The sequence below is a fragment of the Neltuma alba genome, unplaced genomic scaffold (assembly GCF_004799145.2).
Source record: "Neltuma alba isolate B1F8T4 unplaced genomic scaffold, ASM479914v2 tig00010672_pilon, whole genome shotgun sequence".
NCBI classification, from domain to species: Eukaryota; Viridiplantae; Streptophyta; class Magnoliopsida; order Fabales; family Fabaceae; genus Neltuma; species Neltuma alba.
In genome coordinates, this window is record NW_021635514.1 from 299,823 (window position 1) to 423,571 (window position 123,749).

Below are 123,749 nucleotides of genomic sequence, written 5' to 3' on the forward strand. Positions count from 1 at the left end.
CGAAGAAAAGAAGAAATAAGGGGTTAAACCATATGGCTGTGTATAAAAGGAATAATAATGTTGCTCATCAAATATATATATATTCATCTGATTTTCATATATATAGTGATGAGAGTACGTACGTCACATGTTCGCTAAAATGCAAGCCAGAAGTCAATTTGTCGAATTTGATTGCACCTCAGAAACAGACAAGGGCTGCTGTCTTTTGCTTGCCATCCATAATAAGAATATCTACATACGAACATCCCGCATTATCATAGTTATGTGAAACTAGAGTCCTTTATTATATGCGAGACTTTCAACTAAGTCGAATCCATGATTTGAATGATGGAGACTGAGGCTAGAGGAATAAACTATAATATTTCCTAATTCAGCTGCCAGACTCTACGTGATCATGGACTAATGAAGATATTAGTGGTTATACTTGATTGATTTAATTAATTATGCCCAGAATCCAACGTCATCACTTCTGCTATTTACCATACAGCATGCACCATAATTACGATATTGACTAAAGTAGGTCCACATTTGCAGAAGAGATTAGCTTCCTGTCTTTCAAAATTATTGAAAGCTTTGATATAAAGTACAATAATATGGTTAATGCGATTCATTGAATTGCAGGACTATAGTCAGCAGGTGGCCTAAATTTGTAGAGAACACGATAGAGTTGTGTGAGACCAGTCTTTGTCTGAAAGGGCAAAAAACACACTGATGGGTAGTCCTAGTGCTCAGCTACAATTTACGCACTCTCACTTAAAGATATGCACATCCGGTTTTGTGTGGTTGGAAATTAATGGGCCAAATATTTATTGACCCTATGTGCTGCCAAATGCTCATTGCCCATTTGGTCTCAGCAAAAGCAATTAAAAATTGTGCCTTGCTTCCACTTTCCTCTTTGCTTAAGGTCCTTCATGCCAGGGAAATCATCGGGGTGGTATAATTAAGTAAGGTTGTTTAATTTGTCGTTTCTGATCAAAGTAAATAAGCCAGATTATTGCTTACTACTCATATCATAACTTAAGAAGTGAATGCTGACGATAAAGCAAGGCCTGTTCGTCCCCAAGTCCCATGATTTAAGCATTTCGGCTTGTCTTTGATGTGCATGCCAGAGATCTCATACTAAAAATGACAATACATGCTTTTAGTTCAAATTGATGCTATTGGCAACTCAATCTGGAGCTACAATAATGCGGGGATTCTTATCTTTACGAAGGTACACAGACCTAATCTGTTATATATAATATTTAAGAAGTGGGTCCCATTAAAAAAAAACAAAAGTAATACGCTTTGGATTAAATTTTATACCTTTTCTATTCTTAATATTACTCCTATTTCCTTCATATAGTGTTAAATTTGTCTCTAAATATAAGCCTTGATGTATTTTATCTCTCATTCTCCTCTAAATATCTCAATTTTTTTAAGAAGATCCTGCCCAAGAATATTATAATACACGTGACTAAAGAGGATGGTTTAGAAAAGTCAACATATATTTTTAACAAATAACAAATTTAAATTTTTTTTTAATATTCTCAAATTAGTTATTTAACTCTTATATTAAGAACCAGATATAATATAAAAACTACTAACTAATTTGATAAGTAGAAATTAGATTAACCTGTTAATGACAACAAATGTGATTGATCTCCCCAAACTATGTGTGTAACTTTCAACTAACTTCTACATTAAGAAACAGAATAAAGTATTACTTCCAGTCTTTAATATAAGACCTCATTTAACTTTTATTTTGGTCCTAAATATAAGATTCCAATCCACTTTATCTCTCATGTGTATGAATTTTTTTCCAAAATAAACCTTCTAATATTGGTAGTTCTACCAAATACACTTGATTAACAAGGATATTTTAAGAAAGACAAGACATATTTATTATAAATAACTAGCTTAACTTATTTTCTTAATCTTCTCAAATTAATCAACCAGCTCTTATAATTAGGACCGGAGGTAGTATTATATTTAGGCTAAACAATATTGATATTGATTTTATTTATATTGGTAATATATTATAAAAAATTTCATGCAAATGGCATTCAATCAGCTGACCTTTTCAAAATGCTGCTTTCATTTCTTGTTTTAAGTAAATGAGGATGAGAATTTAAATTTTTAATTACAATATGCAGCAAAAGAAATAAACTGCAACAATCTTTTATTCAACTGGATAAAAATCCAATAAGAGCCTACATCATTGATCATCAGTATCCCATATCTGTCACGGAGTTCCAACTCGACGCGAGCAATATGTGCAGTTATTACGAGTCTACGGAACGGCACACTGAAAGTTACTCGATATCCATTGTACAAATGAAGAGATCAGTATTTCCTTGGCGTTGAAGAAAAATTAATTAAAAGGAAAAAAAAAAAATTAAAGAGAGAAGCGTGATCAAACAGGTCGTCATGATTGTCTTATTCAGATCGCAATATTTTGCTTTTGCGTCTACGTAACTAAAGTAGAATAATCTCGCTTCACAAAAACAACTAGTGTTTGTTTATTCTAGAAAATAAATAATTAAAAGTCAATTGCTCCATTCTCAACTCACGTGGCTTTAAGGATCCGTTTGAGATTATTAATAAGTAACTTTCCAATCGTGATTTATGAAATACAAATATCAGTCTGTAAAAGAATTTTTGTCTTAGTTTACACAAGATGTACTCATAAATGATCATAAACATGATTTTAAATGGGACCAAAAAAAATTAAAAGAGGGCATGCTCTTTCTATCCTTAAACGCCACGCCACCGACATTTTTAATGGGACCATGGGGCACGGGGAGCTTGGGGAAATTTTGAATAGGCCTTGGGCCTGGGCCACCACAAGACTGATCACGATTGTTTGAATTCAAGGCCCGCATGTGTGAACTAGAAGCCCAGAGTGGCCCAAAAAAGTCCATGAAGCCCGGCAATGGCCCAAAGCATTAAAGCATCAAGAACCAAACTAACGCAGTAATTCACTAACAGCAAGTATCTCTTCCTATCCGCTTTGCTGGAAGAAGTGTTACTTCAAGTTATATCAGTTAATTCGATCAAGGAAAAATCACAAGAAAAAAAGAAAAAATTGCAAAATTATAAATCAGGACCGATTACAGACCAATAGGTTTTGACAACAATCCAATGGCAAATGATGACAAAATATCTTATTTGTAATTTCGTAATTTTCATGGCCTTCTTTGTTCGATTCTTCCTTTGATCAGTATAAATAATAATTATATAAAATAAACTATGTGATAAGCTACATTATTCATAACTTATAAATAACGCGATATATTCTTCAATTGTTGTGATGTGATGGAAAGAAAAACATGTATAGTCTATTTTAAAAACAACAAATGATATTGTTGGTGTAAAAATACCACTTTAATATAAGGGCTACTTAATTAATCCAAGTATATTAAATAAATTAAATAGCTTACATAATTTTAACAAATGGCATATGATCTCCACAAGCTAAATAAATTAATTTAAAAAAATAATTAATACAGAAAATAAAATGAATTCAAATCTTGTACTAAAAAAATAAAAACTTTTGCATTTAGGATTGAGTGCTATCAATAATTGTTGAAAAGGACCGTTTTCAATTTGCAAAGTTGAGATGCGAGTATGCGTTGAAGGAAGGGGCCTGGCATACAAAAGCCAGGACCGAAAGAACGAATGAATGAAAGAGAAAGGAGAAGGGAGGTAGAAGCTCACCGACACAGATAACCGGGAAGCGAAGCAAGGCCACGTTTGGTTAGGAAAATATGGAATATGAATAGTGGAGGCTAATCATTTGCAATTATAATATGGGAAGTGGGAATTGATATATGGCCGACGTTAAAAGGCATCCTAAGCACACTTGTAGCAATCACAACAGCAGCTCTAAACGGTAAGTATCAACCCGCTTCATTCCCTTTCGTCCTTTTAAACTTGCCGCTCACATTCATCTTCATCAATGTCACTAATAATTACGATGCTAGATCGCTAGCAGCTTTTCCATTACGCCCCTCAATCTGTATCTTTTTGTTTTCAATATTATTCTTCTCACATGACCAAGATCCAAGCCTTTTGTTTATTTTTTTAAAATTTTGCGATGAAATTCTAACTTCTCCCTGTACACGTCTCTGAAAAACACACGGGGAAATCTGCCAAGTTTCTTTGAAAAAAAACAAAAAAAAAAAGAGACAAAAGAAACAAAAACACCGACGCAACATCGTAGCCCTTAAGCTATCTCCTATTTTGGACTGAAGCGAAAGTCAAGATTTGATGCCACGGCCACACGCAACTTTCGTTAATAAAGTCGTCATAATTCTAATTTTTTTACAGTTTTTCTTTTGAATTCTTCCAGGCTTTTAGAGTCGATAGGCCCAAGAAAATTGCATGTAGAGAGCAAAACTAAAACATTTCTATGTCCTAAAAACGTTCGTCCATCGTCAATTTGTGCCTTTTTTTTAAGCACATCTTACAAAACACAAGCGAGTAGTCTTTTAAGCCTAAATATACTAACTGGCTAAGTGCATGTTTGGGAGGATTTAAAAAATCTCTTATCCACGTTTTACATAAACTAAGATAAAATTTCTTTCACATATTTGTTTTATATTTTATAAATTATTATTGAAAAGTTACTCATAAGTTTTTCTAAATGGACCCTAAATCTTCAAAGAGATGTGATGGGGAAAGATGTGTTTAAACTAAAGTGCACGAGACAGAACAGGGAACAAATTAAAAATAAAATGGAGTGACTTGCAAGCTAGGGTCGCTGTAAATTGCCCTTGCCCACTCAGCATATTCATTGATAAGGAAAATGATTACTTATTATTCTTCTGCTATTTAATATAAAATCTATTTAATTATTTGATCAGATTAAAAAATAAGATATTTAATTAATTATAAAAAATATGATATATTTTATTAAAATACAATAATTATATTTTTTTAATATCATTCCTCTCCCACTTATTTAGTTGTGATTGAGGAAGTATTAATAGAAATAATTTTTAAAAAAAATGATAAATATGAAAAATATATTTTATATTTATTATCAATATTAACTTAATAATTAAGTTTTATACTGAGGAAGAGGAGTATTTAATATCCATGTATTCAGACAGATATTTAGTTCCCGGAAAAAAATGATTTTTTTAAAAAAAATTACAGAGAAACGTAAAGTCGAGGGGAGCGTGAAAAATATGGCAGAATTAATTAAAGCATTTGTTCACATTTAAAAAAAAAAAGAGTAAATTGCGAGGATAAATGTGAGATCACATGGAAGGCAGAGGAAAGTAGATAAACCCCACAGAAATGGCAGATACGACAGACACAGAGACAACAACAAACTTTGTCATCTGGCTGGTATTGTTGTCATCCACCTCCGAGGCTACCGCACATGCCCCCAAGGAAAAGCGTGCGCTGGGGCATGCCCCTTCGACCCCTACCTTAGCTGTTGCTCAATGCTAATTTCGTTTCTTTTTCATCTTTTCCATGCCTGCCCCTTCAATTTTTATTTATTTTTCAAAAATGAATCTATCAGACAAAAGTGCATTTATTTCGGTATACTCATATTGCTCCTAACTCTAAATATAAAAGATATTTTTATTTAATTTACAGAAATTAAGTTAATTTTTTATGATTATTATGTTAATTATTTATGATAATTTTCTTAAAATGACCCTCTTTCTTTGATTGTTAAATTTTAATAAGCTAATTCAAATTTTTTTGAGAACAGTGCAAAAAAGATATCGTGTGTTTAATTCTGGAGGGAGTTTCAAACTTGCAGGCAAATGGACAAGACATTTGAAATTCATGTCATGTCACCATATGACGGTGTAGTCTTCCGCGGTTTCCCCGCCCCGTTATCTTGAAGATGTAAAATAGAAGTTGAAACAATAAAGTTGTTTTTTTCCCCTTAGAAAATAATCTCCTTTTGCCACAAGGGGAAAAAACAAAAACACCGATCTCCTTTTATTGTAGGAACTGAACAATGCGCCAACAAAAAAAAAAAAGACAGCTTTGACAATTAAGACTGCGCTTTCCAGAAACAGACTCAGGATAATTAATAGAGTAGCTCTCTAACGAAAGTTGGAGGTGCGGGAAACCCAGTGACAGCACAGCAGAAGCTATTTCTGGTGGTGGTTGAATCGGTGTCTCCCACAATGCTGTTATACTTCAGACTCACAGATCAGAAGAACTAAGAACGCATTGCACATCTCTTAGCTTTCGTTTTTCAAAATCTCTTTGAAAGACATGGAAACTACACCAGTCTCCAAGCTGCTACTATTTTGCTTGACGCTCCTTCTTGTGGGTTCTGAGCTCGTGCGCTGCTCAGTCACTTACGATAGAAAGGCTATTATCATCAATGGCCATAGAAGAATCCTCATTTCTGGATCCATTCACTATCCCAGAAGCACCCCTGAAGTATGTCTCTGCTTTTTCTTATTCCCTCTAAATTCCCTATACAATATGTTGATTTTTTTTTTTTGGCTGCCCGTTTGAAATGTGTGGCACTCTAGATGTGGGAAGATCTTATTCGGAAGGCCAAACATGGAGGCCTTGATGTTATTGACACTTATGTTTTCTGGGATGTCCATGAACCCTCTCCTGGCAAGGTACTTTTTTGGATCTTGATTTACACTTCATTTTATGTTTTTTCTTGTTCCCATGTATTAATTCTTATCCTTGTGTCGCTGTGTTCAGTACAATTTTGAAGGGAGGTACGATCTGGTACGGTTCATTAAGACAGTGCAGAAGGTGGGGCTCTATGTTCATCTTCGCATTGGGCCTTATGTATGCGCCGAGTGGAACTTTGGGTGAGTTTAAATCCGAATGGAATATTCTGCTTAGTTTTCTTGGCATTAATGCTTACTGTGAGCATCATTGATTTATTTGTTACAGAGGATTTCCTGTTTGGCTGAAGTATGTTCCTGGCATGAACTTCCGGACGAACAATGGACCTTTCAAGGTTTCACCTTCCACTTCTACCTGCTTGCAGAAGTATTGAATTGTGTAAGCAGACAAAGAGTAACGATGAAATTGACACTGCCTTTTTTTCCTCCGCAGGCTGCAATGCAAGGATTCACCCAGAAGATTGTGCAAATGATGAAGGATGAAAAGCTATTTCAGTCTCAGGGTGGTCCAATCATTCTATCTCAGGTATGCAATTCCGACCAAAGTATGCCATAATGCAAGCATGTTGCTGACAGAAGCCTTGATGTGGCTAAATTAACTTGTACTTCACCTTGTGTTTGTGTGCTAGATTGAGAACGAGTATGGACCAGAGAGTAGGGCCATGGGAGCTGCTGGTCACGCATATGTAAATTGGGCTGCACATATGGCTGTTGGACTGGGTACAGGAGTACCGTGGGTGATGTGCAAGGAAGACGACGCCCCAGATCCTGTGGTCAGCATCTCATTCTCATTCTCTTGCTTCGGTTGTGTTGCTACACTGTTACTGTCACTGGGGATTCATATTTACTAAGCTTCAACGCAGATTTTGTTTAAATCTTGAGCTTCTTTCTCGTTAAGAGCTGAGTATGATTCATCCTATTCTTCCCTACAGATAAATACATGTAATGGCTTTTACTGTGATGAATTCTCTCCGAATAAACCGTTCAAGCCTAGCCTCTGGACCGAGGCTTGGAGTGGCTGGTAATTTATAGATTATACCATCTTTGAACTCGTTGCAGAATTAGGCGGTCTAATTCTCGCTATTTTCACTTCATTATAAAGGTTTACAGAATTTGGGGGTCCAATTCACCAGAGACCAGTTCAAGATCTAGCATTTGCAGTGGCGCGTTTCATACAAAAGGGTGGTTCATTCGTGAATTACTACATGGTTGGTCTCCTATGTAGGATTTAGTTAATTTAGACACAAGTACCTTTACCTTGTTTTTGAAATTCTGACTTACCCTGTGAATTATGATTACTAACAAATGGCAGTACCATGGAGGAACTAACTTTGGACGCTCAGCTGGAGGTCCATTCATCACTACCAGCTACGACTATGATGCTCCCATTGACGAATACGGTGAGATAACTTTCATCTTTTCAATATTATTTCTAATTCTAATTTTCATTCCCCCAAGAGTTCACTGATAGGTATGTTACTGGATTATTATAACTATAATTTTCAAATCTAGCTAATACTTCTTGAGATGGCAATAAACTAAAAGCCTATCTAAAGCTACATTCCGTATTGTTCGTATCCTTTATTGATTTCTGGGCTATGATTAGGTCTTATAAGGCAACCTAAGTACACTCATTTGAAGGATCTTCATCAAGCTATTAAGCGATGTGAAGATGCTTTGGTTTCTTCCGATCCTACTGTTACATCTTTAGGAAGGTTTCAGCAGGTCAGTTGTCTTTTTGATATGAAGTAGAAGCCTCCTTTGGTCGCAAAAATCTTGATGGTAGATGGTAAACCAACCTTCACGGTGAATCATATTTTGCAGGCGCATGTGTTCTCTTCAGGAAGAACATGTGCAGCTTTTCTAGCAAATTATAATGCAAACTCTGCTGCTAGGGTAACGTTCAATAACAGACACTATGATTTGCCTCCTTGGTCCATAAGCATCCTCCCTGACTGTAGAGCTGATGTATTTAACACGGCAAGAGTAAGTATATCTCATATCGTCTTGCTGGATTTCTTGTTAGTTACATCAAGTTATTGAATTGATTGTTCTGTGTCTTCGTGCAGGTGAGAGTTCAAACGTCACAGATAAAAATGTTGCCTACCAATTCTAAGTTCTCCTGGGAAACCTACGATGAGGATCTATCATCTCTGGCGGATGGTTCAAGGATGACATCCGCGGGACTTCTGGATCAGATAGACGTTACTAGAGATAGAAGCGACTATCTATGGTACACAACCAGGTGAGTCACAGTATATAGAGGTTGACTTGTTGATTTTCAAACATTAAGCTTGCCTAGGCTCTTTTAGTATTTGTCCACTTGCTTAGTTCATTTTACTTAGCTTTTTCTGATTTGGATGCCACAGCGTTGACATAAGTTCATCAGAATCATTTCTTAAAGGAGGACACAAACCGAGCATTAACGTACAGTCTGCAGGGCACGCTGTTCATGTGTTTGTTAATGGGCAGTTTATAGGTATGCATATAAACTGAGAAGTAGTTCTTGCATTTGCATAATGATCAAATTGAAGTTCAACAAAATATGAAGTTCGAGAGTTCTTATTTTGCAGGGTCGGCTTTTGGAACAAGAGAACAGAGAAGTTGCACATTCAATGGACCCATCAACCTGCATGCTGGAACTAACAAAATTGCTCTTCTCAGCGTAGCTGTGGGATTACCGGTTAGTGCATTTCTTGATTAACCCAACTTGAACTTAACCATTTCTTCGTAGACTTTTCATTTGGAGTTAATGATCTTATTTTTGGTTTATCTTTTTCCCTCTCTGCTCGAAGAATGTTGGCCTGCATTTTGAAACATGGAAGACAGGGATCACAGGTCCAGTTGTGCTAGATGGTTTTGACAAGGGAAAGATAGATTTAACGCAGCAAAAATGGTCTTATCAGGTCCTAGGCACACTAATTACCCCACACATTCTATATATATGGCACCAATGAATGATAATTCTTAAACGAAGCTCTTTTTCTTGAACAGATTGGTCTAAAGGGAGAGGCTATGAATTTGGTGTCTCCCGACACAAACTCATCTGTTGAGTGGGTCCAAGACTCACTGGCCACCCAAGCACGTCGGCATCTGAAATGGCACAAGGTAAGAACTATAACTGGCTGGGCTGCCTTATAAGATTCAAAGATGGCTAATGTAGTCTGTAGACAGTAATTAGAAAGCTGTAATCTTTTAGGCATATTTCAATGCCCCAGTGGGGAGCGAACCACTGGCTCTGGACTTGTCAAGTATGGGAAAAGGTCAAGTGTGGATCAACGGGCAAAGCATAGGAAGATATTGGATGGCTTATGCGAAGGGCAACTGTAATACCTGTGGCTACCAAAACACATACCGACCCATTAAATGCCAGCTTGGTTGTGGACAACCCACACAACGATGGTACTAAGTTTATAGTTATGCACATACTTAATTTGAGCTGTGGAAAGAGTCGTGCTTTAAGTTGCCGATTTGTGTTTGGAAACTCGCAGGTACCACGTTCCAAGGTCGTGGTTAAAGCCAACGAAGAATTTGATGGTAGTTTTTGAAGAGTTAGGCGGGAATCCTTGGAAAATATCTCTAGTGAAGAGAACAGCTCATACTCCTCACCATACTAAATCCGATTCAGAGAACAGAGAAGAGAGCCCCCATTGAAAGATGGTTCAGCTGGTTTGTCGGTGGTTGAATTGAAAAAATAATAAATAAAATTATAATTGGTCTCACTTTCATTGTCATTTGATTCAAACACGGATGTGGTCGGCGAGCCTTTTGTGTTGTGTCATCGCAATCCTTATCTTTCTTTTTTTTGTTACAACAATCCTTGTCTTCCGACCTGGTGTTAAATCTGAAATCGGCCAACGTGATGGATATAAGAGATATGGCCAATATATTACTATATTATATTATTTGTAATTTATTATTGTGCCAATGGACTTACTATACAACAATCCGACGGATGCAATTAATTGATCATTCAATCGTAATTAAGTCCGCGAGGGAGTGTGTTGGCCAGTGGGCAGTGGCTCCCTGTATAATCACGTTCAAAAGTCTCGTTACTTACCATCAAATCAAACAAAGCATGTTAGCGAGAGAAAAGCGGCCATTTGGATGCTCACGGGTCATTCCACGGCCGCCACAGTGAGTAAATAAATCCAAATGTCTTTTCATATTAATCCCACGCACGTATACTTTGTACGTTGAGTGAAAATTTAAAATAGTATGGTTGGCAAAAAAAATAAAAAAAAGCAAGACATTCTTACAAAATATTACTTTCCAGTTGTTAATATAAGAACTAATTAATTAATTTGAATATATTTAAAAAATTTATTGAATTGATTATTTATAATAAATAGATATTTTTTTAAAAATATTTTTACTAATCAAATATATTAGTTTAATATTTTATAAAGTTTCTAACATGTAATTACTATAACGGTCGTTTTGAAAAAAAACATAAAAAACAAAATACATTAAAATCTTATATTTAAGATCAAATTATATTTTCTAAAAACTGACACTGGAGATATCTAAATTTTAGATCTTGCTTTTGTTGAAAAAAAATATAAATATAAAAAAAAAAATAGCGTAATGCTGTCGGCTTTCAGGCTTCCGGTTCTGCACATCAACAGCAAAAGAAATAAAAATACCAGTATCTTAAAAAAAATATCGTAACCATATTTATTCCAAATTTAGTTCCAATTTTAATAAAGATTATTTTTTAAGGTTGATGATTAAAAATAATTTTTAATGCGTTTTCCATAATTTACGAGAATGTAAAAATATTAAAATTTAAAATCATATAATAAAAAGTAAAATGCTTTGGTTGAGTAACACAGCACGAGATTAGAGAGCAAAGACGGTATGCATGTCCATCCTCTTTCTTCAGTCTTTTTGGACAAGGAAGACTGAATTAATTAGCACAACACATGCCACTATTTTCTTGTTCCCGGCAAAATAACAAGTTGGATATCAAATTCCCCCCTCCCATCCCATCCATATCCATACTGTTAAATACTAATCAATCATTTAATAGTTAAGGGGCAGTATGTCGGCACTTTAAATCACCCAATTCTGATAGTCTCTTGTCCCCAACCACATCAAACAAATTGTTATAACGAGATAAAAGCGGCCACTCGGATGCCCATGGATCATTCTCCGCCCGTCACAAAAAAAAAAAAAAAATTTATTTTTTTTCCCCCTTCGGGACAAAACAGGAAGGCGGGCGTGAAAATTACGCATCCCATCCCAATCCATGTCCCCGCTTGAAAAATGCTATCTATCTGCCTGCGGAGGCCAGTGATTATAGATCACCAAACATATCATTGCAAATCAAATCAGCCAAAGCGTTAAGCGAGTATGACAATGCAAACTGCTTAAAGTACATAGTTCATAACCATATGCTCATTATCATAAACATCAAATTCATATCACGCAAACTGACGCCATAGCTGGAGCACATTTATTCCTACTTAAAACTTCACATCATCCCTTCAGGCAGCAGCGGCATGCTTGGTTATGGTCTTTTGCAACTCCTCCTTCTTAGCACCCACAACCTTATCTACTAATTTGCCTTCTTTCAGGAACAAGAAGGTTGGCATAGCCTCGATGCCCCATTCCTCCGAAACATCCTGTGCACAAAAAGGTCGACACTTTAGCAAGTTACGGAAAAATAGAACTTAGGCAGTAGAAATAAGGAAGGTTATGTACGTACCCTCAATTCATCCACATCAACCTTCAGGAAGATCACATTGGTCATCTTCTTAGCAATATCTGCCAAGACCGGTGCAATGAAACGGCATGGACCGCACCAAGAAGCAGTAAAATCCACCACAATCTATGCAATTTGATCCGTTCACAAGTCAGAACAACATACTTGTAAAGGGGTCATGGAACAATCGGATTTATCAAGCCAATCAAAGGCATACTCTTCAATAAACGACTTAAAATCAAAACAAGCAGCTACGTCACATGAGTTAGATTTTCTTATTTGATCAATAAGTCAAAGTGGAAGCACAGCTTGAACTTTTCGATTTATGTGGTACAAATGCCCAGATGAATCCTATCCTCGTGATTATGAATAGGTAATGATCATAGGCAAATGTGAATAGGACGGTCAACAGAAGTAACCAATCCAATTCTTAGCTACAGAAGCAATAAACTTTCAGCTAAATAATATGGCACTCTAATTTCCAAGGTCAGACTCCCAAGCTTCAACAGGTTACAACGAACCCCCCCCCCCTTTTGATAAGGACACAATTTATTAGCTAAACCTGAAGTTTACACATGGGAGGCCATTCATAAGAATTGAAACATTCATGGCCAAGGTTTGAAATAGCAACCGTATTGTTCACAGAGGGCAATAATCATCAAGACAGGAAAAATATTGGGAGAATGACAATCAAATCCAAAAAAAAAAAAACTAAAAAATACTAACAACAACAACGACAAGTTCCTTGTGGAATTTGTTTTGTGATTATTTTTCCGAAACATTACATTAACATTTCGAGCGAATAATACGAGGTAAATATACTTGCAAACGGGGAGCAGAAGTCCAACCATCAGAGATTCACTTAAATTTTAAACTTGGTCAGCAATTTAAAAGACGACCTTCTATCAAACTCTTCTAGACCGCGTTTTCAGTCCATCGACCATTATTAATATCAAAGACACCTTAAACACACCCACCAACACAATTTATTTAGCAGGTATAACCTCAAGGAAAGCATAAAGAGGGTTATTCTGACAACCCAGGCACCCCTTTATGAAAAATAAAACTGGGAGAGGAAGAATCTTGACAAATATAATCCGCCGTGAGGGAAGTAGGAGAATGAGAAACTAGTGATTTATCAGCATACACGCAAAAATCTAAATTTGATTCCCTAATGATGCATGCTCTTCCAATCGAAAATATCGTTGTGGCCGGAAACAACAAATAAATTTGATCAGAATCTCGTAATCTCAGAAACCCTAATTAGGCAGCCCATTAAGTTTCCCGAAGTAGACACAACCAGACTCGAATGCATAATCCACATATACATCAACATCATCGGTGAAAAAAGAAATTTAGAAGAACTTATTATGGAAAAACAAAGATGACAAGAAGGTAGAAGGAGAAAAAAGGGGTGAAAAAATGAAAAGAGAAGAGTAAATACCAGTTTCTTGGATTGTTTACCATTCTCAAGCTGCTGCTTCCAGAAATCTACGTTGTGGCAGCTAATGACTTGTCCTTCTTCGGCCATTTTCTCTCCTCTCGTTTAATCGACGAACAAGTACTACAATGAAAACGGGAATTGATAGAAAGACAGACGGGCTTGATGCGCCTTATATAGGACCCTAGTGGTCCCCACAACACTAAATACAGGAAAATTACCATAAGATTCCAAAAATCCTCATAAGCCCGAATAAGAAGGGAAAATTGGGAATAAATCCCCTGTTAAAAATTTAATTGATAAATGAAACCTAAAGATTTTGTATAACTTAACTTCTATCATGTGTAACTTAATTTCTTTTGTGTGCAATGTATTTTCTCTTGTGTGAAATAATCTTCCTTTGTGCGATATGTAACTCAATTTCCCTTTGTGCACATGAAATTCTCTTATGTACAAGTCATCTTCTCTATGTGCAAACTAACTCTTTATATCTAAATAATATTCTGTGTAAACTATCTTCCTTTTGTGTAATTTATCTTTCTTTGTGTGCAACTAATCTTTTTATGTGTAATCAATTATTCTAAGTCCCATTTACCAATTAAATTTTTAATGATGGGTTTATCCCTAATTTTTCTGAATAACAATCTAAATAAAATAAATTTTAAAATATGAAATGAACATTTTTAAAATTTGTTTTGTAATTATTTTTTTGGTTATAATTCTCGCAGTTGATACTCATATTCGAAGCCAACGCTCTGCGTACGTCCAATATATTATTAAAGTTTTGGCCAAGAAAATATAAATTATTAAAGAAAAGAAAAGGAAAGGAAAATGGAGAAATATTCGGTGTTCACATCGTCCGCGTCCCGTGACGCAGTCGATGACGCTACCGCGTTCCTACGACCTCAGTTATTTTTCGTTGAGTGAGACAAAATTCCCCACAAAATGCATCATAAAAGTAAAAAAGATTAAAAAATCCATTTAAAAAATAAAAATGAATAATATTTTTACTAAATTTAAACCCTATACATTATTTGTAACGCCTACATAGTTTATTAATATCATTTAAATAGTATAATATAATATGAAAAACTGAATAATTATAAGAAAAAAATGGATGGGAATAAAACCACCATATAATTGGTGGGAAATCATATCAAAATGTATTTTCAAAAGTTATATTTTATATTTTTTTCATAGAGTACATATTTTATCTTTCTTTTCTGATCTTGTTGAAGCATGAATCCTTTGTTTAGTAAAACCATACAACAGCTAATTTGTCCCTGTTCAGCTTCATAAAATTCAAAAATTCAAAAATAACGTTGGTCAAAAAAAGAAAAAGCTGAATTTAAATTTTTGTTAAATAATAGTAATAATATACAAGGGGGAGAACCGGAGAAGACGGGGCCGTGGGTCCAAGAAGAATGTTGACTGTTGAGGCGGAATGTTCAAAAGGAAAATGATGACCAAGAGAGGTAAGAGGAACATGAAAAGGGTGAAGCGTGACCGGTGAGAGATTCGACGTGTCGTGTCGCTCGTATCAGATTCAGATAACGATAAGCAGGCCCAATTGAGTCACATTCCAATTGGGTTTCCCACCATTGGCTATTGCGTATTGACCACTATGTCCCCGTTACTTTGTATTATTACTCTATTCGTCATCAGAAACCCTCAGAACCCAAAGTCCACCGCATCTTTATTTCAAAAAAGCCTTTCCCGTGGGAGGATTATTCCTTAACCATTCCAGATCCGAAAAAATTAGCCTCAAGTCCAATATAATTTGAAATTCCAATATAATTTGAGGATACCCTTGTTTCATCTAAAAAAACCTTTCCTGAATAAAACTGACTCTCTTTGAGAAATGACCAATAAGCCACACAATTCTTGTCCTGATCCTGATCCGACCTAACATTCCAAGTTTCCAACCCCCGATTCACGGGGAGAGGCTAGCGGCGCTAATGACTTTTTCCGGAAAACGGAACATGAAATCATATTTTAATTCCCAACATTGAATATCATAATCATTGTTGTGATATTTTTACCAAATATGCAGCACCAATTAAAAGTCCAGATATTTTGTCCCAAACAACAGAGAAATTAGAAATCCAAAGGAATGTGTACCAGATTTTGGACTAGATACATTCACTTTTCTTCTCATCCAGCATACAAAGGAAGATGCCCTATATGATTTTCGTTATTGAATTGAATAAAATGATATGAAGTCAATCTGAAAAATGACTCATACCATCAATGTTCCTTCATTGCAGACGCGTAAACAACCCCATCAGACAAGTGTTTTGGTAATACAAATATTCCGGCAGTCAAACTCCAGGCTAAGCTGCAATATAAATAGCTGTTCTGAAACACAACGCGTGAAGTATAGAACATGAACCCCTCACTGAGAATTCCAACCCTTTGGCTTAAGGAAAGGGCCCTCAATCTCACGTGCCCTTGTTCTCGTCATATTAACATTTCTCTGTAAGTAAATTGACAGTAAGTTAGCACATAAACTTGAAAGCGGCAGGATAGTGCTGCTTAGCATTGATAAGCTAAAAGCTCAAGAATAATCTAATCGATGTCTAACAAATATTCAAACATATCTGTCAACAATTGTATCAGCAGGGTTGTGCAGCGCTTTATATGAAATATCCTTACTGAGGATATAATAGATGAGGAAGCATATAATACAGACCTTAAGACATTGAACCCTTCTGATGTCACATACAGGATAGTCATGGGGACAGCAATGGCGATTGTCCTTGCAGCAGACGGCAGATGATAAGCCGCAACATTTCCATGAAATGCATATACCAAAAAAGCGTCTTGCACAGCAACAGGTTTCTCCTTGTGCGCAATAAGTGAAGATATTACATTTAACAGGACTTGGTGGAGATGGAGTAGGAGGATTAGGGCTGGTCTTGGTTGGATATGATGCTAACGTGTTGATTCCACATAACCCTTGGGAGTTGCCAGTATTTCGTCGAATGTGTATGTAACCATTCATTCCCCAACTAGTTCCCCATGAATTCTTCACAATCCAGTAATCCACTCCATTTTCTGAATCATATCCTACAATCAACACCGCATGATCCAAAGAAGTTGAACATGGGCCGGTGAAAATACCCTGTTACACAGATATATCAAAATCTTATTAAATTGTAGACTTGTAGTTAATAGGTGGACTTGAACTCATGTTTCTGATGTTTGACCACTGGGAGACCAACCTTTGAGTATAACTGGAAAGCTCTGTCACTCCCACATATGCCAACACTAACAGGCTGGGTTGCAACAGCCTTTTGTAGTTGCTTCTCGTCATTTGGAGGCACATCGGTATAACCATCAATGGTAACAACATGTCTATTTAACTGCAATTTAGAAAGAGGCAAAATTAAGGTGTCTACACATCCATGTCAGCAACATGATTATGGGAAAACGGGGGAGAGGAATCAAATACCTTATCCTTGATACAAGACCTTTCACGACCTTGGTATGGGTAATCCTTCTCTGTGTCAATGCCATGGTTATCAATGACAAACTGATAAGCATAATCCATGAGTCCACCCTCGCAGCCAGTGTTATAGGTTCTATCACAATCTACCAATTCTTGTTCAGAGAGGCTAACGAGAGAGCCTGTAACAACCTTATTTATACCTTCAATAGCTCCTGTTGCTGAGAATGACCAACAAGCGCCTGACAGAATACATGCCTATTGTTAAATTCTTCTCATTAAACAGAATTCTACAAGCTTAGATAATAATGCTCAGTGAACATGACTAATGTAAGGAAAGCTAGAACTCTAGATGCTACCTTCGTCCCAATAGGACTAATCAGCAGCTTTGACTCACCATAGTCATTTCAGAAATGAATAAATTGTCTGTGTTATCCATTGCGAAATATAAAGTTTATAGGCCAACAATTTTTTGGTTTTGGTCAAATGGGAGAGGACGTTTTGAGAACCTAATCATGAGCGCAATTTCTAAGAGCAAAGTGCTTGCCTTACATATGCAACCTTTTTGGTGGGTGGCCGTGTATATACATATTACACACAACACGTACATGCTCATCACCATTAAAAATTAATGGTGCAACAATATTTAATATTAAATTAGCCACAAGCTAATAGCCTTTTTTCACTTGTTAAACTCAAATAGCAATAGCACATAACAATATCAAGATGTCCGATCCAAACTATGGTTGGGCAATATCGTAACGAGCATAGCAGTCTGGAAAAGACATAGCTACCTTAAAATGCTTTTGTAGAACTAGCATTCAAGTGAAAACCCGGCCTTCTGATTGGAAGAAAGTATAAAAGCAAACACTTTTGTGCTTGAAGTCGCGTTATTTAAACCAAGACAGAATATGATCGAATCAAAGAAGTTAAGAGATCAAGCTCTGACGTAAACCGACTAAAGAAAAGGCACGGCGATAACAAGAAGGGAATAGTAAATAGGACATACCACAACTTCCTTGGTCCTTGACCTGAGTTACCGCCCCTTTCTCTCTCCAATCAACCTCAGAAGGAAGACTCTCGAGGCGAATGTCGTCGGGCTGCTGAAGCGTTCGATGGTCGAATCGAAGCAAAGCGGGGGATAAACCTAAACGAGAGGCCTTAAACTCATGGTGGGTGAGATCAGCGAAGGCATTGAGGGACAGCATATAACTGGAATTGCCCATTTGATTGTGCTGGGAAACATAGGCATAGTTGTCCTCGAATACTTTGAACCTGTATAGTTTCTCCTCTGCGGAAGAGTAGGTTTTGCCATGCTGCTTGCACCAGCTTTCAAACAGTTCAGAGGCGTTCGCGGAATAAGAGAAAGAGAAAAGAGTGAAAAGCAGAACCAGACTGAGCAAAATGGAAGTGACACTCATGGTTCCTTCCCTTTCCTGGATTTGTATTGCTCGAGTTAATGAAACCCACCAATGGAATCTACCCGGCAAAATCTTTTTGTTCTCTTTCCCGGGAGATGATGATTCTACTATTTTTCGTCGTTCGCTGATGAACTTGATCCTCCCTTCCGGCGTGTTCTGATCAAATACGCCTCCTCCAAATGACTAAATCTGATTGGCAATCAAGAAATTATATTTTAATGTTTTAGCAATAAATATCAGCGGCTTATGGCTTATCCCCCGTACCCAGTCCCCAGTCCCGACGTGTGCTCTTTCTTCCATAACCTTCTTTGGCTGCTTTTGGAAAGCAACGAGAGAACGTTAATTTCTTCCAGACAATCCCCCATCCTCACACATAAAAACCAAAAAGATTGAAGGTCAGGTGCCTGAACACAATCACACCATATTTGGAGGCGAGATTTGTTATGGCTGATATTTTAAATTAAAATTAAAATAATATTGTAAATTTTATGGTTTCTTACTTTCTTAGTCTTAAAAATTCACGCAGTTAAAAAATTAAACTGTCATTTACTTTAGAAACGAAAAACCATTCGTGGGTTTTTTTACCGAAATACGATAAACAGTAAAAGTTTTTATCAAAATACTATACTTTTAAAACTATTTACCAATATACTACATTTAAAATCGTTCTTGGCAAGAACGATTTTCAAATTACATACAAGTCGTTTTTTCGTGAACGATTTCACTTTTTATTTTTTTTTAATTTTAAATGAAAAAGTGAAATTGAATCGTTCACGTCAAGAACGATTTCACTTTTTCCTGCTCACCCCCTGCATCTGAATTGCTGCCAATTAATTCTCATTCAACATGCCCTAGTTGTGTTGATTATCGAGATAGGGTTGCTCGCGACCAGCGTAACATTTTACTTGCACTTAAAGAACAACGTTTTAATGTAAACCCTCAGCCTGCTCCACCAACAATTGAGTTGTGTCGGCCACAAATTCCTCGTGATAGACCAAGCAAGCGACGAGGTGATTACTTGTCTACCCAACCTATAATTGAAAACGAAAATGCAAGGGAACAGGAACCTCCAATTTTTACTCAGGCTTCTGACATATCACCGTCACCATCATCCCCCTTCATCTCTATCGATCCTACACAACTTGAGTCTCATTACATGGCACCTTCATCATCATCCCCTTCCAACTCAGCCAATCCTTCTCAATTTCAATCATTCATGACTTTATTAGATAATCCTGCATTATTTTCAGCTGAATACAATGCTTCTACTTTTGAACATGGTGGACCATCAAATGAAGCATTTGTCACTCCTCGACAATCTATACATTTAAATGAATCACCCTGGTTTGATTTGAACACGCCAACTACACAAACAAATGAGACATTTGAAGCTCAAGAAATTGACATACAACAACAACGCCCACAACGTATGAGAAGAAGGCCAAGATGTGGTACTGGAAGTCACTATCAGTAAGGTGGATAATTTTTTCTTTATAAACTTAAACTTTATTTATCACTTTTTATTTTTAATCTTATACTTATTTCACAATTAGTTTTAACATCATTATAACATTTTTCTCTCATTATATAGTCATGATTTTGTCATTCAAATGATTGATAAATCATTATACTAATCATTTTAATCAGGAGAGAAGGGGAGAAGTTATTCAACAGCAGATGAAGTTTTGAAGTTGTTCACGAGAAGAACAATTTTCATTTACCTCATGCACATCAAGGACAGATTATGAAGAAGTCGTTCACCAGATAAATGACTTTAAAAATTATTCACCTGAAGACCAATTTTAAGTGTAATATATTAGTAAATACTTTTAAAAGTGCAGCATATTGATGTATAATTTTACAGTTTGTAGTATTTTGGTAAAAAAGCCTGTCGTGTGGTATTTGTTCGGTTTGACAAGAAATCAAGTATTGGGCATGGGCTTTTTATGCCTGTAATAATAATTTAGTCTTACAACTTAATTGCTACAATTAAAAATTTACAATCAAAACATAACTTTTTTTGTTACGTACTGTTTGGTATGAGATAGATAAAAAGAAGAGGAAATGATAGAAAATTTCATCAAGCTCTATTTGAAAAAAAATTAAAAAAAACTGGGGTTTTCAAATTTTAATCCAATATAAGTCAGATGAAGTAAAATTTACTATATATGTTATAGCCTTACCGAGCATCGTCAGAGATTCTTATTTTTGCATGCAAGAATGAAATCGTTCTTGGCGTGAACGATTTCAGAAATCGTTCACGCCAAAAACGATTTCACTTTTTGATTTAAGAAAAAATTTAAAAGTGAAATCGTTCACGCCAAGAACGATTTCTGAAATCGTTCACGCAAAGAACGACTTGTGTGTAATTTTAAAATCGTTCTTACCAAGAACGATTTAAAATGTAGCATATTGGTAAATAGTTTTAAAAGTGTAGCATTTTGGTAAAAATTTTTACTGTTTATCGTATTTTGGTAAAAAAGCCCCATTCGTGGGAGTTATGTTGGTATATATAAAACTTAAAGTCGATCGCAAAGCCAATTTTTAATATTAGACTAAGGCACCGTTTGGATGACACTGGAAACCATGGTTTGGAAGCCCAAACCATGGTTTGCACAAAATGTCATCCAAACACCAAGCCCAAATTGCCAAACCGTGGTCCAAGCTGAAACCATGGTTTCAACCGGTGAAACCATGGTTCTACTGGAAGCAAATAATTTTCGCTTCTCTGATAAAAATTGGGAACCATTCGGGGGGGGCAACGATCATACCCATAATACCCTCTTATCCTTCTCTTCGCTGGCCGCCTTCAAATCTTCGCCGAATCCTCACCCAGCTCAACTCTTCGGCCGGCTCATCCATCGGGTCGCCTGTTCGCCGGCTCCCCTCTTCGCCTTCTCGTCACCATCAGCTCACCTCTTCGCCGGCTCGCCTCTTCGCCGTCGGTGCTCTGAATTTCGACACCGGTAAGATCGTTTTGGGCTCGTGAAAACAGGGGCTGGTTGTTTGTTTCTCAGCGCTCCAAAACTAATGTCTGAATCTCTGAATCTGTGGTTCGAACTAAGCTTGGTCTGATAACAATTCAGTAGCAAAATTGAAGCGGGCAAAGTAAAACTGACTATTGGCAGTAACTCTGAATTTGCGAACTTGAACTCGAAAGGGAAGAAACCAGAGAGTTTAGCAATTGGGTCTGCGTTGAATGGGTTCAAAGCGATCAAAGCAACAGTTCCATTAATGGGTTGGTCAAGAATTGTAAATAATTCATCTTCTCTAAAAATATTTTCACTCTTATATTTTATGAATATATATGTGTGGTGACAATTAATTAATTAATTGTATTAAACATCAGAAGTTATTATACATGTAGTATGTTATTACAAAAAGTAGTTGTGAAAAAATGTTATGAGATTTCACATTTAAAATCTTTAAAGAAAATTAATATTTTTCTGTTAGCAAAAAAAAATTCATTTTTCTATAAACATATTTACTATTATGTTTTATAAATATATATACACATATTAATTATGTATTAATTATATTATCTTATATATTATTAATTATGTTAGTAAAAAAAATTTCATTAACAATTTTATTTCTTCAAATCAAAATATATCATAAAATCTATCCCTTATATAATTATTATATTAATTTATACCCTTTTGGTAATTTCCACATGTAAAAAGTGCTTCTGGTAATAACTATCCAAACACTCTCACTTCTCAGAATTACTTTTTCTCAGAATCTATTCTCCACATAATCTATTCTCCACAGAATCTATTTTCCAGAATCACTTTTTCAAACCACGGTTTGGTTTCATCCAAACACACCCTAAAGGCTCTGTTTGGATAGCACCCCAAACCATGGTTTGGGGATCCAAACCATGGTTTGGGGAAAATGCTACCCAAACAGCCTCTCAAAAAACAAAACCATGGTTTTGACTCCAAAACCATGGTTTTGGAAAAAGCAAAAATTTTTTGCTTTTGGGGAAAAAAGGGAGAGTGTGAGGGCCTATATGATATGTATCTTGTTATTTTTTTTATAAACATATTTTTTTATAAATATATTTAATCTTATATTTTCTAAATATATATAGACATTAATTAATTATTAATTATATTATCTTATGTATTATTAATTATGTTGGTAAAAAACATATTATTAACAATTTTATTTCTTCAAATTAAAATATATCATAAAATCTATTTTTTTCTGTAATTATCATATTAACTTATGTCTTTTTTTTAGTAATTTGTATATATAAAAAGTGCTTCTGATAACAACTATCCAAACACTCTCACTTCTCAGAATCACTTTTTTACAAAATCTATTCTTCACAGAATCTATTTTTTCCAGAATCTATTCTCCAGAATCACTTTTCCAAACCACGGTTTGGTTTCATCCAAACACACCCTAAACCTCAATTTGGTTCATATGTAAGCGTTATCAAGAGTCGGCTTTGAAGCTCCATAAGTTGTCACGGTTGAAGAATGGCATGGTCGAAAGGGAGGGGGAAAAATACACACGAGGGCTTCTAATTTACATATTGACTACTATTGATGGGATAATCACAGTCGCAGTAGTCGTGTCTGTATTATGCAGCCTCTCATGAGGAAAGATTTGAACAAAACGACCATAAACAGCAAAAATTTTCCATGGATTCGAGCGTAAGTTGGAGATTAAGTACGTGCATACATTACGGAACCAAGAATCGTAATATTTGTGGCTGCTGCAATAATTTCTGGGTTTGGATCATGCTTCTGCTACCTGTTGAATTTTGTTGTGGCGTAATTCAGAAGGAGAGGCCTCATCAGAATGAGTCCAATATCTATTGTGCAGCCAGATGGAGTCAGCCTCCACTGCATACCCATCTTGATTCCGATTCCAACAAAAATAAGCATGGCTTCTGTTCTTTATATCCAAAATCCCATGTCCAAAACTGGCTTCACGGAACGCTGAGTAATTTGGTTGTGGCTCTGTCATGCTGCCAACATTCAAGTTTCAACTATTTCCATTAGTCCACCAACATATGATGACATTGTTTGGAATCAAATGTCTAAAACTATATGGCATACGTACGCAATAGCCAATCCTTCTAGATTTCCTCCATCTCCAATTGTTATGTAAACCGGGGCAGACTGGTCATTGATGGGTTTGCACAGTCCATTTACAATGTTATAGGCTATATTGGAGACACGTTCCTGCAACCATTAACAATATTCCCTGTTTATTCAGAGGAGGAATTACTTAAGCATTAAAGTTGACCGGAGATGGAACACTTACAGATCGTTCATAAGCATGAACATGGCCAGCAAATACAACATCCACTTTATACTTCACAAACCACCTCTCGTACATTACTCTGACTGTCTCCCCTTCCATATAGTGATCCACATAACTACTGTATGTTGGACAGTGCATAAGAACTATCAACCATGGCGTTTCTTTTCTGTTCACCTTTGGAAACTCATTCTCAAGCCATTTGTACTGAGGAGTGTATTTACCTAACACAAAAAATCAACACAAATATTGTATGTTTATGTGCTAGTTTATAATCTACTGGTCATCATATCAGATTTTCCAACACCTCAAATATCTATGGACTCTGATGGGCCTGTAAAATCATGGTGCCGAGTCTTACAGGCCCATCAGACTCATGATAGAAGGCAAAATGCAAACCCTTTGCTTTTTTCATGGGTTGTTCTGTCTCATGCAACCCTAAGAAAATTTTTGAACTGTTAATGTGATGAAAAATCTTACCATAAGCTGAATAAGAAGACATGACAATGATATATGCTGAAGCTCTTTTGATGGAGTACCACAGTGGAGATGTACTATGAGAGGCGTGGAATGGCACATGATAACGAGCAGTATAAGGCTTGAATGGTCTGGTTTCACCCTGCATCAGCAAATAATAAGATTATTGCATCCAGCCTTTGCATAAATATCTACCATAATGCAGAGGGAATGTGATCAGATCACACAAAAGTAGGCCAAGCTAGTAGGAAAGTCCAGCTTAATCAGAATTGAAGTCATCATGGGAATGAGCATTTACAAGTTCAGGAGCAAAATCCAGCTCATGATTTCCTGCAGTCCAAATCCAAGGCTGATAGGCAGCAACTCGCTCTGTGAATCTTCCCCAAGTGTCCCACCGTATGTTGTCATGAAATGGATAATCATCCGCGTAAGACAGATCCCCCACATACAGAACTGTCTCTCCTTTAGCTGGGCTTTTTTCATAATGGGTTAATGTGGTGTTGGAATCATAAGTTTGACCTAGATCACCTGTTCACGATGGTTCCAAGAATCAGATTTCATTATCGTAAAAAAGAAAGCACCTTTCCATGTAAGTTTCTGCAATTTCGTGCTTTTCCGAAATAAAGCTACAGCAAGCTCACTGCAAATTTTCAAAATTTAGCAACAAACTTTCTCACATAAATTACTAGGTGCAAACATCCAATGGAAGCAACACCCAAACCGTACATCAAACTTTTGAGTCAATGAGCCATTCAAGAGGCTAAAGCTGGCTGTATTCATTGCAGCAAGTAGAATAATTAATTACCGATAAGGCCAAAGGTATAAGGAACATCAGGACCAACTGGAGGAGGTGTTTTAAACCAGAACTGTCGAGTAGTAAATCCGATTCCGACCTCATAGAAATAGTTGGTGTCAAACTGTATTTGCAATGAGAATACGTTGGGAAGCCATTAAAATTCTTCATGCTATTATTTTAAGAGGCGAGTAAAGACCAGCACGCACCTCCAAATTTTCAATTGTGCAGTGGTGGATGTAACCAGAGGTGTAATTGAAGTATTTGTAAGTAATATAAAAACCATGAGCTTGCATTTTTAACGGAGACCCTGCTGCCCAGTATATGACAGTACTTGAACCCGGTTCATCTTGAGTAATCCAAGATACTATCACACCCTTCCCCAAGTGATCTCCTTGTGTTATATGGACCTTCCCAACATATCCCCAAGAAAAAAGTTAGTTCCGAAGGGGGAAAAAAGGGAAGGAGAAGAAATTAGCTCTTCACCTGCTGAGGAGCATTGTAACCAAGGGGTACTCGGAAAACATCGCTGTCCAAGGGCATATCCAAGGAATAATTGTAACTTCTCAAGAAGCTGCTGGTGATTCCACCTTCGCTAATATCGGCGATCATGCTAAAAAGAAATCCCGCCATTACAAGCCATGCCAACTTTCTCTTCCACGTTATTTCCATCCCGTCTTGTTGCCTTCTCTCTTCCGATATACCTGCTCGTCTAAGCCCCGAATATCTAATGGTTCATTTTTGGAGCTTCTCGTGAACTGAGAAGCCAACACCAAGTTTCTACCGGTCGGTCTTCTCATTTTCAACGCGTGATAGGCCAAACGGAAAGCCACGCATTCGTTTATGCATAATTGGATCCTTCATTCCCCATGCCAATTATTGAACTCGCAGATCGGGTGGGTGATTAAATGTTTCTTTTATTAAACTCCAAACCCCAGAGATGTAATGGGCTATATTCATTTGGAGCCTTGGTCCATGATGCTGTGAGCCCATATCCCGAGTTTCAAAACAATCTCTTCTCTGGGTTTAAAACCCACACTTCTTGACATTTTAGGCCTCGTAATCTTCTTCACATCAATGGCTCGGTGACTGTATTTGGATTACTTATCACTTTCATGTACGCTGGTAATTTATATATATAATTTTAAAGACTGGAGACATTCTTAAGAGTCATGACTCATGACCCAACACGGCTCATAGAGATGGAACTATCGGCAAAACAGATGCTAGTAATTATTAGATATTTTGAAAAGGTGAAAAGGGTATTATCAAAAGCGTTATCCCAATAAAGTATGCCTTTTTTTAAGGGGAAAAATAAATTAGCTTCGTGATAATAGATCCTAATGATTTACAGACTTTTAATGATGTGTTGTTGGGATCTGTTGGTTGACTCATACTGGTTTAATTATACCCAGAACTTTGTCAATTTGTCCGTGTCTTTATAAAATTAACTAATTGACAACGATATGTATATGGATATACATACTGGCACCCACCCTGACGGCTTCATCTAGCTCAACAGCTTCCTTGCCTTTTAGCTGATTGTTTTTTATGTATGTCTATCCATATCAATGGCTCGTTTGTTACATATACACCAACAAAACTTTTCATAGTTGATAGATGGCTGAGATTCTTAAATATGATGTCTTGCATTCGAATTAGGCCGTATGTATGAAAAAAGTTTTATTGGGAGAAGCAAAACCCGCTTCAATAATCTCTATATCTTGAGAAGATTAATTTCTAGCCATCGGATGGGGGATACCACTTGTTGCATTTAGATGAGTTTTCGAATTGGAGCCTACCATTTATATGTTTATTTGCACGGGTACCTTTAAATTGCACTACATCCGCTCGTTAATATAATATCTTGTTTGTCTTTTATTTTAATCCTAAATATAATATCTCAATCTATTTTGTCTCTCGTATTTATGTATTTTTTTTTAAGGTAGTCCTTCTAACAATAGTACTTGATTAGTAAGGATATTTTAGAAAAGACAATACATATTTATTATAAATAACTAACTTAACTTCTTTTCTTAATATCTTCAAATTAGTCAACTAGTTCTTATAATTAGAACAGGAGGTAGTACTCCTCCGGTCCTTAATATAGGACCCAATTGTTGAGTTAGTTTTGGTTCTAAATATAAGATCCATTCATCATATTTATCAATTTTTTCTAAATTACTGTTATGGATACTCCCTCAACTATAACCAAGTAAAAGAAGGAGATGGGGTATTAAGAAATATTATTATGGTATTTTAGGAAAAATGTATTACATTTCTTGTAATTAACTAGCTTATCTAACTTTTTTAATCTAATCAAATTAGTTAAATTGGTCTTATATTAAGAATCGGAAGAGTATTAAATTAAAAAAAAAAACTGCAACTCAATAAATATGATCTCTATAACGCGACAGTACGTCAAGGATACATGCCTGACAGTAATGTAGTCACATATGGTCGGCCAATATGGGCAGACAATTGATGCACAAGTCACGCTTCGAATGATCTAGTTTCGCTGAACGGTTATTCTGCCACCCACTACCCCATCTTACTGTCAGCTTTTTAGTTACATTTGTTTCGAATTTTGCGTGCACTTTGTTTGTAAACCACAGTGATTAATAATTAACTAGGTGCAGAGAAACTTGAGACCAGAATTATTCCTTTTGATCCTGAAAATTATGGCTTAAATCAATTAAAATCCTGCTCATGCCTTCAAGTTGTGTTCACGTCTGGGAAATCATTTGGGTCTCTCTGTTTACTTTCATTTCTCGTCATGATGATGATCCAGAGAATTCGCATCACACACAGTGACAGTTTCTTGAAAAAGCTAAGTAATAACTTTTCATTCGTAAATCAAACCATAAATTAACATATATATGAAAAAGCATATGGGATTTCATCAGGCTCTATTGGCCCCGCTTGATGACTAGTGACATCAATCATTATAACCACAGTCCCATATATAATCTCATCTCCTTCTCTAAATGTCCTAGCAAGGAAGCATTTCATTTCACCAAAAAAGGACTCAACTCAAAACAAAACCATGGATATGAAAATGGCTCATACACACACAAAGCTTCGTGATGCGGAAGTAGTATAACTAGGTATACGAACTCCTGTTTCTCCCATCAGAGAAAATGCTTTGCTCTGAGGTAATTCACTAGGGCTCTCTGGATCAGACATTTTCGTTGGACGAAGGGATGAGTGGCTGAGTAAGTGAGGTCTTGGAGTGGCTTGTAATTGGCCTGGGAACGTGCTCTGGAGCAGACACAATCGCGAGTTGTTCCTTTGCAAGCTTCTTCTCTTCACTTTTGCCCCACAGCACTAAATACAATCCCACCACAATCAACACTGCTCCAATAATCCTGTAGACATAACACACCCACATAAATACGGTAATTAAACTAGTTTTCTTTTGTCTTTTTTTTTTTTTTAAGGAATCTAAAAGCAAACAAGACAACTCGCATCAATGTCACAGCTGCCTTCAATACCCAGTAATATGTTCCTTGTAAAAATTAAATGAAGATTTTACTGTATATGCCATTCAAGTTTTTAAAACTGCTCGTAGGAAACTTTTGGTAATTCGTAAGTCAAAATATATGACGGTCAAACTCATAAAGCATTCAGAGATTACAGGCAGGGCCCGGTACGGAGGGCAGTATATATGCTCAGATTCACATTAAAAGGGGGACTAATATTTGAATTTATGTAGAATAAATCAAAAGCTAAATATTGAAAGATTTGAGAGGAAAAAGTCAAAGTACGAACCCGCCCAAATAGAACTCTTCGCCTAAGGCAATGGAAGACATGATGGCGACAACAAGGGTCTGAACTGGTTGGTACACGGCCACGAACACTGGGCCACCTCTGTCAATACACCATATCTGAACGGCGAAGGCAATTCCTGATGCCACCACTCCCTGCAATAATCCACAGACTTGATTAGTCATTTCTTTCTCATCTATCATTAATATTCCACAATGAAATGAGGTACAAGAGGTTTGATTAATGCTGATCACGTACAGCGTAAAGAATAGTGAAAGCTTCTCCACCAGAGTGGAAAACCCAAGCCTGAGCGTCTCTTTCAAAGATCAAAGCGATGACCAGAAACTGAATGAGGCCAAAGAAACACGTGTAAGAAGTGACAGAGAGGCGAGCTGGGTACTTCTTGAGCACTGGTGCCTGCATCACCAGCCAGCCTGACCAGGACAAGCAATGGCCTATGAGGTAGATACACCCGAGGGCCCAGCTCTTTCCGTTTGCATCTCCAAGCCCCAGTGACCCGAATAGAGATGTTGAACTTGAAGTGTTCTGGAGATGTGGGGCTGGCCTGTATATGGTTGGACCCTGATATAGTGTTATCACGGTTGCTCCGGCCACACAGAATAAAGTTCCGGCCACTTTGGCCAACCCGTCTCTTCGGTTCCACCTTACTTTCTCAATCCTGAAATATCGTCAAGGTCGCGCGCGCCGTTAATTACACAAACTAAATTAGTTGATCAAGCTATGTCTGAAAATTAAAGAGAAGCTTGCCCGAATATGGCTGCCATGAGAAAAGTGATGGCAGGTACGGAGTTCTGAATTGCTGATGCGAAGGTCGGAGATGTGTTGTCCAAGCCAAGCAAGTAGAACCCTTGGTTTGCTGTGATCCTGTTATGCATAACCACGCAAAACAACTAGTTAAATAAACACTTACATATAAATACCATCCAGTAGTCTCTGGGGTTTCTTTCCTCTGCGTAGTCTTATTGAGACATGTATCTACCCGATGAGTGCAAGAAGAAAGAAGTGGAAGACGAAGTTCCAGTTAAGCGCAGGCCTATCCTTCCTGGAGAGAAACAAAGAGGTGTAATGTACATATTACTATGAAGTAAGCAAAGAGAAGGAGGAGAGAAAGAAGTGAGAACAAGTACTTCTCGATGAAGTAAGCGAAGGGAAGAAGGAGAAGCAAAGCGATGATGTTACGGTAGACTGGGAAAACAAGTTTGCTAATGCCCATGTTGAGGGCAGCTCTTGAAACGACGTGGAATCCTGCGTATCCGAACTGCAGGGCCAACATGGCCACATGCAGCTGAAGCCGCTCTGGAACAGAACACCACATTCTCTTGGACCCTGACTCAGCCATGGCTATGCTCAAACCTACTGGTAACTCTTAATCTGCAAGTGCTGAGTTGGGGTGAAGAGAAGATGAAGGGCCAGGGGTTATAAATATAGGCGAAGGGAAGCAGAGAATGATCCAAGAATATGCAGAAAGCATTAGGCATTTGGCCCACCCTCGTCCTAAAAAGACGTTATGGTAACTGTTCGTAGCCTTCCAATGTTTTTCCTTGTCTCCCACATCCTCACAGCACAATCCATTCCATTGTAATCCAATGGCTGAGCTTCACCCTTCACCCCAACAAGACTTATAATTAATTAACAACATTCGGCTAACTCAACATTATTTTGACCACTGAAACTATCTGTCAAACGAATATCAAGTCTGCTTGAATACTTCATGTATAAATCAAGGTTTTTTGTAGCTTGTAGTAATTAATACTGAGATGGAAAATCAAATCAGCAGAGAAACACCGTGGGAATTACTAATTGGTAGAATCACTTTCACCACATTATGTGATTAATGCTGATGATTGAGCAGTAGCGAAGCCGCCATTGATAGATATAGCACGCACGAGGGGGGATGGTGGGTTCCTCTCATGCCTTCCCACCCTAATCAAATACCCTTTTCCCCACCCTATATACCACACTACGCCCTATACCCAATTCTTTTCTTATATCTTTATATCTTGTGCTGCTCTATATATAATTCTGTACTCTTATTTTTTTCCCCTCGATTGTGGATATTTATAACTTATAAACTACTTTTTTGTTCTTTTGAGGAATTTTCTATTGCTCCCATTAAATCATTACAAAGCCGTACGCGACCTCGCTTTCTTCTCCCTCTCCTCTCGGTCTTGGCCATTCAATCGATAATCATTACAGTACTCTACCAGTGCCACAATTTTTTCTTAAAGAAATTCGCTTAAAGATGGGATGGGGGCCTAGACAGTCGCATACAGCAGTACTATTATAATTATATAGTATCAGAAATAAGGTCGCCAGTGAATGTGCTGATTTGGTTTAGCATGACAGGAGAAAGATAAAATGACATGTATATTTCATATTTGGCACACTTACGAATCACAAAACCTCTCTTTTAGAAATGAGAATTGTATGTGATGTCATGATACATTTGGAAGCCAAACCTAAAAAGAATTGAATCCTACGATGTTATAATAACTGTAATAATTATGAGAGATGGAGATTTTAATTTATTGGGATCACATTCCCATAAAAATGATTTTCCATACGGAAGAGGAAGGGAAAGGCATGATTTAAAGCAATGTTCTCGAGTCTCGGATAACCTAATCCTGAAAAGGCTACCGAACATGCATGATGATTAAGATCATGGAGTGGATCCTGCATAGTGAAGAGGACGGTCCTCCTTTCGATTGGAAAAAGCACTACTAGGAATGCCAAAAGTAGCAGCAGCCAACGGGAAGAACCCATCGTATTTTTGAAAGTTTAGCCTTTCTCTACCTAATTTAACAATATTTAAGTATAATGATAACAATAACTAATGAAATGGGTTTATAGTAAAAGGCTGAAATTTTGCAGATCACTTTCCTGCATATATAATCAAATGGATTACACGCTGTCAAAGAAGGCTAATCAATGAAGTGTTTCCACTAAGGCTCCCCACACCTCCCACTACCAAAGCACCCTCTTCTCTTTAGCAGACATATGCTGCCCGCCCTCTCTCTCATTTTTAGTATGTCTAATAATGATTCTGCATTTTTTTCACTCTTAATTTCGATGCGTAGTTTAATTCCTTCTATTTTAAGTTACCGAGAATTGCATTATCGATGCCCTTGAATACATTCTTAGGGTTTATAAGTGAAATAAAGGTAGCTAGCTGGTAATATAATGGAGTAGTTAATAAAAGTTTTGTAATTGCAATAAAGGAAGCTAAGATTATATATAATGTGGAATATGAGTAAATTAAGGTGGGAAAGGAAGGGGGAGGTTGTGGTCCAAAAGCAGAACAAGCAGTGGTGATATTGGCTGCAAAAATAGGCCAACAAGCATGCTTTGAAGCACAGTGAATTGCACCCTCCATCACAACGTGGGTCGCTTTCATTTGACTCTGTTCCATTTCTCAAACAAACAAGCTTTGGAAATGTCTTGGCACCCTGTCCCATATTAATTAGCAAGCTTCTGGGATAATGTGTTGACTGCTGATCACTGCAGAAGCAAAGCTGCTCTTTATGTATCTAAAATAATCTCCAAATCTTCGCACAGTATTAATTAACCAAAGTATAGTAGAATTCTCCTTAACACACCAGTATGGTAGCACTAAGCAAGGAATATAATTAATCATAATTGCTAGCTAATGTGAGGCAATTAGGAAATAAAGGGAAAGATGGAGGAGAAGGAGGAAGCATGCAGTGAGGCAATAATAATGTTAAAGGAGGGAGAGTGGGAATTGCAGGTGGGTGTGTGCGTTGGAGGTGACACGATGGTAAACAGCGATGATTAAGATGTTGAAAAAGAGGAGAGAATTGGAAAATGAGGAATCAAATCATTTATGATATCCTGACGCTAATGTTCATTCTCACGCCCCCAGCAGCATGATTATTGATTACACACATGCATGTAACCTTATTCCAAAACAATGCTACATAAAAATTTGAGAATGCTAATTAATATTTAATACAAAACATTAAGAAGTCTGTTAATATACCGTATAATAAAGTATAATGATATTTGACTAAAACACACTTCTTGCTTCCTCCTATCATAGAGTATAATAATATTTGATTAAAATATACTTATTGCTTTTAAATGAAAATATTCTTTATTAGACTCAGAAAACGAGATTAAAATTTTAGAAAATTATGGGTCTTAGTCTTTTTAAGAAGCTAACTTATCATTTTTATGATTTTAGAAAAATATTTTTTAATTTCATATTTATTACCTTCGATCCTTAATATAAGAGTTAGTTTGATATTCAATTTGGTCCTCATTAAATATAAGACTCTAATCAACTTTATCTCTCATATTTTTTTAAGGTATTCATTATAGTAGTTACACATGTTAAAAGTTTTATTAAATGATAGTTTTAGTTAATATAGATGATTAGCAAGAGTATTTCAAGAAAGATAACATCTATTTATTGTAAATAACTAACTTAATAAATTTTTTTAATTTATTGAAATTAATTAACTAGATCCTGTATTAAAAACATGAGGTAGTATTAATCCTATTAGCTAGATACAACTCAGGCTCATTTTCCTGTGATGAGGAAGCCAGCTTAGTGACGGAGCGTCGTTAAGAGAGGGAGGCGCGCGGGCCCGCGGGGGCCAAATTAACCGAGCTAGTCGCATATTCCTGCACATATGGTTGCTTTCTCTTGGGTCTTGGCACGTCTCTACCCTGTTATTATGAAGTTAACTATAACTAGATAAAGTCACACCCACTACTTTTGGCAATGCGCACTAGGAATATCCTCCTTTAGTCAGTCAAGAACCAATAATTAAGTGGACACTCATATCTTTCAATAAGGTCATTTTTATGGGCATGCATAGTTATTAGAGATCAAACCTTTAAAAATATGTTGAAGAGATCGACTCATCAGGCCTTTCTTTTGATTTCATGCAAGCCCTCGCCGGTTGAGTTGCGTGTGCGTCAAGTAAAGAACAAAACATTTTTAATCAATGTGTTGGTTTTGATCCCAAATGTTTCCGCCACTTCTTCTTTTTGACCATTACCCCAATCAATAATAATCTTCCTTTATCATTACGGCTATAGCAAGTCACCGTCCAGATATCAATCTTCCCCTGAGATCTATTTTTCTATGTCTTCAGATATCAATCTTCCCATAAAATCTATCTTTCTTTGTTTTTCTCCCTTTCACCTTTAACAACAATGTGTGATTTCATTGTACCGTTGCTATATGTATTGTAACACTATATCTGATTTTTAATATAAGAACTAGTTTGATATTCAATTTAGTAACTTTCTCATGCTCACGTTCTCACACATGCATCCTCATTAGTGTATATTCCACGAGGTACATCACCCTATGTTGATTTATATTTTCCATCAGTTTCTCACTTCTGCACGTATAATTCTTTAGTGCCTATCGTCGAGTTTAGAAAATATAAGCATATTCTGATTCATTTGTCCATTATCACCACCTAATATATGTAATTTTGTGTGTGTGAAGGGCATCGGTTAATTAACGAAAGATTTTGTAGCAATCATGTCTAGAAACAACTCCATCTCGGACACCCAATTGAAGACGGATAGGGGCAGCCAGCAAGGCTAGCTAGCTTCTAATTAATCAAAAGTGCCAATAATCCTCAAGCCATTATGAACAGAATAATGGTATTTATTACCATATAAAACAGCTACCACCACATGCATGCGGTTTGATTGCATTCAGTATATGAAACAAATATTATTTTGTGTGCACTTTAATAATTACGTGAAATAATGAGAAGAGATATAAAACTTCTCATGCACTTGTACAGTAGTAATAAAACATCATCGCGGTTTGGGCTGTAGAAGGCACACCGTCTGTTCACTGTGCAAGCGAATTATTATATGGGTAAACAAATTCAAGCACAAACACACAAATAACAGGCCAAAGTCTCCCTTCATACATAACTTGTCATCTTCAAGTCCATTGTGGGTTCAATTTAAATCCTTAATTTCAGTGTATAAACATTATATGATGAATCAAACATATATAAAACGTTAGCAAAAGCAAACATAAAAACTTTATTAAATACGACAAGAGAGCGGGCATTGGGATAGTGGATGGAGATCCCAAAGCTAGTGGCATAGAAAAGAATCATATTGCAATTCACAAAGCTGCAGATATTGGCATCGATCAGTTGGTCACTATCTCTGCGTCGGCAAAAGTTTGCCCACTTGCGCTTTGACAATGACCTCCGATCCCCTCCCTTTTTCCGATTATAAGATCAACATATATACCAAATTAAAGTATAAAGTGATAAATATGAGGGGTTTTTTTTTTCCCTTTGCTCTTATTTACCTTTTTTTTTTGGGCCTAAAAAGAGTGCTTTGAATTTTAAAAGATGGGAGTATTTGCAAAAATTCTGCAGAAAGGCGCACACTTTTTGCTTGTCGCGAAGGTGTTTGGTAGAAGAAAAGTAGGAGAGGGTTTATTTTATCGAAGAAGAGACAAGATAGTGTGTGTTTTTTCATAGATAATATTTAATAATAAATTTACATAAATTAATTAAAGCTATTTATTTATTTTAATAAAACTAAAAAGTTACCCTCCACTAGTTTTAGATTATGCATAGTGCAGGATCATTCGTGCGAAACAACAACATTAATCAATGAAAAGGAAAAAAGAAGAAGCTGAAGATCTATTTATCTGAAGCAAAAAAGAAGAAGATCAAGATGGAGTGGTGGATAAAGAGGGCTAGATTAAATAAGACCAGTGGCTGCCATCTGGGTGAGGGGAATGAGCGATGTGAAGAAAATAAAAAAGGAAAATTAGAAGTAACCATAAGTTCGCGGGAAAATGTCCAGCTCGATCACGTATTGGGTTTCGGCATAGTAAAGATATTCCTAATTTCCTATCCCAGCAAGCACTGTAATATTGGGGGGGGGGGGGAAGAAGAAGGAAAAACTCTTAACATAATATATTTCATTACTGTCCATTCTTACTTGGTTTGTCCAATCCCTCTCATGGTTTTATCCCACCGAGTGTTCTAATGTGAATAAGTATTTCTATTTTATCTAAAACATAGCAAATAAAATGTTAGGTAATACAGTATTATTCAATCATTTTTTTTATTTCTTCATAATCTATTCTAATATACCAAAATACGATTTGCATCAAAATGCCATATCTGGTCCTAAATATAATATTTAATTTACAGTTCAAACTATAAACTAAATCTTACATTTAGAATCTAGCAGTATTTTTCTTTTGACCATGAGGAATTCAAAGGTCATAAAACTGTGATCTAAAGTCAGCCTACTATATAAGTGTATGTTCTTTTCCCCCTTCGCGGAACTGCTGTAATATTTATAAGATTACTTTTAGATTTTTTTTAAAATTAAATTTATGGTTACAAAAGGAAAGATTAAAAAAAAAAACAAAAGGGGAGAGAAGCTCCCCTGTGATCATCAAAAGGTAATGCGCACAGGCCAGACGGGGATTGCTCCAAGATATACAGGCCCAATGGAAGGCCCAAACTTCAAAATCCTCGCATTAAACCCCTTGACGTCTTGCAACAAAAGGTATCAATACTTGTGCTTATTTTGATGTGTGCCCAGATGATCTGGGAGGCTTTGCGTACAGAGGGGGCCTGGGATTTTATCCCTCTTTTGTACCAAAAAAGAAAGGGAAGACTGATTGCTGATTGCTTTTAGGGCTTTTCAGTTTTTTGGGGCCAACAATAAAGGTTATAAAAAGCTTGTACCCAAAAGGAAAAAAAAAAAGTTATAAAAGGCTTAGTAGCTAACTCCTAAGAACAATATGTTCATTACACAAGTTTTTTTTTTTTCCCCCAATTAAAACTCGTTACCCAAGTTGGCCACCAAAAGATTCGGACTGTGCTTTTAGATTTCAACAATGATGATGTTATCGTTATTTAAAAAACACCGAAGATTTTACCCCTAAAATCACCAGTGAAAACACGGGCCACGTCAATGCAGGAGGAGATGTGAAGTAGAATTTTAGGGAAAAAAACTCCCAGACAGAGTAAAATTTTTTACTGCTTTAGGAAGTTTTTCTTTTCCTATTTTCCTCCCTTTTTTTTCCCATCCAAACATAATTCTAAACCATATCAAAATTGTTTGTTTCTATTAATAAATTGTTATTTGAGATGTTAAGTAGTTTCACTAATATAAATTCAAATTTTAACCCAAAAAGACTTGTAGATACTTTGAGTTATACAAAAAAGAAAATTATTTGTTCCCATGGTGTGATATGGAACATTAAAAGTCGAGACAAAAATTATTAAAGTTGAATAAACTAACCTCTTCCTTGTTAATCTGCGTCCCGGGGAGACTCTGTGTTGCTTTTTGCATGTTGTTGAGTCTTGCACTCGATATATAATTCAATGAATATCCCGTCAAAGCAACAACTCAGCATAATTCCAATGTAGAAAACTAAGCAACCCTTCGAAATTAATTGAATTTTCTTCTTTTCTCTATGTCGAGCAGGTCAAGTGAGAGGAAAGTGTTCAAGCACGACATGAGATTTAAAAACACAATTAAAATCTACCCGTGCCTTTTTATTTTACCTCACATATAAATATAATTTATCGGACAAACTTTCTCTCTGCTTTTTCTTTTAAAATTTTTTTGGAAAAATTCTTCATTTTAGCCCTCTTTATTGTGATTGAGGGGGTGTTTGGATAAAAACCAAACCATAATTTCAGAAATGCTTTTACGGTTTACGAAATAAATATGTGAAGAAATTTGTCTCGTTTTATGAAAAATATTTCTGAAACCATGGTTTGGAGGTTGCCAAACACCCCCGACTCTCACAAGGGCCTCATTTAGTCATTTTGCTTTGGAGTTCCTGACACGGCAAGTAGCTCTAATAAAGTCAACAAAATTATCTGTGCACGCGCGCGCGTAAGACAGAGATCGGCAAGTGACCCAACTTTTCAACAGTATATGACGATAACCATCCTAATTCAATTCATATGAATTGGGAGGAAAGATCCGAGGAGCACAAGACTGGGTAGATCCATGTATCACACACATCGAAGGGCCCAAATGCTCGCATATTTTTGTCCACTTCGTTGCGTCAAATATCATTTGTCATGAACGGAAAAGGAAGGAATCTTGTGGCCTGTTGTTGCCCCTTGTCAACACTTAAAAATTGACATTAATCTTTAACAATTCTCCAGACAAGTCGATATTGAAGCTGCGAATTGAAGGAAGATCACTTCCGATTTCTTTGAAAGCGAAGCTTTTAATAGAATTGAGCCTCCCCTTGTACTCTGTTGTTGGACCCAACCCAAGAATATCAAATAGTTCAGAAACGAATGTTTGGGCTTTAGCCCCGTTTCTTGGTGTAGAAAAAGGGGGAAATGTAGATAAGAAAAATATCATGATAGAAGGACGGTCAGGAAGGATGTACACCTGTGACTAAATTTGTTTCCTCATCACCTACTACGTTTTTTAGTGTGTAAAGCTTGTTAGCAAGAATCTGGATATACAGATTTTTTTTATTTTTTTAAATATTTGCCTAATAAGCTTTTATTTTCTTGCTCTCTTTTATTTCACCTGGAAAGACTTATTAAATGAAATAATTATACAAAATAAAAATTGCTTGTAATAATAAGCTTTAATAAAAATTGCTTGTAATATGTTTTTTTTTTTTAAAAAAGACAAATCACTTGTACTGTTATTCTTTAAATTTTTGAAATCCTACAGAAAAAAGGAAATCATGTTTTTATTTTCAATTTAAAATGTTGGAAAGAAAAACTAAAACCAATGCTGATAATATTTTTGTCCCAGCATGATGCGGATAATATTTATAATTTATAAATCTATAAATTATAGAAGCCAATTTTTTTAAGCTTGATATTGATTCTGATGATAACGATACATTACCCGTTCTCCTCCTGACAACTTTTTTTTTTTTTTTTTAATTTCTTTCTTTTGGGGAAAAATCAAGAGAAACAGGATAAACCACATTGCGTTGTGCGCATTCTGGCGAGTGGTGGTAGCTCGCCCACCTGTTCTTTCTTCCTAACATATTGCATTGGCCACGAGGAACCAATAATACATGACCACGTGTCGCTACTGTATTGGACAATGTAGGTTTACCTTCTTCGCGGAATTTCTTATTAAACCTTGCAAAACATCTCACTGGCTCATCTCTCCCACAGTACCTCCTCCACCTGCGTCATTCCAGGTTTTCGATGGGCCGCCATTCACTATTGGCTCTCTTGCTCCTTTCCGTCCTATCGGCGGCGGTCGCAACGGCGGAGGGCATCGACGATGAAGATGACCTACTGATCCGGCAAGTGGTGACGGACAACGACGATCACCTGCTCAACGCCGAACACCATTTCTCCACCTTCAAGACCAAGTTCGGCAAGACCTACGCTACTAGAGAGGAGCATGACCATCGTTTCGGTGTCTTCAAAGCTAACTTGCGCCGGGCTAGGATACACCAGAAACTTGATCCCTCCGCTGTCCACGGCGTCACTAAATTCTCCGATCTCACTCCCTCGGAATTTCGCCGGCAGTACCTCGGCCTTAAGCCGCTTCGTCTTCCCGCCGATGCTCAAAAGGCTCCAGTCCTCCCAACAAACGATCTTCCTACGGACTTCGATTGGCGAGATCATGGAGCAGTCACTGGCGTCAAGGACCAGGCATGTATATGCATTGACGCTTTGATTTTCTCTGAAGTTTTACTGTTTTTTTGTTTTTCCTTTTAAAACTTCAAAAGTCTAGCGTGATTAATCTCTGGAGTGAATTGTTCAGGGAGCATGTGGATCATGCTGGTCGTTTAGCACCACAGGGGCGTTGGAGGGAGCTCATTTTCTGGCGACTGGCGAGCTTGTGAGCCTTAGCGAGCAACAGCTAGTGGATTGCGACCATGAGGTTTGTTTAGCCTCTCTTTGATGCACAAAGCGTCCGCGTTCTCCTCTGCATAAGCTATGTTTTCTGAAGAGTAATTTGTGAAAAAAAAAGAAAAAAGTATAGAATAATTCTTTTTTTGATTTCTTGACTTAGGTAATGTGGATGCAGTAACTTCAATTATTAAATTTTAGTGCGAATCTCTCGCTCGCTTTGTTTTTGATCTAATTCAGATAGATAGATGTTGAAGACTGCAGATACAGTAATAAACGAATATTCTCTGAAGATATTTTCTATACCCGTACCTCTGATGAATTATTTCAGTTCAGTTACTCTCTGGATTGCTAACTTGGTGATTTTGACTATTATGCGAAGAAATATGTTCCATTTTTTTTGTCAATTTAATTGATTAATTGATTCAATTTTATAGAAGATTTTAGTCTCATGTACAATTTTTGCGGTCGCCGTCTTGTTATGCAAAGTATACGCAGGAGGCAGTTGATGGTTAATTTAGAGGGCAGGTGTTTAATGAGAAAGAGGACACATGATTCGGTCTTGTTTTCATATATGATGCTACAGGCCATATCATTAGGAGAAAAAACTTGTTGCCATGAGTATTAAGTTCTTGAAAATTGATTTATTCAACATAATGAAGTAACGTGTATAATGTTCTCAGTGTGATCCAGAAGAAGCTGGAGCATGTGACGCAGGCTGCGGCGGCGGGTTGATGACCTCTGCATTTGAATACACCCTGAAGGCCGGTGGACTAGAGCGAGAAAAGGACTATCCTTACACTGGAAACGATCGTGGTCCCTGCAAATTTGACAAAAGCAAAATTGTTGCTTCCGTGTCTAATTTCTCTGTGATTTCCACGGACGAAGATCAAATTGCTGCAAATCTGGTTAAGCATGGCCCTCTTGCGGGTAGATACCTTTTTAATATAACAATACAACGGCCTTACTTCCTCGTAGGAGAACGTTTAGAGTTTTTTTTAAGACCACGAACTTGATTAGGGGTTGCTGACGTGAATGATGCATAATTTGATTCTTCTTTTGCTTCGAAAGGATTAGATGCTTAATTAGAATAACACTGACTTTGACTTGTTTTGTGCAGTTGGTATAAATGCAGTTTTTATGCAGACATACATCGGTGGCGTTTCGTGCCCATATATATGTGGAAAGCATTTGGATCACGGGGTTCTTCTGGTGGGCTATGGATCTGCTGCTTATGCCCCCATCCGCTTCAAGGAGAAACCCTACTGGATCATTAAGAATTCATGGGGAGCAAGCTGGGGAGAGAATGGGTATTACAAGATCTGCAGGGGTCGTAACGTGTGTGGAGTGGATTCCATGGTCTCAGGCGTGGCTGCTGTCGGCACTTCTACCCAATCATCTTAAGCTTGTCTACTTAGTTCCTAGCCCAACTACTAGTTTCGAGTTTGTGTAAATAACAAGTCCGTCAAAATATAGTCTGATATCCCTATAAATGTCCTCCATATGGGAACTGGAGACTGCGCTACGTTCATGTTATGTTATGATTTCTGTGTTTACTATGTAACTCTACTCATTAGTTGTACTAAAGATAAAGATTGTTACCCCTTATAATATGAATAGGAACGGAAAGAATTTCTCTAGGAAATCATATTGCCTTTTTATAATTTATACAATCATTTGACAAACTTGCTACAAATATATAGACAGGGGAGCTTGCGTGGACAGCCTCATAATCAAAATTTGCCAGGCTCCTCTATTGGCAAACTGACATGGTCAATGCGGCATCTGGCAACTATGATCCATCCTCTTCGTTTAGTGAAGTAAATGAAAACGGGCAGAACTTGTAGCCATCTCCTTCGTAAAACTTGTTCTGGAACTCTACCCAGTGAAGCCTCAGAGCGTGCAAGAACGCACTTAAAGTTTCCATTATCAGAAGCACGCCAACAGTTGCGAATGTGAAAACAGTAATGCCAATAATGATAACGACTATATTGTTAAACCTGCACAAGTCACCCAAACACGACGGGAATTTGGTGAACGATTATTTTGCTGGAATTGCACCGCTCACACAAACACATGAAAGGAATTTATGGTGGTAAAATATTTTCTGTTTGCCGACACAATCACGAAGAACTTACCCCCACGCAAGAAGCAGTACTTTGTCATAAAATACACTTGATAGCTCTGAATGGGCAAGACTGAAAGGAACAACCAGAAAAAACAAAAAATTAAAATGAAGGGGTTGAGGCATATCTAATGTGCATTTGCTGCAGGGGAGATATTGACCCTTAGCCCCACCCAAAAGAGTCGAAGATTAAACATCTCGCAGAAGGTGTAGAGCTGCAGCTAATGCGTAGAGCAGTTTCAGCAAGAAAATTTCAATTATTCACGTCAATGAACTATCCTGGGTATGATTACCAAATAATCAAACCGTCCATTCCTATGGGGAAAAAAAATAATAGGCCAGAATCCAGAAGCTTGCTCAGACAGTGAGCAAGAAATAGTGAGGTGTTTAATCTTCGATGCGGCTTAGTATTGCCATCTTTTGTTAATGCTGTTCCGAGCTTAAATCTTCTACAGTACATAACTTACTGCAAGTAGTTTTATAAGAAAGCAATGGAAAGAGAAGAAGAGAGCGATGTATGTAAATAACTAAAATGAACCTCATTTACTCTTTTTTATGTATTCTTCTCCTTAGAGCATTGCAGCACCTCTGCACATTGAGATTTATCTTAACATCATTCATGGAGACGCTTGTAGATACGCTGCTATGTCTTTCATTTCAAGGTTGCTTTGAACTTAAATGGTGCTCAACTACTGGCCATTTATATGTGGCCTGCTTTGACAGGGTTCATCAAGCAGCAAACTATTACGCTGCATAAACTACCCCCCCCCCCCCCAAAGCGCTCCTTTTTATGAGAAGTCTTCTATTGTAAAGGGCTTTACAAGGTTGCAAGGCCCACAGGTGTTGTCATATATAAACTTCAAGTTTATCAAAACTCAATTTACTTTGCATGCTTGAAGGTAGTCATTTTATGCATTCGTTGAAATATACATGTGCAGATAATGTGTTTTCAACTCCATACCTGAGAGCCCATAAACGTAAATATGAAGCTGTATTAGATACTGCACCAAGAACAAATTCTATTGTGTGTATAAGTTGGTGCACAAAAACATCGCTGAAATCAAACTCCTCGTGGTGAGCAGTATCGCTGTGCGGCTCTCTTTCAAGAGGTTCATCGATGGCGTGAAGCAAAGAGTAAGATTGGCCTTGATGTCTCTGAGAGAACATGGCATTAGCAATATGTTTGGAGTTTAGAAAGAAGTGGAATAAAACCCAAAAAAGAAATTAAAGAAAAGATAAACGCAGTTTAGCTCATACTTCTTGATGTTGCTTCTTGAGGAGAAAGGGTTTAGGGAATAGCATCCAAGGTACAGCAATGACTGCCAACAATAATAACACAATCTAGCAAATAAAAAGAGGATAGTTAAGATGTGACATCTGTTCATCACAGCTGAAAAGGGAGGAAAAAAGAATAGCATCCAAAGATCAAATCAACATTTGAACGTTCTTACTTGAAGGAACTTTTGGCCCACAAAGAGCTGGTTTTCACCCAAATCATCAGTTGGACTTAAGAACATGTATATCATCACATGATACAGGTCAGCTTGAGATCCGGTACACCATTTAACGATAATGAGGAGTGAAAGATAGCCGAACAAACTATTTAAAAATATCATTTGGGGAATGAACTGGTGCCTGAATTAAGTAAATTAAGTAGTCAACTTTGCGCAGATAAAATGAAGGCATCAAAATTTGATGCAGTTTTATTCTATTACCAGATATTTATGTCATTTCCAAAGTATTTTGCATTATAGTAACTCAGCATAATTCCAAGATTCATTTGGGCCACACCCAGTAGGATTGATATCTTCATCTTCAGAGAGTTGAGAAATGGCAATTCACTCCTAGTACCGTGCCATTTAGGATCCAAACCGAATGGATAAATTCGTCGGACTCTAATCAGACCTGTTGTACGAGCATCCCTGCAAAATTAATAATAAGTAACACTAATGTGATTCGATTTGTTTCCCTTTTTTTTTTTTGGGGGGGGGGGGGATTTGGCAATGGTCACCTGCATGAAGGATCACGGCATCCATAGGCAGATGGCCCAAATAGTTCAAATGGAACAGAGAAGAATTCATTATATATCAATCCTGTGTAGATTGAGAACAGTGCCATCATCATAATAACATAGCGGCCACCAAAAGTCATTTCCACGATGTCCCCAAGTTTCTGTTATTAATAGCAAGAAGTAAAACTGATACGCATAAAAATTGGGGGGGGGGGATTTTGGAATGAACACAAAAATTGACGAACGAGTCCAGTACCTGACCAGAAAATTTTTTCTCTCTGATAATGAAATATGAAGTAGCCAGCAATAAACATATACCATGCCCCCAATCACCAAACATAACAGCAAAAAGGAATGGAAATGTAATGATTGTGAAAACACCAGGATTTGCCTCGCGGTACTTGGCAACTCTGTCAATATTAGCAATAGATTATTTGAGCTCTAGGCAGACAATCAATGCATCCAGTAACTAAGAAATGAGTTAGCAACAGAACATAAAAACTCAAAATTAAAATCATAGCTATAAGATGTAGGGAATGCACAAAGGCTACAATAAAACTTTTGTTTTTTCCTGCTGTAAAGTCGCGAACAACTTCAGGCGCCATCTTTATGCTTCTATCTCAAACTAAATACATCCAATCCACACACACACACACATATATCCAACATGAGGTAAGATTACATTGAACTTTATGGAGAAATTCATTCTATTACATAAATTATGAGTGAGAACAGTCTTGTCAGAAATTGAAGGGAACTGACATCCTATTTTTCTGACAAGACTGGCAAGTTTAGCAGTTCCAAACTAATTCCACCAGCCAAAATGCTACCAATGTTTGCTGCTCAAAGGACTATGCTACCAAGTCGTAATTACACTCAAGCATCACTTAACGAGACTACTCAGATATGTAATGACGTTCTCTCCTTTAGTGATCTAAGCATGCGAGGCCTAAAATGAATATGCATCATTTGTAAAAGGGGAAAGATGAAGAAGTTACACATCATCAAGTTGAGTAAAGTGGTCAAGAATATAAAAATCTTAAATGCTATTTCAATATACATAAAGACGAACGATACATTTCAGTTCACTACTAATTGTCGTTTAATGTTATGATGTTTACACTTGATCAAAATTTCTAAATTATTTGGAACTATGGTCTAAATCTCTTTCACTGTTAATATAAGCGCATGGTTATTGTTGGGTTTAACCTAATCTATCTTCACAAGCAAATTGAAAGGTATAGAAAATACAAAGACAGATATTACATTGAATTGGATCATATGAATGCTACAGTTTAGAATGTGAATGAACATACTAATCTCAAAGTGACTTACCCATAAGCATCTACAATTTCTTGAAAAGCAGAAGTAAATTTGTTTGTCTGAAAATAGGTAGGTGGTGATTCCTTTGTGTGTAAAACCTGGAATATAGCCCCAACTTGTGATTTGCTGTCCATGCTTGCTCGCTGCAATGCACCTTGAATCTGCCAGGTATAAAATTCAAAACTAATCAGATAAATCAACCAACAACACATTTTCGTATTGCAACACGCAGAAAATATATATATATTTATATATAGATAGATAGATAGGTTTTATATGTGCTATTGGATATCAAATTCTTCTTTGAAGAACAAACCTGATTTGTTGCAAAAACAGGGCACCAACCTTCTGCAACAAGACATTTCTTTGTCACGTCGATGCTAAACATATTCAAAGTGTGATAAATGGATTTTACCTTCTTCACCTATCGATCAAAATTTAAGATGCATTTTAAGTGAGGTTTAATTAAAGAAGATCATGGACAGAATGAAAACTGAGATAAATAGGCACATAAATTATGCATGCGTGTAAGCAGCAAGTCACTAGAAACAAGATATTAAGCTAAACAAACCAGAAGGCTCCACGTCTCGTAGTGATATCCAATTGTCTGCAATATAGTACTCCTGTGTAGCAATCCAACATCAATGGTAGTCTTCAATTCGGAAAGTCTTCCAGATACCTATCGAGTTCAACTTAAAAGATTGTTCATATAATAAGCAAAAACATGGAATCGGTTCCATAATCTTATAAACATTCCTATCAAGCTAAGCAATGTTACCCTATAAGTATCTTTTGAACTGTACACTAATCTTCTCCATAACCACAAAAAATAGCAACCATTTCCCCACTAGTCACAGAACTTCATTGCGAAACAAAAAAGGAAATGCGTGTGCCATATAGAATCAGTTTTCCCATCCATCTCACTTTCTCTGGCGTTAACACAAGGCTCAAATTTACTCAACTCAATCAGAAGCTCTATTATCCCAACTAAAAAAGACACAAAACTTAGGGAGAGAGATAACCACAGGATGTAAATTAGTCCCATAAAATGTCCAAGCTAGAACACTTGTCATGCTAAACCTTTCCTAATATTATATAACATTATATGAATGAAGAATTACTCAAGATACGGTCTGGAAAGAAAATACATAATTAAGAGGATCAGCAGAACCTTAAAGTTATGGGTTACTGAGACATGACTCCCTGTTTTCAGGTATTCAAGGCTTAAGCCTCTTAGGATGCAACAATCTGAAGCAATTACCATCCAACTATAGGAAGCTAGGGTGAAATCCAAAAGAAAACTGTGTACCTCTGTAATCATCTGAAACTGTTTGCCCAAGTCGTCTGTGAAAGGATAACGATTTGCTCCAAAGGCGTCGCATATTTTTAGAATTTTACTATTAGCTCTTTCTCCAGAGTAAAAGATAAGAAACGCATTTTTATCAACCTGCACGAAGACAGGTCTTGTGAATTATATATATGAACCTCCACTTCCACAAGAGGTCAGAGATTTAAAACTATAAATTCTGGTACCTTCTCTCCTGACAAAGGATCAAGTACAGGATGTTCAATCATGGCTTGTTTTAGAAACAAGTTACCCCTGGTGGCACGAAATAAAATTCTTTCGAAAGACATTGATTTTTCTCCTGGAACAAGGCCAGCGGTAAAACCCAGTTTAATTGGCTTTGATGTTTCCGTCGTCATCTCCTACAGGATATGAATTTTCTAAGCATCATGAAGAGGAAAGGGGAAAAAAGAATGGAAGGTAATAAATGGAAAGCACAATGCTTTACTTGTTCTTGTAGTAATGGGCTGTCAATAGACCCTTCGGAACTGCTCTGAACTCCAAGTTCTCTCTGTTGAGATACTGCGCTTTTTTGTGCTGGAGAGAAAAACTCACCAACCTGAAATCGAGCATTAAACTAAGGGAAGAGCAGAAAACACCGGAATAATTAATCACACAAAAATGCTTGCATATGCATGTAGCTGGACTAACTACTTGTACACAGGAAGATAGAGAAATACGATCACGAATGAAAAACTGAAACGTGTATACATTATGATTATATAAACAAGATCACAAACAAAATAACCTTTAGAAAGGATTTCCAGTTTTCAAAAATCAAGCGTCAATTAGAAGTTGACAACGGTGGCAATAGTGGACTTGTTACAGCCATACCTTCTGCAGAACGAGTTTATACTCCAATAGCTCACTGTAACTATGTTGCAACTTATCATTGTTCACATTATTCTCAATTAGCTCAGCTTCGAGCTCTGCAAGTTTAACCTGTTCATGAAAAAAAATGTTTCATTACATGACACTGAAATCTCTAGAGCGAGGGAAACATAGAACAACCTCTAAATGGTCCAGATCAACTTCTCCCTCTCTCATTGACCTTGTCGAGGGTGATAAACCAGCCTTTGCCATTTGTTCCTTGAAGAACCGAAGCTTGCGTGTCATTTCTCCACATCTTTTAATCTGCATGGTAAAAATGGTAAGCTTTGACAGAAGGGGGAAATTTCCAGTTTAGCAATTATTTCTCACTATGTATCATAATATCAGAGCACGTGCACTGATTTAAAAGGTAAGGTCTACTATAACCATTCAGATCACCGATATATATATATATATATATTATACAATACATATATATTGCCTGAAGGATCATCGTAGATTTTAAACCATATGTTTATTGTGTACTTTATTAATCCACAGTTTCCAACTTTCTGGTAAAACCATCTATTTGAGAGTAAAATATGATACTTGACCCAAAAAAAAAAGAGGGATAGAGAGTAAAATGTAATACATATCCAGAGAATACTGAATAAAGAGACAACTATGCAGGTAAACAACACCAGACAAGAGAGGCTCTTCTTTCTTACTTTCTTCTTCTTCCTTCTTTTTTTTGACAAGACAAGTAGTCAACATATACAACCGAAACCAAGGAAACAGAGATCGTATAGGCACCTGAGCAGCATATGTCCGTTGGAACGGGCTCTTTTCTGCATTAAGCTAGAAAATCCACGAATAAAAGTTCATCAAAGTAACAAATTAATTATTGATTAAAAAAAAAAGTGAATAACAATATAGACAGCAGATGGAAACAGAGCTAAACGAAAACATCAAGACATATTCACAGCATAACAAAAGTCCGTGAATGACCTAAATTGACTTCATCAAGATTCACGAACATGATGGAAAACTGAATGAGAAACCTCGATAGGAAGAGTAACGCAGATTGCAAACTCTGAGGATTTAAGTTTTAATAATATCCGTAATGACAGCAATGAAAAAGGAAACAAGAAGGAGTTGGTAAAGGAGGCAGAGAGAAGACGAGAAGGAAATGAGGAATACATCTTTGAATTGACAGAGGCCGAGATCGCCAAGGTAAGAGATAGCTCGGTAAGCCGATTCGGTGGGAATGATGAGCTGAACGAGTTGCATTGGCTCCGACCGTAGCAGATCCATCGTCGGACAACATCCTTCATCAGTCATTTCCACCAACTGCGCCCAAAATGTTTTGAAGAAGAAATGCAGAACCACGAAATGTTAAGTGTGCATGAAAATTGCGTGACCGCTCAGAAACTGTTGGAAAACCAATTCTCCGCCTCTCGGAACTCGGAGTCGCTTCAAAATGTCTTTCAAGAAGGCCTTTCTTCGCCTATTTATACATTTTTAATTGCGGTGGCTTCACGCGCATGTGTAATCACACGACATTTTTTTTTTCCGGACCAGGCCACCACGTTGCATGGCAATATCTTGCTAATAAGTTACTGCCATTATTATTATTACTGTTATTGAAGATATATTAGGCATGCACAAGACCTGCAGAAATAACGGTTTGGCGTTACACTAATTATAAATACTAGTAATTTAAACTGGTCGTCTTGTATAAATTCATGCACGCACACCCGTTTTTGTTTTGTTTTGTTAAAACATAAGTAGAGTATCTTCCTAATAGAGATAATCCTATTTGATGCAATGTCATGTAGACACTTCTATTAGTAAGAATTCAAATCTTGGTTACCACGTTGTTAAAGACTAGTCTATTTTATTAGACCCAATTCTTATTGGTATTTTAAAAAGAAAAAAGAAAAAAAGGCCCGTCATCCTGTAGTCTGACGTTGTTTCTGACCCTTGTGGGCTTCGTTCAGTGAACTAGGCCTTTTTTTTGGACCAAACAATACATGGACCTAATCACTGATTGGAATTGTTAGGGAAGAAAACAGCTTAAACCTATTTTCAATTATATAATGCTGGTTTGGTTGGTCCCCTGGAAGCTGGCTTTGTTTATGTCAATGGGTTGGTACAATAACAAAAAAGGCAATTATGGTTAATGTCAACTTCTGATCATTACAATTCATATTAAATAGATGCGAAATGAGAGAAATGACTTAGAAAGTGGAGAATTGTGTTTCCATCAAACAAAAATACGGGCCTAAGCATCAGTACGTAGGATTGTAGGACCCCGACTGGAAGAAAGATTGAGATTGAACTGTCCATGTAGTTGATGACAACTTTCAACACATCCCATATTTTTCCAAAGCATAAGTTAACCTAATGAAGCAATTCTCTTACATTATAAAGGTAAAATAAGGATATTATCAAAAGATTCCTAGGTGTGTATATATGTACGATTATTGCACGTAAAAATCATCCTTGCGTGGCTGAAAGAAAGTAAAAAACTGATAGTTGTTGAGCTGGATGGTAAATAAATTACTCTGACTCAGTATTATTTGAATAACATTTCTGTTTAAAATAATAATGATAATAAAAATACCCCTTTTATTCTAAACATAAGATTTATTCTACAAAATGCATCTCATATTTATTTAGGATGGGAGAGTAATTCTCACTAATCAGGGGGGGAAAAAAAAAGAAAAAAGAAGAGGTTGCTGATAATGTTGGCAATATGGCGGGGCCATGACCTACGAGGCTGCAAGTGATATGCCATATTCATAGCATAAACCCTATAGTGCGTCGTCGTCCTATGGAACCCTATATCTCTCCCACTCTCTTTTTGAACAGAAACCCTATATCTCTATTGCTGTAAAAGAGTAACAAATTTTTAACTGGACACAAAAACAAAGACATTATTCAGAAGGATGAACCAAATTTCCCCTCAACGTTGTCTGGTGGCCAGGTCGACAAGGAATGGTCCCTGAGACTCCCCTCTTCTGAACGATCAATTCAGTCCGACAATAGTTAGCCTGGAAAACCAACTACTCCTTTGAACCCAACTTTGTTGTGGCTTGAATTTACAGTCCAGCCTCTCAAGCATGTGGGGTTAATCATATTGGCTTCTCATAATCATTATCGCTACTATTATTATATTGCTACTATATATTAGTGCTGTTAGTGCGATATTTGAATCAACGAATTAATAAAATAACCGTTGCTGTCGTTCATGAATTAACCGTCCGACAGATCCATAGTGTGGAGGTAAGGGAAGTCAATTTCATGTTGACAAGGCAGGACATGGGGATCAAATAATTGACATGTTGAACCCAACCCGTACACAGCAAAGTGGCATGCACGTGCGTGCGTAGCTTGTTTTGCCCAGAATCGGATTAAATTGTTCAATAATTTACTCATATCTTACTCGCTGGTATGATGTAAAAAAGACGTACGGTTCAAACCAACTGTGTTACAGGGATCTCTCTTAACCGAGAGCCTTAATTATATATTCGATTCTCGAGGGGTTATTAGTATTAAGACACTAATTAAATAATATTCATATTAAGATGCCAACGCCCCAAAAATGGCTTCTCAGTTGATATTGATATGCATGCGCACGGCACAGATGAAACAGCTTCGTGGCTGGCAATTAATGGCATGAAACCTCATTTCAGGACACAGAATAACCGGCATAATGTTTGACCATTTGACAAGCTCCATTATATGCGTGTGTGCTTAAGAACCTGAACCCTACAGCCCTATGCATAGCTATTATCTCAAGCGTCAACTACCAATTGAAATCCACAATTGATCAATCATATATCTACAATTTGATGTGCCTTGCTTTGACAATCAAATATTATTTGTGCTTTTAGGAGAGTCAAGAGTCTAATGGACGATGTAACGAAGGAAAAAAGAGCTCAACAAGATTATTATTATTATTATTATTAAGTTGACAATCATATATCTACAGCTCGGACCGGATTTATTATCTGATACTGACAATGTTTAATTAATAATTTGTACTCCAAAACCTATGTAAATTCCAAGATATCAAGGGTACGTAGCAATTAGTGTCGGCGAGTACACCAAGTGCGGACTTAAGAAGGACTATTTATCAATTACTGCATAAAAGTCATTACTAACTAACGATAGCTATCGATTTAATCCATGACGAAAGGGAAAAAACATACATATGACAATATTGTAGAAAAAGGCTAAACCTGACACTACTATACTTGCCCGTTAAAGAATTAATCCAACAACGTTCGTCGATTTAGGACCTAAATATTAGCATATTTAGGACCTATTTTTCATATCATCTGGCTATATATAAGACATGCGGAAAAGTCAAATGCGTGATATTTGACAAACTGTACCGTTCAAACTTGTACTAGGGAGAAAAATAATAATTCATAATGCAAGTTAGCCATAACGTATATGAGAGATAATTAATCAAGGTCAACAACTTCCAAGCACTAAGAGTAATTGAGCAAATTAACCGAAAGGGCAATGTAAATGATATTAAATCCATTCAACATACAGCGTGCTACAGGGCCAAAGGAAACTACAGTTTTAAGAGAAAATGGTGGGAATCAACTCCGAGTTAGTTAATGACCTGAATCAAATTTCTACTCGGTCATAATTCAGATTAGACATGCAGCTTCTTTCCTGAGCTGAAACGATGCATATATACTAAACTCATTTTTATAGTGTCAGCTTCAAATATAAACGTAAATCTGTCGTTTCAGAATTTACTAAAGCTGGAGGATGAAGTGGGACGATCATGTGACTTATAGAAACATGAAATCACAAACATTTCTGCGATGGATCCGAAGAAGGAGGATTATATATTATGAAGTGGGGCAAAACGCTCATAAAAGAACTTATAAATATACAGGATGAAAGAGAGAGTGACTCTGTGCGTTGTCTCCATCAATGGAGGGTAGCGCAGCACATGTTATGGGCCAGTTATTGCTAAAATGAAGAAATTTTGTGAAAAGTTTCTGATTTTTTGTCTGCAGTGAACTAAAAGCAGTAGTCCGAGTAGCTTCCCATATATAAGTAGGAAGTAGCGGCAGTAAACATTTATATGCATAGAGCACATATATCACATGCACGTAATTTCTGAAGCATTAAATTAACGTTATTTTGTCAGCGAAAGAAGCAGCTTTTTTCCAACAATAGTACATGGAAGTGGCATCCTGGGATAGTTAATTAATGTCAATTTCCAGAGGCCAAAATTTACGTTTTCAGACAAGTAGTTGGTTTAAACGTTACCTGTAAATCTCCATTTATAGGTTAGGTCGCAAGTATCCAATTATGCAGACATGGAGGAAGAAAAGGTATAGAGAGAAAAAGTCTCAGACTTTGTTTAACTTTTGGGACTGAACTGGGACGCCGACCCAGTATTGCCATTTGTCAAATGTCAATGTATGGGAGACAAGAAAACAATTAAAAAGGAAAAAGAAAATAGATGGACCGTCCGTTTCATGCCCTTTCTCTCCAGAAATCGTGCGAAGAATAATAAAAACAATTTTGCTTAACCAAACACGAAACCTATTTCATTCTACTTTGATCCGGCAAGCAAACGGAGAAACGGGCAAAAGCGGCTTTGAATTCAGGACCCGACCAGAAGGCATGCTCAATATTAATCCAGAAAAGAGGAAAAAGGTACAATAATAAAGAAATGAGCCACCCAGCAAGTATAATGCACACATCTGAAAACTGCCATAGAAAATACAACCAAACCAACAAACACTCTTTCACAACAGATATAAAAATGCTCTAGAATTGAAAAGTGAGTCATCGGAAGATCAGAATAATCCATGAAAATCCGAATTGAATTTCGGACAAAACAAAACAAACAACCCCTATTTCGCGCGCCCTGGATCATCGTCATAATGACTTTCTTAAATTCTTCTAGCTATAGCCACTTAGAGCTCATCAAGTGAAGGATATACTCAATGTTCTAGAGTCAATGACAAGAGAAGACTCTTCTCAACTAAGCAACACAAGGAAACTATTCCCTAGAGGATGAGACTCACGTAGATCTTTAAGATCTTGGTGGTGGGAAGAATTGCGTACCAGCCATGAAAGTATTAAATGGGATATTAGGGTAGATTGAAGGATCAAACGGGATGGCGCTGGCCGGAGTTGCTGTGGTTGAGGCCGTTATGAGATTAAGGTTTTGATCAGCATCAGCTGCGGCGGAGGAGCTCCGATCACCACCCGCGTTATATGGACCATCAGGGCCTTGGTCGTAGAGGATTCCTTTGAAAACATGCCCTCCGATGTTAACAGCAGTTTGATAGGCGTACTGCTCTTCTGGTGTGTCCATTGAGTTAACTTTCACACATTGAAACATTGCTGGTGAGTTCAGTTCGTGAGGAAATTGGCTCAGTTCCAACCCTAATTAATACACAAAGAAAGGAGTATTAGTAAATCTGCGAGTTAGAGTTTTTTTTTTTTTTTAAGGAAAAAAACTGAGACGTAGGTTTTTGTACGAACTGTAGAGTAGGAGGGGTTATTAGAATTAGATCAGCCTTAATTTCGTCGGTTTTACTCACGAACAGTGAGGGGATAGCGAGGAAGAGTTGAAAAAGAAAAGCTAGAGATGAGGGGTGCCTAGAGAGTGGGATTTCGTTTTCATCAAAGCTGAAATTCCTCAACTCGATAATTGGTGTTGGTTAGTTAGGCAGTCATATGCAAGACGGAAAAATTCCTTAAGATCTTACTCCCTTATCTTCCTGTAGCAGCTAGAGATAGCTAGATTCAACACTCATAGGGTTGTAGATCGACCGCTCAGGCATTTGCAAACAAATTTCCAGTAGCTTCCTCTTTCACGACACGAGCCTTTTATTTCAAGCGAAAACAACAGTTGTGTTATTAGTGCTATTTATCCCTACAAACTTTAATTTACCTGTGGTGGTGATAGGCGAAGGAATGCGAGCAAGAGCTGCTGCACCTTGAGTTTCTCTGTCGCGTTTGGAGGTATCGCCGGGAAGTTGCCGGTGTTGTAGCTGCTGTTGCTGTCGCTCACGGCGTCTGGAGGCGGGAACCCAGGTGCTCTTAACGTGGGTTTGGCACTGAAACCCTCGACTTCTGCAGCAAGTTCTGCATCTAAGATGAGGACAGTCTTTCTTGGCTTGGTTCCCACAATCCTGACAATTCATGCCGCTTCCTAGAGCCCCAGACCTCATCACCGTCAATCCAAACCTCCTCGACTCATCAAACAAGTTTGCGCAACTAGGACCCACCCCAAGAGAGAAGCAGTCGCTCAAGGATTGGTTTGAATGGTGATAAGACTGTGTCCATATCTCGAATCCCTTGTTGCTGTTATTGTTGCAGATCTCCTTCTCGCTCAACAAGAATAGACAATTGCTGTTGCTGTTATCTTCTTTTCCTTTTCCTACCTTCGTTTGTGGGCCTTGCTTTCCACCTAGAGAGAACCACTCAGCCATTTCTTGCACCCAAAAGCTGTAACAATCCCCGATTCAGACACAAAATCCATATCAGAAAAGAGAGCCTTCCTTTAAAATCGCCTCCTCGTTTCGATTGGTTTGCCTAGCTTATACAGTAAGCGCGGTATATATAGAGCCTTTGGTTGTTCGACCCAATTCCCTTTTCTTGAGGGTTTATGTGCATATCGCGTCTAAGTACACGATCCTGCGGCCTGGGTTTTTGCAGCTTTTCAGCGTGGAGTGTGAAGTGCTAATCTATCTAGATACTTAAAAAGAAAAATCGAGGACTGTAGAAGAGGAGCCGATAAAGTCGTCTTGGAGTTCTCCAAATTCTCTAAGCACTACTCTACGCATGGCACGAAAATTAGAGCAAGCGTCTGCTACGCCGTCATGGAAACTGAACTCGGCAACTCTACGATACGATACAGTATATATAAGTAATTACCAACTCTTCACTTTTCAATTGCTTAAATACAGAGAGAGACACGCTGGTATGGTTGCTCCGTAATGCTAGTGTTTCTCAGACTCAGTCAGAGAGTATAAGTGCTTACGTTTTGCGTGTGAGTGAGACAGAGAGCATATGTGAGTGGGTGAACGTGAAAATGCATATTACTCACTCACTAGTCGCTGCCCTTTATTTTTCTTCGGAAAAATCTCAGCCGGTGAAGACGAGTAAATCTCGTGCAGTTTCGACCATCCAATGGATGTCATGTCTCCACGTGTCAGAACACAAGCTTTTGCTTATTTGTCTTTTCCCCGGAAAACCCGCTGGTACTTTCTCTGATCCTTCCAATAATTAATTAATAAGCTAACGGATGGCATCGCCAGCTCTCATGCTTAAAATCTTTTGATAAAACCCAGATCGAACGGCAACATATAGCTTGCAAGTAGGACAGAAGTAAATGGGGTTAGTAGTACTGGATCGATGCCTCTCTATTATTTGCTTAGCTATATCCCTCTTAAATTCTCGGGATAATCATTGAATGATTGACTCTGGCAATTTCGAATAAATAAAAAAAAAAGAAACAATTTCGAGAAGGAAAAAAAAAAAAGAAGGTCTGCGTCAGCACCTGGGATGTAAAATTGAGCTAGACATAAGGCGCCAGGGAATGCCTCTGTGTTGTCTACACAGCACAAGTGGGGCACCCGAAGCGTGTTGCTTTGCCAAAACCAGCCAGTAAATTTATTTTTATTTTACATTCAATGCACACACAAAGAGCTTTTCTCTGTTTTATTGCTGGGTTAATTATCAGTAAGTTGTTAGTGGAAAATTGAAAAGCTCACAGGATTTTATGTCCCTTGATGAGGATTACTGACGCATTAGCCAATGATATTACAGGGGTGATTGGAAGTATCCAAAAATACTTTTTAGAAGTACTTTTCTGTAAAATAAGGTAAACTTTTTCACATATTTATTTCAGGGGTGTTTGGGAAGCCTAATAAGTGTTTTTCAGAAACACTTTTCTGCAAATCAAGACAAATTTTTTATATATTCACCTCGTATATTGTAAAAGCACTTTTAAAATCATAGTTTTGATCTTACCCAAACACCTCATTTATATATCATAAAAGTATTTTTAAAACCATAATTTTAGTTCCATCCTAACGTCCCCTTACATCTCATTTCATGCTTGATTAGTACTCTAGTTTAATTGTGTGATTATTAATGTTGCTTCCACGAGTAGTCCACTTCATTTTCTTCTCATTCACATTAGCCACGGAAAATTGCTACCACTGGAAGTCATTATTAGGATGACGCGGTTCGTGCCTTAGTTACGTGTAACTCCGAGCATGATTTTAGGACACACACACGCACACAAAATAACAGTTTAAATAATTCGTTAGCAAAAAAAACAGTTTAAATAATTGTCAATAGGAGAGATTCCGCCATTTTGTGATATGACATAACCGGAATCAAAGTAAATAATGACGATAGAAACCAATATATATGGAATATTTCTATAAAAACGCACACATACAGCTAGTATGCAGTATTTGTACTTTTTTAATGAGTGGTTGATTTTAGCATATATGCCAGCGTAGTCATATTGTTTGAATCCGGTGGCCGAAGTTTTAGAAGTAAATGCTGAACTCTGTGTGTATATATATTTATATATATAGTAGTAACACACTAAATACGGACACCACACAACACAGGTTTGGAAATGGTCAATTTTAGAAGGATCAAACACGCCCTCGTCTAGTTATCTCGCTGTCAATCAAGAAAACGAGAGACACACAACCTGTGATTTGACCAGATAACGCATCACGTGAACCTTCCCTGCCTTAATCACTTCTATTAATTTAACTACCGCTATCAATTATTTCAATACTAATATCGCCTTCACCAGAATTTCCAGAAACAAGTGATGGGCAGCATGGTGCTTTATTGTCACGGTCATATCTGCATAATTTAAATATAATTTCAGTAATTCATATTTGTTGGCCACAAAAAAATAATATATATTTGAATTTTTAACTAACAATTTCTAATTAAATAAGTTATGAAAACTGAAGTTAACGGATTAATTTTATTTTAAATTATATCTATTAAAATAATAATATTTTTAATTGAAAGGAAAAAAAATCTGAACCAATTGAAATTAGATCTAGACAGTTATTACTTGCCACTCTTAGCACTAAAACTCATTTCTCATCTCCATTGTGTAGGCCTCGCCGTGTGCGGCATATTGCATGTCTCTCTCGCTCCTCCTCTCTCTGATGAATATCTATATATACATGATCGTCTCTTCACACATACCTTTTTCATACACTAAGAAATAGAAATTTAGTAATTAAATTTGTCCTAAAATAATAGATTTTTTTTTATTTTACCCCTAAAAATAATAAAATTGCATTTAATGTCATACTTTTATTATTTTTTATTTTTCTCCTATATTTAATGGTGACGAAAGTTAAAAAAATTACATTAATCATCTTAACAACGTCTTATATTTTGAACCACAATTTTATTTTAATCAACATCCTACATTATGGATTGGAGAGTACCTTTTAATTAATTAGAATGCTAAAATTTCCGATATTGTAAGGGTTTCTTGATAATTTGGCTCAAACGTGTCATATTACTCTAATAATATAATCCCTTCCTTTAGTGACCATTAGTTTCATCATATGCGTCCTAGTTAGGGGCCCGAGGAGGCAAATCATGTTTGTCTTCCTTTGTCTTTTTGACTCCCACTATTTAAGGTTTGGGACTTCAAGCCGCATCGTCCGAGACCTGAAATATGATTGGGCCAATTAGTTGTCGAGATTAACCTAAATGAGAATCTTAAATCTTACTTAATTTGTATCCGCAGCTGGTCAACATGTCCTTTTTGAAAGGTCACTTGTATATTATTCCTTTATTAAAAAAAAACCATTTATATGTGACATGCATTATGGAGTTAGTGCAGCCTGAATACAAATTTTCTAGCTGGTTGAGTTGCGCACATGTGATTACTGATTAGACTTGCCTAAGTTGAACCGAAGGTGACCCAGCACGTAGGGTTATAGCTAATAGATTAGTGATAATGCACATCTTATAGCAATAATTAATGGAGAATAATTATTCTTTTTACCTATCTCTTATTATCTGGCAGACCAATTTGAATGTCGGTTTGGGCTGGCCCAAACAATATCACTTCTTTATTTCCATCATTGTCCACTCTTTTTCCATCTTTCCACTTTCCTCCGTACAACTTTTCACTCTGTGAGGAAAAAGAAAACAATGAAGAATTCCAGATTTCACAAAACGATGATTTGAATTTGCATTTCTGCGAAATTAAGATTTTGTTAAGCTACGATTTTAATGTAGAAACTGTACAAGACGCTTGTTTATGTGTTAAACCGCGAGTTGCTTCACTGATCAGCACACAATCGAAAGTCCTCATCGAACGCGGTCGGAACAACTGCGACCCCAGTTTGAAAATCTTGACCTCTGTTAATTTTAATTACGTAATTAATTAATTGCCCAGAAACTAAACAGTACCGTGTGTGTATAAATTTTAGATGTATTTTCTCATTCATTAACCGTAATTAAAATGGAGTCTTTAAATTTTGCATTTCCTTGCTTTTAACTATTCGGATCGAGGATTCAAATTTAAAGTTAGATTTTTTTTTGGAAAAAAAAAGGGAAACGAAAGAAAAGAAAGAAAGGAAAAAGAGTGTGAATGGGATGGGATAAGGACGAAAAGAAAAGGCAATTATATATGGGAGAGGGGTCCTCAATCACCCGCATTTTTATCTTCAGGGTACTCTCGAGCCGTGTGCTTGCTTCTCTTCATCATCATATGCATCATTTCCTGGTAATGTTGATTTTCTTTTTGGTTGTTGACGTTGATATATTATTCCCCTTTTCTTTTTGTCATGAATTGATAGCAATCAACAAATCCGGGGTTGTGCACATGCTATCATCCCAGAAAAAGATGAGATATAAAGAGTTCTGTTCACTTGGCTTCATTTTAAAAGTATATTATGCAGGTTGAAGTGTCCATCAACTGTGTGAAGAAGGCGGACTAAACATATTCTTTTTTGGCAGGGTATAGTTGAGGAGTTATTTTAAGAAACCCCTCATACTAACTGAGCGAATTAAAAAGATGCAATATTAATGAGCTACAATGAGATTGAGCTGATTAGTGAGAGCTAAGTAGGCTGCATGAGGTTTAGGATAATGGTGAGCTAAGAGCTGACAACGTACTAGGATGGCCGATATACCAATAAGCACATGAGGTAATGGGCTAACTAGATAGTGCACTTGACATGTGCAAGCAGCAAGCTGGTGAAAAAGAAGAGAAGATAATTCAAAAGTGAAGTAACCTAAGGGCTGCAATTAACTAAAATATCAAGGCTATGGAAATATAGAGACAAAGATGGTATTCGATAGAAATATTCCTAAATTATTCAAGATCCGTTGCAAGAAGCCGGCGACATAAGAGTGATGGAGACTTGCCAAGACCAATAGTTACCTATCTCACAGTCCAATTTGAGGAGGAAGATGGACCTAGCTGGCTAACTAGCAAGAAGGAAAGCGAAATTGATGAGAAATGGGGGGCGGGGGGTTATAGGATTGAACATGATATAGCTAGTGTGAAGAAGGCTTTCTACCAGAGTCCATTTGTTTCTGAGTCCCAATAGAACCCATTATGTTAATATGAATATCATGTGTAATGCATGTCACTCCAATAATTAGTTGTCATGTCTATTGATGCTAATTTAATTTTTCAGGGCAAAAGCATATTTATGCTAATTTAGGCTTTAATTAGACACTAGGCTTTTATTAATTACATTTTTTTTATTTTCATTTTTCTCTGTTTTTATATGGATTGACTTACTACTTAGGATTATCGTTTGAGGACGATAAAAGGTGAGAATTGCGTGTCATATAACATACCAGGCGTTCTATTAAGTAGCAGATGAAAAGATATATGCTTTAAAAACAACACAAAATTATACAGAGGTCAAAATATGTGTTATGCGGAAGACATTTATTTTGAAATGACACAAATGCACTGGATGAACTAATATATCAGTCGGCATTTGGTTCCCCCAAAAAAAAAAAAAAAAAACAGTCGGGAGAACTTGAAAGCAAAAACACGTTGATATTTGATTACAAGTAGGGCCAAAAAAACAGGTTGAGCCCGTTTAGGTCTTTAAATTATAGGGACCGGCTTGAAATTTTCCCCCTCAAGTGGAAAACAGGCCTTGGAAGGCGAGGGCTTAAAAGGAGGCCGGCCCGTTTAAGCTTTTTTATAATTTTTTTTGTTTTTTTAAATTTTTTTAATATAATTCTAATATTATTAATTTTTTACATTATTAATAATATTTCAAATATTTAGTTATTATTATCATTTTAAAATTAAATTTTACAGAGTGATTTGATTTATTTAGTTTTAGACAATAAGTTATCCAATTGAATTTTTAAAAAAATGAGTTAATTTGGACTTTAATAATAATTTGATTTATATCATATGCATTGATATTTTTAAACCATATATATATATATTTGATAATAGAGTAATTTTATACTTATATAATTTGTGATTCTATAACTTGAATTAAAAATTCATGAGTTTCAATAACAATGTTTTTTTACATTAAAGCAAAATAATAACTAGATTACAAAATTTAAAAGTAAAATTCCTATAAAGAAGAAAAATTTAATATTTTTGTTACGGAAGAAAAACATACTTATGAAGAAAAGTAATTGATCACAGTGATGATGAAATTTCAAAAGATTGATGATAGTATTTATTTATTACACAATTGCACTATAGATAAAAATTTTGGATGTTGTTGTCTTGTTAATGAATGTTTTAGATGTTCTTGGATATTGATAGATATTTATATATGATGATATTTTATATTTGTGATTTAATTTTATTCATATTTATGTTTTTTATTAACAATTTTATTGGTTTATTTTCATTTTTTAATAAAAAATATGAGAAATATAAAAAATAGGATTTTTTCCTTTAAACGGGCCAAAAGCCCATGAGTCGACTTTTAACCTATTAGTTTAAGAATCGGACTTAACAAATTAGAGTATTTTTAAAATTTTAGTCATAGAAAGCCGATCCTGATTTTTACCCCTAGTCACAGGGGAAATTTATAAGACGGAAGAGAGTTAAAATGTGGACTTCTTTATTCCTCGTACGGGGCATTCGATATTCTGATCCTACTCCACTTAATTTGAAGTATTTATGGGGAATTCAGACTAACTCCGATCAAGTTGGTTGAGACTAGAATGGCGTGTGGTACAGCTTTATCACTAAGTATTCAATACTGCTGCATTATTCTTAAGCTGACACTTCCTCTTACCAGCTGAGCCAACCAAGTGCTTGGTGGTGTCGAAATGAGGACATTGCTGGGGGGCTCAACGACGTTGACCTTTTCCAATTCAGTGCGATGAGGACGACACAGAGCCTAAAGCTCTCTCTTTCCTCCGGTTTCAGTTAACACCCAACACAGCTACTTTAAGCCTTCAGCTATAATAGTAACTCATTAACTTGCTTCGCAGTATAGGCTTCGTCAATATTCACAAGTTCCATTCTGTAGCCCCCAGGACACTTCGCTCTCTTCCTCTCTCCTGTCCCAATCATCCATTAATTCACTACACTTTACATTTAAAATTCATAAATATTACACAAAAAGTTCGCCTTCCAATTTCAAACGAAAGAGAGTCTGAATTTTTTTTTTATAATTAAAGCTTGTTTATTCGATAATAGCAATTATATAGAGAAGTGCCAACTCCTTTTTTTTTCCCTGATTAAAAAAAAAAGATAGCAAAACTATGTGTGGGAAGCTTCTTTGACCAATTGACCAAAAGAAGGCGCATGTCGTAAGTTCGGGGACGCAAGAGGCCTAACCCGTCAATTCAAGCGACGACGTGTCGACGCCCACGTATTGTATGGTTATATGATGTGCTTCGACGTTCCTAAAGGACACATCCTCCGTTTCCATTCTGCCGTTTCTGTCAGCATTCAACGTTTCCTTGAAAAACAAGCCATTCCGTCTCTTCAATCAATCATACATGAACAGAAAACCAACTACCTTCTTTATGATGTTGAGGTACACAAAATTAAATACTCAGATGAATTATAAATGTAAAATTAATTTTATAATATGAATTATATTATAAAATAAGTTTTATATTTAAAATAAAAAAAACCTTTCATATCATATTTAAATATTATTTATTAGTAACCCATGCGACTCTGCTATCTTATTCAAAAATATAACTTATGACATAAATATAATTGAATCTAATGTCAAATTATTTGTATTTATTATAATTTATAAATTCAAGATAAATGACCTATATCATATTCTCTAAGAAGCTGTTTGGATAAAAACAACCGGATGAGATTGTTTGCACAATATATGCAGGCGTTAGAATATATAATGTAAATTTTAGAAAAAAATTAATTAAAGTATTATACTAAAAATTACGCCTTAGTTTCCAAGACATACACGCTTGTCTCAATATCGCTACTGGCAGTCGAAAAATAACATAATTGATAATTATCGTGATTTGATTTTGAACAAATAAGTTTTGTATGAATAGATAATTTACTAGAAATAGACCCGTTTTAGAGGTTGAATTACTTTAATTAACATTAACAGCGTTACTTAACGCTGGGATTAGGGTGATGCGTTCCGTGAACTAACTAACGGCGGCAGGCCCACACCACGTGGAATTGCGTAGGCGACGGAAGCAGAATGACAGGAAGGACGTTTTTAACAAAGTCTGCGAAGGCTTTCACCAATTTGGCAACGAGGCTTCCGTTTTGGGCAATAGGTTTGCTCGCCTTCCCTTCCTATCTTCCTCGTCTCTAATCTCTATGATATCATTTCCTTGTTTCTGCTTTATCTTTTGACAGAGAGAGTAGTGCGGGAAGAAGAGAGCGCAGAAAACCCAAAAAAAAAAAAATCCACCATACCTTTCTTTATAGTCTATACACACAACAACAAACATGGCTCGTGGTAAGATCCAGATCAAGAGGATTGAGAACACCACCAATCGTCAGGTCACCTACTCCAAAAGACGAAACGGTCTCTTCAAGAAGGCCAATGAGCTCACCGTTCTCTGCGACGCCAAGGTTTCCATTATTATGTTCTCCAGCAGCACCGGCAAACTCCATGAGTACATTAGCCCCTCCATCTCGTAATAACTATACTCCTTCCTTCCTCCCTCCTACTACTTCCCAAACCCTAACTTTTTCTTTCTGAGAAGGAAAAATTAAGCTCTGTTTGCTCTTCCTTTTTTAATTTGATAGAACAAAGGAGTTCTTCGATCAGTACCAGAAGACCGTAGGGATTGATCTATGGAGCTCCCACTATGAGGTCTTTCCCTCCTTCCCTGTTCTCTCAATTTTTTTTACTTTCCCTGCACTACAAATGAGAGAAATTTTCTTATGTGGCGTTCGTTTGTGTGTGGGCAGAATATGTTAGAGAACTTGAAGAAGCTGAAAGAGGTGAACAAGAATCTTCGTAGGGAGATTAGGTATGCTCTGATTGGTGATTTTCTCTTGTTTTTCTTTTATAAAGGATTGTTTAGTTAATGGCATATGTGGTACATATTTGAAACAGGCAGAGGATGGGGGACTGCTTGGATGGTCTGAACATGGACGACCTGAACCTACTTGAGCAGGAAATGGAACAGGCCACCAAGGTCATTCGTGAGCGAAAGGTACGACGAAGATACGCTGCTATACATTTTCGGATTTTCACAAGTAAATTATTAGTTTGTTTTACATGCGTGTTTCCCATCATAATTGAAGTCATTCAAAAGTACAGAAAATTTAGGGACTTGGGAGTTTTCAGATCACATTAATATATCCCGCGGTTAATTACTTGGAGGAACAAATCCATACAAGTCCTGAGACACAGAGTCTAACCCTCGAGATAAATATAGAATTACTCGAGGTATCTAAGGAATCTATGAGTTGAAACTTTGAGAGAAACGGAACACGCATTCTATATTCGAATAATGGCCGTCAGAAAATTTAAAGAGTTCTTCGCAAATTTCAATGCACAAGCTTTTTTTACAAATATTTTCCTTAATACATTAATCAACCGGGGACAAAGAAAATCAATCAAGTGAAAATGGATCACTTATAAACACATCAAGACAGGCATGTAAGTATTTTACTTGTAAATTTGTATAATTTGAGTGATAACTAATATTAAATATTTCTTAATTATAAATTTGCATCATGTGAATATAAATACAAGTAGTTCGACCGATAAATTTACATTATGCGAATGGTAAATTTAATGATCTTTTTAATACTAATTTATATATGAATTTGATTTCTTTACTATGATTCTCCTGTTAGCTATTAAAAAGGGAGGTTTTCATTTCTCGGATTTGGGGCGGGGGAACATCATTTTGTTCGGATTCGAGTGCTGTGTTTTAATTTTTGAACTACGGCCTAATTGCAAATTAGTTTGGCTCAGTACATGTAATTAAGTCTATTTATTCTAGAAAGGTTTACCGGTTTATGTTTGGTATTCCCATCAATTGGGGGAGGATGGGTTTTGTGGAGTAGTTGTGGGAAATTTTAATTCCTTTTGTATTTTTCTGGAACGCTTTAGAAAGAAGTAAGCTCAGTGTTCAAATTGGCCTGATCAGAAAGACATATATGAGTGGGGAAACAAACTCTTCATATCTGAGAATATATATATATATATATATATATATATATATATAGCACTGAAACTTGGGAAGTGGTAACGAAAGAAAAAAGATTGCATCTACGAGACCTTCTTGATCCATGAACTCAAACATTGGCGCATGTGACCTTGTTTTAAGTGTTTAAACCTTGTAATTAAAATTTTTAGTGAGTCAGACTCTTTATATTATTAATTAGACTATCTTAAAATATAAGCGCACGGGCACGGAGTAATGATCAGCCTAGAACAAAACATAAGCACAAGATTAACATTACCCAGCTTATGTGCTATACTGTGCTAACGATTTTTTTTTTTAATTACAATGGTTTTCAGTACAAGTCGCTTGGTAATCAGATCGACACTCAAAGGAAGAAGGTAATTGTGGTTGACTTGTTTCGTCAACAGAAATGATCTGTCTAGATGGTTATTTGATGTGATATACTTTTTGCTGCAGTTCAATAACGAGAGAGAAGTCAACGGCAGACTCATACGTGACTTTGTAAGTATATTCGCATATTTCTGGTTTGAATCCAACTATACTATATATATACACTATATGGAACTTATCCTCAATCTGTGACCCCTTAGCTTAATTAGAATTTGTGTGAGATGGAAATATTGAATGGTTAACATTGCAGGAGGCAATAAGAGCAGAAGATCCACGTTTTGGATTAATAGAAAATCCAGTGGAGTATGATGCTGTGATGGGATTCTCCAATATAGGTCCTCGCATGTTTGCATTGAGCCTTCAGCCTAGTCATCCTAATCCTCATTCCGGAGCGCCAGCCTCAGATCTCACCACTTATCCTTTGCTCTTCTAGCTCCGCCTCATCCATCACCTTTCTCAAAAACTGCCACCTTTAGTTTCCAATAAATCGGACCTATTTGTAGTGCATGCATGTTTGCTGTTTGAAATTTATCTGCATGTAGTTACTATCCTAGCTAAAACCCTAATTAATTACTGTATAATTTTGTATCCTTAAAACAAAAGTGTGTGTTTACCTGAATTGTAATTCACCTGTGTTTGTTTAATGTTACTTTTTAATTTAAGCAATGCTTTTATATATTTTTTTTAAAAGAAGTGATAATTAGGTAAATTAAAACTTAGCATGGCCAGATTAACGTCAGACGATAATTTCCTTTAGGATTGTTTCATCACGCCGGATCATTTTCACTGCCGCAAGGTTTGGGGAAATGTACGTAGAAGATAACCCAGAGAGCAATAAATATGTCTAATGTTTCTTTCCTTTTTCCTGCGCGCCCGAATGAAAAGGCTGCGGTAGCTTCGTATAAGATCGATGTGTATGAAAGGCACTCTCAAAAAATAAATTACAACTAGTACTTGGTGTCTAACTGGCCGGTTCTAATTTGATAAAATTACTCGTTGCATTTTTTATTTTAATGATTCCACTAATTTTAATATATGTTGTATTGTTTTCGAAGGACTTATTTGCTAACATGACCTTTTGGTTTCGTTATCAATTTGACAGTGAAAGTAGTGGAGTTAACATTGTTACCTTTAAAATAATCCTACACTTGTTATTTCAGTATCACAGCATTTTAAAAGATTTTATCACATTATATAAAAAGGTATTTTATTAAATAAAATACTACTTCCGGTCTTTAATATAAGATCTTGTTTAACTTTTATTTTAGTACTAAATATAAGATCCCAATCCACTTTGTCTTTCATATTTATATATTTTTTTTCCAAAGTAACTCTTCTAACAATAATAATTCTAGTCAATACACTTGATTAGTAAGGATATTTTAGGAAAAATAACACCTATTTAGGACAAATAACTAACTCAACTTACTTTCTTAATCTCTTCAAATTAGTCAACTAGCTCTTATAATTAGGACTGGAGGTAGTATATTAAAACAGTTCAAATGTAGTTTTTCAATATAATAAATCAATTTTGGCCAAAAAAAAAATATAATAAATCAAAGCTCTATGGAAAGAGTCAAGTTTATTTATGTATTTAGCCAAAAAGAAGAAACCAGACAGTATATATAGCATAACCTGCAATACATATATACACATAGGCATAAGCTGCTCATAGCAACGCATTGTTTTTTTCTTTTGCTTTTTTTGAGCTCTGGTGTCTAGTGACTAATTCCCTTGCATGCATCATGGACTTTCGAAGAGTTTTTAGAATGCTAACCACCAGGCCCTTTCTATACACATCGCTGGAGATCAAATCCCTGATTAAATGTTTAAAAAAATCAATTATGTGATCTTATAATTCGTTTTCAAGTTCTGTCTTCTATTTTAGGCTTCTTACTCATATCAGACTGTGTAATGGTGTAATCACATGAGAGACCTATATATATATATGGAAATCATTGTGCAGTAGTACTGTAACATCCAATATAATTATCCTATAGAAGAAGGAGGATTGACGTAATCACGATATTGAATTCGGTTCAGGAATTTGTGATGATAAGAAATTACACAATGACAATGCAATAGTCTCGCATGCTTTCTGATTAATTATATATCCTGAGGTTGCAGAGGATCTTAAAACTCTAGGTGGATTTACAAAGTAGGATTATAGATATCTGGATGGAGTTACCAGATATACTATGATATAGAAGTATATATATCCTCGAAAAGTGCTTCTGACTTCTAATATATATCGACTTCCGACTTCTCATTGATTCTTCTCGTAAAGAAGGAATATGCCCTGGTCACTTTCATCCTCTTGTTATCATCATCATCTTGAGAGGTTCAGCAGGAAATTAATTAAAGAAAACTCTGATTGGATAGGGAAACCTGGTAATGGAATGTTAGGGTAATTTCCGTTTTGGATGTGGAACCGGAGCAGCATTGCTGCCAGGAGAGACAGGATTAGGGCTCCAATTGCCATAGTCTTCGAGATCATGATCAGAATCCTCCATCGTCTGAAAATCAAAACCCGGTCGCTCTGCTGGTGCTGCTGGCGGTGAAATCCAAGCTGGCTTTGAAGACAATGACATCAATATCGTCGTAATCACCGTAATTATGCTCAGCTTTTTCAGAAATGAGCTCATGATTTTGGTGTGTGTGTGTATATATATATATATGATATCTTTGTGCCTCGAGTATCCTAAGAATTATGGAGATCATGCAGCTTTAAGCAAGTTAATTCAGACGGGGAATTTGGTTGAGAAATAATAGGAGCAAGAGGTGGAGAAGAAGTAAATCAGTGAAATTGTCGGATCTGGGTGTCAGCCATGGCCCCCTCAAGCTGCCGCTCATTTTTTTTGGTCCCTTACCCAATATTTTTTTTTTCATGTCTTTGTAGATTTTACGTAAAATAAAATGAGTGAAAGTTTGATAGTTTATAGGTAAAACAATGTCATTTTTGAATTTTTATGATTTTTTAAAGACTTAATGCTTCAAATGGCTTATATTTTCTTTCAATTTAGAGTGTTAAACTTTTAAAAAATCATAAAAATTGAAACTAAACCATTTTTTTGGTCATAAAATGTCAAATTTTCACTCATTTTATGTAGAATTTAATGATTTAAAGACATAAAAAATTTGAAAAGCATCCAAAAATGAGGGGCAGCTTGAGGACCACAGCTGATATCCCGCCTCGAAATTGTCTTTGCTAGCGTCCTTTAAATTTTTGGGCTTTAATTTGTAATCCCTTTTGAATCTTAAACGGAATTACTTGGGTCACAACCGTTCCAAACCGGCACTTATAAAAATGCAGTACACGGAAGTTGTGATTCAGTTGAAGGTATCCTTGTGGCCATACTATCAGTCGTTTATCATGTTTCTTGCATGTCTTCTTAAGCAAAAGTAACACACTATTTGGATGACGCACTGATCGACGGTTTAGCATAGTTTATTTATGCTAATTCCGATTTTCCTAAACCGCGATCCGATAATGCTTGAAAAATTGGGAAAAAAGATTGATTTGCTGCAAAGGGATATACTACCTCTGGTCCTTAATATAAGAACTCATTTGACTTTTATTTTGATCCTAATTATAAGACATCGGTATACTTTGTCTCTCATATCTGTGTATTTTTTCTCAAAGTAGTCCATCTAATAATAGTAGTTCTAGCCAATAAACTTGATTAGCAAGGATATTTTAGAAAAAATAATACTTATTTATTACAAATAATTAACTTAATTTATTTTCTTAATTTTCTCAAATTAGTTAACCTACTCTTATAATTAGTTCCATAGGTATTATTATAATATAAACTTATCTGATTGCTATGCACTACCCATTACGTATATAAAGGACCATTATGAATGGCTGGCAAAAGTCTCAATAGTTGGAGTATTTTATCTTTTTCTGGTCATTTATTAAATAAAAAAATGCTAATTTTCAGTTAACGACGTCACTCATTCACTCTTACAATTCGCGCGGTGATTGCGGGAATATTAGTGAGAATAGGGGTCAAAATTGTGATTTCAGCTTTGATTTCTGTTATTTTCACATGGAATGGGAGGGAAGGACCCAAGGCTTCGCCATTGAACAGAGGTATAGCCTGTCCTTCCGCTCCTCTCTCTTTGGCTGGAGCGACAGGGAGAGAGAACGGCTTCTTGGGCTGTTCATAGCTGTACGCGAGCATGTCAATGTACCTTTCATTGAACCTTTTTGAATTAATATTACTTACTCATATTGGATTCTTCGTTTTCTTTTGGAACTCGCCCTCTGCCGATTGAATAATGAGGAAATGAATTGATCAATGGGTGATATTTTCTGTAGGGGCATGCACGGTGCTGTTGAACAGGAATAATATTCGAATTCGGAGTCCACGTCTCTGTGTCTTGCATTCCTAAAATTTGGGTGGTTGCGGGGAATTAATGAGAGAAACACCTCGATCAAATGGCCATGAAGAGAGAATTTTTGTTTCAGTTAGGTTAAGGCCTTTGAATGAGAAAGAAAGAGCCAGGAACGATGTATCTGAGTGGGAATGCGTTGCTCCCAATACCATCCAATGCAAGAACACCTCGTCAGAATCATTCTCCTCATTGGATGCCTACACGTTTGGTAAACCTCCAATATAACTGGATAATAAAGGCCCTCTTGTAATGTTTATGTTTGATATTTGGACACTCTTAACTATGACCTATCATTTCACATGTAGATGTTCCGTCTTGTGATTTTCAAGATGGAACAGAACACGAAGTCTGAATTAATTGCAGCAATCTTTAATGCCACGTCTAACCTTTTCTTCCTTTCTCCAACCCCTTTTTGATAACCAATTTTTTGGAACACAGACAATGTATTTGGGGAGGGTTGCTCCACACAGCAGGTATACGAAGCAGGGGTCAAGCAAGTTGCTCTTTCAGTGCTTACTGGTATCAATTGTGAGTAAAAAAACAAAACAAAAGGAGTCGCCTTGTGCTTCCTGTTTATTTCTATTTATTTTATGCTCTTAGCATCTTTTTCTCTTTGATGAAATCCAATTTCAGCTAGTGTTTTCGCATATGGACAAACAAGCAGTGGAAAGACATATACCATGACTGGAATTACTGAATATGCAGTGACAGATATATATGACTACATAGCGACGGTATAAAACAATTTTAAATGTTGCTCTTCGCTTGCAATGAAATAAATGACGTTCTTTAATAGCGTACAAAAGATGACATGACTTGTCATTTCTCAGCATCAAGACAGAGAATTTGTTCTGAAGTTTTCTGCCATGGAGATCTATAATGAAAATGTCAGAGACCTTCTAAGTGCAGATAACACCCCCCTTAGAGTTCTTGATGATCCGAGGGTAAATTTATGCCTTGTTTCCCCTATTTTGTCCAATTTTCGGCTTTCATTCTGTTGAATAATTATTAATATTTGCACCCTAAACAGAAAGGGACAACCATAGAGAAACTTAAAGAGGAGATTTTGACAGGGAGGAGCCATTTGCAGCAACTCCTTTCTATATGTGCTGGTATTGGTGTTTAATTAGTGCTACTCCTGTATCATTCTGATACATTCTGGTGAACTATTTTAAATGTTAGCTATCTGTGTCATCGCAGCTCAAAGGACAACAAAAGAAACGTCCATGAATGAAACTAGCTCCAGATCTCATCAAATTCTTCGCTTGGTGTGCACTTCATCACTAAATTCCTTTCATTGATTGGGATAAGTTTTTCCTAAATTTTAACCAAATTTTTTATTTATTTCCTGCAGACAATTAAAAGTTCTCCTAGTCATTATGTAGGCACTCGCAGGTCCGGCATTCTTGTAGCTAGTGTGGTATGATCTTGCCTATTTTGCCCTGTAACAGCGTAATGCTTGTCTTGTAAAATAAATGAGTGAGTTCATTTCTTTGTGCAGTATTTTGTCGATCTTGCTGGAAGTGAGCGAGCTTCTCAAGCATTAACAAAGGGTACAAGACTGAGAGAAGGTGGCCATATAAATCGCAGTTTACTAACCCTTGGAACTGTGATCCGGAAACTAAGGTAGAACTTCTCAAGCCTTTTTCTTTCTCAAGTATGCTTGCGCTGCAGTTGCAGGATATTCATATGAGTTATTGAAGCCGTTGATCTACGAGTTCTACATGAGGGAAAATGAAATAATTTTGGTAATTAGATAAAACAAATATGAAATGTCAGAATTCTCAAGTAGCTATTGTTACCTCTCTTGACCATGAGGTATCCTTGTTGTCCAGCCATGATATTTCTGTTTTTTTTTTTTGGTTGGTGACAAGCCATGATATTTCTTATTATACAAACTACAAATTAAATTTAGTCAAACTATAGATTGGTATAAATCTTCATTAACCTACAAGGTCATCAATATTTTGTTAGTGCAATGGCTATTGACAGGACAGTATTTATGTCCCCTTTAAATTAGTAATAAACTCAAAAGTCTGTAGTAGTAATTTCAGTCATACATGTTTTGACTGATTGTCCTAGAGGTCAAGAAAGTCACTACTGAAAAAGATGCAGTTTGGCAGGGTAGCATGCACATCTTTTTGGTTATTAGCTCTTGTTGGGGGCTTCCAAATTTAGTTTATTGTTATAACGAGTGTTTGGGTTCATATGTTGCCTGCATTTTTACCCTTCATTGTCAACCAAGATTTTTCTTCTCACGCTTTGTCTATCTCTATCACGTTGGTACATTGATTACAAACTCTTGCAACTACTCAATGCAGCAAGGAAAGAAATGGACATATACCTTATAGAGACTCCAAGCTAACTCGCATCTTACAAAACTCTTTAGGAGGCAACGCCCGAACAGCCATCATTTGCACCATTAGTCCAACACGCAACCATGTCGAGCAATCAAAAAATACCCTGTTTTTTGCTTGTTGTGCTAAACAAGTGACTACTAATGCTAAAGTCAATGTCATGATGTCAGACAAGATTTTGGTAAAGCATCTGCAGAAGGAATTAGCTAGAATGGAGAATGAGTTAAGGAGCCTTGCGCCAAACACTCAGATGCTTAAGGAGAAAGAACTTCAGATTGAACAGGTGAGTTTTGATTGATAAAATGGATGCTCTTGGTGCCAAATCGATTTTGGTACTGGCAAAATGTTTCATAAGTTATTTACTTAGAAAATTTACTCCGCTATTTTGAATAAGATTTAAAAAAAAAAAAAAAGAGTCCCTAGTTTCACTTTTAATAAATTATGACTTATGAGCCACATAAAAGGAAGTAGTTATCTTCTTTCCCTTTTACTAAAACCTTCTATTACAGGCTTGGATCCTCTCAGAATCTCTCTTCCCCCTTTTCTTCTCAAAATCTCATCTCCACTATTAGATTAAATAATAAATGGTTTGGATTTAATATTTTAAAAAGCAGATGCCCACCTTTTCTTTCCTATTTTGCAATGTTATAATAATAGTTTTATAAAGTATGAAATACAAACCATTTATTATTTGATCTAATAATGGAAATAGGATTATGAGAAGAAAAGGAGAAAGAAGAATTATGAGAATATCTCCTCCCCCTATTATTGGGAATGAGTAAGACTAGTTTTTGTCGCCGGTAGGTATTGCTTACTACATCCGTTCGGATCATCTTTAGCATCAACGCATTCTATCTGAAATGAACAAATTAAAATTGATTTTCCCGTGTGTGAAATAAGGCTTTGAGGAAAATGAGCTAGATATCTTATTAATTGGGTCTCCTTATTTTGTTTTTAACTTGGAACTAAAATTATCACAAAAATAAAGTGAAGTCAAATCAAATTTTCTTGTAAATAACTTTATGTAGCACTTAATCATAGCGTATCAAAATAAATACGTTAGATCTAAGTGAAAATTTGGTAGTCAGTATATTTTAATTTGTTGCCAAGTGGCAATTAATAATATGACAGAATTTTTATAATTTATATTAATCTTCAATCTTTTTAGTCATTCTTTCTGATGTGAAAATATGCAGATGACTAACGTGATAAAAGAATTGACTCGGGAACGTGATACTTTCCAATCTCATGTCGAAAATTTGCTTCAGTCGGTAGGGAAAAATCAGTTTCTGAGTGTCCATAAAGATACGGCCTCAGAATGTTCAGGTTTTACTAATAATCTTCATCCTGCTACGGATCTTAGAACAGGCAACGCATCTGAAGATTCCAATGAACCAAGACGCATTGAATCTCTGTTGAATAAGGTCCTTTCTCAACAGCCACAGAATCCTGAAGACAATTTTCTTCTGGACGGGAATACTCCTGAGTTTATTGGGCCTGATCCGTGTCAGGGTTGGGAAGAGATGGCTGGCAGAGTTGATTCTGAAAATGGAGATAACTGTAAGGAGGTTCATTGCATTGAAGACCACAAAGTAGATGTTAATTTGTTGATTTCTGCTTCTGAAGATATTGGAGGAAAATCACCCATGAGACTTAATGGTGATGCCAAATCATTAAAAGAGGATAATGAGTTAATTCACGAAATTATAGATAATAATCAAGATGTTCTTCAGCAAAAAATTGAGGACCTTCAAAGAACCATCGACCGTCTTGGAGGTTTCACAGAGAAATTCAACAGGTCTTTTGAATCACATATTTCCCCATCAAGTAGTTTGCAACTTACTAGAAGCAATAGTTGCCGGTCAATTGTCGCTGCTACATCTCATCTTCAGTTCGACCAGGTGGATCAGGAAATCAAACCACATTCTGAGTCTGGTAGGTTGGAGCGCCAAGATATGTTATCCCCTCAGCTTGATCAGCCAGACCATAAAATTGTGTCGCCTAAGTTCAGTAAGCCAGATAAGGAACCAGCGTCAACTCGTCAGTTTGATGATAATTCAGAGCTTAAAACCATGTTACTTCCTCAGTTCAAAAAGCCAGAGGAGGAAACTGTTACATCACCAACTGAGGTTGAGCAGGACAGCTCTACGAGTTCACCATGCTTTCATGAGAAGCTTTCTGAAAGGAAAATTCAAGCCAAAAAAGGAAAATCACCCAAAGAACATTTTCAAACCCACCAAATGGCTACTTTAGATGAAGTGGAATCTGTTATGGACTCTGATATGGAAGATGCTTCCAGCGTCCTCAATTTTGTTGTGAAAATGAATGGAAGGTCGAAGAAAACACGATTGAAGGACTTCGATGATCTTATGGTGAGTTTGAAAACTCTGTTGCACATATACTTAGGTTGTCGGGTGCTACTCTCATTTAATTGCTACCTACAAGATGATTAATCAAAAGGACCTCTAATTTACATATACATGAATCTTATTATCGTTAACCTAATTTACTCTCATTTAGTTAGATATGAGTGCTTAAGAAATTTTAGGATGTGACATCTCAGTTATGCATACATACATCAGTTGGTAGAGGTTCCAGAGGTTGTGTGCTGTTTATGAGCAACATCGGAGATCTAGAGTAGACTTATAAAATGATAGTTATCATTATGCATAAATCCTTGCTTGTATGCTAAATCTAATGGATCTGAAAAAGATTCATTCTCTTAATGTATGGACTAGTGAATAATAGCAAACTCTAACTCTGCGGCTTACAACTGCCGTTACTTGCCATGTGCTTCTCATTTGTGTTGTAATCACCTATTTCATCTGATAGACTCTATAAATATTTTACACATTCAAAGCTAATTTGCGGATGTTACTCTTTACCTAAAATAAACAATCCTTAACTGCATTTGGATAGAACAAGTAAACAGTTAATAGTAGGCAGATAATCCCACTTTTATGCAGTTCTAATTACATGTCCATGAAGGGAAAACTTTACGTTTTATGCTCTCAGATCCTTCCAAAAGCATTTGTTCTTGAAAGGTATTATAAGACTGAATTGAACATCACTGTGTGTTAGGCACGTTCAATGACATCTGGCTTCAATGAAATCGGCAAAGCTAGACTTATCAACTTCCAAGGTGTGCCGGGAGCTTTGCTGCCTTCTAAATTTGAGAGGCAGCAGAGATACATGGTCGAACTTTGGGATGCATGCAATGTACCACTGGTTCATAGATCCTATTATTTTCTTCTCATCATAGGCGAATTATGGGATCCTATGTACTTGGACATTGAGCTCAGACGTTTGTCCTTCCTAAAGGAGAAATTTTCTGCTGGAGCCCCTATGATAGAAGACATTCAGAATCTCACACCTGATTTGAGGTATAACTTCAATTATGTGGGTTGATTTTTTGGCCTGCAGTCGAACATTCACACCAATCTTCCAAACTTGAGCTCACATCCGGATTTTGAGAAATACTGCCTAAGCAGATCCACATTGATATCATCTAGAACAGATATTTGATCGTAATCTCTTTTATTTAAAGTGAAATGATAGGCTGCACATAGGCTGGGAGGCTTATGAAGAAGCTAAGAACTAATGGGGAGGACTGGTGCTTTTGGCCAGGAAAATATTCAAAGTACCCAATAAAGAGCCTGTATTGATTGTCATATGCAGTTTTCTGACGCTTCATTTTTCCTGTGACAGCCGCATGGCGCTTGATCGAGAGAGGAAGATGCTAAGTAAAAAAGTGCACAAGAAGCTCTCGAGGAAGGAAAGAGAGAAATATTACGTGAATTGGGGTATTGATTTGAAGTCAGGGCACAGAAGTTTGCAATTGGCATGGCGACTGTGGACGAGTACGAAAGATATTGAGCACTTGAGAGAAAGTGCCTTACTCGTTGCAAGGCTGATTGGTCTGATGGAGTTGAATGAGGCCCAGAAGAAGAATTTTGGACATAATTTCTTAGCCTTATTTAAGAGCCGTAAAACCCTCAGTTTTGGAGTACACTATGATATAGCCCAAGATGATTCTTCTTCATTGAGAAGAATTGTAAGATGACAGGTAATAATATTAAAAAAAATTCGTTTTAAAATATGCATCTCTCCTGGACCTAATTTGATATTACTTGTAACAGGTCTCCCCATATCACACTGATTCATTTAAATATTGTAGTATATTATACTCAAGTGCCTCAAAGTTTTCCGTGCAATTCGTCCCTCATTATATATATTCATATCATTTTTTTTTCTTACAAAAAATTTAGGCAGGATTTAGGTGGGGACCTTCTCGTAGATCATACCATACTGAGCAAGACAAACTTACAATAAACCTTTAAATGTTTACTTAGGCACTTCTAAGTCTAAAATGCCTTTCCAAACACCGCAACGGGAAATTGAATTCCCTCTCTTTTTTTATGAGAGGGGGCAGTTCCCACCGAAGATTGTTTTTTCTGTTATATGGTTTTTAAATAGACAAAGAAGAGAGAAGGCTTTTGGAGACCTTTATTTGTTTTTTGTTGTTATTACCATTAGTGGGCTTTAGTAAAAAGTTGGGCTTTGAAATGGGCTCATTGCACGTGGTAATGGGTCCTCCAGTCATGAGATGAGCTACGAGGGAAAAGATGTGGGGCATCTTCCCCGGGAGATCCGGTCAGCTTGGCAGCTCTCATTTATGATGGAAGCAACTGCTGCGTGGGTAAGAACTAAAAACGTTAAACAAGGAAACACTATTCATTCAATTTATAAATCATAAATTTGGCCCATAAAACGCCTGCGCTGCCATGAATGCTATTGACGTGTCTGCGTCTGTTTGCGTTGGAGTCTCATTTTGAAAGTAACGATGCCCCAAAAGTTTATTATTAGTAAATGCATATAAAATATTAAAATTCCCTCCTCCCCCTTTATTATCCTCCCCCAACCTATTTAATGTATTGCTCTGCTTTACTACGCCGTTGTATTATATTGCACCTAAAGCTGATCTGCGCCAAATGCAAAGAAAAACAAAGTGGACCATTTATTCATGATGGATCTGCTATGCACAACCCTTTCCCCCCATAAAATTCGCTCATTTTTTGCTGTAAAGAATTAATGTTCGTTTTATTTTCTTTCTAGCACAACCATCTAATTATTACCAACCAGTCCATATCCAAAAATTTATCAAATTGAAACAGTAGTGGTCTTCTTAGGATTTTCCTAATTCGTTGTTTCAGCTGTCAACCTCATCCAAGAACAAGGTTATTGTGTCATTTCATTCTATTTTATATCTGATAGTATTTCCAAAAAGAAAAGTGATTGTTTTCTCAAATATTGCATATTTCCCTGTGTATAAAGAGAGTGAACTTTTTCGGCCAGAAAAGAGGGAGTAGGAGAGCTTTTTTCACAGTCGCCCTTAAATGCGGGGAAAGACAAAAGGCTATGTGTTCCTAATATGGACTCCCCCCACCCTTTAGGCATCTAAAACTTTGGAAGAGAACAATGAAACAATAAATATGTCATTTCTAACTTCTCCGGAGAGTAGAACGGTAATGATGAAGAGAAAGAGATGCTTAAGGAGGAATCAGGCGAGATCTACACTTTAATGAAGAGAAAGCATTAGATTAGAGCAGGAAGTGGTGACCACAACACAGAGAGCCAACGAGGAGAAGCAAAGGAGCCCCATGTTAGGATAGAAAATCACAGGACTTCATGATATCCCCCTCCCATGACAAGCTTCCAAAAGCACAATAAAAAGTTCTCTGTGACTACACATTCATCTTCAAAAAGCCTTCCAGGGTCAGAACTTTTCGGGAACTGAGCAAAGTGACAGAGAGATAGAGAGAGAGAGAAGCGCTTTGCATATCATTTTGTTTTGCGTCAACAATACACACATCACAACACTCTGCAGTGTTATAGAGACGCTATCTACTCCTTCCGCTTCCAAATTGTAACAGTAACACCGGCTTCAGCACACGCTCCTCCTCAACGTACACACACACAAACGCAAATGTCCATACCTTAACGCCCTCATCCGTCCCAAGAACCCCAAGCTTGCCCCTCCCATGGCTTCAACGGCTAGTTTTCTGTGGTTCTTCTTCGCGTTGGCCTCTTTCTTGTGCTGTGCTGAGTCCTTGTCGGAGATCCAAGCACTAATGGCTTTCAAGCTTCGACTCCATGACCCCCTCGGCTCCTTGGACGGCTGGGATCCCTCCACGCCCTCCGCTCCTTGTGACTGGCGTGGCATTTTCTGTTACAATAACCGGGTTCGCGAGCTTCGCTTGCCTCGCCTTGAACTCGCCGGTCCGCTCTCGGATTCCCTCTCCGACTTGGTTCAACTTCGCAAGTTAAGCCTTCATTCTAACAACTTCAATGGCTCCATTCCTCCTTCCCTCTCTCAATGCCTGCTTCTGCGTTCCGTTTATCTTCATAATAACTCCTTTTCTGGTAAACTGCCCCCGGCTCTTCTCAACCTCACCAACCTTCAAATCCTCAACGTTGCTCGGAACTTTCTTTCCGGCCGAATCCCCGGAGATTTATCGAACTCTCTCCGGTTCCTTGATTTATCGTCGAATGCATTTTCCGGTGATATTCTGGCTAATTTTTCGGCAAAATCTCAGCTACGACTCATCAACTTGTCCTACAATCGGTTATCTGGTAGAATACCGGGCTCTGTAGGGGTTCTGGGGCAGCTTGAGTATCTTTGGCTGGACTCCAACCAGTTGTATGGGACCCTGCCTTCGGCTCTGGTTAACTGCTCTTCTCTTGTGCATCTGACCGCCGTGAGCAATGCGCTTTCCGGTTTGATTCCGGCGACCATGGGGACGATGCCGAGACTTCAAGTTCTGTCGTTGTCGTCGAATCAACTTTCGGGATCGGTCCCCACTTCTCTGTTTTGCAATGTCCACTTGGCCAATGCTTCTTCGCTGAGAATCGTTCAACTAGGCTTTAATGCACTCACGGGCATTTTCGAGCCGCCAAATGCAAGGTGTGTTAATGTTTTGGAGGTTTTAGAGCTTAAGGAGAATCGTATTCGCACTGCATTTCCCTCCTGGTTGACTAATGCGACGTCGTTAAGAGCTGTTGATTTTTCCGGAAACTACTTTTCTGGTATTTTGCCGGCGGATATTGGGAATATATTGGGGCTAGAGGAGCTTAGGTTGGCAAACAATTCGTTATCTGGTGATGTTCCTCATGAAATTGTGAAATGTACTTTGTTACAGGTTCTTGATCTTCAAGGAAATCAATTCTCCGGCCTCATTCCTTCGTTTCTTGGCCAACTGAGGAATCTCAAAATGTTATCTCTTGGCGATAACCTGTTTACTGGTCCTATACCCACGAGTTTGGGAACACTTTCCGAGCTCGAGTCGTTGAACTTGAGCAACAATAAACTTACGGGATTCATTCCCCCGGAATTAATGCGATTGGGTAACATGAGTGCTTTGAATCTCAGTAACAACAAATTTTCAGGGCAACTTTCGTCTGCCATCGGGGATTTAACAGCTCTGCAGGTTCTGAATTTGAGTCATTGTGGGTTATCAGGACAGGTTCCGGCTAGTGTTGGTGGTTTAATGAAACTAACGGTGCTGGATTTAAGTAGGCAAAATCTTTCAGGTGACTTGCCAATCGAGCTCTTCGGATTACCTAGCCTGCAGGTTGTTGCTCTTCAAGAGAACCACTTATCTGGAGCTGTTCCAGAGGGTTTCAGCAGTCTAGTCACCCTGCAATATCTTAATATCAGCTCTAATGTCTTTGCTGGTGAAATTCCAGCGACTTATGGATTTCTTCGATCGTTAATTGTTCTTTCTGGGTCTCAGAATCATATTTCTGGCAGAATACCATCAGAGATTGGTAACTGTTCTCAGCTTGAAGTTCTCGAGCTTCGTTCAAATCGTTTGCATGCAGACATTCCTGGCTATATCGCCCGTCTTAATCGTTTAAGAGTCCTTGATTTGGGAGACAACAAGTTAACAGGAGATATTCCAGAAGAAGTATCCGAATGTTCTGCTTTGACTTCACTTCTCTTGGATGCTAATCAAATAACGGGTCAAATACCAGAATCCTTATCAACTTTATCAAACCTGAATGCTTTGGATCTCTCCTCAAATCAATTGAGCGGAGACATTCCAGCCAGCCTGTCACTCATCTCTGGTTTGAAGTATCTAAACGTCTCTAGAAATAATCTTGAGGGTCAGATTCCGGAAATGCTGGGCTCCCGATTCGATGATCCTTCTGTATTTGCAATGAATAACAGGTTATGTGGAAAACCACTGCATAGGGAATGTGCAAACGTAAGGCGGCGAAAGAGGAAGAGGCTAATAATATTTATAGGTGTGGCTCTTGGTGGACTATGCCTTTTGGGACTATGCTGCTGTGGCTATGTTTATAGTCTCTTACGGTGGCGCAATAAGCTGAGAGAAGGCGTAACAGGGGAGAAGAAGAAGAAGAGCCCTGCTCGTTCAAGTTCAGGAGCAGACAGAGGTCGAGGAAGTGGGGAAAATGGAGGGCCAAAACTAGTAATGTTCAATAACAAGATCACTTATGCTGAGACACTGGAAGCAACCAGACAATTTGATGAAGAGAATGTGTTGAGCAGAGGAAGATACGGTCTTGTGTTCAAAGCGTCGTACCCAGATGGAATGGTGCTGTCAATCCGTCGTCTTCCTGATGGATCCATCGAGGAAGGAACCTTCCGTAAAGAAGCAGAATCATTAGGAAAAGTGAAGCACCGCAATTTAACAGTATTGCGTGGCTATTACGCAGGACCACCTGACGTGAGGCTTCTTGTTTATGACTACATGCCCAATGGAAACCTTGGGACTCTTCTTCAGGAAGCATCTCAGCAAGACGGCCATGTACTTAATTGGCCTATGCGTCATCTCATCGCACTAGGCATTGCTCGTGGGCTAGCCTTCCTACATTCAGTCTCAATAGTTCATGGCGATGTGAAACCTCAAAATGTTCTGTTTGATGCTGATTTTGAAGCCCATTTATCAGAATTTGGCTTAGACAGAATAAAAATCGCAACCCCAGCAGAAGCATCGTCATCGTCCACTCCCATAGGATCATTGGGGTACGTATCGCCGGAAGCAGCGTTAACTGGGCAAGCGACCAAGGAAGCTGACGTCTACAGCTTTGGGATTGTATTGTTGGAGATTCTGACAGGAAGAAAACCGGTGATGTTCACGCAAGACGAAGACATAGTGAAATGGGTGAAAAGGCAATTGCAAAGGGGTCAGATATCGGAATTGCTTGACCCTGGGCTGCTAGAGCTAGACCCAGAGTCATCGGAATGGGAAGAGTTCTTGTTGGGGATCAAAGTGGCTCTTTTATGCACAGCACCGGATCCTCTCGATCGGCCGTCAATGACTGACATTGTTTTCATGCTCGAAGGTTGCCGGGTCGGACCGGAGATTCCGTCGTCGGCCGATCCCACCACGTTGCCTTCCCCAACTTGATTTCTTCTTTTTCTTGCGGAAAAAAATGGGGAAAGTAACAGGATTTCTTCGATTTAATTATGGTTATTCTCTGGTGATTTATGGGAAGAATTGTTTTTCGTGTTGAATTTAAGTTCCTTTTTAGGCCTGAGCGACTCTTTATTCTCCTCGAATTAAGCTTTTGACCCGACGGCGCTGTTCGCTGCTATGGTCAAATGGATATCCGTAATTCCGTGCGCGAGAACCTGAGGGGTTGTTCCCGCCAAATGAATTATATCAAATATGGAGGTGCCACGTGTCGAGACCGGAGGGTGAAGGGAACTAACCGTTAATGAGTCATCGATAAAGCGGAAGGGGGCATCAGAATCCGTGAATCTGTCGAATCAGAAATGTTATCTTTCATAAATTTTTTTCCTGAAAGCTAAACGACAAGGCACCAAGATTCTCTCGAGGAACTATTGTTTTTCTTTTCTTTTTTAATTAATCAACTTGAACTATTCAATGTGAAGGCCCATATCAGCGCGAACTAAAATATCCTATGCCGTTCGCCTGAAAACTTTTTGACGCTCCACACCGTTTTGTTTATGGTACACTTGAGATTTAGAGCCTATAATTTAAAATTTAAAAGTAAAAATTAGTGTGAGTGTGAACCCACTCGCGCAATATGCGTGGTACTAAATTTGAAAAAAATAGTGACTTTGATTTTAAGTTATATAAACGCTGATCAGTATTTCAATTGTCTGTGTTTATTGAAATCTTTAAAATGTTTTCTTTTTAAATCTTGCCTTCCGGAATTGAGAACAATGTGACTCTGCATTTACGGGATGTATTGGAAAAAATATTTTTAAATGGTAAGAGATGCATCCGCAAGATTTTGCATTGAGGTGCACGTGGAGGCAAATGAAATGGCAGAGGCTCTAAAACTTACGTATTGGTTTGGATCAGCGGTGAACAATTATAATTTTAAATAATTATAAATTCTATAAGTAATATTGGTTATAAGTGATATTAGTTAATCCATTTTGGTTATTAAATATAATTATTTAGGGAAAATTTGCAGAAAAGTGTGATAAGGTGGATTAAAGAAAATTCAGTTGATAAAAATTGATTAAAATTCTTCAAATGCATAAGCTACTATTTGGTGTTTATTTTAAAAGTGTGGTAGAAGAATAAAATAACGATTCATTAAAATTTTATAAAAATTACTCAAACAAGATAAGCATATTTTATAATCACTCTTCAAATGCATAAGTTACTATTTGGTGTTTATTTTAAAAGTGTAGTGGAAGAATAAAATAATGATTTATTAAAATTTTATAAAAATTACTCAAACAAGATAAGCATATTTTATAATCACTTACTTAAATTCAAACAAATTTACGTAGACTTTCACCGCTTTACCAAACACGCACTGGATCTTGAGAATCAATTATGAATTATGTGGGCAGGTAGAATGTGTGCCATACTCAATCTCACGGGAAAAACAGGGAGGGGTCAATGCGTGCGTGAATATTTAATAAGCTAGTGTTTTGGGGAGAAAAAAGGAAAAAGGTTTAATTTTATTATTTTAAAAATTAATTTTTTTGCCAACTCTTTTAAAAATTAAATGCATTATGGTTTTGATGGGAAAAAATGTAATGCATTACATATATAATAAAGAAACGTTGTGTTTGTTATATTTAACTGTTTTGTGATATTATATGATTATATCTATATATATACATTAAATTCGCTCATATGAAAAATTCTTAGTTCTTTACCCAGCACGAAGATAATTTCATGTCTGCGGGATTAATATACAGATATAAAATATAGGCTACATCCAAAGATTTAGTAATTAATATTTGCAAATCATAAGCTACGAAAAAACATTTCTCAAATTCATAAAAGGTATGTAAGAATTTATTACGTCAATTTTAATGTAATGATCAAAATAGTTATTTTAATAATTAATGTGAAAATAATTTTTCAATATGATCATAAGTTTTTTTTTTAAACCTGAATATGATCATAAGTTTAATAACATAAAAACATGTAAAAAAATAATTGTTAAAATCAAGTTGAATTTGTTTTTTTTTTTACCTTCTAAAAAAAATGATGTACAAGTTACCTATTACTGTTGTTGTTAGTATTATTATCAGAGGGAGGGAGGGTGCCTTGCAGCAGTAGCTTGTACTTGAGATTCAGTTCAATTGAGTGACAATTGATTGAGCTCATGACAATTCAGAGAGTCCAGCTAGCCAAGCTATTTCCTTGTCCTTATTCATTCGAGTGACTGTCACAAGCGCCGTACGTTTTGGGTTGTTTGAGGAGTTATCAAGCTTCCCAACTCCCAAACTCTCTGCTAGCAACTCCAACATTCTAGTTCAGGTCCAAAAAAAAAACTCCAACATTTTAGTTTCGCACCCCACCAAATTTTTCTACGTTATCTTACCCATTTTTAAAACCAATTTCACACATTACACTTATAAGATCGAGTGTTCAGATCTCGCCATGAGTTTAAAACATGCTAGCTTCTGAAATTCCACCTACCTAAACTTCTATTTATTAAAGAAAAAACCATCACACTCAAAACGTCTAAGTAAAATAATTTCGCCAAGGTTTACACATAATAACACATCAGTACCTAGGAGCATCTTATTAACGTACTTGAAAGTTTTTATTCGACTCCAAATAAGTCTTTTTACTATATTTTAATAATAATTAACAATATTCACAAATAAATGATAACATATTTTTTGTTATCATTCCTAGATTTTTAAAATTTTAGAAATATATATTTTTTAGATTTTTCCATTTTTCTTCACCTAAAAAGTCCAAACCTGTCAGTAGTAAATTCACTTTCATTTCACAGGCATACCCTCAGGGTAATACGAGTGGGCCAACTCTCACCAAGCATGTTGCAGAGACCAATATATTTCAAGGTGTTTTTTTCCCCAAAAAAATTGAAGAGTTCTTAGTTCATGCACCATTTCCCCCCTTTTTGGGTGAAAATGTTCTTACACCTTTCATTTTCTGTAATATATACATGAACATGAATATACTGCCGCGGCTCGTCCACTTAAGAATTAATCCATTGAAACACTGCAATAATGTTCATACACTTACCATGACAATCGCCTTATTGAAAAAAAATAGTAATAATCGATAGGACCGCACAAAACTATAATCCTATGCAGAGGTCAGGCCTTCAGGAAGCGATTGACTGTCTGGATCAGGTGAAAGAAACCTTCGGCAAGCATAAAACACAGCTGAATGAAAGCCAGTTGGGTTATCAATGAACACAAAGTGCCCACCCTGCAACAAGTAATACCATTCCTTAGTTTCAAAAAAAAAAAATCACAATTGATTCATGTTTGGGAAAATTCTAAAAGCCGTACCTGAGGAACCCTGATTATTTCACAAGGAACTTCCATATGCTTACGAGCTTCTTGGGCCCCAGTATAACTCATCCAATCCTGGAAACCATATATGAAAGTGGTTGGTACCTTCCACTCTGAGGCGCTGTAACACCAAGGGAGGGAAAGGAAGACAAAACATGTTACAAACTGACACATGCCATAATAAAACAAAAATGAGCCACCACAACATCAAAAATAAGCGTCCATATTTGAACGGAAGGCCCATCTCTACATAAAGCCTCACCAGACCATGTACCTAGCCCAATATGCCCACGGTTTTGCTTTGCATATATCCTCATCATCAAAAATAAAAATACTTGGTAAAGCTTCATGATATAAATATTTTTGGGGGATGAATACTGTTTTCTACCATATGAATTATGAAATGCACAAGATCTCCAAGGACGTCTGTCACGGGTATGCAACAAGTGACCAAAACGCGTGGGTGTGTGAGAAGGTGTGTTTGGGTTCCCCTCTCCCATGGGGTTTTAAATTGCTAAAATCCAAAAAAGAGAAGGAAAAAAAAAGAGCATCAATATTCATCAACCAACAACAAGGCATGAACAAGAAGCTCAAGCGCATTCCATCATAATACTAAGTTACTTGCGGCCCAAAAAACTTTAATATCAATCATGAAGCAACACGCAATGCAGTATAAATTGGAACTCTTTCCCCAAAACAAAAAATGGAAGTTATAAACGGTTATCTTTTGATAATACAAAGGACAATCTCTCTTATTTTCTCTTGCCCAATCTCCTGTTTTGTGTTCTTTTCTACCCTTTCCCGAAGAGGTACACGTTATGCGGGAGAGTTCTCTACATACTAGTAAATGCAAATCCAATATCACCCAACCACAACTACTTTATCATGCCTACAAATGTGCACAAAATTCATGTCTGAAATAAATAAAATATATCAATGTCAAGTTATGTTGCATCCTAAAGATTCCATGTCGTTATCTCTAACAAATTCCAGTTCCATGATGGTATAACAACAGAACAGTAACTCATCCCCACAAAACCGGTATCAACACGGAAAGGGTCCCCATAAGGCGAAATATTTCTCCAGCGGAAACCCATCAGGACCAAGCTGACTTCAAAAACTTTGAAAATAATTACTTTTAACCAAATACATCATGCACAAATTTACAATCGACCAAAGAACATTTGGACTTTTGTTATCGTCAAAATTTTATGATTGCCATACTCTGCAAACCAAATGTCATTTTATAATGCAGCTGTTGGTTGAAGAGAAAAACGGACTTCCATATTGCTGATTTGAAATATAAGTTAAATAAAAAGGTAGGAGGTCACAAACCTCTGAAGAAGGGGCATCCTAGCAAAGGCTCCAAAAGAAAATATATATTTCAAGCACAGCTCTCCACTAGCTTTGGCCGCCAAGGTATGGTAAACATAATCTTCAATAGAAAGAAAGCAGCAATTAGAATGCCATCTTATATTGAAACCAGGCGTCAATATATTATTGAACCATACCTGTCAGCAATCTTGATTCCTCTTCAGTCAATGCTTCGCCAGTTGAATGTGTACCAAACCTAGCACTGGTATACTTACGGACTATATCAGGACCCCAAGGACCTAATCCTCTGCAACAGACATATAAAAAAGATAAATTCTACAAAGACAACTTCACACAATAAAATTTTCGTCATACCCCAAAAAAAAAAAATGAAAGAACTATGATGACGTAACTAGGTAAGTCAAGGGTTAACAAAACTGGAGTATAAATATCAAGCCATGTTGCATAATGTACAAAAAAGGAAGTGAAATGGAACACAAAAACGGAATTCCTTTAACTAGTAGTGCAACAGGAGTCAGTCCCCAACGTCTCATAGCCTCAATCTCCCACCCAAAAAATGTGATTGAAATATTTATCGTTTGCAATAGCCAAACCCAGCAGTAAATTCCCCATGAAATGAAAATAAATAATGTCGAATAAAGGAGTGTCGATGGTTAAGTAAAGATTCATATAAAACCCATATCTAATTAATGGAAAATGTGAGTACTTAGTAACAACACCATTAGAACAGATTAACCTAAAGAGATAAAGAACTCGTTAACATTACCATGAAACATAAACTCAAATTTCAAGGATTGAACTTATTTTATTTATCCAGAAGACTTTAAGATTTGGGTGAGCATATGCATCCATAGTTGCATTTATTCCAATTTTAATGTCTTAACTAGAATACCCCCCCCCCACAGGAAAAATACGTTAGATGGCCATACAACAACAAGCCTTACCACAAGATTAGCATAATTTTCACAAAACTTATAAGTCTGTATAGTTTACTCTATTCTATTTGAAGTCAGGTACAATAATCAAACGGCCTTTCGGAAGCCAATCTGCTGGACTGAGTAATTTCACCTGACAATTTTTTGAGGTGTAAAATTAGACTCCCAAAGATGGTTCATGACTGCTCCTTTCCATGTTGCTCTAAACTTTGTGAACCACTCAGATTTGGCCTCTGATTCTGATGTAAATCCAGCAGGTCCCACCAAAATCAAGTGTTGTACGTGCTCAGGGTGCTATATTTAGATAACTAAATTGTCCATCAGAATATTTACAATGACAAACAACAACAAAATGTTGGTAATTAACATTAGAATCAAATATGGGAAGACATTCACCTTGATGGCATATTTGGCAGCAACATAACCACCAAAAGAATGTCCAAGTAGGATAAAATTGGTTAGATTTTTTGCTTTTCTCCATTCCTCAAAAGAATCAATAAACCATGCCTCAGTTTCTGTAATATCAGCAACAAATTATTAGTAGTTGCTAGAGTACTTTTTAGTTTCAATAACAAATAGGACCTTCCTCTTCCAAAAGTAAATCTAGCATTCATCCTATCTGTTGAGAATATCACTATTTTACATGACTAACCTTCTGTGCTTCTGCATGTGAAATCAGGCCTGCTTGATCCACCCCAACTACAAAAGAAAGTTTCAAGGGAGGACATGAGATCAATTACGCAGGCCTCAACAATACATCATGTCTCCCGTAAAAATAGAATTCACATTACCAGTCATTAAACAGGTATTTGTTGGGCAATATGGCAAAAACGACTCAATGATCAAAATGAGGGAAATAATTCAATTTCCTTCAATTAGCTTTACCACATTAAAATGAAGCATTATGCGCTCAGGAAAGGAGTTGTTGGGACAAATGACATTTAACCAATTACCATATAACTTTAGGGTCAAGATAAGCAAGGCTCACCCTAGTTGATCAATAGCAATGACTCTGAAACGACTGGCAAGCGCATCAAAATTACGGAAAAAGAAACCCTGCGAAGCACCATATCCATGAACCATTACGAGCGTAGGAGAATTTTGCGTGCTCTCAAATGTTACAGTATTGATAGACCTTGGTTCATTGCTTGACGAACGAAACCATCTAACTTTCGAACCAGGTGGACCCGAGCCTATATTAACCAATTCTTGAACATAACGAGTCCTGTAATACAAACCATAACAATCCTCAACGAATATTCAGCAAAAAAAAAATTGTAAAATGTGCCCCTGGTTTAATGCAATTAAGGTTACACAAGCAAACGGGTCATGTCAATTAAACGATCACTTTTGAAGAAGTGACTGAATCCTGATCAATTTTTTTGGGTTCAACTCCGAACGATGAGTTTATTAACCAAACATAAAACATTATGTGATATCTCCCGGTCGAAAGCAGACAATTACAGGGCAGTAACGGAAAACTCTGACATTTGAATTTTCAATGGAAATCACAAAAACCCAAATTTTCTACGGCGACTAATACCCCTAATGATTTTGCCGAGAAAATTTAGAGTTTCGGATGAGCAGATGAAGAAAATAATTACTTGACAAGGGAGAGAAGACGCTTCTCAGCATCGATGATGTGATGAGTGGAAGTGGGGACCCAACGAAGAATAGAAGGCCAGAAGCGTCTAGTTTTTGCAGAAGTAGTAGCAGAGGATCCTAGGTCAGCCGCCTTGATCTCTTCCGCCATCCTTGATATTGAACTCGACCAGCGATATCGAATTACGGTCATATAACGGTAATGATATGAAGAGGCAGCTATAAGACTAATAGTATCTAATTATCTCCCACCAGGAACTTGGAATTTGTTCCAGGCAATTTGGGAATCAGAAAGCAGAAAGCATGGCCGGTGGATTGCGCGCCCCACTGCAATAAAATTTGACCATTGAAGAAGTAGAACGCGGTAGAAGCAGAGACACAGACAACGCTGAATTTTAACATTTATAGTCGGCGAATTTAATAATCAATAATTACTATTGCTATATATTTACTTGGTCATTCTCAGTTGCCGCCAAGATACGAAGAAAACTGCGACGACATTCGGCCTTAAAAATTAAACGCACAGCGCTTGCTGACGAACGCAATGACCAATGCAAGGAGTTGCGAATAAATAGAAAATGGGATTAGTTTTAAGAAAGTTAATGATATCAAATTGGAGTTCTTAATTTACAATTATTTAGATTCCGAAATCTTTATTACATCAACATAAAATTAATTATGATTAAACTGGTTGCCCTGATAATAAATGAGATTATAAAATAGCGAAAGGAACACCACTGATCGCATAAGCTATATATATACACTACAAAAAAAAAAGACTTTACGCGACGACTTTCGGCGGCGACAAAAAAAGTCGCCATTGAAAGTGGTGACTTTTTTTGTTACCGTTGAAAATATACTTTTGAGCGGAAGGTGATGTAATTACTGAGTTCACTTTCAGCGGCGACTATTAGTGTCGCTGTTAAAGGTCTGGCTTTCAACAGCGACTTTATAATGTCGCCACTGAAAGTGTAATATAATAATATATATTTTATTTTATAATAGTAATAAACAAATTCAATCCGGCTCAGCAACAAGAAGATTAGACACGAATAGAGGTAGCACAAGTTCGAACCTTGAAGAAGACACATTTAAGGTGAAAATATTTGGACGATTATGTGACGGGGAGGAGTGATGTGGCAATGACGTGAAGGTGGCTAATAATGACATGGCACCTAGTCAATGATGAGGTGGAGGTGGCTAGTGATGACGTGGCGGCCAGCGGTGATAACGTGGCATTGGTAAAGCCAATTCTTATTAGGCATCACTTTCAGCAACGACAAAAAAGTCACTGCTGAACATCCCTTTTGGCGGCGACATTCTCTTTTAGTGGCGACAAGAATATCACCGCCGAAAGTGTCTTTCAGTGGCGACAAATGTCACCACTGAAACTTCTAAAAGTTACCATTGAAAGTGTCTTTTAGCGACAAAGTTTTCAGCCACGGCTACTGCAGCAACAACTTTTCAACGACGATTTTTATACTTTCAGCGGTGATTTTTTGTCACCATTAAAAGTCAATTTTTTTGTAGTAAGCAAAAACGACGACCAAGTTGACTGAAATTTGCAAATTAAGGTGAAAGAAATTGAAGCAATTGATGCATCAAAATCTTCAGCGTATTTTGGTAGTTGATTAATTTTGTCATTCAATACAAGTCTCCCGGCCCCTGCAAGAATTTTGTGGCTAATGTATATCTTGGTTTGTTATCTTTGCTTCAGGGGGTGTTTAGGAAACTCTAGAAATACTTTCAGAACCACTTTTCTGCAAATCAAGACAAACTCTTTCACATATTTACTTCGTATATCATAAAAGCACTTTTAAAATCATGATCTTATTCTTACCCAAATACCCCTCAGTGTTTGCTGTCCAACTCCAACCGGACAAATTAAAAAAAAAGATCTAATTTATGAATTTCACATGGGCCATTTCACGCTCGATTCTAGAACGCTGCCAATCCCTGAGCATAATTAAAGAATAGTTTCAATTTCCAAACATATTTCACTTTAATCTAGCTCAAGCATCTCTTCAAATAACAAGCCATAATAAATTACCAGAAAAGGGAATATCGTAAGCACGGCCATCGTCGGACTTGAAAACAGAGATGACGGGAGGAAATTAACAATTGCATCAGGGGACGATTTTCTTTTGGGACTTGCTGCCAGTTAGAGAATATATATAGCTTGGTGTAGAGCCATATCCTTAAGTCACGTGTTGTTTGACAAAGAAAAGAAACCCCTCCACCAATCTCAAGCTACAATATATAATTGGTGTAGAGCTAAAATAACAGCCGAGCGTCACAGAGAAATTTGGACCAACAGTAGTAGATATACTGTACAATCTTTCTCAGCCTAACAACACACAAATAGGTTCAAGTAATGAACACATCAGATTGTAATGGATTATTCTCCATAATTCATTGGAAGTAGAAACTTAAGAGAGCGATCCTCCAAAATGTATTTGCAGCCGAATTGGACACCTCATCTTCTGTGGATGCTATATATGCTTGTGCAAGAAATTATTAATGGCACAGACTCGGAAGTTTACTCGACTGCAGACAGATAAGGAACCCCCAGATGAAATAAGGGTCAAGTGTTACACCAAAATCCAGAGTGCGCCAAGCTTTCCATATATCTTTTGCTAAAGAAATATGGTGTTTAAAAACAAACCTATCAGTCAAGCTTTGCCTAATTTAGATGAGCAAGGGCAGGTCAAACTAGCTCTTGCTGAGATCTTAGGGAGGAAAATGGTGGAATGGTGCAACTTGCCTATGACTCAAGTGATGATAATAAGATTCAGGTAAAAAAAAAAAAAACAAAGAAACAAGTGATAACAATAAGATGACAGCAGTTTAGCATCCAAGATGCAACTTGGGATGACCTACATGTCCTCAAACAGCACTTTAACTGTACAAATAAAAGCCATAACGTTGAATAATGTCTTCCTGAAGGAGAGATCCTGTCCAATAGAATTAAAGGTCTGAAATTTTCAATTCTCAGTAGTAATGAAGCAAACTATTGTCATGTTCGAATCTTCTAACGCATGTCGTTGGGAGAATTCAACTGATATTCTAATTGAGCCTCCGCATAAAAATAGCTAAACCTCTTTGGCAAAGTGCTCCTACAATATTTTGGTCAAATTTGACTAAAATGTTAGCCAAAAGTCCGTTAAAATTGAACGAAAAAACCTTTCTCAAGTGATGAAGTTGGGAACGTGCCTTTGACTATCAAAACTATGAGAACTGATGTGCAGAAGTAGCTTTTTTCAAGAATGCAAGCACTCCATCCTAAGATGTCTTGTCTCTTCCAATCAATTTGCCAACATTTTTTTTTGTCTGAGCATGCAGCAGAAGTTTATTGTCAGAGGAAAAAAACAAAGCCAGGAATGCAAGAAGCACATCTAAAAATCCTGTTCATTGAACATTTCCGACAATGAGAATAATCATAACAAAAATTCTGAATCTTTCTCTTGGCAATCAAGAAGTTCAACACTTTTGAACTATCAGCACTTTTAGAGATTGTGATTTCAACCAGAAAACACCGTTAACATCATGAATATCTATAAGAAAGTTAGACAGAAAAAACATGAACAGTCATGACTCTCTATACATTTGCTCCATCCCCTGAAATTTAAAAACGATTAGAAATAAAAGGGGCCTTGATAGACCACGTTCCAATAAGTCATTCCTTATAACCTCTTACCTTGACCAAACAATGGGGAACAATCTCACTTGAGCAAGTGAAAAGAAGACAAAAAAAAAAGTGAAACCTAGACAGAAGTGTCAAAGAGCAGATGTTGCTCTCGTTGAGAGTCGAACTCAAGACCTCCCGCTTACTAAACGGGTGCTCTAACCAACTGAGCTACGAGAGCTGTTTGCAAGGAGTGTCCGCAGAAATTTATTCACAGCGTTGATTGGGAAAATGCACGACCTTGAGCTTCATTTTTCATTTTCGCAAAAGACAAAAAAAACAACGAAACGCTGTGACCTTCGGTAAGAAATACGGTCGTTTAGTAAAACGACGTGACGTGACAATCTGTGTGTGAGAAGTTTAAGATGCAAGAGAACGTACCCAAGAAAAAAGAGCTAGGGAGATTTGAAATAAATTTTATTATTATTGTTATACCAGACAATATATACTGTCTCTTCTTGTTCTTAATATAAAAAGTTATTTTTTATTATAAATATAAGATCTTAATCTATTTTATTTTTTTTAAAGTAGTTTTTGTAATAATAATAGTTTTAGTTAATATACTCAATTAGCAAGAATATTTTAGAAAAGGCAACACTTATCTATTAAAATAATTAACCTAACTCTTTTTTTAATCTATTTAAATTAGTTAACTTATTCTTATATTGAAAACGAGAGTCAAGTTTTTATATTGAGTACAAAAATAGGAGAGATGGAAAGGTGGAATTTTGTCTTATGACTGTTATTATAGATTGAGTTGTGCTGCTCTTCCTCTTCCATCGATCCATGAAGCTTCCACGAGAGACTGCCGCAACAACCTACTCACTTTAACGTGTCTTACGGGAAGCAACATATTTGACTACGCTTTAATCAGAACTTCAGAGGCTCCGATGCAAAGTATGCCTTCCTCTGGCGCCTTTTTGATACTCCTCCGATTTTTATTATAAGACCCAATTTGATTTTTTATTTGGTCCTAATTATAAGACCCAATCCATTTTCTCTCTTATATTTATACATTTTTTTTCAAGATAATCCTTCTAATAATGATAGTTTTAGTCAATATACTTAATTAGCAAGGATATTTTAGGAATAACAACACTTATTTATTATAAATAACCAACTTAACTTACTTCCTTAATCTCCTCAAATAAGTCAATTGGGTCTTATAATTAAGACCGGAGGAGTATTATTTAACAAGAAAAAGGGAAACTGAACGTAATATTAGGGGGGGAAAAAAGAACGAAGGCTCAGTTACTCGTTTTGAAATAAAAAGGCCAGGCTATATAATGGCTAGGGGGCATGTAGGTGCATTGATTGTAAAGGAAAGATGCCTTGACTAGAGTGGAAGAGGGGGCCTCATAAATCGACTTTCCAGTGTGGCGTCCTAGCAAAGGCACATGGCATAACTCTGTGCCAGCCAGGCAGCCTTCCTTTTAAGACTCGCACACCAGAACAAGAATATATACCCATTGGTTTCTTCCTTGGCAAGCTAATTTGGCCACAAATTCATGTCATAACTTCACCATTGTCTAAGCCTCATGCTACCTAATCACAATTAACATTTAATTGTTGTCAGAATCAACTCAGATTAGCATAACTAATGACTGCATATATATTTGCAACATGCTACTTTTACTACTTAATATTACCTTTGGTCCTAAATATAAAAGTCAGCTGACTAATTTGAGTAGATTACAAAAGTTTGGTAAGTTAGTTACTTATAACAAATAGGTATTGCTTTTCATAAAATACCTTTATTAATCATAGGTATTAGCTAAAACTACCATTTGATGAAACTTCTGACATGTGTAATTGCTACAGTGATTATTTTGAAAAAATGAATAAATATGAAAGATAAAGTAAATTGAGGTTTTATATGTATGACCAAATTAAAAGTTAAATTAGCTTTTATATTAAGGATCGGAGGTAGTATAAGAATTAATTGACTAATTCGAGTAGATTAAGAAAATTAGTTAAATTGGTTATTTGTAATAAATAAATGATGTCTTTTCTAAAATTTCATTACTAACCATATATATTAGCTAAAACTATCATTTGATGAAACTTTTAATACGTGCAACTAGTACAATGACTATTTTAGAAAAAAATAGATACATATGAGAGATAAAGGGAATTAATGTATTATATTTAGGATCAAATTAATGTCTTATATTATATTTATGAATGGAGGGAGTATTTTGGTATTTTGATAGCTTAGTAACTTGGAAAAATAACCAAAAAAAATGCCTATTAATTTTTTTTAATAAAAAAATGTTAAGCAGTTAAGGATCATCTTTTGAGCGTTGTTTTTTTAAACTCAAGTATAACTTGGAGGGAACGAGTGATAATGCTCACCGACGGCGTATCTTTGTCCCGTGATTGGAGAATGTGAACTGGCTTATATATGCTGCTGAGGTTAAAGAAAAAACTCAAAAAGACAGAAAGAAGGAAATGACTTGTGCAAGTTGTTGCCAGTGAGAGATTAACCTGACCGAAAGACGTTCTTTTCCGCACGTGTTCTTCTGAGATTAAACTTGTAGACAAGATGATAAAGGCATGGCCTACGCGCTTGTTATGGAACATGGACCCCACCTCAGACGCCATAGATCTCTAAAGCAGGAAGCACAGAACCCATATTTCCCTGCTGCTTCACATTTTCAAATTCTATATTATAATGACGAAGAATACAAACTTTTCCATTAAAGCTATAATATCGATCGCATCACACGTTCATTAACGAGTATTTATAACCTAAATCGCCTGAAATGCGCAAGGCACCTCTTGAGCCCAGATATTCCACAAAGCAGAAGTCCATCACAGTTTACATACGCAAAAATGGCCTTTCTTCTTCTTGCTCCTTTTCTCTTTCACCTTCTTCTCGCCACCGTACCATCTCTCACCGACGCCGGCAACGGACAATGGCAGCTTCTGCAGAACAGCATCGGCATTGTGGCCATGCACATGCAGTTACTCCACCACGACCGTGTCGTAATATTCGACCGCACCGACTTTGGCCTCTCTAACTTATCCTTGCCCAATGGCAGATGCCGCCAAAACCCCAAAGAGCTGATCGTCCAAAGAGACTGCACAGCCCACGCCCTCGAGTACGACGTCGCTTCCAACTCTTTCCGCCCTCTCTTTGTCCAGACTAACGTCTGGTGTTCGTCCGGCTCCGTCGCTCCCGACGGCCGTCTCGTCCAGACCGGTGGCTTCAATGACGGAGATCGTACTGTCAGGATGATTAGTCCTTGCCCCGACTGTGACTGGGAAGAAGTAGACGGTGGTCTGGCGCAGCGGAGGTGGTACTCCACCAATCACATTCTTCCGGACGGACGTCAGATTATAGTTGGCGGCAGAAGAACGTTCAACTACGAGTTTTATCCTAAAACAGACGCCAAAAATAGTTACAGTCTACCATTTCTTGTACAGACCGATGATGTAGGCACAGAGAACAACTTGTACCCCTTTGTCTTTCTGAACGTGGACGGCAACATGTTCATCTTCGCCAACAATCGAGCCATATTACTGGACTACGACAAGAACAAGGTGGTCAGGACGTACCCACAAATACCCGGTGGAGATCCCAGATCATATCCCAGTACAGGCTCGGCAGTGTTATTACCTTTGAAGAATTTACAGGCCAAGACCGTCGAAGCAGAGGTTCTGATTTGTGGTGGAGCCCCGAGAGGGTCGTATGAGCAGGCCAACCAAGGCAAGTTTCTCCCGGCTTTGAATACCTGTGCTCGGATCAAGATCACTGACCCGAACCCACAGTGGGTCATGGAGACGATGCCCGGATCTAGAGTTATGAATGACATGGTAATGCTTCCTAACGGTAATGTTTTGATCATCAATGGTGCAGCTTCTGGGACGGCTGGATGGGAAGCGGGTCGCAACCCGGTGTTGAACCCGTTCCTATATGAAACGAACAGCCCAGTGGGATCTCGGTTCGAATTGCAAAACCCGACAAATATTCCACGGATGTACCACTCCACGGCTGTTCTGCTTCGTGACGGTCGCGTGCTCGTCGCCGGAAGCAATGCTCACGTATACTACAATTTCACCAATGTCTTGTTTCCAACGGAGTTCAGATTGGAGGCGTTTTCCCCGTCGTATTTGGAGTCTGGATTCTCTAATGTGCGTCCAAAAATCGTGTCTCCTCCTTCTCAAGCTAAACTCAAGTACGCTCAGAAGCTGAAGCTGAGGTTCCAGGTGACAGCAACATTTGATCAAAATATGGTGTCGGTGACGATGCTGTTGCCGCCATTCAGTACACACTCGTTCTCGATGAATCAGAGGATGTTGGTGCTGGAGGCAATCAAAGTGACGAATCTGGGAAGATCTGCGTATGAAGTTGAGGTCATCACGCCACCTTCGGCTATTCTTGCACCTCCTGGTTACTATATGCTATTCGTGGTCCATCAAGAAATCCCAAGCAACGGCATCTGGGTGCAACTAATATGATTTCATCTGCCACCTGTACGTCAAGAACAATACTTATGCATTTCGTTTCATTCGTGTGCTGATTCTCTTCATTAGTTATTTGCATATACAGAATAATATATCATTGCTTTTTTCTCTTCCCGGCCTTCATGTGAAAAATAAAGTGAGTGGACATGTAGATTATTAGCAGCTGAGGTTTATTCTTCCATGTATTTATGCTTCCGTGTTAGTCTCTTCTTCATGGCTTGTATACAACTATAATGCTTGTCACATAATCCATATTGAGCAGGACAAGAACATAACGAAGCCATGCTAAATTTTCACGTTACACTGGATCAACAGGTTGTTGGGTGGGGACTTTTTTTGCATGGACTGACAATCTATTTCTTTCAAACAAATATGGTTCCTAATTATCTTGAAACATAAAGAAGCCCTTAAATTGTTGATATTCTTTAGGCAAACTATTTTCATAAAGTTTGGCTTGATTGAATTGACCAAAATTTAGGCCCCCGGGGGGGGGACAAATGATATTGTTTTATAGTTATTCATGCTCTGTTTTTTCTGTGTCCTGCACTAGCTTTGCTTTGTTGATTTTCCACGAATTTCATTTACAAGGCTTTGTTTTATGATCCAGAGAGCCAGATAAGTACTATGTTTCAACATGCGCTGAGATTCTTTATTTGCTTAATCCAAGATTGAAGATTACTTAAGAAAATTGCCAGAATTAAATCGAAAATGGACGAGGTAGGACCATCAAAAATTAAAACAGATTGAAGAAACTATGTACACGTAATATTTTTTTTTCCCCAGTGAAATCAGACGGAACCCACTTCTTTCAGCCACACGCATTAGTCATTATAAACGTGACAAACTTTGGTGACGGTCACTGGTGTTTTCTGATGTATTGGCCATTCTGTTGACTGGACAAGAAAGATTGTGGACAATTTTAACGAGACTGCGACAATTGCAAATGCAACCAAGTCATATTAACTAGAGAGAATTTTCCATGGAACAAGATCAGAAACAGAATTCCAGTATTTTATAAACTGTCTAACATGTGGTACACAGACAAAAGATCCCGCACAAAGCTATTAAAAACCGCTATTATATTCTACATGCCAAACATTAAAGATCTAGCACCAAACGAAAACAAAAGAAACCGTCTCCCTAAAACAACAGATAGATGCGTGCGACAATGGAAATTCTTAGTGGGGGGCTACGCACGTTCGCCACGGATACGCCTGGCAAGTTGGATATCCTTGGGCATTATGGTGACCCTCCTAGCGTGGATAGCACACAGGTTAGTATCCTCAAACAAACCCACCAAATAAGCCTCCGCAGCCTCCTGCAGAGCAAAGACGGCATGGCTCTGAAATCTCAAAGTCGTCTGCAACCAGACAACGCAAAATATGAGGAAGAAATATAACGAGGATATAGGATCGTCACTTTTCACTCAGATTTTATTCTTCCTATTATGGATTGTCATACCTTGAAGTCTTGAGCAATCTCACGAACGAGACGCTGGAAGGGCAACTTGCGGATCAACAGCTCTGTGCTCTTTTGGTACTTTCGAATCTCTCTTTAAGATTTAAAAATGGGGGAAAGGGTTAATGGTGCGTCATTAATTCTTGAATGGAAATGAGAAAATTGAATTACCGGAGGGCGACGGTTCCAGGGCGGAAGCGATGAGGCCTCTTAAGACCGCCGGCTGTAGGAGCAGTTTTCTTGGCAGCCTATAATATGCGTATATAAATGTATATGTTAATACGATGAGAATACAGCAAAAGGAATTCTGCATTGAATTTTTCAATCATTATCATAAAACTGCATAATCTAAAAAGTTACGATCGAAATCAACAGTAATTTGAACCAAGAATCTTTGACAGCACGTAGGTTGTAACGAAAGCAAGTGAAAGATGTTCATGCTCGGCTGGAGAAATAAATTGGAAACGGAAGAAAACTTTCCGATCAGCCAAGCAAGAAGAGGATGAAATTAAAGAAGCCCTATGAAAACATACCTTAGTGGCAAGCTGCTTCCTGGGAGCCTTGCCACCGGTGGACTTGCGGGCAGTTTGCTTGGTACGGGCCATTGGATTGAACTTACAAGGAAGGACAGAGAACCAAATCAAAACGAGGGCTTATAGAAATTACTGTGACTTGAGAGAAAGGGAAGAATCAGATCAAGGAAGGAAAGTTTAGAAGGAGAACGTGGATACTTAAGGGGAGCGAGGTTAGTTATCTTATAGGCATACGGGTGGGCAGTTATGCAGTAGGCACGCAATGCTTGAAGTTAGTTATTTTGGAAGTTGAGAAGGAAAACGTGGACTTGAGTCTTGAGGACTTAACCGTTTGACGGCATATATGCAATGTTCTAAAAACCCAACCGAACATTAAACTAATAAGAACAGCAGGTTATGATTTAAATGGTCCTATTGGTTAAACCGGTGGTCGGACCGGTAACATAATAATTAAAGAAAAATAATATAAAAATAAAACATTCTTTATTAATGTGTACGGTATTCAGAGCAAAATGTTTCCTTTTTCTTTGCATATTTTCAATGCTCTCCAGTCTCCAGATGGTTCTTTTATCTCTCTCCATCGTCATTTTCAAACGCATTCTGGAAGCTTCCTCCATTGCCATTCCAGATTCAAATTGCTCCATGATCTTTAATCGGCCACAACACTCGATTTACATAGCCATCTCTCTATCATCAACTTCAATTCATCTGACTCTCTTGGTCCTCTTCTATCTCTTTCACATTTGTGCTCTTTTGTTGTCATTAGTGGAGAAGAAAAGGTGAATCGACTATTTTTTTCCAGATTTGTTAGTTTTTAACTTGATTTGTTGTCTTTTCCTGGTTGGCTCTTGCCATTCTCTCATACTCCCCTCTTTTTTTCTTCTTATTCGCATCCTTCCTCCTCTTCCTTCTTGTTCAGATTCTAAACAAAAGAAGAAACTTTCACCCGCCCGATTTTTGTAAAACCATTCGGGGTTCCGGCTCAATCCCGGTTTCCTGCCCAACATTCAGTTTTGGACGGTTCAAAAACCATTCAGACAATCTAAACCTATAAACTGAGCCGTAATGTTGAACCATCCGATCCCGTCCGGTTTTTAAAATCTTGCATACATGTTCCCGAACAAAAGGGAACGCGAGCCCAGCGCCTTGACGGTTTGACCACATTGGCTATTTTGCAGTGGAAGGATTGCCAGCGTGGATAGACAAGTTGGGCTGTGCTTCGCCATCCTAGCTTTCCCTATTTTTCGCTTTTTTTTAAAAAAATTATTACTAGTGCTACTTTTTTTTTTTATATATATATATATATTAGACAAAGATGATATTATAGTACAGTGTTGAGTTATTTTTTTCAATTTTAAATATAGAAGTTAAATAATTAATTTATCGATATTTAAAAAAAAATTAGTTAAGTTAATATATAACAAATGTTATCTTGTGAATTTAAGGTAAAACCTCAATAAATTGTTCAATATTCACGTAATCAAAACATAGGGCAATTTGTGATCGAAAGGAAGCAAAGCCAGGCGACAGCAAAGTAAGCCTGTGCTCTCAGATATGGGGTGGTCAATTCAGGACTTCGAACAAAATTATATAGTGTCGTGAGTTTATTTAATTTGTTTTTATTCTGTTAAACAACCAAGCTTCATATAAGAGAAAGTAATGTTATTGAAAATTATAGTTCATGGTCTAAACGAAGCTGAAAAAAATTGCATTTTTCCTTAGAAAGTCTTCAGAGGACACATTGACCATTCCTATCCTTGTCCTCAAGTTACACTATTGCAGAAACTTCGAATCCTGATGTTTATGTATCAGGGTCCGCAACTCCTTCGCACATGCTCCTTCGCACATTTGCTGCTCTACTGCCTATTGCTACAGCCATGTCATCAGCTGTGTGACTATGATTTGAGTTTTTGAAAGAATTGGTGCCATGACCATCAAGATCCAGCTCATTATGCACAATCCATAATATGGTTTTTATATGCTCATGTAGCTGTGTAACTTTAATCTTGTACATCCGAAAAAGTGCAACTTATAATTTTGGTTATGCTAACATCAATTTAGGCAAGTTTAGGAGCAAAATGGATAAGCATGCACCCACCACATGCAGATTCTCCAGCCCATCACCTGCGGATGCGGCCATCAATTTTGTTCGTGCCAGGCAACGCCCAAAGTATCGGCGTTTTTATTTCTTGTGCATTATCTGACCATCAACATGAGGAACAAGTTTGCTTGGAATTCCATAATGGTAATGTGTGCTTCCTGTTATTTATTCACTTGCCAAATTGAGGGTTATCCATAATAGCATACGAAATTGTACTAAAGGGCGTCACATTGGGTAAGATGTTAATTATTAAGATAAATCATGATGCCTTGATGGTTCACATCGCTTAGGAACTTATTTAAGATATAAATATACAACTTCCCTTGACCAATCATTGTGCCTCACTTCAAACTTACTGAGATTGGATTCTCATGGAGGAAGAGTCTCAATCAGGTTTGCGAATCTTTTGAGAGCTTATCTACCCATGATCATGGTGAGTAATTTGAAAACCACGAATTTTTGGTTCAGTCTTGAAGTATATCTTCTTGTCCAACATTTCAATCCTTTAAATTGCCCCTAGACCTCTTCTAAATAAGAGAGTAGTATATCATGCATGGGTAATGGAGTGCGTGTCAGATTACAAACTTTCAGCATCCGCTATATCAGCCAGGGATAACTGTAAAATTGTTTTTCTCATCATCCACAGCACCGTGCCTACATTGGCATGAACCCTAGTTTGCCCAGACAACCACACGAGGCAAACTAGTCCAAGACAAGCAGATAATTAAGGGTGTTTAAAAGCACTTTTTCGTAAAACAAAACAAATTACACTTTTAAAATACCCAAACACCCTTATGTTTAATTATCAACAAGAAAAACCCAGTCTGATCAGCGGATGACTCTGAAGATTCAGTGGCGGATAAGAACTTAAAACCATCGAAGCATGAATAGCGTGTCAGATTATAAATTTTCAGCAGCTGCTAGATCAGCCAGGGATAACTGTAAAATTATTATTCTCATCATTCACGAGACCGCCGACAACGGCAGATTGAAATCAAGGATTTCAAATTAAAAAAAAAAAAAGCAATCAAGCAAACACAAAAGATAAAAAAGGGAAATTGAATGTTATAGCCTCGGACCGTCCTAGTGTTAAAAGTATCAACAAGTGAATGCAGGATTCTGCATTTCAGCCAAATCAAAGATCTTCGTCATTGGCTATCAACATCTGTTTTCCGACGATAAAATATTAATCAGGTGGGAAACAGAGAGATAGAGGGAATCAGCTAAACCGTTGCCGTATCCAGCACCAATCAAAATAAACAAATAACCAAGTGACTCGAACAACTGAGAAAATTTCAATTCTAGGCATCAGATCTTCCTATTCAATTAAGTATTCATCGGACCCAAATCCAAGTTTGAGTTCTCCACAGTTTGAAAGATTCATCATTTGGGCGGATCCCCTCAGAGAAACACATACAAATAGAATAAAAATAAATAATTGCATGCATCGTGTAAAGATTGAAAACAAGGAGGACACGAATCTCAGAAAAGAAGACGAGAATGAGGCAGCTCGCAGAGGAGACACGCAAACAAAGCGGCGAGTGCCGTCTAGGGTTGAAGAAGTTGAGGGAAAGGGGGTTACGTTTTATATAAGACCTGTTAATGGGATTTCGGGATCGAGACGCAAAGACGTAATGGCAGTAGGGCTTCTTTCCTGTCTTTAACTGACTATGCATGAACGGCCCAATTTTTTATATGGGCCACAAATAGTAACTAGTATTTTTTGGACTTGAGCTATTTGTAATCTCGACGTTCAATCTTACTTTGGGCTGAATGTTCGGTCAACGGACATTTTATTTTTTAAAAAAACGTCATGGTTATTTTTTTTTATTATATTTGATTTTATTTTTAAATTAGGGCTAATACCATCTTTAAATTTAAAAGTTGATATTGATATTATATGTAAGACTTATTTTGCATGTTTATTAATTTTTTTCAAATTAACCCAGTTGATATTTACTCAACAATAATTAAATAAAAAAATGAGAAAGGGAATTAAAAAAATAATTAGGGTGTTTTAAAAAATATATATCATACTAATTAATTTAACTAATACTTTTAATATAGTCAAATTAGTTAATTAAATTTTTTATTCAATTCGTACGCAAGAGTCTCTTGTTGCTTTGCTCATGAGCATAGAGGGACCGAACATTTTATTCCATGGCCACTGGCCAGTCCCTATTTCTCACTCTTGATGGGACGACCGCGCGCATCCTCTCCCGCTGTTGACGGTACCATAAGATGCGAAGCCTCTTCTGTTACTCTTGAGGACGTGGGACACATAATTCGAATTTGGCAGGTTTGTACAGTCATGCTGGGCTCCGAAGAAAAGCCAGACAACACACTCCCAATATGTATGTCATTAGACCCAGACACTTTCCGGCACGTCCTGACCCGCATGTCCCCGTATGAAATTAACGCGGGCAGAAGAACCAGCGGACACACGGCCGCTGCTGACTTTAAATATCATTTTAGCCGCTCCTCGCCCTCCAAATCTGACGAAAAACTATAATTTTAAAATGATTTTAGAATATACAAAATAAATATATAAAAAAATTTATTTTGATTTAGGAAAAAAATATTTTCAGAAACACTTTTTTTTAAATGCCAAACACCCCTCTTACAACCATTGTGCTTTGGAATCCTTAGCTTTGCCGTGAGAACTCTCTCGCCTGCTGGCAACCACAACAAGACTTCAATCTTCCACAGCAAGCACCGCCACTTGCATCGAAATTGTATCTTTGCAAACGAATAATGTTATATTGATTTTTCTTTTAAAAATTAACTCAGATATACTATATCCTGTCCTTAATATAAGACCTTGTTTGACTTTTATTTTGGTCCTAAATATAATACTCCAATCTATTTTGTCTCTTGTATTTAAGTATTTTTTTTAAGTAATCATTCTAACAATGGTAATGTTAGCCAATACACTTGATTTTAGGACCGGATGTAGTATATGATAAAAATCAGTTTGTGTACTTTTAACTACTACCTCCGGTCCTAATTATAAGAGCTAGTTGACTAATTTGAGGAGGTTAAGAAAAAAAGTTAAGTTAGTTATTTGTAATAAGTATGTGTTGTCTTTCCTAAAATATACTTGCTAATCAAGTTTATTAATTAGAACTACTATTATTAGAATTATTATATTCTGGAAAAAAATAAATATAACAAATAAAACGGATTGCGGTTTTATATTTAGATCAAAATAAAAGTCAAACAATATTTTGTATTAAAAACTGAAGCTAATATTAAGTTTGTTAAAATAAAATGAAATGTTAATCTAAAACACAACTATATAAAAGGGAAAGAAGTCAGCTCGTTCGTATGATAAGGATTCGGACTTTAGGGGATATTTGGATAGAAACCAAACTATGGTTTCAGAAATGTTTTTACGGTCTACGAGGTAAATATGTGGAGGAATTTGTCTCGTTTTACAAAAAAATATTTCTGAAACCATGGTTTGAAGGTTGCCAAACACCCCTTAAAGCACAACTTGAGTTCGTGAAATCAACAGTGAGAAGGCGTGGGAAGGAGAGTGGGAGGACACATAATATTAAACATTAAACTTATTTAGATAGTCCCACATATTAAGCTGACACACATAATTTGATACTCCTTTAGTTCTAAATACAAGACCCTTATACACATTAGTATAGGGGTTTTGTATTTAAGGGTCTTGTATTTAGAACTGGAAGAGTATATATTATCAAATTTATAGAAAATATAATACTATTTCTAATATTCAGTATAAGAACTAGTTGACTAATTTGAGTAGATTTAAAAAATTAGTTAAACTAGTTATTTGTAATAAATAGATATTGTTTTTATAAAATATCATTACTAATTAAGTGTATCAGTTAGAGCTACTATTATTATAGGGATTATCTTAAAAAATAATGGATAAACACAAGAGATAAAATGAATTGGAGCCTTATATTTAGGACCAAAATAAAAATCAAATGAGTTCTTATATTAAGGATCGGAGGTAACATTTTTAAGTCATACACTATATAAACATGGGGAAATTGCAAATAAAGACCGCTGAATATGTAAAATTGCAATTTGGAACCTTTAATTTGGAAAATAGCAAATAAGGACCCAGTCTCACTTTTACAAATATGAAATCGTAATAAAACATTTGAAATGCCCCTCAGTAATGACAAGTTAACTCTAGGAAATGACAAGTTCACTTTAGCGAATAACAATTTCAGGAGACTAAATTACAACTTGGTTGAGGATATACCAAATGACGAGTTGACTATGAGAAATGATAAGTTTACTTTAGCGAATAACAATTTCAGTAGATCAAATCGCAATTTGACTGAGGTGCATTTTAGACATTTCACCATGATTTCATATTTACAAAAGTGAGACTAAGTCCTTATTTGCTGTTTTTCAAATTGAGAGTTTCAAATCACAATTTTATATATTCGGTAGTCTTTATTTGTAATTTTCCTATAAAGATAACGTGAAATGAGTATTTACAATTTAACTTGAAAAGATAGTCATATTTTGTGGGAAGGTGTTAATTTCCACGGCTTCAATTATTAGCTTGGTATTATGTGATTTTCTGATGATTATGTCATTCTTTATTCTCTGACATATTGATAATCTAAATTTAAATTTTCACTGAAAAGAGACGAAGGGTTGTTTGGACATTTTGATTATCCTGAGCTACCCAATATGCCGATAATGAGGAAAATCTTTTGATAACGACACAACACGCGCCCAATGGGGAAATTGTAAATTTCTTTTGTCAGACAAAGAGCAACAAAATCTAGAATTAAAGTGAAATTAACTTCGCGGATTGGCTACCCGCCCACTCTCCTTTTCTCCTGTCATTTTTATAAATTTTCGCCTCTTTATCTTCCCAATTTGTTTCTATTTACATTAAATAATCGAAAGTTCCCACTCTCGAAAACCCAAACACAATCTCTTCTTTAACCCCTTTTTGTACTTCCAAAATTGAATTAGGGTTTCCATCTCTCATTTCCTTCGCCCGGTGCTGAAGCCTCGTTCTCCCTCATCCCTTCCCTGATCTTTACCTATTTGACATTTCCCGCCATTTCCCGCTAAGTTACAGCAGCTGGTTACTTCGATTTTGAATAGCAGCCGTTTGATCTGTCATTTTGATATTTATCTGTTTTTCAAATTTTTGTTTTGACCGTTGCTCGTCTCGCCGGAGTTGGGGGGAAATGTCTGCAGTCGAAGCGGAGAAGAATGTCGAAGAAGAGAAGGAGGTGGTGAGAAGGGGAGAGCTCTTGTTCTGCGGTGGTACGTCCTGGGATATTATTGGTCGTCGTAAAGGTCCAGCTGACGGCAACTTGGTCTCTCCAACTCGGCTTCGTCCTCTCGTTGGGGTTGATATTCGATTCGTTGCATCTGGATGTGGTGAGTTTCCTTTTTTATCAGACATAGGATTTGCCGATGTTTTTACTATTCTGTCTCTAAGATTATGTCAGTTGGTTTATATTACCATACTCATTTTCCATTTGTTACAATGTAGCATCTTGTCACTGCGTGGCATTAGATGTTGAGGGGCGCTGCTATACATGGGGACGCAATGAGGCATGAAGATATATCATAGATATATGTTATGAAGTTAATTATTTGTCTACTTTTTTCCATCTCATATGCTGTCTTACAAACTCGTGAAATTTGGTACGCAGAAGGGGCAACTGGGTCATGGAGATACCATTCAGCGTGATAGGCCAACCGTGGTATCTGAACTTTCGAAGTGAGTTTTAGATTATGTTGCCGCAGCTGTTCGCTGATACTTGGGCCTCGTTTATTATCTTCTGTCTCTAAATACAATCAAGTTCTTCGTTTTGTATTTTCATATTTTCTGTGTATATGATAGTGAAGATAGTGCGTGTCTTGCTCATTTTTTTCATTTATCTTTTCTCTGCGGAGATCAAATGGCTTCTAGGATTATTAATAGTTGAATTTCTTTGATGGATATACTTAGTTCTCTAAATATTTAACATACAAATGGAGCTGAAAAGCATTGGGAGAATGACATTTGACTGCTTGTGAAAAAATTATTGACACTTTGCTATCTATTTTAAAAAGAGTCGTTAGAATGGTATGGCATGTTTATGAATCTCAAAAGGGCCCTTGTGATTGGATGATTTCGTATTACTGAGGTGTCAATAATTTTCTTAAAACGCACCCAAATGTAAATAGGGTAAACTTGAAAATATCAAAGTAAAACAAGAAAGAAGAAAAAGGAAATGGAGAGAGGAATTTTGCCTGTAAAATTATTTTACAGATCGTGTATGGATATGTGTGTGTATGTTTGTATGGGATGCGTGTTTTCATGTTGGGATGGGATTTCTGATATGTTCATTGAAGGAACGTTCTGTCAAATTATATATGTTTCTAAGCTAATCTGTACCAGTTGCCAAGGTTGGTGTTTGTCTTGTGCTTTTTGTAAGACTGTCACTAATTTTTCTAGCTCTAATCTTGTATGATGTTTGGGCTGAAGACATAAAATTGTCAAAGCTGGAGCAGGGAGGAACCACACGGTGGTTGTTACAGAGGATGGACATTCCCTTGCCTTTGGCTGGAATAAGCATGGACAGCTTGGTTCAGGTTCTGTGAAAAATGGTATGTGCATCTGTAAAGATTGTATTCATTAATTCTACTGTTGTTCGATTGAATGATTAATGTAAGTCATGCCTTCCTTAGTTTATATTATGCCCGTTACAAGACATGTAGAGTAGGAGGATCACATTGTTCCTTTATTGTCCCATGCATCTTCTTGCCTATTTCAACTCAGTACTTTTTCTATTTTTTTATTCTTTTGTTTGGTAGTTTGGAATTGGTAGCCTTCTTTATTTCTTTCTTTCTTTCTTTCTTTCTTTTTTGGTGTTGTTGGCATGGTCATTGCTTTATTGGTTTCATATAACTTTTTTACGTGGTTATCATTTTGATTAAGCTGCATAAAGTTAGACGTGTTCCATTACTGCTCAATCATTAAATGATTTCCTTTGAATTTTGTAGCGCACAAAATTTGTCTTGGCTGCGGAATATTAACTCACTCTTAATCGATTCTCATGTTTATGGCCTATTTTCCTCCTATCAAAGTGAAAAAGATAGCTAATGCAATGTTCAGGCCTTATATTTTGTTTATGAATATTCGGGGTTACACTTCTGAATCACACGCTTGTTTTTTGTTATGCAGAAATTGAATCATCTCCTGTTCGCTGTCTTGTGTCAGAAGTCAATTATGCTACTTGTGGTGGTGACTTTACTGTGTGGTTATCTTCTGTTGAAGGAGCTTCTATACTGTATGGTTTGTGGATATTTTTTTTTCTTTTTCATTGTCTACCTTCTTGTATTATTTCTCTTTTCTGGCTTGAGACTCATTAGCTGCTGACCATCAATTCTTTGATTTTTTCCCCCTTCCCCTTTTCAGTACTGCAGGGCTACCGCAGTATGGGCAGCTAGGACATGGAACAGACAATGAGGTATGCTTAAAGAAAAGTAAATCATTCCTGTTGACCTGATATTTGTGAATGCCCTGACTTAAAAGCTTCTCTGAATTTATTTATTTTAGCCCATCTTTGGGTTATGTGGTACTGTATTCAATTGGTTAAATTATGGTCATCTTCATGTAAAGATGCATTATGTTTGGGCTCCTTGTTTACTATTGAGATGACCATGGTCGTGTGGGTTGGGAGTCATCTATGTGGTGATTATGTTGATTTAAATTACTTTTATGTTCTCATTTCTTTTTTTATTGTGAATAGGCCTATGTTTATCATGGTAGTTTTGGGTTCTGGCGTCTCTTCTTTGGTGACATTACATAAACTCTTGGCTTGCTCTACTTGCAACTTTTTTATTTTCTTTTTTCCATGTGCGTATGCTGACATACCCTTGCATTCATGTTGCTTGATGCAACAAAGAATAGAAAATCTTAGCTCTAAGTTGTATGTGCTTGCAGTATAATTCCAAAGACAGTTCTGTGAGGTTGGTTTATGAAGCCCAACCACGTCCACGGGCAATTGCTAAGCTATCTGGTGAAACAATTGTCAAAGTGGCATGTGGAACAAATCACACAGGTTGCTAGTTTGTGCTCTTTTCAGTTCATTTACTGTATTATTTACAATGTCTTATTAATATTTGTTTTATTAATTACAATGTCTTAATAATATTTGTTTTTTGGGTAGTGGCGGTGGATAAGAATGGCTTTGTTTACACGTGAGTAATCCTCTGGGTTTTAATATGATTTCCTACTCCTGGTTCTATGTGGGATTCATTGTAACTGTTGGATTCCTATCATTTTTGTAGGTGGGGTTTTGGCGGTTATGGAAGGTTGGTGCTTGGTTCTTGAATGGGCTGTCAATATTTCATGGATTCTTGAAGACTGCAGTATCGGATTATTTTTAGCTAAATTTGGTTTCATATTTTGTCCCTACATGTTTACTTCCACGCACTCACTGTAAGCCCAAAATTCTATAGGCTGGGCCATAGGGAGCAGAAGGATGAGTGGGCCCCACGTCGTGTGGATGCTTTTCGGGAGAGAAATGTTCTGCCTCCTGATGCTGTGGTTTCAGCTGGTTCTGTTAACTCTGCATGCACTGCAGGTAGGTTTTGTATCAAATTTCCTGGTCAACCCGTATTAATATTGATGATATCCTTCATGGCTTTTTGGTCATCCTTTTTGGGAAAGCATCTCTTATAAAGTGATATTGATGATATCAAATTATCGATAACTTAATTGTGTGTTATGCAGCTGTCTTGCTTTTACTGTGATTAAGTCATGCTTAGTGCAGATTGTAGTTATATAATTTGTGTGTGAAATTGTAATTACAAAGTCTCCCTCCCTTGTCATATTTGTGTATGTATTAGTAGATCGAGATTAATGTAGTCCTGTAATATGTGAGAGAGTTAATAATAAATCTTACCTTTGGTCTTATCCTAGCAATTTGAACTTTTTGCTTGAATTGGTCATTGTTATGGATACTGTGTTGAGTCTTCATGACTCAGTGGTTTGCTTTTTGTGGGGAAATCTGTAAGTCTCATGATTCTCGTCCAAATTTTAAGTGGCTTAAACATTTTACTAGCTTTAACTAGCCAACTAGGGATCACTTGTAGTAATTTGACCTGATTGCCTTGCATTTTAATGGTGAGATTTTTTTTTTTTGGTTGTTGTCATTTTTGAATTGGAGCTTCAAGACTTGTTATTGAGAAGTGCTAGTCCATATTTCATACAAGTCAATCGTATTGATGCTTGTCATTTTTATTACTCCGCGGCGATTTAGGGCTTTCTTGTAACTGTCTTGAGCTATGATATTTGTATTGTCTCTTGGCAGTCAGGCGGTCAGCTCTGCTTGTCCTATGCAAAATATTTTGTTTAAAAGTGATTTCGTACAGAGTCAAAATTTGTTGACGTAATAGGGTAAAGTTGACCTGTTCCATATTTAGGCGTGTTAGCATGCTGTTGTTGCTGGGGCATGCTTTTGACCTGTTATATGTGCTGTACAATATAGGATTATAGGAGCAATGTGTTACTTAGCCTCCTGTGAACTGAACTGTTTCTGTATGATATGTTATGACTTGGGAGGTGGCTTTCTACAAAATAGTTTCTGGTTTCAGTGTCATCACTTTGAAGTTTATTCACTTTCCAGGTGGAGGGCAATTGTATATGTGGGGCAAAATAAAGAATACAGGTGATGATTGGATGTATCCAAAGCCTCTGCTGGATTTAAGGTTGTGCCATGTACCATGATATTTACAGAATTTCTTGCCTTTCATTTTTCTTCTGTCTTGTGTGTGTGTGTGTTTTCTGTGTTTGATCAAAATGTTGTGTAACTGATTGGGTAACTTTTTTGGTCTGTGTTGGGTAGTGGCTGGAACTTACGATGCATGGATTCAGGGAATATGCACCATTTTGTTGGGGCCGATTCTTCATGTATAAGTTGGGGCCATGCTCAACATGGAGAACTGGGATATGGGCCTAATGCACAGAAGTATTATGATTTCTTATCATTGTGTTTCGTTTCGTTTCTTTTTTTTTTTTTTTTTTCCTTTTTCAATTTTCTTTAGCGGCTTCACCTGTGTTCAGGTCTTCAGCAGTACCCAAAAAGGTGGATATTCTTGAGGGCATGCATGTTATGGGGTGGGTATTACGTGTCGTTTAATTCTTCCCTTGTTTTTATCTGCCTTTTGTTTTACGGATGTCCATATACGTCTTACTTTGAGAGTAATTGCTAAACTTAAATCTCTCGCTCTTATTGTCTCTGGAAGCCAAAATGTTGAGGATATCTATACGAAATAACTTGTTAAATGCCTTTTTGGTTGTTTTGGGTAGTTGGAGATTTAAGATATGATTATTTTTATTTGAAACAGTGTTGCGTGTGGTATGGGCCACTCCATGGTCATTGTTGATGGAACAAATGTTGGTGAACGACTTGACCAGGTAAATCTTAGCTGGTTTGCATATTTCAAAACTATCATGGCGAAGTATTGGGACCATGGGCTGCATGCATTCAAATAAGTAGATATTTCCTAGTTGCAACCTGGGAGTTATTGTTTTTCCTTCCTCCTCCTACTTCATCTTCTCTCTGTTGATGTTGTTAAATGTTAAGTGCTCTATATTGGTTGTTCTATTCCTGTGTAACTAACTAGCATGTGAGTCCCATGCGTTGCAGAGTTGAGGAGTGAATCACATTGTTCAAGGCATAGGAGTAGTGGATCTTATTAGAGTTTTTGTTATATATATATAGATACTATGTGCTAACGTCCTGTTTTTCTGCAGCTTGATATATACGATGGAAAAGCTTCTGGTGAAGGTATGTTGTAATGATCAAAACTCATTTATTAGGAAAAGTGAATCATTAGAAAATGATTTTTTTTTCTTTTGTTTTTTGGGTGGATGGGATACTGCTTCAGCCTGGAAAGCCTGAGTGTGTCTTAATCTATCTTGAGTTGGATGTTTACAAGGGTTTAAGTGTGATAGCTATTTTAAGCTTAAACTGGTTGCTTATTTGAATGTGCTCTTGCTATAGTAAATGAGGAACCTGTAAAGAAAACTACAGTGCCTAAGCAGAGTACAAAAAAGGGTGCAAGAGGTGGTGACAATTCCAAGAAGAAGCAGAAAACAAAAGAATCGTCTGAATCGGAGGAGGAGGAGGATGATGATGAAGCAAGTGACGATGAGGAACAAGTAAATGGTGCGGCCAAGGGGAAAAGGAAACGTGGCGGAAATAATTCTGGTAAAGCGAAAGGTAAAGCTAGGGGTTCTGGCCCTGGGAGAAATCGGGCTCCAGTAAAAACGGGTAGGAGGAAGACCCCGTAAGTCTTGACTTGGGATTTGTGGTCAAAATTTAAAGTTTTGTTCACCAAGAGAATTGTACTGTTATTTGTTGGCTGGTGAATTTGCCTACCTATTATAGTTATTGAAATTTTTATTCTGCTATGTTTTTATTGTAAATTTTTTAGGAAACTAGTGGTTGGATTCGGAGATCCCATAGGCTACAAGCCTGGGTTTTAATTTTTAAATTAAGGAAAATGTCTTTGTTTACCTCATCAGCTGCCACTCTTGTTCGAGTGTGACTGCTGATTTGAACTTTGAGTTGACAAGGGAAGGCAAAATGCTCTCACCAGCAAGTTCCAAGAGAAATGAAGACAGAAAGTTGAGTTGGAATGATCACCTATCAAGTCATGTTTTGAGATTCATGTGTGGTTTTAATTTCTCGGCAACAGATCTTTTAATTATTTAATGACGGATTATCATCAAAATTGCATCAACAGACTTTTCCAATTTTATTGTAGTTTGTGGCCGTATTTTTGATTGCACACGATACTATTTAATACTACTATTTTGGTTCTCAAGAAAGAATTTATTTGATTTTTATTTGTTTGAATTTAAGATTTTAATTTATTTTTTTAAAATAATTTTTATAATAATAATAGTTAATCAACATTGATTAGAAAAGGTATTTTAAAAAGATGATATTTATTATTATAAATAGTTAACTCAATTTTTTAATCTAATTTAATTAATTAATTAGTTTTTATATTAAAAATAAAAATGGTATAGGAAGGTGTATTAACGTAATCCGGAAGCTCGGTGCATCCAATGCGAAAGGACGATCGTAAAGGTACTTGGGCTTGTGCAATTATCATTTAGTTTGTATTTTGCGAACCCGTTTGTTTAGGAAACACGATGTTACTCGACATGGCAATAAAGCCATAAGCAAGCGCATTGAATTACTTGAGGAACGCTATTTTTGGACCAAATTTTTTTTTTTTGGGGGGGGGGGGGTGGTTGGGTGTTCAACTGGGGCTACCTGTGCGAGTGTGCCACGTCCCATAAGAAGGCAATTTCTAGTGAGTTTCCCTATCTTCGGCCGGCAATATTGAATGAATTTTGGCTTCCTTCTTTTCTTGCAATCCTCCAAATTCACCGAACGGATGCCATGTCAGGTGTCGAGCATACAATTACGGTCCAAACATCCCTTATGAACAATGTAATAGATTACTAATTTAGAAATACTAGATCTGCTTCATGATACAAGAGGTAATTAATTTGTGAATAGTTAGAAAATTAATTTAGTTTTTGTAATGGATGTTTTTTTTTAAAATATCTTTATTAATCATGTGTATTAGAATAAAACTTTTTAATACAGGTTACTTTGGATAAAAATAAATATGAGAAAACAAAGTAGATTGACTCTTATATTTAGAATTAAATTGAATCTCTAACTAGTTTTTATATTTAGTATCAGAAGTAGTATTAAAAACATTAATTAAGTTAGTTATTTATAAAAATCACATGTTAGCTTTTTTAAAATACTTTTTTTTAATTATATACATTGAAACTATTACTTGGTGAAAATCTCTTATAATTAATAGGAATATTTTGAATAAAAAATTATAAATTTGAAAGATAAAATGTATTTAGATCTAAATTCAACCCCTATATAGTTTGTAATATTTTTGTTTCTTAATATAAGAGCCAGTTTGACATTCAGTTTGGTACTAAATATAAGATTTCAATCCACTTTGTCTCTTATATTTATCTATTTTTTTAAGGTAGTCCTTATAATGGTTGTACATGGTAAATATTTCATCAAATAGTAATTCTAGCTAATACATATGATTAGTAAGGGTATTTTAAAGAAGACGACACATATTTATTATAAATAATTAGTTTAACTAATTTTCTTAATTTACTCAGATTAGTCAACTAGTCACGTCCTGTATTAATAGTAGAAGGTAGTATAATATTATACTCGTAATATAATACTCCTCCGGTCCTTAATATAGGACTCAATTCTTGAGTTAGTTTTGGTCCTAAATATAAGACTCATTTCTCATATTTTTTAATTTTCTCTAAATTACCCCTATGGATACTCCCCCAACCATAATCAAGTAAAAGAGGGGGAGGGGGTATTAAAAAAGATTATTATGGTATTTTAGGAAAAATGTGTCATTTTCTTATCATTAACTAATTTACCTAACTTCCTTAATCTAATCAAATTAGTTAAATGGGTCTTATATTAAGGACCGGAGGAGTATAATACAAGTGGTGGGTGGTAATCCGCACCTACCTTAAGATTACCTTTCGGAATCGCCAAGTCTTAGTTTTAAAATTCAGCGATCATGGAGGCTTGCTGATTAATTTTCAGTTTAAAAATGATTCACTTTGACGATCAATGTACTGCATCAATACTACTGGTTACAGGCTCTGCAATTGTTGAATGAAAATAAATTCAATCCGTATCCGATTGTCAAATTACTATGACAGTTGAAGCCTTCAAATTATGAGAGCTGTTTTCATTTCTTTGCAAACCTTCACGTTCACTAATCAGCATAAAGAATGCCCGGCATTCGCGGCTGTACGTATTCTTCCTTTGTTTTCTTTATTTCTATCAGTTTGACCTTCACAGATACATTACGGCATACTTATATCTTAGTCGTACTAAAATCTTTGTTTAAGAAAATTTATCTCACCAATTTTATTCTTTTCAGTTGCAACCTGCTAACTAAGTCAACTCAATGAAGCTCAGTCTTGCGTGATTTATCCATTAACAACGAAAAAATATTTCTAGCTGCTGAACACGTACGTTGCTTAAATTATTTTTTGTGCGAACTAACGTCATTGCTGATTAATGATTTGATGTTGTTCCTATTATATTTTTTGTTCCAAGTGGTTTGTTATTATTTACTTACCACACAAATGTGCAGAGGCTTCGAGGTTGGATCAGGTCAAGAGTGATGTGCGCATCCAATACATCTTTCATTATTATACCATAAACACGCGACCCAATACATCAACCCTAAATTTAACAAGGCAGGATTATAAGCAGGATGGAATCTACGATCTTATATTTGGTGGAAACTGCTAAATGATTGGCGGAAAAGTAATTTGACTAAACTATGCAGTCCTGTAATTTCTTGGGCATAAGGCAAAGAGCATTCTTTTTGTGCATGGCGATTCCAGGAAGAACATCAGTGTCTATGTCCTCCACTTTCATCCCTTTGGGGAGTTCCCAATCGAAAGAGTTGAGTAAATTAGCAAGTGCTAGCTCCACTGTTACAACTCCCAGTTGTATTCCTGGACATATTCTTCTTCCTCCTCCAAACGGTATCCACCCAAATCCTTGTCCCTTGCTGAAATCCACAGACCTACCTTCAAATCTTTCTGGATTGAACTCTTCTGGCTGCTCCCATGCCTCTGGGTCCCTCCCTATGGCCCACACGTTGAAATATATCACACTCTTGTCTTCTATGTCATACCCACCGATCTGGCATTTCTCAGTCGCTTCCCTCGGTACCATTAATGGCGCTGGTGGGTACATTCTCAGTGTCTCCTTCACTGCCGCCTCCAGATAAGGAAGCCTTTGGAGATCATCTTCGTCAATGAAGCTTTTTCTCGGCTTTAAATTTCTGATTTCTTCTTTGACTTTATTCATCACTCTTGGATTCTTAATGAGAGCCGTCATGGCCCATACCAGCGTCGCCGCCCCGGTGTCAGTCCCAGCTATGAATATATCCTGCACCCAAATAATTCACTATATTTTATTATTGTAAGACACTCTCATGCTTGTCCCAATCTAATGAGTATATTATATTGTATCCAAACATATGTATTTTATCAGTGCACGGCAAGCCTTTTAAGAGTCTACGCCATAAGCATTCTGCCTAAAATATTTATTTAATTTCAGGTTTGAAACGGTGAAAAGGTTAAGAGTAATACCGTAAGTAAGGCTTTGATGCTAGTCAATGAGAGTTCGAATGAAGATGTATCCTTCGTCAATCCAAGACAGACATCGATGAAGTCTTCTTCTTGGTCGGATTTTCGTGCTTTTGAATGGATGTGATCATCGATGATCTGCTGGAAGAAATTATCCAATTCCGTGAAGTTTTTTTCGAGCCGCGATAATAATCCCCTGAGCCTATCAATCCAGTGCCCGATGAAAGGTAAATGGTCTGTGAAGTAAAACGCAGCGATCATGGCTTGTTCTTCATTCAACATCCCATGAAACTGACTCCTTTTGTTTCCTTCATCTTCATATCTCTTTCCAAAAGCAGCTCTGCAAATTATGCTGCTTGTCAGACGCATCACCGCCTCGCTCAAGTTTGTGACTTGATTCAGGGAAGCCGACTTTGATATATTGTTCATCATTCGGAGCACTTCGTCTTCCCGGAGAGAGCGAAAAGACTGAACACGTTTGGTGTTGAACAAATGAACGACACAGAGCTTTCTGAGTTCTCTCCAGTAATCGCCGTAGGGTGAAAAAACCAGGTCTGAACAATCATAGCTGTATTTCCTCTGACCGAGCAAGGATGGGCGACTGGCCATTTGGAGGTCATGGGTTTTGAGGAAGAGCTCAGCCATTTTTGCGGAGGAAACAACCAGAGTTGGTATGGAAGCGAGGCGCAAGTGCATGAGAGGGCCGTAGTGGTTGGAGAGACGCCATAGGTGGAGGTGAAGGTCAGAGCTCGGAAGCTGATGAAGGTTGCCGATAAGAGGAAGGCCTGGAGGACCAGGAGGGATGTTAAGCGAGGCGGTGGTTCTTTGTTTATGAAGAAGGTAGAAGAAGATGAAAGGGATAAAGAGAAGGGCGATTAGAAAAAGCATGATTTTGCAGCTTCTATCTGCTTTCCGCCGGCTAAAGTGCGTCAGTCGCTTTACATTTTATAGAACGGAAGTCTCAATTTGGAATTATTTATGCAAGTGAATATTACTGACAAATCCGTGGTTTTTTTTTTTTCCGGACTAGAGACTGAAAGGGAAAACCACCTAACGTAGTTGCGTGTGCATTTAAATATGGGACGGACACTCTGTGTATATTTATAGATATATTCCTCCGGTCCTAAATGTAAGACCCTTATACACATTAGTATAAGAGTCTTACATTTAGGATCGGAGGAGTATATTTTTATATAAATTGTTTCCTTCGGTATGGCCCAAGAGCAACATTGGGCTGTGAGCCTGTGAGTTTAAATCACTCCGCCCACACATTATCCAAATTTGTTCGAGAGCATGCTTTGAGGGGGGGAAAACTCGCGCTTTTGATTGTATTTTAATTTCTTGTAATGTGTTTCTTGAATACTTAATGAAGAATTTTATTATTTTAAAATAGCGTGAATAAGACAAAGTTCAATCATATCACAATCTTCTTGTAAATAAATCACAATTTGCTTGTAAATAACTTGAAATTATATATAAATATAAAATAATAGTTACGTGAGGAGGTGTATAACTACAGCTTAAATACCAGAGCAAGATATTATCGTGAAAAGTTAAATTCTTAGAAGGAAATGAAAAATCATGAACTCGACGTCATTTTATTGAAGCGAACAAGTGAGCAGACGGAAGTGAAAGTTTGAGACAGCTACAGTGCAATCTTAAATACCGGGAAGGATTCCACGCACACAAAAATAGCAGGTGACCACGTGGATGTGTATTATGGGTTCTTAATGACTAAGAAAAGATCATTTTTCTTGTTCACAGCTATTCCTGGTGTGACTTCGGTGTCAATGTCATGCTCCTCAATCCCAGCAGGCAATTCCCAATCAAAACAGTGAAGAAGATTAGCAAGTGTAAGCTCCACTGTGACTACTGCCATGAGCATTCCGGGACAAATCCTGCGACCAGCTCCAAATGGAATCAGCTCAAAATCTTGGCCTTTGAAGTTTACTGAACAGTTGTTGAAGAACCTTTCTGGATAAAACTGTTCTGGCTCTTCCCATGTCTCAGGGTCTCTCCCTATAGCCCACGCATTCACTAAAACCATAGTTTTTGGTTGAATCTCGTAACCTTCTATGCTGCACCTGTCCATGGATTCTTTTGGCAGAAGCAAGGGAGTAGGTGGAAACAGTCTCAGAGTCTCCTTCACCACTGCTTTGAGGTAAGGAAGCCTCTCAATATCCTCTTCACTTATGAATTCTTTCTCACTATATAACTTTCTGATTTCATCTTGTACTTTCTTCATTACCCTGGGATTCTTTATCAATGAGGTCATTGCCATAACTATTGTTGCTGCACTCGTGTCTGTTCCTGCTATAAATATATTCTGCATCCACATATATAACAGAAATTGAATAACCTTTAAGAAAAGAAAAAAAAGACTCTTGTTTATCATAGAAAATGGAGACAATATTACCATGAGCAAAGCCTTGATGTGATCTAAACTGAGATCAAACGAGGACGATTGAGAATCCATTATTTGAAGAAGGATATTAATGATGTCTTGTTGGTCGGCAGGAGGTGTTGTTGCATTTATGTGATCGTTGATGACTTGTTGGTAGAACATGTCAAGTTGCTTGAAGGTTTTATCCAGACGACTGAGAAGTCCTCTGAGTCTATCAACCCACCCCAACCATGGCAGATAGTCTGAGAAATACAATTCGACCAATAATGCCTCAGCTTCATTTAGCAGTCCATGAAATCTACTTCTCTCACGTCCTTGGTCTTCCAAATCATGCCTTTTCCCGAAAGCAATCCGACATATCAAAGTGCTGGTGAAAAACGTTAACCTCTCGCTCAGGTTGATTACTTTGTGAGAAGCAGCAGACAGTGACAAGTTTCGAATCATTCGCACAACCTCGTCTTCCCGAACGGGACGAAACGAGTGGGTGCGCCGAGAGCTAAACAGGTGATGGACACACAATTTTTTCATTTCTCTCCAATAGTCACTGTAAGGTGCGAAAGCCACGTCTAAGCCGTTGTACGACAATTTCTGTTGACCAAGCAAAGATGGTCTGCTAGCAAATACGAGGTCGTGGGTTTTCATGACTTGTCTGGCTATTTTGGCCGAGGAAACAACAATGGCGGGCTTGAGGCCAAAGCGCAGGAACATGAGAGGGCCATATTGTTGGGAAAGATGGCATAGATAGCTATGTGGGGAAGACCTGGAAAGCTGGTGAAGATTGCCTATGAGAGGAAGACCCGAAGGGCCTGGTGGAAGCCGTGCTCTTATTCTTCTTGTTCTGCGGATAAGAAAGATGAGGAAGATGGATGAGAAGAGAGTTAAAAGTATCACCATACTTTTGGTGCGGTACGAATTAAGTGTGTGGAGTTAGGAACCTGGATCTAAGATATATATAAAAGTGGTATGGTTACAGTTTATGATTTAAAATTCGATCGTTTAGGTTCACAAAATGATGAACGGGTAAATGGATATGGAGAAAAATTGAAAAGGGGAAAGAATTGCCATAAGATATTTCTCATATTCAATCACGTGCTTAACCCAAATGCCTGTAGGCCACATCATCACATGACCCGATCTGGCCTATCAAAAGGCGAGACACTCCTATTTAATTTGGAAACAATTTTAAAAGCGACATGCATGCTTAAAGAGTAAACACGTTACCTAGCTAGCCTAGTGTAAGCTTAGTATTGGTGTGGACTTAGGTTTTGAAGAGGACATTAATGGGCAGTTACTTTGGCTTTTCCTAGACGGGTGGGGCAAAAGAAAAAACTAAGGGTTATTTGTTTCAATTTATATCCTGCAATCCAGTGCAGGGTAGTGTAATGACAATGTAATGAAAGTTTATAATATTAGCATTTGGTACGTTTTTTGAGAGTGGTGCAATAAGCTATATCTAATAATTATTTAAAATGAATAAATAACAAAAGATAAGTTTATCTTTATAATGGCAACAACACACTCTCTTCAGACGAGAAGAGAGAGAATGAAGATATTTCTTATTTTTATAATGGCAATGGCAAATGAATGACGGGAAAGTTAGTTGAGGATGGAGGTGGGGTCATGGATTTTTGTGTTGCTCAGATTTGCTGAGGAGGAAGGTTAATGACAGAGAATGAAAACCAGAAGCCACGTTGCCGTACCTTTGGTGTTTGTATCGTCGTCCGCTGAAGAGCCACGTCTTGTTAGTCTCGATGCGCTTTCTGTAGGTGCAGGAAGGACTGCCGCCGCCGGTGGCCGTAGTGGCGATGTTAGCAGCGGGGTAAATTTCATGGAAGGAGAAATTGATGGACAAATGTGGGAAGACGCACAAGTAGATGGGAGTATTTTGGCATAAGGCAATGCTAATGGGATGGTAATGTAGATTCACAGGGGGCCCTATGAATCCTCATTGCCATTTTTTTGGTAATTATAATTAATGCAACCAAACGCACATATAATGGGATCTAAATAACATTCATCATCATTGCAACCCTACAATGCGGTTGAACCTATATGGTAATGTAACGGGATCTTAATAATTCATCATGCTAAATATTCTTTTACTAAATTTTATTAATCCAAATAACAATCTCAACTTTTTATTTTTAATGTTTTGTATCAAGCAGAACTTTTAACTTCAAAACACCTAAAAATTGTTATTTTCACGGATTATGGGATTAGATGTTCTTTGTTTTCGTATGCTAGAACTCCTCTGTACATGATTTTTTTGTTTTGTTTTGTGAATGAGATCATTTTCAGTCAAAAAAGAAAAGAAAGAAAAAAGACATCATTTGTGATGGAGGTTCGGAGCATGTGCTGTCATTTATTTAATGTGAGAATCGGTCTTAGTGCTCATCACAATGATAAGCACTATCATGTTTGTCAAATTTCAACCATTTAAATTTAATATGGATGACTAAGATTTAATATTTTTTAAATATTTTTTTTTAATAGGTACATAACTCAAAATAAAATGAAATACCTTGACTGTAAGTTTTTTTTTAAAAATAATTTTTATTAAAAAATTGTTAGTTAAAAATTTTAAATTTAAGTTATTAAAGTTATATCTCAACAGTTTAGATTTTATGACTAATAAATATCATGATACTTAAGTATCGAAACATATTCCACTCAGTGTGATAGCATTGGATTCATTTGTCCGCTTTCTAAAAAAAGGAGGGCAAATCTGGCCCGGCGCGGGTCTTGTGTTGCTCAGCTTCTTGTTTACATCAGTCGCATTCATTTTGCTACCTGGATGCTATTCTCTATTTACTTTTCTTTTCACTATAATAAATGAATCGTAATATTTTCAAAGAAAAGTAATATGTAAGATATCATATTTTATGCATGAAATCTATTTTTAAATATATCTTTTCTAATCTTTTTGTATGTTCTAGGTAAATATCCCATATATCACATCATATGAAGTGTTTAATATATCTTCAAACATTTTCATATAATTTAAATTTAAAATATACAACATTTGTATATTATTTCTATTTAAGAGTTATGGACATTATATATGATCATCTAAATCTAAAGTTTAATACATTTTATTCATTTTTTTCTTGATTTATTTTTGTTGAATATATATAAGTCTTTTCCTATTTTTTAAAATATTTTTCTACACATTTCAAAAGTTTAAATATTAAAAAAAAATACATTGTTTAAAAAATATTGAGATATTATTTATCAACTAAATATATATAATTACCAATTTACTATGAATTCAATTATTTAATTTCAACAGCTGCTTAAAAGAATGGCCAAGTTCGGATTCGAGAAGCTGCTCCCTTCGTTCAACCGTCGTTTGATCAGGGGACCGTTAAAAGGATTGTCGGCTGGATGGATATTGCGTTTATTGAAGGGATGCCTTTTAGGATAATGCGGATGCATTATCTTTTCTGTGGGTTGGGCCGAAATGTGTGTTCAGGCCCATAAAACATTTGGTCTATAAATCAAGTACACTGGAGACCAAGTTTAGGCGATGTTTGGGCACCATGTGGTCCGTAAAAGCAAGTTTTCCAATGTCTGTTACTCTGTTTGGGTAGAGTTTTTTTTATTCTCCTCCACAAAATCTAAAAACAATAAAAAAAATATTTCGAAAAGGTAAGTCAGTTTTAAATATTTAGAAAGAAAATTGCAAATAAAGACCCTATAATATATAAAATTTCAATTTGAGACTTTTAATTTGTAAAATAGCAAATAAGAACCCGATCTCACTTTTGCAAATATGAAATCGTGGTGAAATGTCTGAAATATCCCTTAGTCAAATGACAAATTGACTATGAAAAATGACAAGTTTACTTTAGTGAATGACAATTTCATTAGACCAAATTACAACTTGGTTGAGGGTATGCCAAATGACGAGTTGACTATGGGAAATAACAAGTTCATTTTAACGAATGACAACTTTAGTAAACCAAATCACAATTTCACTAAAGGGCATTTCAGACATTTTACTCACATTTCATATTTGCAAAAGCAGGATCTGATCCTTATTTGCTATTTTTCAAATTCTAAATCCCAAATCATAATTTTATATATTAGAAGGTCTTTATTTATAATTTTTCCTAATATTTATACTTCTACGTTTAGAAACTAGTCACGCAATCAACCTCGCTCGTCTTCTACCTTTCACTTGCTTTGAATTTATCATCTCACTTTTTAAGTTTACTTTTGTAATTCAAGTTCAATGCAAGAAGCCGTTTCTTTAATATACCACTTCTGTTTTTTAATACAAGATCTTGTTAATTTTTATTTTGATCCTAAATATAAGAACACAATCTATTTTGTCTCTCATTTATTAATTTTTTTTCTAATATAGTCCTTCTAATAATTGTAATTCTACCTAATACATTTGATTAGCAAAGATATTTTAAGAAAGACAACACAATATTATACAATTAACTAACTTAACTTATTTTTTTAACCTCTTAAATTAGTCAATTAGTTTTTATATTTAAGACTGGAGGTAGTATATATATATATAATGTGGTATTATAGTTACAATTATGACATAAAATTCCACCGTTTGCAACTTACAATCTCAAAACGGAATGTCGCGGGCAATCAAAATCTAATGGCCAAATTAAATGGACTGAGTTGAGTGAGTCTAGAATAAAATAAACACTAGTACTATGTGGTCCATGCGTATCCGTCCCTGAATTATAATCCACGTGGTCAGGACGGCAAAAATTTTGGACCAAGAACACAGGAATTGACGTATACCTCCCTCCACCAACCCAAACTACCGTTGTACGGAACCCAATGAACCAAAACAACCACACAAGTTTATGGTTCCCATCTTGCTTATCATTCTTTGCGTATCGATATTTGATAAGTGGGAGCATGAAAAACTGATATTGGGAACAGCCTAGACATATTCTATTGAACAACTAGAGAATCTTTCTGGATAGAATTGTTGTGAAATTTTTGGTTGAATCTGCACTACTAGAAAA

General features: G+C 36.8%; 17 protein-coding genes and 3 non-coding genes across 23 annotated transcripts; 7 read left to right on the forward strand and 13 right to left on the reverse strand.

The window, feature by feature from the left end:
• Positions 1-6,038: 6,038 nt before the first annotated feature.
• Positions 6,039-10,511, forward strand: LOC114758186 (beta-galactosidase 5). The gene is made up of 18 exons (XM_028947210.1): positions 6,039-6,399; positions 6,495-6,590; positions 6,679-6,791; positions 6,877-6,943; positions 7,042-7,134; positions 7,238-7,381; positions 7,541-7,629; positions 7,711-7,816; positions 7,921-8,008; positions 8,215-8,333; positions 8,433-8,594; positions 8,678-8,853; positions 8,978-9,087; positions 9,182-9,291; positions 9,404-9,514; positions 9,603-9,716; positions 9,808-10,010; positions 10,100-10,511. The coding sequence occupies exons 1-18, from the start codon at positions 6,229-6,231 to the stop codon at positions 10,260-10,262; spliced, it is 2,235 nt and encodes a 744-aa protein (XP_028803043.1). The 5' UTR covers positions 6,039-6,228; the 3' UTR covers positions 10,263-10,511.
• A 1,396-nt stretch (positions 10,512-11,907) lies between these two features.
• On the reverse strand, positions 11,908-13,893 carry LOC114758163 (thioredoxin H-type-like). Its single transcript, XM_028947182.1, has 3 exons — positions 13,760-13,893; positions 12,319-12,441; positions 11,908-12,235 (listed from the first exon to the last, which is right to left on the reverse strand). The coding sequence occupies exons 1-3, from the start codon at positions 13,844-13,846 to the stop codon at positions 12,098-12,100; spliced, it is 348 nt and encodes a 115-aa protein (XP_028803015.1). The 5' UTR covers positions 13,847-13,893; the 3' UTR covers positions 11,908-12,097.
• Positions 13,894-15,764: 1,871 nt separating this feature from the next.
• On the reverse strand, positions 15,765-18,983 carry LOC114758160 (low-temperature-induced cysteine proteinase). The gene is made up of 5 exons (XM_028947179.1): positions 18,214-18,983; positions 17,211-17,446; positions 16,981-17,121; positions 16,449-16,880; positions 15,765-16,232 (listed from the first exon to the last, which is right to left on the reverse strand). The coding sequence occupies exons 1-5, from the start codon at positions 18,623-18,625 to the stop codon at positions 16,152-16,154; spliced, it is 1,302 nt and encodes a 433-aa protein (XP_028803012.1). The 5' UTR covers positions 18,626-18,983; the 3' UTR covers positions 15,765-16,151.
• A 4,171-nt stretch (positions 18,984-23,154) lies between these two features.
• LOC114758159 (purple acid phosphatase 2) lies at positions 23,155-34,620 on the reverse strand. 2 transcript variants are annotated; one of them, XM_028947177.1, is made up of 8 exons: positions 34,616-34,620; positions 25,382-25,566; positions 25,185-25,296; positions 24,678-24,907; positions 24,383-24,521; positions 23,906-24,126; positions 23,702-23,823; positions 23,155-23,606 (listed from the first exon to the last, which is right to left on the reverse strand). In XM_028947177.1, the coding sequence occupies exons 2-8, from the start codon at positions 25,466-25,468 to the stop codon at positions 23,375-23,377; spliced, it is 1,143 nt and encodes a 380-aa protein (XP_028803010.1). In that variant the 5' UTR covers positions 25,469-25,566; positions 34,616-34,620; the 3' UTR covers positions 23,155-23,374. The 2 variants fall into 2 exon arrangements, with proteins under 2 accessions (XP_028803010.1, XP_028803009.1); XM_028947176.1 differs by lacking the exon at positions 34,616-34,620 and adding an exon at positions 25,659-25,837 and having other exon boundaries at positions 25,382-25,582.
• Positions 28,021-30,369, reverse strand: LOC114758161 (protein WALLS ARE THIN 1). The gene is made up of 6 exons (XM_028947180.1): positions 30,089-30,369; positions 29,941-30,003; positions 29,709-29,825; positions 29,199-29,619; positions 28,944-29,095; positions 28,021-28,540 (listed from the first exon to the last, which is right to left on the reverse strand). The coding sequence occupies exons 1-6, from the start codon at positions 30,298-30,300 to the stop codon at positions 28,351-28,353; spliced, it is 1,155 nt and encodes a 384-aa protein (XP_028803013.1). The 5' UTR covers positions 30,301-30,369; the 3' UTR covers positions 28,021-28,350.
• Positions 34,621-39,093: 4,473 nt separating the features above from the next.
• Positions 39,094-41,444, forward strand: LOC114758162 (cysteine proteinase 15A). The gene is made up of 4 exons (XM_028947181.1): positions 39,094-39,598; positions 39,711-39,830; positions 40,483-40,729; positions 40,920-41,444. The coding sequence occupies exons 1-4, from the start codon at positions 39,143-39,145 to the stop codon at positions 41,201-41,203; spliced, it is 1,107 nt and encodes a 368-aa protein (XP_028803014.1). The 5' UTR covers positions 39,094-39,142; the 3' UTR covers positions 41,204-41,444.
• Positions 41,348-48,753, reverse strand: LOC114758158 (V-type proton ATPase subunit a3-like). 3 transcript variants are annotated; one of them, XM_028947174.1, is made up of 18 exons: positions 48,614-48,753; positions 48,227-48,271; positions 47,615-47,737; positions 47,438-47,545; positions 47,052-47,162; positions 46,792-46,965; positions 46,568-46,705; positions 45,830-45,937; positions 45,575-45,682; positions 45,271-45,419; positions 44,192-44,345; positions 43,936-44,096; positions 43,640-43,846; positions 43,376-43,559; positions 43,182-43,265; positions 42,886-43,079; positions 41,938-41,997; positions 41,348-41,799 (listed from the first exon to the last, which is right to left on the reverse strand). In XM_028947174.1, exons 1-18 carry the CDS (start codon positions 48,725-48,727, stop codon positions 41,592-41,594), a joined length of 2,430 nt encoding a protein of 809 aa, XP_028803007.1. In that variant the 5' UTR covers positions 48,728-48,753; the 3' UTR covers positions 41,348-41,591. The 3 variants fall into 3 exon arrangements, 2 of the variants coding, with proteins under 2 accessions (XP_028803007.1, XP_028803008.1); XR_003741751.1 differs by lacking the exon at positions 41,348-41,799 and having other exon boundaries at positions 41,943-41,997; positions 43,182-43,243; XM_028947175.1 differs by lacking the exons at positions 41,348-41,799; positions 41,938-41,997 and having other exon boundaries at positions 42,876-43,079; positions 43,182-43,243.
• Positions 48,754-53,177: 4,424 nt separating this feature from the next.
• LOC114758187 (protein SHI RELATED SEQUENCE 1-like) lies at positions 53,178-55,442 on the reverse strand. The gene is made up of 2 exons (XM_028947212.1): positions 54,360-55,442; positions 53,178-53,848 (listed from the first exon to the last, which is right to left on the reverse strand). Exons 1-2 carry the CDS (start codon positions 54,898-54,900, stop codon positions 53,493-53,495), a joined length of 897 nt encoding a protein of 298 aa, XP_028803045.1. The 5' UTR covers positions 54,901-55,442; the 3' UTR covers positions 53,178-53,492.
• Positions 55,443-63,299: 7,857 nt separating this feature from the next.
• On the forward strand, positions 63,300-66,052 carry LOC114758199 (floral homeotic protein DEFICIENS). Its single transcript, XM_028947228.1, has 7 exons — positions 63,300-63,562; positions 63,675-63,741; positions 63,840-63,901; positions 63,988-64,087; positions 65,407-65,448; positions 65,528-65,572; positions 65,712-66,052. Exons 1-7 carry the CDS (start codon positions 63,372-63,374, stop codon positions 65,892-65,894), a joined length of 690 nt encoding a protein of 229 aa, XP_028803061.1. The 5' UTR covers positions 63,300-63,371; the 3' UTR covers positions 65,895-66,052.
• Positions 66,053-69,883: 3,831 nt separating this feature from the next.
• Positions 69,884-76,282, forward strand: LOC114758168 (kinesin-like protein KIN-7C). The gene is given in 12 exon segments (XM_028947186.1): positions 69,884-70,070; positions 70,301-70,390; positions 70,496-70,596; positions 70,693-70,806; positions 70,893-70,974; positions 71,063-71,172; positions 71,217-71,282; positions 71,364-71,488; positions 72,184-72,502; positions 73,416-74,591; positions 75,301-75,602; positions 75,928-76,282. Coding segments are annotated over 12 exon segments (3,027 nt in total).
• Positions 76,283-78,137: 1,855 nt separating this feature from the next.
• On the forward strand, positions 78,138-81,984 carry LOC114758196 (probable LRR receptor-like serine/threonine-protein kinase At4g36180). Its single transcript, XM_028947225.1, has one exon. It carries the CDS (start codon positions 78,261-78,263, stop codon positions 81,651-81,653), a length of 3,393 nt encoding a protein of 1,130 aa, XP_028803058.1. The 5' UTR covers positions 78,138-78,260; the 3' UTR covers positions 81,654-81,984.
• Positions 81,985-84,596: 2,612 nt separating this feature from the next.
• LOC114758155 (probable 1-acylglycerol-3-phosphate O-acyltransferase) lies at positions 84,597-89,249 on the reverse strand. Its single transcript, XM_028947172.1, has 9 exons — positions 88,890-89,249; positions 88,274-88,510; positions 87,938-87,984; positions 87,682-87,800; positions 87,419-87,579; positions 86,527-86,636; positions 86,351-86,450; positions 85,013-85,136; positions 84,597-84,929 (listed from the first exon to the last, which is right to left on the reverse strand). Exons 1-9 carry the CDS (start codon positions 89,078-89,080, stop codon positions 84,804-84,806), a joined length of 1,215 nt encoding a protein of 404 aa, XP_028803005.1. The 5' UTR covers positions 89,081-89,249; the 3' UTR covers positions 84,597-84,803.
• Positions 89,250-92,679: 3,430 nt separating this feature from the next.
• Positions 92,680-92,753, reverse strand: TRNAT-AGU (transfer RNA threonine (anticodon AGU)). The gene has a single exon. It is a non-coding gene; the product is annotated as a tRNA-Thr (tRNA).
• Positions 92,754-95,407: 2,654 nt separating this feature from the next.
• LOC114758169 (aldehyde oxidase GLOX-like) lies at positions 95,408-97,278 on the forward strand. Its single transcript, XM_028947187.1, has one exon. The coding sequence runs from the start codon at positions 95,408-95,410 to the stop codon at positions 97,034-97,036; it is 1,629 nt and encodes a 542-aa protein (XP_028803020.1). The 3' UTR covers positions 97,037-97,278.
• An 866-nt stretch (positions 97,279-98,144) lies between these two features.
• On the reverse strand, positions 98,145-99,105 carry LOC114758156 (histone H3.3-like). Its single transcript, XM_028947173.1, has 4 exons — positions 99,034-99,105; positions 98,672-98,748; positions 98,504-98,594; positions 98,145-98,402 (listed from the first exon to the last, which is right to left on the reverse strand). The coding sequence occupies exons 1-4, from the start codon at positions 99,103-99,105 to the stop codon at positions 98,232-98,234; spliced, it is 411 nt and encodes a 136-aa protein (XP_028803006.1). The 3' UTR covers positions 98,145-98,231.
• A 2,594-nt stretch (positions 99,106-101,699) lies between these two features.
• Positions 101,700-101,782, reverse strand: LOC114758202 (small nucleolar RNA R38). The gene has a single exon (XR_003741755.1). It is a non-coding gene; the product is annotated as a small nucleolar RNA R38 (small nucleolar RNA).
• Positions 101,783-102,022: 240 nt separating this feature from the next.
• Positions 102,023-102,105, reverse strand: LOC114758201 (small nucleolar RNA R38). The gene has a single exon (XR_003741754.1). It is a non-coding gene; the product is annotated as a small nucleolar RNA R38 (small nucleolar RNA).
• Positions 102,106-106,043: 3,938 nt separating this feature from the next.
• On the forward strand, positions 106,044-112,637 carry LOC114758170 (protein RCC2 homolog). Its single transcript, XM_028947188.1, has 17 exons — positions 106,044-106,528; positions 106,644-106,705; positions 106,807-106,874; positions 107,625-107,746; positions 108,324-108,429; positions 108,558-108,609; positions 109,086-109,203; positions 109,312-109,342; positions 109,433-109,456; positions 109,604-109,728; positions 110,773-110,854; positions 110,992-111,114; positions 111,210-111,263; positions 111,494-111,563; positions 111,903-111,936; positions 112,153-112,438; positions 112,586-112,637. The coding sequence occupies exons 1-17, from the start codon at positions 106,333-106,335 to the stop codon at positions 112,635-112,637; spliced, it is 1,605 nt and encodes a 534-aa protein (XP_028803021.1). The 5' UTR covers positions 106,044-106,332.
• A 2,710-nt stretch (positions 112,638-115,347) lies between these two features.
• On the reverse strand, positions 115,348-117,266 carry LOC114758185 (cytochrome P450 71A1-like). Its single transcript, XM_028947209.1, has 2 exons — positions 116,349-117,266; positions 115,348-116,145 (listed from the first exon to the last, which is right to left on the reverse strand). The coding sequence occupies exons 1-2, from the start codon at positions 117,231-117,233 to the stop codon at positions 115,522-115,524; spliced, it is 1,509 nt and encodes a 502-aa protein (XP_028803042.1). The 5' UTR covers positions 117,234-117,266; the 3' UTR covers positions 115,348-115,521.
• A 796-nt stretch (positions 117,267-118,062) lies between these two features.
• Positions 118,063-119,643, reverse strand: LOC114758171 (cytochrome P450 83B1-like). The gene is made up of 2 exons (XM_028947190.1): positions 118,762-119,643; positions 118,063-118,671 (listed from the first exon to the last, which is right to left on the reverse strand). The coding sequence occupies exons 1-2, from the start codon at positions 119,641-119,643 to the stop codon at positions 118,063-118,065; spliced, it is 1,491 nt and encodes a 496-aa protein (XP_028803023.1).
• Between the last annotated feature and the right edge of the window lie 4,106 nt (positions 119,644-123,749).

Excerpts from the sequence above, each read along its gene's own strand:
- LOC114758186 (XM_028947210.1), top strand. The coding sequence starts at position 6,229 with ATGGAAACTACACCAGTCTCCAAGCTGCTACTATTTTGCTTGACGCTC. Across the intron at positions 6,944-7,041 it reads CGAACAATGGACCTTTCAAG|GCTGCAATGCAAGGATTCAC; the intron begins GTTTCACCTTCC and ends TTTCCTCCGCAG. Across the intron at positions 8,595-8,677 it reads ATGTATTTAACACGGCAAGA|GTGAGAGTTCAAACGTCACA; the intron begins GTAAGTATATCT and ends GTCTTCGTGCAG.
- LOC114758163 (XM_028947182.1), bottom strand. The coding sequence starts at position 13,846 with ATGGCCGAAGAAGGACAAGTCATTAGCTGCCACAACGTAGATTTCTGG. Across the intron at positions 12,442-13,759 it reads GTAAACAATCCAAGAAACTG|ATTGTGGTGGATTTTACTGC; the intron begins GTATTTACTCTT and ends CAAATTGCATAG. Across the intron at positions 12,236-12,318 it reads TTGATGTGGATGAATTGAGG|GATGTTTCGGAGGAATGGGG; the intron begins GTACGTACATAA and ends TTTTGTGCACAG.
- LOC114758160 (XM_028947179.1), bottom strand. The coding sequence starts at position 18,625 with ATGAGTGTCACTTCCATTTTGCTCAGTCTGGTTCTGCTTTTCACTCTT. Across the intron at positions 17,447-18,213 it reads CAAGGACCAAGGAAGTTGTG|GCGCTTGTTGGTCATTCTCA; the intron begins GTATGTCCTATT and ends GTATTCTGTCAG. Across the intron at positions 17,122-17,210 it reads GGTCTTGTATCAAGGATAAG|TTAAATAGACATGTTGTTAC; the intron begins GTATTTGATTCC and ends TCTAAATTGCAG.
- LOC114758159 (XM_028947176.1), bottom strand. The coding sequence starts at position 25,805 with ATGGCGGGATTTCTTTTTAGCATGATCGCCGATATTAGCGAAGGTGGA. Across the intron at positions 25,583-25,658 it reads GTTACAATGCTCCTCAGCAG|GTCCATATAACACAAGGAGA; the intron begins GTGAAGAGCTAA and ends TATGTTGGGAAG. Across the intron at positions 23,824-23,905 it reads TTCATGCTTATGAACGATCT|GAACGTGTCTCCAATATAGC; the intron begins GTAAGTGTTCCA and ends TAATGGTTGCAG.
- LOC114758161 (XM_028947180.1), bottom strand. The coding sequence starts at position 30,300 with ATGGCTGAGTCAGGGTCCAAGAGAATGTGGTGTTCTGTTCCAGAGCGG. Across the intron at positions 29,096-29,198 it reads CTTTCACTATTCTTTACGCT|GGAGTGGTGGCATCAGGAAT; the intron begins GTACGTGATCAG and ends GGATTATTGCAG. Across the intron at positions 28,541-28,943 it reads GAAGAGTTCTATTTGGGCGG|GATTATTGGAGCAGTGTTGA; the intron begins GTTCGTACTTTG and ends TTATGTCTACAG.
- LOC114758162 (XM_028947181.1), top strand. The coding sequence starts at position 39,143 with ATGGGCCGCCATTCACTATTGGCTCTCTTGCTCCTTTCCGTCCTATCG. Across the intron at positions 39,599-39,710 it reads TCACTGGCGTCAAGGACCAG|GGAGCATGTGGATCATGCTG; the intron begins GCATGTATATGC and ends TGAATTGTTCAG. Across the intron at positions 39,831-40,482 it reads TAGTGGATTGCGACCATGAG|TGTGATCCAGAAGAAGCTGG; the intron begins GTTTGTTTAGCC and ends TAATGTTCTCAG.
- LOC114758158 (XM_028947174.1), bottom strand. The coding sequence starts at position 48,727 with ATGGATCTGCTACGGTCGGAGCCAATGCAACTCGTTCAGCTCATCATT. Across the intron at positions 44,346-45,270 it reads GAAATTGTAGATGCTTATGG|AGTTGCCAAGTACCGCGAGG; the intron begins GTAAGTCACTTT and ends TAATATTGACAG. Across the intron at positions 41,998-42,885 it reads TTACGTTTATGGGCTCTCAG|TCTTGCCCATTCAGAGCTAT; the intron begins GTATGGAGTTGA and ends TGTTCCTTTCAG.
- LOC114758187 (XM_028947212.1), bottom strand. The coding sequence starts at position 54,900 with ATGGCTGAGTGGTTCTCTCTAGGTGGAAAGCAAGGCCCACAAACGAAG. Across the intron at positions 53,849-54,359 it reads TTCGCCTATCACCACCACAG|GGTTGGAACTGAGCCAATTT; the intron begins GTAAATTAAAGT and ends TGTATTAATTAG.
- LOC114758199 (XM_028947228.1), top strand. The coding sequence starts at position 63,372 with ATGGCTCGTGGTAAGATCCAGATCAAGAGGATTGAGAACACCACCAAT. Across the intron at positions 63,742-63,839 it reads TATGGAGCTCCCACTATGAG|AATATGTTAGAGAACTTGAA; the intron begins GTCTTTCCCTCC and ends GTGTGTGGGCAG. Across the intron at positions 65,573-65,711 it reads GCAGACTCATACGTGACTTT|GAGGCAATAAGAGCAGAAGA; the intron begins GTAAGTATATTC and ends TTAACATTGCAG.
- LOC114758196 (XM_028947225.1), top strand. The coding sequence starts at position 78,261 with ATGGCTTCAACGGCTAGTTTTCTGTGGTTCTTCTTCGCGTTGGCCTCT.
- LOC114758155 (XM_028947172.1), bottom strand. The coding sequence starts at position 89,080 with ATGACCGTAATTCGATATCGCTGGTCGAGTTCAATATCAAGGATGGCG. Across the intron at positions 87,985-88,273 it reads ATTGCTATTGATCAACTAGG|TTGGGGTGGATCAAGCAGGC; the intron begins GTGAGCCTTGCT and ends TTTCTTTTGTAG. Across the intron at positions 85,137-86,350 it reads AGGATGCCCCTTCTTCAGAG|CGCCTCAGAGTGGAAGGTAC; the intron begins GTTTGTGACCTC and ends TTGGTGTTACAG.
- LOC114758169 (XM_028947187.1), top strand. The coding sequence starts at position 95,408 with ATGGCCTTTCTTCTTCTTGCTCCTTTTCTCTTTCACCTTCTTCTCGCC.
- LOC114758156 (XM_028947173.1), bottom strand. The coding sequence starts at position 99,105 with ATGGCCCGTACCAAGCAAACTGCCCGCAAGTCCACCGGTGGCAAGGCT. Across the intron at positions 98,749-99,033 it reads GGAAGCAGCTTGCCACTAAG|GCTGCCAAGAAAACTGCTCC; the intron begins GTATGTTTTCAT and ends CGCATATTATAG. Across the intron at positions 98,403-98,503 it reads AGATTGCTCAAGACTTCAAG|ACGACTTTGAGATTTCAGAG; the intron begins GTATGACAATCC and ends GTCTGGTTGCAG.
- LOC114758170 (XM_028947188.1), top strand. The coding sequence starts at position 106,333 with ATGTCTGCAGTCGAAGCGGAGAAGAATGTCGAAGAAGAGAAGGAGGTG. Across the intron at positions 109,343-109,432 it reads AAGAATGGCTTTGTTTACAC|GTGGGGTTTTGGCGGTTATG; the intron begins GTGAGTAATCCT and ends TCATTTTTGTAG. Across the intron at positions 111,264-111,493 it reads GAGGGCATGCATGTTATGGG|TGTTGCGTGTGGTATGGGCC; the intron begins GTGGGTATTACG and ends TATTTGAAACAG.
- LOC114758185 (XM_028947209.1), bottom strand. The coding sequence starts at position 117,233 with ATGCTTTTTCTAATCGCCCTTCTCTTTATCCCTTTCATCTTCTTCTAC. Across the intron at positions 116,146-116,348 it reads GCATCAAAGCCTTACTTACG|GATATATTCATAGCTGGGAC; the intron begins GTATTACTCTTA and ends ATTTGGGTGCAG.
- LOC114758171 (XM_028947190.1), bottom strand. The coding sequence starts at position 119,643 with ATGGTGATACTTTTAACTCTCTTCTCATCCATCTTCCTCATCTTTCTT. Across the intron at positions 118,672-118,761 it reads ACATCAAGGCTTTGCTCATG|AATATATTTATAGCAGGAAC; the intron begins GTAATATTGTCT and ends ATGTGGATGCAG.